The sequence below is a fragment of the Pelobates fuscus genome, chromosome 2 (assembly GCF_036172605.1).
Source record: "Pelobates fuscus isolate aPelFus1 chromosome 2, aPelFus1.pri, whole genome shotgun sequence".
NCBI classification, from domain to species: domain Eukaryota; kingdom Metazoa; phylum Chordata; class Amphibia; order Anura; family Pelobatidae; genus Pelobates; species Pelobates fuscus.
The window spans coordinates 370,061,732-370,179,730 of NC_086318.1; the positions used below are offsets into that span (position 1 = coordinate 370,061,732).

Genomic DNA, 117,999 nt, shown 5'->3' on the forward strand with positions numbered 1-117,999 from the left:
AGAATAAACCAAAACAAAGTAATATCACTTCATTATAGCAAACAGCAGTTATTATTCTCTATGTAAGGCAACTTGCCCTATTAGCCTTATGTGTAAGGTACATGGATGCATACAGGAGTTTTCAATATCGTTACTCCCTTAAAGAGACACACATCTAGTTAATGATTTTACAAAATCTAGAGATAAACTCAAGTTCATGTGGTCTATATGTAGCAACTTGCCCCATCAGCCCTATGCATGGGGTACATGAGTATACAAATTGATCTTTAATATAGTTATTGCTTTAAAGGGGTACCTGACCAATTATTCATTGGAAAAATGCGTAGATAAATTAAATTACAAGCATCTTGTTTAATCACAGTGGAAGACGTGTGCAAAGGCTGAGAGGAAAGGAGAAAAAAAAAAAAAAGGGGGGAAATTTAAATTATAAAAAGGAGGGAGGGTCTGCTGCTGATTGGCTGGAATGTGTCTGCTGACTGTGAGGTACAGGGTCAAAGTTTACTCAATGATGACGAATAGGGGGTGGACCGAACATCGCATATGTTCGGCTGCCGCGGCGACCGCGAACAAGCTATGTTTGCCGTCGAATAGTTCCCGGCGAACTGTTCGGGACATCTCTAATCATTATCTATATGACCCATTACCTTATCACAAATCTACTTTTTTTTCCAACTTCTTTTTTTTTAATTTTAGCTATAACTTTAAAGGAGAGGAAGAGAGGAATTGGCGTCAAGTTTTAGGATGTACCTCATGTAATACATGCTTTAGCTAATTTCAGTAAATGCGCAGGGTCTGAACTCAATGCAAAAAAAATCACAGGTTTATAATTTTCTAGCAAAAGAACATGTAGATGTTGGATTAATCTAAGAGACTCATTGTCTCAGAAACGCTAGAACAGATTGGGGTGGAGGAAGGGGGAGGGGGGGGAGGGGTCACAAATTTCCAATAATAATAATCCATGCTTCTGATACAAATAGAAAACAGAGAGGTGTCGCAATGATAGTTCAAGAAATATACATTTTACATTCCTACACCAAAACTAGACCCAAAGGGAAGATTTCTACTTGCGAAATAGAAAACAAGCCATATACCATTATCAACATATATCTCACTAAAATATCTCCAGTCTGTTATCTAAACAGGGACATACTAAACAAAATATTGGGATGATGGGGTGATTGGCTGCAATGCTCAGTACTTTCATTAGGTGTCACTATACTTTTCACAGAAATACCTTTTAATGATTCTGATGTAACTCAAATAATGTTGGTAATTGCTGCTGCTGTGCTTGATACAAAGTTACAAAACCTAGTTGCAAATGTTTAATTATTCACTTGCTCAACTGCGTATATGAAACTAGTCACTTGCTGATTTAAAAACAGTTGCATAATGCAAATCATAGTAAATGACATAAAAATACTTATTTCTATTTCCTCAAATTTCCTTTTTTTTTTTTTATTACCTGTGTTTCTACATCCTTAGCATTAGACACTGACTTCAAGGGTAAAAAGTTGATTTCTCTTTTAATGATGCATGTTTAAATCTTTGGGTATTCTCACCAAGAGACTACTTTCTACTAGACATGTGCAATTCGTTTCAGTCTGAATATGAATTCGGACGAATTTCAGGCAATTCGGACATTCGGGTACTTTCGAATGTCCGAAGTGCCGAATTGCCAAGGTCCCGAAGTTATGAAATTACCGAATTTCCGAAGTGCCGAAGTTCCGAAGCACAGTATTGCCTAAGGACTAATATACTTACCCAATGAAAGAAGAAGAATGTTACATTGTATAAAATTTTAAATAAAAATAATACAAACATAGCCAGGATTCAGCTGTAAGCATTTGCAACACTTACAACAATCAAGTAACATACATTCATATAAAATGTAAGTTACTTAGCCAGTCAGTGTAATGACATGAATGAATAAGTAGATAACTCCCTAATTCACACGGTATTAGGGAGCTATCTACTAAAAGGCTGAAAGACCTAAATTGGTCTTTCAGTCAAATGTACTAATACTAAGTAAAGATTACTTAGTATTAGTAAATTATGCCCCTACTCGCTATACCGCGAGTAGGGGCATGTCTATTAAACAGTGAGCAGCCTGTGGCTGCTCACTGTTAAAAAAAAAAAAGGTCCCACTTCCCGAGCCCCCACCCGCCCCCACCCCTGAGCGGCGGGTGGGGGCCCTAATATCAAATAATGGGGGGGGGGAACCTATTGTCCTCCCCCCGGGCCCCCACCCCTGAGCGGCGGGTGGGGGCCCTAAATCAGAATAGGGGGGACATAATGTCCTCCCCCCTGGCCTCCACCACTGAGCGGTGGGTGGGGGCCCTACAGTAAAATAAGGGGGGGCACCTAATGTCCTCCCTCCTGTCCCCCACCCCTGAGCGGTTTGTGGGGGCCCTACAGTAAAATAAGGGGGGAGGACCTAATGTCCTCCCCCCTGGCGGCGGGTGGGGGCCCTAAAATAATGTTAACCCCCCTCCCAGGGGTGGGGGCAGAGTGGATGACATTAGGTCCCCCCCTTATTAGTATTTAGGGCCCCCACCCACTGCTCAGGGGTGGGGGCCAGGGGGGGAGGACTGGAATTTACGCTATATGTCTGTTCAACCGTAATTCACCGCTGTCACATTAAGTGCACCCACACTTATTGTATATAATTTTGTTCAGGAGAAACAGTGCTTTAATTTATCATCAACTATTCATATATGGAACATAATTTATTATGAATAAAATGTAAATAAATGTGAGAAAATAAGATTTTTTTTTAATTTGTATTTCCGTCTGACATTTTAGCTGTTACTGTCATAATACTGTTAGGTTTTACTGCAAAACAAAAAATGCACATATTTGTAATCAGCGATGTCTCACGAGTACAACAGTACCCCCATTAACAGGTTTTATGGTGTTTTGGAAAGTTACAGGGTCAAATATAGAACGTTCCATTTTCAAATTGAAATTTGCCAGATTAGTAATTTGAGACGGTGTGGTAGCCCAGAAATGAGAATTTCCCCCATAATGGCATATCATTTGAAAAAGTAGACATCCCAAGGTATTGAAAGTGGGGTATGTTTAGTCTTTTTTCGTAGTCACTTAGTCACAAACACTGACCAAAGTTAGCATTCATATTTGTTTTTGTGTGAAAAAAGCAAAAAACTAATATTTGGCCAGTGTTTGTGACTAAGTGGCTACTAAGAAAGACTGGACATACCCCACTTGCAATACCTTGGGTTGTCTACTTTTGCAAATGGTATGCCATCATGGGGGTAATTCTCATTCCTGGGCTACCATATGCTCTCAAAGGCAACATAACCAATCTGGCAAATTTCAATGTATAAAAAATTAAATGCAAGCCTTATAAGTGACTCTCTAACGTTCCAAAATACCATAAAACCTGTACATGGGGGGTACTGTTATTCTCGGGAGACTTCACTAAACACAAATATTAGTGTTTTAAAACAGTAAAACATATTACAACAATAATATAGTCCATGAAAGTGCCGTTCATTTGTAAAAAATGCGAAAAATCATCATTATAATACAATTTATCATTTGGAAACACTAATATTTGAGTTCAGCGAAGTCTCCCGAGTAAAACAGTAACCCCTATGTACAGGTTTTATGGTGTTTTGGAGAGTTACAGGGTCAAATATAGTGCTTGCGAATTACATTCTCTGCCCTTTCTCCCTGTGTTGTCAGGCATGTCAATCAAATTCTAATTAATCAGATCACATAATTACGTTAAAAGATTATTTAAATATACACGTAGAATTTTAATATATATGCAATTATAGGTATTTAAATTCTACGTGTATACTAATGTAATCTTTTATGTAATTATATGTATTTATATATATATGTATATTTGCGGTTATTTGTATTTTATATATAGATCGATATATATAGAATGTCATTCTAAGTGTATTTTGTTACCAATATATATATATATATATATATTAATAACAAAATACAGTTAGAATGGAATTACATATGAATATATAATTTATTTTAAATTTTGTTTCAATATTTTTTTTTTATTATTTTTTTTTTTTATTATTGTAATTATATGTATATATATATATATACCGTATTTTTCGCTCCATAAGACGCACCTCACCATAGTTTTTAGAGGAAGAAACCCAGAAAAAAATATTCTGAACAAACTGTCCCATAGTGTTTCTTACTATGGGACAGTTTGTACAGAATATTTTTTTTCTCCCCTGTCCCATAGTGTCCCCCCCCTCCCATAGTCTTCTACTCTCTCCCATAGTCTTCACTAACCCCCTCCCCATAGTCTTCACCCACCCCCTCCCCATAGACTTCATCCACCCCCTCCCCATAGACTTCATCCACCCCCTCCCCATAGACTTCATCCCCCCCTCCCCATAGACTTCATCCCCCCCCTCCCCATAGACTTCATCCCCCCCCTCCCCATAGACTTCATCCCCCCCTCCCCATAGACTTCATCCCCCCCTCCCCATAGACTTCATCCCCCCCCTCCCCATAGACTTCATCCCCCCCTCCCCATAGACTTCATCCCCCCCTCCCCATAGACTTCATCCCCCCCATAGACTTCATCCCCCCCTCCCCATAGACTTCATCCCCCCCCTCCCCATAGACTTCATCCCCCCCCTCCCCATAGACTTCATCCCCCCTCCCCATAGACTTCATCCCCCCCTCCCCATAGACTTCATCCCCCCCCTCCCCATAGACTTCATCCCCTCCCCATAGACTTCATCCCCCTCCCCATATTCTTCTCTCCCATACTGTCCCCCTCCCCTTGTCCCATAATTACTTAGCTGTCTTGTAGCGTTGGCCGGCAGCACAGGGCGCACCGCGGTAGTGGAACTTGAATTTCATGTTCCGGTTTCCGGCGGGACTGAAAGGAAGTGCGCACTCAGCTTGTGCACACTTCCTTTCAGTCCCGCCGGAAACCGGAACATGAAATTCAAGTTCCACTACCGCGGTGCGCCCTGTGCTGCCGGCCAACGCTGCAAGACAGGTAAGTAAAGCTTCATATTCGCTCCATAAGACGCACAGACATTTCCCCTCACTTTTGAGGGGAAAAAAAGTGCGTCTTATGGAGCAAAAAATACGGTATATATAATATATCTGTATATATCTATTATATATATATATATATAATATATATACATATTATATATATGTAACGGCATTCTAAGTGTATTTTAATACTAATATTTGCACTTATATTAATATTAGTACAAAAAACAAGTAATAGTCTCAGTGCATACAAAGCCCTGAGATCAGCTGCATCTCCTGGAAATATGTATAGCTGTGTAGTTGTTACTATATACTGGCTAAAAAATTTTTAATATTGTATTATAGAGACCAAAACATAATAAATAAACAAAAGTATATATTTTTATTATTTAATATGTTTTGGTCTCTATAATACAATATTACACATTTTTTAGCCAGTATATAGTAACAACTACACAGCTATACATATTTCCAGGAGATGCAGCTGATCTCAGGGCTTTGTATGCACTGAGACTAGCGGCATCTATTCCTTGTTTTTTGTACTTTGTCTACTTTGGGGTTGCGCCCCTTGAGACCCCTGGAGTCTCTTCGCGGTACATAAGACTTTGGGCTAGACCCGACACTGTCCCTTGTTTTGGGGGTAGAGTGTACGGGGATATACCCATGGTCTTATATTTTTTCTGTTCTCTGTTTATATTAATATTAAAATACACTTTGTATGACGTTACATATATATATATATAATATGTATATCTATTATATATATATATAATAGATATACATATATTATATATATATATATAAATACTTTTAGTTAATTTTAAACATGTCTAATAATATTTTTTTTACACCTCCTACTAGCAGGGGGACTGTCTGACAGCTCAGACAGTCCCCCTGCTGGCAGATCCACAGCCAGCTATGGGAGCGATCACATGGCCCCCGGGGGCCTCATTTGCTGGGGGGAGGGCTACCTGGGCTGTCAGGCAGCCCTCCAGAAGAGGATCACGGCAGAGGTAAGTCCACCGGACCTCCAGGGGCTCAAAGCCGTTACAGCCTTCTATGCCGCCGCAACGGCTTTAAAGCCCTTTTAATGCGGGACGGCATAGAACGCCGTAACAGCGTTAAGGGGTTAAACATTCATTTAAATCTATGTACATATCGAAAATTTGGAGCAAATTTCGACCCCTTCCGTAAAACTTCAATGTGGTCGTTATTCAATATTTACACAAAAATAAGTCCTGCGCTCAGACTACCAATACTCATGGGATAGCAGCCAGTGGTGTATTTTAATTTTGTGTGGCCATAGGCACGATTAAACCCGGGCACCCCCTAATCTAAATTTACCATCCCTTCCTGTCAAGGGTTCACCTCTTTCTGATTAAGAACCCACCCCTTCCTCTTAAGACTCCATCTTTTCCTGCTCCTTTTAAAGGAATGCTACAGTGCCAGGAAAACAAAACTGTTTTCCTGGCACTATAATTTCCTATAGAGCCCCCCTCCCTCATGTCCTCCCATGCCCCACTCGACACTGAAGGGGTTAAAATGCTATGGGTATTTAGCAGATGCTGGATGTCCTCATGCACAGCGTGAGGACGTCCAGCATCAGCTAGGCGACTTTTGGTCACCTAACCACCTGAAAGTCCCCCTAGTGGCTGTCTGGTAGACAGCCACTAGAGGTGGAGTTACCCCTCAAGGTAAATATTGCAGTTTCTGAGACACTGAAGGGGTTAAAATGCTATAGGTATTTAGCAGATGCTGGATGTCCTCATGCACAGCGTGAGGACGTCCAGCATCAGCTAGGCGACTTTTGGTCACCTAACCACCTGAAAGTCCCCCTAGTGGCTGTCTGGTAGACAGCCACTAGAGGCGGAGTTACCCCTCAAGGTAAATATTGCAGTTTCTGAGAAACTGCAATAATTACACTTGCAGGTTCAAGGGGACTGGGACACTGCACCCAGACCACTTCAATGAGCTTAAGTTGTCTGGGTGCCTATAGTGTCCCTTTAGGCACACACTCTGACAGACACACACACATTCACTGACACACACTGGCAGATACACACTGACAGTAACACACACTCAATGACAAACACACAGACGTCACTGATTTAACACACACACATTCACTGACACACACTCATTCACACACACAATAAATGACAAACAGACTCTCACTGATTTGACAGACACTCACAAACATACACATGCATACACTAACAGACACACATACACTCATACACAGACACGTACATGCGATAACAGACGTAAAACACTCACACACACACACAAATACACATTGACATACACTAATACACACACATACACTAACAGACATACACACACACATACACTGACACAAACACACACATACACTAACAGACATACATACACACATACACTAACAGACATACATACACACACTAACAGACACACATACACTAACATACACACATACACACATATACACTAACAGACATACACACACATACACTAACAGACATACATACACTAACATAAATACATACAAATTATTAATATTATTACCGTAAGTGTTCTTGCATAGCAAGACCACTTAATGTTATCTCACATAAATATAATTCTTATTCTTATTATAGCCAAATTTACCACACTAACTCCTCCCACTGTTTTATACACAGAATAAATAGGCATTTTATCCATAACAAGACAGAAATATAACGTGCGGATTGTTCCCCATTGGATTGCTATTACTTTGTGGAACGTTTCGCCGAATGGTTCACGGAATATCGTCGCTCTTGTGGCAAAATTGGTCCCATAGGAATGAATGGCAAAATGTTCAAAACTAGAGTGGGAGCTGGCAAAAGCTGAAAAATCAGGACATGATTTCTAAACTGCCACCACTCCCTCATTTTCAAGCCCACCTACACAAATCTTATATCAAAACGTTCAGCTATCCCTGCTGCCACTAGAAATGTCCACGGCTAAGCCATAGTCCATATAGTTTCCACAATATGACCATTTGTTTGCAACTCACGCCGTCCATTGACATTCATTGAAACTTCACTCTAGCCAGCTCAAACTTGAAGGGCAATTTCTAAACTGCGACTGTGCCTTACTTTTTAATACTTCAGAGACTATTCATCAAATTGTAGGTCTGGGTCTTGTGATTCTCACAATATAAAGCTCTTTGCTGTAGGATGTATAGTTTTTAAAATACGACCGTTTGAAGATGGCAACCACCAAAATACTCTGACCTGTGCCAGGCTGGAGCAGCAAGTGATGTCATAGACATGGCCTTTTGTACACCTGCTAATGTTTTTTATAAATGTATGTTTTAATGTAACTGTGAAGCACTTTGGGCAACAACGTTGCAATTAAATGTGCTATATAAATAAATAAAAGTTGAAATGCATTTCTCACTCTTTAAAGCTTGCCATGTGCACTTTTTCAAATTTGATCAATCAATTGGTTAGTGTAATGTTTACTATCTTTACTCACTCCAAACACTCCACACAGTTACACTGCCCACTCCATAAAGTTACTCTGCCCAGTCCAACCTTTCCACAGTTACTCAAGCCACTTCACCCAGTTACTCCGTCCACTCCAGTTGTAGACTAATGGTGGAGGCAAGAACACTTCACACAATTTCCCCAGAAATTGTAGCTTTTCTAGTTATAATTAATGCTTCCCACCCACCCAGCCTCCCTACCTTTTGGGAAAGCTGGCATGGATGGGTTCCTGGGGTCCAGTAGGGCTGCAGTGAGGAGCTACGTTCTCCCAGCATAGCTCCCTCACGGGCTGTCTACTGACGCCGGGAGCCGGAATATGGCGTCATATAGGCGCCCGCCATGACAGGGGGAAACGGGGGCATTTGGGGGCAACATTTTCTGCAGCCCCCTGGTTAGTGCCTGCAGGAGCAATGGGAACTGCATTCCTGCTGTGAAGAAAGTGCAGGAACGCCGTTCCTACGCGTTCCTACGCGTTCCTACGCGTTCCTGCAGGACTTGAGCCCTGGGTACAGGCAGTCAGAGGAACACAGTTGTACACACAGGCAGACAGTCACACAGACAAATTTACAGGCAGACAGATGCACATTTACAGGCAGACAGTTACACACACACACACACACACACACACACACACACACACGCAAGTACAGACAGACCCACACACAGAGGTCCAGACAAGAACACCCAGTTACAGACAGACACACACACACACAGTTACAGAAAGTCACACACACAGTTACAGACAGTTTTTTTCTCTCACACACACAGAGTTACAGACAGTCAGACAAATGCACAGTAACAGACAGTTTCACACACAGAAACACCTGCTGCGATGGCGCCCTGTGCAACCGCACAGCTTGCACACCCCTAAGGCCCGCCCCTGTGGGAACACATGGGATGGATGGCAGCATTGTAACATGGGTGTGTGATAAAAAAAAAAAAGCAAATACAAATACACAAAATAAGTCCTGTGCTCTCAGCGGAAAGAAGCAGAGTCTTCGTCCAGAAACCATTGGTCCAGAGCAGTAATTCCAAACCTTTGTTCTGTTGAGTACCTCTTTGCAGCTCGTTTTCATAAATTGTACCCATCATATTAGCAAGATGTTTGTAATTAAAATAATTGCTGTTATTTCAAGTTTATGAATTTTTCTCTGCCACTTCTCCCATATTTTCTCTGCACCAGACTTTACCTGCTGTTTCTATGCCACAGGCTTCCCCTGCTTCTCCAGGCACTCCCTGCTCCTCCTCAGCCCCAGTGTTTGATTGCAAGGGTTTGTTTGCCTGTAGTGTTGGCGATTACATGCAGGGAAGTATGCACATATACACTTACACAGCCACACAGATTTACATACACATTGAGACACACAAACGGATACTTTGGCACACACACACAAATGCACACACATATACATACACTGAATTACACACATACTAATAAACACATACAAACACACTGACACACATAGATACACACTTACATACACACACACACACACACACACACACACACACACACACACACACACACGTGATAGATTTTATATTTTAGCCACCCTCCTTTTATGTGCAGGATGGCTTCCTTGGGGTCCTGGTGCTGGCTTAGTCTGATAGGAGTGTGGGCCTGGGGCTGGCACTGCGCCCCACTCCTTTGCCTGCTTCCCTTCTCCCTGAATCGGACTCACTTCCTCCCAGAATCAGCAATATTACAGGGACTCTGCCGCGCTTTTAAAGACCACTGCGTCTGACCAGGCCCCATTCAGAAATGCCAAAGGCTGCACCGGCGGAAGTTCTGCCACTGTTCCGCCATTATGGCATTTTTTTGAGTGTACCCATGGAGGAACTTGTTCATGCCCCTGGAGGTTGCACATGGCATTTATGTATCTGCTTATTTTCATGGAACAGTCTATTTTCTGGTTTTATGTATGCAATAACCATTTGAATGAAGAAATGAAGGCAAGCAATAGATTTCTCAAATGTATTTTCTTGTGATGGGTATTAGACAAGCCTTTTCACTTGTCTACAAAGATCATGCAAAACACAAGGTAGCAAGTTGGAAATGCTACAACAAATGTTACAGAATCCAGCATGACTGCTACATTCTGTTCTTCCATTGTTAGGTCAGGGTTTTCCTCAACGGTAACTGTTTGATTGGTTACCTCATCACTAGCCACGGTTCCTTGGCTGTCACCCGAATCAATTGCTGGAATAACTGGCTTTCCCGCCGCAGCTGTGTATTGTTTAACCCAAGTGATATAGTATGCTGTTATTACAAATTTAATGGTTGAATCTCTTTTATAAACTGGTTTGCTCACTAATCCAATTAAAGTCCAGATCTTCTTCAAACCAAATTGACACACGAGAGAGTCTCCCGAATCTACCTAAAAGAATAAGATAAAATACCGATAAAATACTATCAATCCCACTAAAAGGCTGTAAAGCTTTAACATGAATAAGACACACACACACACATATATATTTATATATATATATATATATATATATATATGTGTGTGTGAGTGTATATGAATATATATATATATATATATATACAGAAGAAAAGATGAAAAGAGCACTCCAGAGGACTTAATAATTGGATTTTATAGGTATATAAACAGGATCAACGTTTCGACCCAAAGGTCTTTAAGATCTTGATAAAGACCTTTGGGTCGAAACATTGATCCTGTTTATACACCTATAAAATCCAATTATTAAGTCCTCTGGAGTGCTCTTTTCATATTTTCTTCTGTGTATCCACGCTCTGCAGCACCGAGGCTATTTCTTTGGACATTGATTTAAAGGTAGAGTGCCAGATTCTGCATATATATATATATATATATATATATATATATATATATATATATATACACAAAGATTGGGTATTCTAGCACTCCAACTATAGGTACAGATATTGCCTGGTGCTCAGTCTAAATACAATATACAGAAATAGAAAAATGATACCGGCACTCTAGGTCTTCCAAAAAATCCGTTGGTTTATTATAAGTCAATCCAGAGGGTCAACGTTTCAGCTCCCTGTGATGAAACCAACCTCGCCACTGGGCCCTGGAGAAGCTTGTTTGCCCGCCTCCTACCTGCTGACTATGGCCCCTGGATTATTTGGGGCATATTGTATTTTATTGTGCGACTGCTGGCCCTTTAAGTACAGTGAATGGTATTTTATTGTACTGCTGCTGGCCCTTTAAGAACTGTCTGGGGACATATTGAGACTTTGGGTAACAATACCCTTTAAGACTATGGCCCCTGAAAACGTATGGACTTTTATTGGTGTGTATGGCCCTTTAAGAACCGTCTGGGGACATATTGTGACTTTGCTGAACAATGCCCCTTTAAGACTATGTCCCCAGACCTGTAAAATAACTTGCCCCTGGCTCTCTCCCACTTGGTTCAGTAAATAGGGCTTACTGAACCAAGTACCACACAGGCGGACCACCCAGAAGCTAAAGTGTGCAGGCAATTTACCTCCCAGGCTGTGAGGTTACTGCCGGTTAATTGCACGTGGCGGCGGCCATCTTTGTTCAGTCGAACGCGGTCAGCGGTGTATGCTAAAGATTCTGTGGAACTGAAATCGGCTACACATTTTGCCGAACACCGCTGACCCTTACCTTCTCCCATACGGAACTTGCAGCTCCGTTCGAAATGGGACTTAGTCGTTTTTTCGGCATGAAATTGACTGACCGCACAGCCCAAATCTATGGAACTGTTTTGGGCAGGAAATTGTGCTTGCGGTCGGTCATAAAGGGACCTCCAGCTAACTTTTGATCCACTGGGGGGATTTGGCTGATTTTTGGAAGGGTGTATGTTTAAAGTGGGCTGATTCCAAATATGTGGTTTTTGGGAAGATTTGATGTACGGTTTTAAAGTTATAGCGCATGTATAAAAACGGTATTTTCCCTGGCTGTAATAATTATGTTAACTGGTTATCTGAGGGGAGGGAACTTGTGGGTTGTAACCGTTATGCTATTGGCTGTTTTACCCCGCCCCTGTGGGCGGGCTTTTATGTGTAAGATGGAAATAAAAGCAGACTGGGTGTGCTAGCACCTCAGATCATCTTGTACCTTCATGAAGTCTCGACTCATGTTTGGGGGATTGGAGAACTACACTTTGGGGATTGCTATAATCACAATACTCCCCAGGGTTTTATTGCTGAGCTCTGCTAAGAGCTGTTCCTGTGCCTGCTCTTTGGAATTCTGAGAGGTCCATCTACTGGAAGCTAGACCCTGGTCTTGGGTCCAGAGTGGGTAGCGTGGCGAGACCCCAACCCAGCTGCGGCGGTTCGTGGGAGTCTACAGTGGTTATGGTGTCTGGTGGAGTGCTGGGAGTCCTCAGGAGCGCTAGGAGCATCCTTTAACGGAAGTACCCAGTCGGGGTGCCAGGCAATCCGTTACACTCTCGTTTGGAGCTTTCATCAGGACACATCATCAGAACACATATGTATATATATACACTGCTCAAAAAAAATTAAGGGAACACAAAAATAACACATCCTAGATCTGAATGAATTAAATATTCTTCTGAAATACTTTGTTCTTTACATAGTTGAATGTGTTGACAACAAAATCACCCGAAAATAAAAAAATGGAAATCAAATTTTTGAGTCACACTAAAAATTAAAGTGGAAAAACACACTACAGGCTGATCCAACTTTGATGTAATGTCCTTAAAACAAGTAAAAATGAGGCTCAGTAGTGTGTGTGGCCTCCATGTGCCTGTATGATCTCCCTACAATGCCTGTGCATGCTCCTGATGAGGTGGCGAAGGGTATCCTGAGGGATCTCCTCCCAGACCTGGACTAAAGCATCTGCCAACTCCTGGACAGTCTGTGGTGCAACGTGGATGGAGCGAGACATGATGTTCCAGATGTTCTCAATTGGATTCAGGTCTGGGGAACGGGTGGGTCAGTCCATAGCATCAATGCCTTTATCTTGCAGGAACTGCACTCCAGCCACATGAGGTCTAGCATTTTCTTGCATTAGGAGGAACCCAGGGCAAACCGCACCAGCATATGGTCTCACAAGGTGTCTGAGGATCTCATTTCGGTACCTAATGGCAGTCAGGCTACCTCTGGGGAGTACATGGAGGGCTGTGCGGCCCTCCAAAGAAATGCCACCCCACACCATTACTGACCCAGTGCCAAACCGGTCATGCTGGAGGATGTTGCAGGCAGCAGAACGTTCTCCACGGCATCTACAGACTCTGTCACATGTGCTCAGTGTGAACCTGCTTGCTTTCATCTGTGAAGAGCACAGGGCGCCAGTGGCGAATTTGCCAATCTTGGTGTTCTCTGGCAAATGCCAAACGTCCTGCACGGTGTTGGGCTGTAAGCACAACCCCACCAGTGGATGTCGGGCCCTCATACCACCCTCATGGAGTCTGTTTCTGACCGTTTGAGCAAGCACATGCACATTTGTGGCCTGCTGGAGGTCATTTTGCAGGGCTCTGGCAGTGCTCCTCCTGTTCCTCCATGCACAAAGGCGGAGGTAGCAGTCCTGTTGCTGGGTTGTTGCCCTCCTCCAGCCTCCTCCACGTCTCCTGATGTACTGGCCTGTCTCCTGGTAGCGCCTCCATGCTCTGGACACTATGCTGACAGACACAGCAAACCTTCTTGCCACAGCTCCCATTGATGTGCCATCCTGGATGAGCTGCACTACCTGAGCCACTTGTGTGGGTTGTAGACTCCGTCTCATGCTACCACTAGAGTGAAAGCACTGCCAGCAATCAAAAATGACCAAAACATCAGCCAGGAAGCATAGGAACTGAGAAGTGGTCTGTGGTCACCACTTTATTGGGGGTGTCTTGCTAATTGCCTATAATTTCCACCTGTTGTCTATCCCATTTGCACAACAGCATGTGAAATTGATTGTCACTCAGTGTTGCTTCCTAAGTGGACAGTTGGATTTCACAGAAGTGTGGTTGACTTGGAGTTACATTGTGTTGTTTAAGTGTTATATATATATATGTGTGTGTGTGTGTGTGTGTGTGTATATACACACACTTTGAGGGTATTGTTTTTTTATGTAAGTTGACAATGAGCAAATTTAGTGTGTGGGAATAAACATGTGTGTGTGGCATGGGACATATCAGAAAACATTGCATTTCAAATATATTAATTTGGGTCACTTATATTTAAGTAATCCTTTAGGGGTTAACGCACTAAAGATGTACTGAGGTTCTTTCATCAACCAACAAGTTGTTTCATGATTTTCTCTGTGCAATGTCTGTGTGTGTGTATATATATATATATATATATATATAGTGTTCAGTTAAAGATTGTAGCCGTATTAGTCCAGTAATGTAGATGTGAAAAACAGATAAAAATTGTATCTTGTAATACCTTTTTTATTGAAATAACAGAATTTTTTAATGACATGCTTTCAGGAGAACCTCCCTTTCTCAAGTCTAAAAGCATCTAAATGCTTTAGACTTGAGAAAGGGAGGTTCTCCCGAAAGCATGTCATTAAAAAATTCCGTTAGTCCAATAAAAAAAAGGTATTACAAGATACAAATGTTTTCTGTTTTTTACACACACACACATATATATAATGGGAACATTCTAAACCTATAATGCAAATTGATAGACTGAATGTTGAATCTGATCTGGTTAAACTGAGAATGTTAAGCAGCTTACTGTAATACGTTGTCCTGCAGGTAAATCGCCAAAATTCCCGCACAGTAGTTCTGTGTTCTGGTGATCAGTACAGACGTCTTTAGGGATCACTGGCAACTTCTCCAGAACTTCTGCAGGCAAAGGTATTGCTGGAGAAAAATAAATTATGACTTTTATCTATGTGAATTAATTTAATTCCTACATTCCTAAATTCCTAACTCATACAAAAGCCACAATTAGGCAATAATGAAGACATATATATTTCTCTTTTTTATGTTTTTATTTTAGCCTTATGATTTAATTTCCTAGGTCCCACAATTCAAATAGCATGTTTTGTGGGAAAACCAGCTAAATAACAGTAACATCATAATTTTATTTTTTAGTGTATACATATTTATTGAGTTTTAACGTGCAAGAAAAGACAGCAACACATGCCACATGGTACAAGGTTAATGTGCCAACAGTTGACAAAGTAATTATCTATCCAGTAATATTAACAATGAGGAGACATAAATTATATGATCAGCAAACAAAAATTAATGTGCAAGTTAATCTGGAATCTGACAATGTATGCTTATAAACATTATAGGTAATTGTTTACATATAACCAGGTTTGTCCTGTACTATAGCTAAAGTATATGGAACATTTCAACATCATTGTGGCACTTGGATGCAGTAACATTAAGTAAAATGAGAGAGAAAGGCGGTAAGGGGAAACACAGAAAAACAGTTAGAATGAGATATAAGAATTAAGGAATGAACATCCCGGGACCCTTATTTATGGCTTTTGTGTATGTTAGAGGAGAAGGGAGAAAGGAGAAGACCTGGTGGGATATGATTCTTGACAACCTATACTAAACTGGCAGGGGAATCTTTGACATTTTGTTCACGGATCACCCTGAAGATATAGGTACATAGTGGAGCATTCTGTCGATACTATCAGATTCAGCAGGTTGCTTCTCAGGTGTCTATTCTGGTTCCTTTTCCCAGTAGGACATATAAGGTAATTTTAATAATGAGGGAGGCTTCATATTTTGCATAACTTTCTTTACTTATGCCTCCAGCAGCACAAGTCAATCATAAAACTTAAACCAATCAAAACAAGTGACACATTTCATATAAAGCCCTGACAGGCATAGCTCCTCCTCTTTCTTTGGTGTGAATTAAAAGTCTAATACAAATTCAGGAACCATAACGAGAACTTTGCAAACACTTGACAATAGTAGATATAGTCGAAATCCTGTCCAATCCTGAAACCATAGAAGAGGATCACACTGAATAGAACAGAAACAAATGAAATGCAATGGTAATAAGCGGATGTCCACATAACATCGATAATCAATAAGAAATGATATATTAGTATATATAATTATACGTATCAATTTAGGATATTGCATATGAGATGTACTATACAGTATATCCACATTCTGCAGCAGACAACAACACTCGTGCACTACCACAAGACAGATCAGCCTATCTAGACTTATACAATCAGTATGAAATCCGTAACTGGAGAAACCAAAAAGAAAAAGTAAACAGACTAAAATACAATAGCTGTTAAAGGGAGGGAAGCCAAGGGATGGGAAAATACTCGTCTCCTGTTATAATTAAAATTAAGATTATAGGTACACTACGTTAGCATAATCTACAATTTTACAACATGACAGGAGGCTTCGTATTTTGCATTTTTAACGCTGTGCCCGAAAAGCAAAGGATGCATGCATGTCGGAGGAAAAAAAATGAATAAGAACTTGGCCTGACTGTGACGATGCAGTAACCTCCACATAACATAGTAAAGTGAGAAATGGAGAAACCATTCACGTAAATAACACTAGAATGTCTGTAACCCGATGGAATGAAACGAGACAAAAGTAGTGTGATCTTCGCCAACAATTGTCAAAGCAAAAGATCCAAATCATCTGGCCAATCCTGTAGGAAGCGGAGAACTACATCTACATCCCATACCGAGTGTATTTCGGGACTAGGGGCAGGGCTAACCGATAGGCTAACTAGGCTTCAGCCTAGGACCTCAAGATCAAGAGGAGCCTACATTCAAATTGTTAGCAAAATAAAAACGACACTATTCTAAAAACAGTGAACACTAAAACACTGAACCGAAAATAAGGAGAAATTCTACGCATATGATATGACCAGTGGCGTACTAAGTGGGGAACGGTCCGCCCCGGGTGCCACTTACTAGGGGGGTGCCCGGGGCAGACTGCAATGCCCCTCCTGCCGCGATCGCCGAGACCGGATGTCTGCAGCTCCGCAATGTGCAGAGCTGCAGACCATGGAACTCGCGTGCACTGCCCAATCAGAGCGTTGACGCTGGTTACCACGGCAATGCTCTGATTGGGTCTTGCGAGATCCATGGTCTGCAGCTCTGGCCAGAAATGAGGGCCACCGGACCACCAGGGACCCCACCGGACCACCAGGCAGCCCCCACTGGACCACCAGGGATTTAAGGTAATTTTTTTAGTCACCCCCCTCCTCATCACCCCCTCCCTCTCACAATAACCCCCCCTCTCCTCATCACCCCCTCCCTCTCACAATTACCCCCCTCTCCTCATCACCCCCTCCCTCTTACAATCACCCCCTCTCACAATCACCCCCTCTCACAATCACCCCCCTCTCCTCATCACCCCCTCCCTCTCACAATCACCCCCCTCTCCTGATCACCCCCTCTCCTCATCACCCCCTCCCTCTCACAATCACCCCCCCTCTCACAATCATCCCTCCTCACAATCACCCCCTCTCCTCATCACCCCCCTCCCTCTCGCAATCACCCCCCTCTCCTGATCACCCCCCTCTCCTCATCACCCCCTCCCTCTCACAATAACCCCCCTCACAATCATCCCCCCTCACAATCATCCTCCTCTCCTCATCACCCCCCTCTCCTCATCACCTCCCTCTCACAATCACCCCTCCCTCTCACAATCACCCCTCATCATCTCCTCATCACCCCCTCCCTCTTACAATCACCCCCTCTCACAATCACCCCCTCTCACAATCACCCCCCTCTCCTCATCACTCCCTCCCTCTCACAATCACCCCCCTCTCCTGATCACCCCCTCTCCTCATCAACCCCTCCCTCTCACAATCACCCCCCTCTCACAATCATCCCTCCTCATCTCCTCATCACCCCCTCCCTCTTACAATCACCCCCTCTCACAATCACCCCCTCTCACAATCACCCCCTCTCACAATCACCCCCCTCTCCTCATCACCCCTCCCTCTCACAATCACCCCCTCTCCTGATCACCCCCCTCTCCTCATCACCCCCTCCCTCTCCCAATCACCCCCCTCTCACAATCATCCCCCCTCACCATCACCCCCCTCTCCTCATCACCCCCTCCCTCTCATAATCACCCCCCCTCTCCTCATCACCCCCTCCCTCTCACAATCACCCCCCCTCACAATCATCCCCCCTCACAATCACCCCCCTCTCCTCATCACCCCCTCTCACAATCACCCCCCCACTCACAATCATCCCCCTCACAATCACCCCCCTCTCCTCATCACCCCCTCCCTCTCACAATCACCCCCCTCCTCATCACCCCCTCCCTCTCACAATCACCCCCTCTCCTCATCACCCCCTCCCTCTCACAGTCACCCCCTCACAATCATCCCTCTCACAATCACCCCACCTCTCCTCATCACCCCTCCCTCTCACAATCACCCCCTTTTACAATCACCCCCCTCTCCTCATCACCCCCCCTCTCCTCATCACCCCCTCCCTCTCCCAATCACCCCCCCCCTCTCCTCATCACCCCCCTCCCTCTCACAGTCACCCCCCCTCACAATCATCCCTCTCACAATCACCCCCCCTCTCCTCATCACCCACTCCCTCTCACAATCACCCCCCTTCTCACAATCAGTCCCCTCTCCTCATCAACCCCCTCCCTCTTACAATCACCCCCCCTCTCCTCATCTCGACTTTTTATTTATTTATTATCCGTGCCACATTTTTTATAAAGGTTAGTACCAATCACAACATGTTTCATTTAACATATTGATATATATCACAGTAATGATGTATTTTCTCTCATGTAATTTACAAACTTAAAAATGGGAGGTGAAAGGGCCTCATAAGTGAAATAGCCTAGGGCCTCTTTTCATCTAAATCCGGCCCTGACTAGGGGTCTGAATAGTTTAGCAATATATAATATATAATAAGCAATATACCAAAGGGTCCTGACTAACCAGTATGCCCTGAAGTGAAGAGTGAGCTGCCGAGATAGCTGATTATCACGTTGATGGAACGGTATGAATCACCCGAAAAAAAGGTGTGCTGAAAATTTTTAAACTATAGTGATAGGTGCCGTAACGAGATCATAGTTATTCTGCAAACACCCGCAACTCCAAATGTTACATACAGAGATGTAGCTATGTCTAAATCCTTGAGCCCATGAGTCCCATTAGAGGTCTCTAGTCTATTGAGATAGGTCCTCGACTGACCAAGATCCCTTGAAAGACCCCAGGTCACCAGCTCTACGCTGTCCTGTAGGATCAGTGGATGAGGTTCTCCTTGTGAGTTCATTAGGAGAAGGGGAGACTATGAAAGGAGCAGCGGATGGTCTTGAGAGAGAGCCAGTGAGTCCGAAAACCACGCTGACTCTGCCAAGTGGTGTGATGAGTATCATGGAGATCCCTGTGATGAAGACGATAAAGGATTCTAGCCAATCTCTAGAAAGTGGGAACGCAAGGTTGGAGAAATGTATCCACTGCTTTGCATTGTGGGTCCGGAAGCCAGCTGTAGTACCTCGTAGTTTGTGTGTTCGTTTGTGAGGCGAAGATATCTACATGGAACAGTTCTCTGACCATTCTCAGCATGGCAAATACCAAGGTATCCAGTCGCCAATTTCTACTGTCCTGTCAGTGGTGAGAAAAACAGGAGAGGAAAGGAGTTCCACTACTCGGGCGAGGAGCCAAAGGGGAATCAAGTCTTGTAGAGTATACGATAGCTCTCCTTGCGGGTGTTGAGAAATGTACCATCCTGCTCCTGGACTGAGGATTTGCGGGAGTCTCCCTTGTGAAAGGGGTCATCTCGAATAATTTCTGAGACATACAGGGGGACCGCAAGTGGTATATCCTGCCACTCTTCCTCCTCTGAGAGTGAATCCTCTGCTTTCCATTCATCAACTATCGCTAGGGAGGGAGGAGGGAGAGAGTCATCCTCATCTGAAGATGGTAGTGGAGGGGGAACTAGTTCCCGAGGTTCCACTTGTTGGATCCATTCTAAAGTGGCCTTGCCTTAGTTTTCCTGAGGGTCCATGCTGATGCCCTATTAGTGTCATTTGGACATGGTTGTTTGGTCTTTAGAGGTCTCAGAATTCATAACTTCAGTGGCAAGTGGAAGTCAAGGCCCGTCATCTCTGGTGGGCCCTGTACTAGCATCTTTGGGATGGCTTTTACTACTGAGGCTGCAACTGGCAGCATTTATCTGAAATTTATCTGAAATTTTTGAGTGGGAGACTGAGGCGAGACACTCATGATGTGTGTTACTTGAACCTTCCAGTCTGCGGAAGATAGACTTGGTTGAGGTACAGAAGTGCACGTTAACACACAGCAAGCCTCCGTGCACAACTGGGATCCACCCTGGGTATCAGGCACTCAAAGCCCACTGTTTAGTGAGGCAGTATTGGCAGGACGCCAGAAGAGGGGATCACCCTCTGTGCGACCGGGATTAGCGGTCTACATATAAATGGGGTTGTAGTCCTGTGAAATTGGGAGACGTGAGCAGTCTCAATACCGTGTTAGTGATTTACCCTTGTTAAGCCCCAATAATGTGGGGACGGTACCATTGAGGGGTCACCTTCTAGAGTATGTGTTGCATCATGGAGATGCTGTCAGCACCGTATTGTTTTCCGACATGTAGTCTATATATAGTACCAATAAGGGGGGTCACCTCTATTACAGTGCCTCTGTGGGTTCAGAATGCGTTGGTGGTCACCCCAGCTTAAAGGGAGGTCACCCCTAGAGATCCATTCACCACTACCTGGCAGAAAAAATTATCGCTTGGGGTTCATCTCAGCGGTAGAAGGGTCACCCCCTATAACGAAGTGTGTAGCAATTAGTTGTTAAATGCACATATGTTAGTGGGGGCTCACCCTAGAAGTAAGGGGGGGTCACCCCTATTGGTAATGCCTCAGTTGATGTACAGTCCATTTAGGTGCTTACCCCAGGCAACATACCATATTGATACCGGAGAAACTGACGGAAGCGAAGCACAGAGAGATGGACACAGGTTTCTTCAGGAAGGAAGAGATTCTTTATTGGATCACCGATCGGGACTCAGAGGGACTAACGTCACCAAAATACAACAAGTTCTGAGCCCCGGACAATAGTGCAGGCTCCTTATATAGGCACATAACTCCTCCCATATTAAGCTCCACCCGCACATTCTCTTGACCAATCAATACAAATAAGAATTAACTTCCTGCTTGACCGCATGGCTTGTCCAGCACAATGGAGGAGGGGAATACTACATCCTGTATTCTTGCACATGCTCCGTACACTACTGATCGTATCTTGCCTCGTGCAACCAACTGATCGATACGTCAGCATATGCACGTACACATGCCACGTGGTAATCTCGGCCTACTAAATTTATTTTTACCGAGATTCCACCACATTCCCCCCTTTGATGCCTCTTGATATTTCACAATTACTTGAGGCATCACTTAACCTTAGTTTGCCTACACCGCAAGTTACCCTGAACCAGACCAGACTTATCTTATGATGTGAATCTTCAACACTCATCTTCCTGCATTGGTTCTCCCTGATCTAGAGCCTCATATTTATAAATTGCCATTATCTGTGCAGCAGCCTTCCTCTCTGCTATATTTTCTATCAGGCTTTGCACAGACCTAACTACTAAGGGTATAAGACACGGCAGGAGTAGACACAACATTAAAATCAGTAGGACTCCACCTACCACTGCCTTAAGCCCTCCAAACCACTCATACCAGCTACCAAACCAACTACTCGGATTGTACCCTTTCCATACCTGAGTAGGCACATGAGCTAGTTTAACCATATGGCTAGTAAGCTCAGCTATTGCTTGCCCTTCGTCATCTATTTGAAGACAGCAATTGCTCAGGTAAAACTTCCCACATACACCTCCCTCTACTGCCAAAAGGTAATCCAAGGCTAATCTATTTTGGTATACTGCTGTCCTCATCCTGGTATTATGCTTCGCTAGAAGATTGAGCGCTTGTGATGTCTCGTTAGTAATAATCTCAACCACCGCCTGTAATCTTATAATGCGGTTGAGCATATAAATAGGGGTTCTATAACCAAAGGTACCATCTTCTGCCCACGTGGCTGGCCCATAATAATCTATAATACGCTGGGGAGGCCATTCATTATCTTCCCAGGCGCCTATCTCTATGGGTCCCCTTTTCTTCCTATGATTCACATCATACACTTTAACACCTAAAGTCTCACCTGTTTCAATCGGTAACAAGAAGAAGGATGGTTTGAGCATACCCAACACACATGCCCCTTCCCAGTCCTGTGGCAACTCCGAATAGGCTTTCTTACCACAGATCCAGTACAAATTTGCTGGGGCTCTCCAGGTAGATGTGATGGATAAATCAAACCACACATCCTTTAAATTGGCGTATCTAGCAAACGGGTTAGATGGTTCTGAGACATTTGAAGCCGACCACCAAGTTGTATTCTTTGTATCATCATCATAAGCTTTTTGCCCTAGACAAGTTAATTCTCCCACAGAAGTATTGTACATTATTCCTTTCCTTGCTATGCAAACATAACCTATGATGGAGGTCTTTAATCTCCACTCAGATTTACCTCTAACACTCATATGATAATCGGCTTGTGTAGATATTAATTGGTCAACTGCCTCAGAACCGGACATTACCTCCTTTGCTTCCCAAGGCCATTGGTCTCCCATGTTAGTACCTCCACACACATAGCAGTTGGTAACATTAAGACTACCGGCAATACTTTCGGCTAAATCAATGAACAGGTTTTTAGCATTATGGGGGATCTTATTATCTATGCTCATCTCTTCATAAAAGGAATGGTATACTTGATGAGTTTGGGAGGATACCGTATCAGTCTCTATCCCTATAAACAATATTGTCCCAGGATCTAAACCCGTCCCATATATTTGAAACCCAAATAAATTACCATACTTGTCTAAGAACTTGTCGGGGTTATTTATAAGTATATGGACTGGATTGCATTCCATAGACTTACAATATGGGCTGGTAGGCAACTTAGTCACTATCATGTCTTTGTCTACTGTCTGTCCCCAAGTTGCCCACCCCACACAAGACCAATATGGGCAAAAGTTATAATCTCTATTTGGGCATCTAGGACTCACATATTTATTTTTACTACTGGGACAAATATATTTATCATTAGACCCATACGTCCTCTCCCATCTAAGATCCCCACATACATTCCACGGCTTTCTACCACTTGATATCGCCTTACACGCATCAAATAGCAGAACACCCGAAGAATATACGGATTCTAATACTGTCTTGTTAATTAGGGTCCCCTGAGGATCTCCATTCCTGAGGGTCAACCAAATTGTACGAGGTTGATACTCCGGACTGAAGCACTTAGGTTCTCCTACTCCTAGATGGCACACACTATATTCTATATTTAGGTATCTACATCTCGATACATCTCCTTTACACTCGTATTGTGAATGCCAAATTAGGGTTTGGGAAATATGGTTACCTGTTCTTGTAGTCTTAATGCATACCTCACAGCTAGGAGTGTCGGTACCTCTACCTTCCTGAATATAAAAATACACATAAATAAACATTATCAAGAACACATCTTTCGTCGTCATCCTCAGTCTTCGTCCGTGCGAAGGCACCTCAGCTTCCAGGATGTAAGGGCTGCAGGGAATGGAGTTCTGCTCGTCTTCACAGGAGTCCCTTCGAGACTTTCCCTGGCTTATATACTATACGTCGGTGGGCGGACAGGCTTTATTATGGCCCTCTCACTCACGCACCAAATCCCTGAACAATAAAATTTTGTAATCCACACAAGTTCCTCGTTACTCCGACTGAGTCGTGCGTTTTAACCGGATCTTGCAGGGATTCTCTGGATCTGCTGTAACTTGCCAAGAATCGACTGCTGCTGGTTTAACCCTGGAGTGATGTATCCACGGAGTCACTTCGGCTACTTTTATCGCTGTAGGGGTAGACAAAAGAACAACATAAGGACCTCTCCACTTGGGCCCTAACGGTACATTATTCCACTCTTTAATCCACACTTGGTCTCCTGGATGGTAACTATGAACTGGGGGATAAATATTCACAGGTAATCTATCTTGTACCCATTTCTGTACCTCCTCCATAGTCTTACCCAACTCTACAACCTGCTGCCGGGTAATTCCTTCTCCCAACTGACTCAAATCCCCCCTTAAGTTACCAAGTATGGGAGGTGGTCGCCCATACATGATTTCAAAAGGAGAGAGGCCCATCCTTCTGGTAGGGGTACTGCGGATTCGCAATAAAGCTATGGGTAAGAGAACGTTCCACTTAAGTTGGGTTTCCTGACACATTTTAGCCAACTGATTCTTAATAGTTCTATTCATTCTCTCTACCTTACCAGAACTCTGGGGTCTATATGCTGTATGAAGCCTCCACTTTATACCAAGCATATGAGTCAGTTGTTGTAGGCACTGATGAACAAAAGCTGGACCATTGTCCGATCCTATAGAGCAGGGTAGTCCATATCGGGGTATTATTTCTCGTAGCAAGAATCTCACAACTTCTCCTGCTTTCTCTGTACGAGTAGGACATGCTTCCACCCAGCCTGAATAGGTGCACACAATTACCAACAGGTAACGATGTCCACCCGATTTAGGCATCACTGTATAGTCAATTTGTAAATCGGACATGGGGAGTCCCCCCATAAACTGGACTCCTGGTGGCTTTACTGGTCCTTGTCTTGCATTATTTTTAGCACACGTTACACATCTTCGTACAATGGCCTGAGTCAAGTTGGACAATCTTGGTATGTAGAAATGTTTTCTGAGAGATTCTTCTGTGCTGTCTCTCCCAGAATGTGTCCCATTGTGATAATTTTGGACAATTTCTACCGCTAGTGATGCTGGAATGACTATTCTTCCATCTTCTAACTAATACCATTTGTTCTCCAAATACTTTCCAGGTTCAGTCTTTAACCACTCCTCTTCTTGAGCTGTATAAACTGGAGTCCATTGAGACAGTGGAGTTGGTATAAGAGCAGCTATATGCCCCACATATTCCTGTCTTCCCGATTCAGCGGCACGCTTAGCTGCACTATCTGCCATCCGATTTCCCTTGGTTACATCACCATCTCCTCTCAGATGCGCTCGACAATGTATGATACCGACTTCTTTCGGCTCCCACACTGCTTCCAATAGTTGTAGGATTTCAGCTGCGTACTTGATTTCTTTGCCTTCTGAATTCAATAGTCCTCTTTCTTTATACAAAGCTCCGTGGGCATGAGTGGTTAAAAACGCATACTTGGAGTCCGTGTAGATGTTCACTCTTAAACCTTCAGCCAATTGTAACGCTCGTGTCAGTGCTATCAATTCTGCCTTTTGTGCTGATGTTCCTTTCGCCAGTGGCCGAGCTTCTATCACCTTGTCTATTGTTGTTACTGCATATCCTGCATAGCGGATCCCTTCTTTCACATAACTACTGCCGTCGGTATAATATTGAACATCGGGGTTCTGGATGGGAAAATCACGAAGATCTGGTCTACTTGAGAATACTTCATCCATTACTTCCAAACAATCATGTTGACTTTCAGTAGGTTGTGGCAAAAGGGTAGCTGGATTTAAGGTGTTTACAGTCTCTAAATGCACTCTTGGGTTTTCACACAACATTGCTTGATACTTGGTCATACGGCTGTTACTAAACCAATGATTTCCTTTGTAATCCAACAACGTCTGTACTGCATGTGGGACCCGTACATAAAGTTCTTGACCCAGAGTGAGTTTATCGGCTTCAGCTACTAGCAGGGCGGCTGCAGCTACGGCTCTTAGACAAGGTGGAAGTCCGCTGGCCACTGCATCCAATTGCTTAGACATGTAGGCAACAGGTCTTTGCCATGATCCCAAGTACTGTGTCAATACTCCCACAGCCATTCTTCTTTGCTCATGTACATACAGGTAGAATGGTCGTGTGTGATCAGGTAGACCTAATGCTGGGGCACTCATCAAAGCCTTCTTCACATCTTCAAATGCCGTTTGCTGTTCTTGAGTCCATAAGAAGGGGTCGTGCTCTGTACCTTTTATAGCTGCATACAGAGGTTTTGCCAGTATCGCGTAGCTGGGAATCCATATCCTACAGAAGCCTGCTGCCCCCAAGAATTCTCGCACTTGTCTTCTATTCTTGGGTATCGGTATTTGGCACACAGCTTCTTTTCTCTCTGGCCCCATAATTCTTTGACCTTCAGAGATATGGAATCCCAGATATTTGACAGTTGGCAAACACAACTGAGCCTTCTTTCTAGACACCTTGTATCCTGCCTTCCAGAGAATGTGTAGTAGATCGTGCGTTGCTTGCTGACATATTTCTTTTGTAACTGCTGCTATCAACAAGTCATCTACATATTGTAACAATACACACTCTCCTGGGATGGACTCGAAATCCAGTAGATCTTGACTTAGAGCTGAACCAAATAGGGTAGGTGAATTTTTAAACCCTTGGGGCAGTCTTGTCCAAGTCATTTGGCGTTTTGAGCCCGTTACAGCATTTTCCCATTGGAAAGCGAAAATACATTGACTTTCTGCGGCAATTCGGAGGCAAAAGAAGGCATCTTTGAGGTCTAAGACTGTAAAGTAAGTAGCCCCACCCGGAATTAAAGCAAGCAGGTTATATGGATTGGGTACAACTGGATGTATACTAACAACCGCATCATTGACTGCTCTCAAGTCCTGCACAGGTCGATACTCATCTGTACCGGGCTTTTGAACAGGCAGCAATGGGGTGTTCCAGGGGGAAGTACAGAATTTTAGGATACCATACCGTATGAACTTATCCAGATAAGATTGGATGTTCTTCTTAGCCTTCTGCGGGATGTGATATTGTCTTAGGCTTACTGGATAAACCCCAAGTTTTAGTTCAATTTTAATAGGTGGAATATTGCGGGCCAGTCCTGGTGGGTTGTTCTCTGCCCAAACTCCTGGTATGTTGAATAAGGACTCATCACTCCTAGGGTTTTGGCTAGTCAACGCTGTATAAAGTCGCCACTCTTCTTCCTTTGGTACGGATAATGTCATAATACCTGAAGGTCCATTAAACTTTAAGGATGTTGTTCCATTTGGTAGGAACGTAATCTGCGCTTGTAATTTGGATAGCATATCACGTCCCAGCAATTGGACTGGACATTCAGGCATATAAAGGAATTGATGTTTTACTACGTGGCCTCCCAATGTACAGAGTCGACTTTTAAGAACCGGTTTTCAGCACTTCTTCCAGTTGCTCCTATTACAGTAATAGTCCTTCCAGATGGAGGAGCAACTAGATTAGTCACCACTGAATGTTCAGCACCAGTGTCGATCATGAACGCACTCGTTTTTCCCCCTATTGATACATCGACCATAGGCTCCGCTCGACCACGGGGGATGGAGCCCGGTCGGTATCAATAGTCCTCCATGACCGTGTCAGCCAATCCTACAAAGTCCCTGCCTTCTCTATCGCGGGACCTTTGCGCTGCTGGGAAATACCTATCTTCCCTAACACTTCCTCTGTTCCCATTGCTCCCTCTATTACCATTACTCCCTCCGGGGCCTCCTCTACCTCTCGCTCTGCCTCTAAAGTTTCCATAACCTGTCCTAGGTCTGTCTCTCTCACACTGTTCTCTTCGAGGACACTCATTTCTCCAATGCCCTTCTTCCCTACAGTATGCGCACTGATTTCTACTTAGAGGTTCCTCATTCCACTTACTATCGCCTCTATCTGGGCCCCGTCTATCTACGCCTGCGATCGCTACCGCTAGCATATCTGCCTTTCTACGCATCTTGCGCTCTTCCTCTTTCTTACTTTCTGTTTCCCTGTTCATATACACCTTATTCGCTACCTCCATTAGTTGGGTGATAGACATACCTGCAAACCCTTCTAACTTCTGTAGCTTGCGCTTAATATCTCCGTAAGCTTGGCTGACAAAGGCGGAGTTCACCATTCGGGAATTATCTGCGTCTTCCGGATTAAAGGGGGTATACAAGCGGTATGCCTCCAATAATCGGTCATAAAAGACACTGGGCGCTTCATCACTTTTCTGAATCACCTCAACTGTCTTCGACATATTAATGGCTTTCTTTCCTCCGGCTTTCATGCCAGCAATTACAGCGTCTCTATAGGCTCTGAGTTGAACCATATCAGCACCATTTACATTCCAATCGGGATCGGTGTTAGGATAATGTGTTGCGGCCCATGCTGATGGATTGGCTTGATTCAAAGTACGGGCTTTATCCTCTAGCGCTTTAATGGCCGCTTGATTAATTCTTGTCCTTTCCTCATTGTTAAACAAAGTCATTAATAACTGCTGGCAATCAGCCCATGTCGGGTTATGTGTCTGTACTATTGAGGTGAACAGATCAGTCATAGCTTGTGGTTTCTCAGTATACGAGGAATTGTGGGTCTTCCAATTCAAGAGATCGGTTGTCGTGAACGGGACATATACGAAGACTGGGTCAGCATGTGCCATTTGACCTGCGGCATCGATGTAGGCTGACCCGGGATTCAGACGAAGAGGCATCTGATAATGTTTTAATTGTTGGGTACCAGTCAGTTGTCGGGTTAGTATGGGGCTACGTAGAGGGGCGTCAGTTAGAGGTTCCGGTCGGGGGGTATTAGAACATGAAGATGTGGGAGCTTGGTTTTGGGAAAAGGTAGTAAATAAAACACTTCGAGCCGAGCTAGAAGAAGCTTGACCGGAAGTCTGAAGTGGCGCCAAATCAGGATATTCGGATCTAATGGTTCCTTCTGGTTCCGGAAGGGGAGATTTAGTACGAGAGGGGGTGGATTCTGTACTGGAGGAGGAAGCGGAAGTGGATGAGGGCAATGAGGGAGGGGGTGCAGGACTTCCTGCATTTGCGTCACTTCCTCTTAACGGAAAGTAAGGGGGCGGCAAAGGGATCTCGGACTCAGGGGGCGTGTCCAAAATGGGCCTAACACCAGTCCTAGTGGACAAACAAGTCCTAGCCACCATGAGGCGACATTGCTCCTCGTGGCATGTCTGAATCCATTTTGGCGAGTCATTTACGGCCTGTCTCCAACAATCAATATAAGGAAACTGCCCGTAAAGTTCAGGCCTACCCGATACAGCCACGTGTAAGCGCTGTACCAGAGTTGGATCCAAACTGCCACGTGGCGGCCATGCCGCAACCAAAGTAGGCCACTCCCTAGTGCACAAAGTGACCAAACGTACAGGAGACATTTTAACCCCAAAATCACAAGTTTTGAATCCCTTTTTAAAATTCTTCACCATACAACCTAAGGGATCCGAAATCGTTGACTGCGACGCGCCCATACTTATCAATGGAACGTCGTTGACAACGAATACTATGCACGCGTACTATTCAACAATCACACCCGTTTCCTCTGGCAACAGCACCACGTGGTACAGTTACCAAGTGAAACGTATACAATAACACAATAAACACTCAGGGAATTCCCGTACACACACAGCTGTTACACCAGTCACTAGATAATCAATATTATGCCCTTTGGCGAAACTATACCGTCACCCACGCTATAATTCTCTATATACGAATTACCCGTCTATAACACACCCCAGTAACATCGTCTTTTACAAATAGCGGTTACAGTACGGTTAGCATAGGTCAAAGCACAATTTAAGGTCACAATACAATTATTAGTGGTTATGGTGTTAAACATGCAATAGACGACAATGATTAGTACTTATATACAGTGTCAGTAAATATACAGGGTTATGGTACCGTGCACTATAATACAGCAACACACTATTAACACTCTCGCTAGACGGCTGAGCTCGCGCTATCTAACAAGATATACACTTTACTAAACAATCTTTATCACATTTACAATTCCCAACTAAACTTTTGGCCAGTACCTTGAATGGACTACCAAAAATGATCTACATACGTTTTGGTTAGCCACACTGCCCAAGCACCACATATAGCGAGCTAGAGGACCGAATTTACACAGACGCCTCTTAGTCGATTACTATCAAAAATCTAGTGGGTTCCAAATTTACACGCCTTCCCACTTAGCCAAGATAGGTTGAGAGCTAGCGAACCGAATTTACACAGACGCCGCTTAGTCTCCCGGTCTCTCCGACCTAGCGAACAAAATATACACCCTAGAACGCTAGTCTAGACAAGACACCGGTGTCCGGCTAGGGCTATTTACACCAGAGCCCCGCCTGACTAACAAAATCAAACGGTCTGACTAAAGAGCGTTCGATCGAGCGGTGCGCCTTCGCTCCTTCCCTCCGACAGAGGGGGCAGATTCCATACACAATTCAAACCCCTGATGGGCCTACCGCACAATCGGTATACCCCTAGTGGGTCTGCCGTCTAAAACAGCAGTTGTCTTACCTCCTCGTTCCTGAACTCATCGACGGGGACACCCCAGCACTTCTCACGTAGAGGCCGATGATCTCCTGGACAACAGACCAGTGGCGCCGAGACGAAGGGAGGTCCACGCAGAAGTTCAGGGGTGCAGCCGTAGAGAACGTGGGCAAAGATAGACCGTATCACGCCTCTGCCTCTCAGCTACCGTTGAACGATGAGCTTCCCGGCCAATGCACCAAATGATACCGGAGAAACTGACGGAAGCGAAGCACAGAGAGATGGACACAGGTTTCTTCAGGAAGGAAGAGATTCTTTATTGGATCACCGATCGGGACTCAGAGGGACTAACGTCACCAAAATACAACAAGTTCTGAGCCCCGGACAATAGTGCAGGCTCCTTATATAGGCACATAACTCCTCCCATATTAAGCTCCACCCGCACATTTTCTTGACCAATCAATACAAATAAGAATTAACTTCCTGCTTGACCGCATGGCTTGTCCAGCACAATGGAGGAGGGGAATACTACATCCTGTATTCTTGCACATGCTCCGTACACTACTGATCGTATCTTGCATCGTGCAACCAACTGATCGATACGTCAGCATATGCACGTACACATGCCACGTGGTAATCTCGGCCTACTAAATTTATTTTTACCGAGATTCCACCACAATATGCCCTGTTATTTGGGACAGGAGAGAGTATATATATATATATATATATATATATATACATACACACACATTTTGATCCTGAGAAAGGTCCCTGTGGGGACCGAAACGTCGATTTTTCTACAATTTATGGAATAAATTTATACTTTTTCTACACAAGACCGTGAGTGCAGCCCATTTACTGCTGTTGTTGTTCCATACACACACACACATATATATATATATATATATATATATATATATATATATACAATAAGTTGGGGTTCCACAACCTGAGAACACTGCTATAATGTAGGTAAAGCAAAACTTGCTGATTAGATGTATGACACTATTTCTACAGTACAATTATCAGATTAACAGGATAATAAAAGGCATGAATTTAAACATAACTAAAACCAATAATAAATTTGTCTAAATACTCAGTCCTGTAACAGTCCAGATCATGTGAATCACGATCTTGGTAAGGTAAGATGGCCGACGTGAATCTCGCGGTCTCGATGGACGACCTTTCGCGTGCAAATTCAACGCTGTGGCTGGATTTTGCAGCCTGCTGGTGAGTGAAAAGTACGCCCCACAATCCCCCTGCCCACAGTTACTCCTCAGGCTAGCCCCAGAACCAGTAGAGAAAAGTAAAAAAGTGGCGCGATCGCAGCGAAAAAAGTTGCAATCGCTGCAAAACAGCACGATCTCTGCAAAAATCTGCGACGCGTGAGTGAGTGGGTTGGGAAGTGAAAGGGCAGAAGATCCAGGGCCCAGGCCCCCAGTAAGGAGTGTAGGCACTCGGCAGACAGGAAAGTGAAGAAAAGATTATTTCAACGTAGTCAAAGGGGGAGTAAGGCAGGGGAGGGAGCAGGAGGGAAAAAATAGGATACACAGTTAGTTCGGTAAATTAAATCATTAGTGTAAAACAATAAAGTGAAGTAGAATATCCTCAGAACAAAGTACTCTGACCTGTGCCTTGGCTGGAGCAGCAAAGAAAGAGGAGGAGCTATGCCTGTCAGGGCTTTATATGAAATGTGTCACTTGTTTTGATTGGTTTAAGTTGTATGATTGACTCATGCTGCTGGAGGCATAAATAAAGAAATTTATGCAAAATATGAAGCCTCCTGTCATGATGTAAAATTTGTTATCCTGTCTCTCGTTTATAAATGCTGTATAGCAGAAATATAGTGATGTCAGTTTGGTATTAAAGGGACACTATAGTCCCCAGAACAACTACAGCTTATTGAATTTGTTCTGATAAGTAGAATCATTACCTTTAGGCTTTTTGCTGTAAACACTGTATTTTCAGAGAAAATGCAGTGTTTACATTACAGCCTACGGATAACTTCACTGGCCACTCCTTAGATGGCTGTTCCTTTCTGGGTCATGGCTGCGTAAAATGCATCCAAACATTCAGTATCTCCTCCCTCTGCATGCATACACTAAACTTTCCTCCTAGAGATTCATTGATTCAATTAATCTCTATGAGGAGATGCTGATTGGCCAGGGCTGTGTTTGAATTGTGCTGGCTCTGCCCCTGATCTGCCTCTTTGTCAGTCTCAGCCAAACCTATGGAGAAGCATTGTGATTGGCTCAGGCACACTACTTCTGATTATGTCAGCAGGCAGTGGACAGGTCTAAAGGAACCAGGGACAAAATATGCAGCTGCAGGCTTGAATTTAAGTAAGATTTTACTTTATTTTTAGAGGCATGAGTGGACCAGGGTGGCTTGATGGTGGTTTTAACCCTATAGGGTCAGGAATTCTTTAAATAGAGCCCTTTTTCTATTTAAGGCTGTGAGGTTATTAGCAGCTTCTACCCTAAGCTGATGTGAGTGCAGATCACTTTTGATTCTTAGTAAGGTAAATATTTCCCTCGGAGGGAGGGCGAATTCTCCTTGCAATATTGGGAATTGTTTGAATCCATGGTCATTGTATAGAAGAAATATGTTGGCAATTCCTGATTGTAACCAGGGTTCCAGTATCAGATCTTGGGATAATGCTTTCAGTGATTGGATTGGGGTGGATAACAATAGGGATTTGGGATCTATGAGGATATTGCTCCACAATTTCCAGGCTTTCGTTTGGGAAGTTGGTACATGGTAAAGTGTTCTGAGATTTGGGGTGGGTGTTCATCAATAATATCTTGGGTGAAAGCATATTCTAGAGAAAGCCAGATGGGTTTTGCATGTCTTAGTAAAGCATCTCTATCCTGTGACAGGATAGATGCTCTGTAGTAGGTGCAAACACTTGTGGTGCCTAGCCCCACTTTTGTTTTAGGTAGCAAGTAGCAACATCAGACGTTGTGCAACTCTGGGTGGATTATTTTTCCAGAAATGGTTATTTATAATCATTTGGAAACATTTAAGTATAGCATCTAGTACTGCTATTGGGACTGTTCTGAATAGGTAAGTAATAAGCGAGGGAATCATCATCGTAATGGAATTAATTTGTCAAAGCCACAACACCCCCAGGTTTTTCCACTGAGCCTGTTGCGAGTCTAACTTATGTGTGAGATCTGTATAGTTGTCTTTAATAAAATGGTCTGTGTTTTTGCTGAATTTTATCCCCTGGTAGGTCAAAGATTGAAAAGTTGCCAGACGAATTTGTAGGTTGTTTTCAGCACTTTTTTAGTTGTGTGAAGAATATTTAACTTAAATGCCTGGGTTTTACAAGTATTGTTCCTATAAAAGGAAATTTTACTATATTCATTGAGAGAGTTTGATAAGTGAGGTATGGAAGTTTCAGTCTTCATTAAAAAAAGAAGTACGTTGTCCGCAAACAATGCTAGTTTGTGTTCCCCTTTGGGTGTGGATAGACCTTTAATTTGTGAGTCTTGTTTAATGTGATGGATTAAGGGTTCCAAGCATAAAATTAAGATTAACGGGTAAAGTGGGCAGCCATGGCGGGTGCTGTTAGATAATGGAAAGGCTGAGGAGAGGAATCCTGTATGAAATACTCTGGCTACTGGAGAAGGTCTGTGAAAATCCCAATTTGAATAAGGTGATTTCCATGTACAGCAAATTTAGGCGATCAAACGCCTCTTCCATGTCAAGAGCCATGATTACCCCCCCATGTTATAAGATTTTATTTGCCCAGTCTATTAGATCAGTAAAGTATCTAGTGTTGTCACCTACTTGCCTGCTAGGCACAAGACTGGCTTGTTCTACTGAGATGATATCTAATAGAAGTTGCTTGATTTTTAACATATAATTTGATGTCTGCATTAAGCAGATGGATAGGTCTATTTGCTGAGGTAGTGTGACAACATGTGCCTCAAGCATTTCCTGGGGTACTTGGCCTGATCGTTTGATGTGGTTGAAAAGAGTCGTGAGGTATGGGACTAGATGTGATGCAAATTGGTGTTTTGAAAGGGAGAGGATTGTTTTGTGCACATCTTCTTCCGTGAACAGGGCTTCCAATTTAATGATTTGTTGTGCTGTAAGTTTTGGCAGTGTGAGTTTTTTTTAAGAACGTTTCAATGGCCTCTTTTTGAGGGATGTAAGTTGTGGGGTCCTTGCCTAAGTTTTGATAGTATGATGCTAATTCTTCTACTACGCCCATGAAATTGTATAATTGATCACCTTTGGTGATATAGGGGAGGTATTTTAGTTTGGAGGTTTGGAGGTATTTTGACTTTAGTTTGTTGGCTAATAGTTTGCCGGCTTTGTTCACAGACGTATAGTAGAGTTGCTTTAAGGAACTCATTTGCCGTGTAATGTAGTGGTAAAGAGTTTAATTTTCATTTAATGGAGCAACTACCGTGTGTGGACTTCAATGGAAATAATGGTGTACTACATATCTCATTTAATGGAGTCTAGTTTTTAAGAGATGGATCTGGATGGGTTAAGTTTGTTGTGAGTGTCTTGTAAGAGTTTTGAACGCATATTAATGGCTTTTCGTTTAGTGGCTGATCTTAGTTGGATCAATTATCCGCTTATTACGGCCTTAAGGGCCAGCCATTGGGTGGCTACTGCTGTGTCAGTTGTTAGGTTAGAGTAAAAGTAGTGTTTAATGTCAGAGCTTAGTTTGATGAGATTGGTTGGGTCTTCTAAAAGGGACTTGAGTCTCCATTTACCTGTGCCACGTGCAGGTTATTGGGAACAAAGAGTAAACAGAATCGGGGCATGGTCGGAACATATCCTTGGTCTCATGGTTACATCAGGCAAGGTTGTTTTGTCCAGTAAACAAGGGTCTATGTGAGAGTATGTCATGTGTACTGAGGAGTAGTAGAAGTAGTCTTTAGCTGATGGGTACAAGCTACACCAAGAGTCATGTAAGTCATGTCAGTAATAGATTGGACAAGCACTGGCCCAGTCAGAAGGACACTGGCAGTGGTCTTTTCTTCTGTTCTCTTTTTATATCAAGCATTGGGTCGAAAGTACAGTTAAAATCTCTACATATGATTATGCGGCCTTAGAGGCATAATTTTCTTGATAGGTTTGTGTAGGTATGTGTGCTGGGATTCATTAGGTGCATAGAGGGAGGAAATAGTAATTGGTATCCCATTGAATGCGGCAGTTAATATCAGTAGCCTTCCTTCTTGGTCATCATATTGTTTTTCAATGGTGAATTCCCAATCAGCATGAAGGAGTTTATATGGGAGGGGTATGCAGGGTAAGCCACTAGATACTTGCGATATCGTAACTGGGGGGGACCTCATTTGCAGAAGTGTTTTTCCAGTAAGCACACAACACCAGCACCAGATTTGTTCATGTCTCTGAGAATCAGTCTCCTTTTGTGAGTGCTAGCATTAAGGGAGTATAATTTCAAGAGGTCTGACATAATTTAATTTAGGGAATGCTATAGAGTATAAGTCGCATGAGTGGGACATCACCAAGACAGGTATTTGCGTCTGAATTGTGGATAAGCCACTCAATCTGCCAACGTGTCTAGTATGGTGAATGATGGGTGGGAAATCTCCTCTGGGTATAGTAAGATGGGAAAGGGTTAAAGAAGATGGAAAATTAAAGGAACAAGAATAACAGCAAACAAAGTAATACACAATACTCTAAAATTTGAGAGCAAACATTTTGGTCGAATCAAGAGTCGATGTGGCCAGTACCAGCTTCCACACATGCAGCCTTGGTGGTACACTTAACAAACCCCAAAAATGCCAAATATAAGTGTTAACATGTTATCACAATACCAATCCTTAGCTATGTGCGTGTATGTGTGTGTTAGTTCTCTATATTGCGTTCAAAGAGGGGAGTTTTAGTTTTTTTGCTTAATTGTAAACCAATGTCAGTATCTGACTTTACTCAGGTAAAGGTAGAGTGATGGACCATTAGCTGCAGGGCCATCTTAAATCTACTTATCTAAATTGATATATTTTAGGACTCAGTGGGTATCCTGTGATGAGAGAATGTGAGTCATGCTATAACATAGGGTACATATAAACGACAGAAAAAAGTGGAAAGTGCTATGTGACACCCAAACACACTGTGGAATACTTTCCTCTGTTTTAAGGGTGGAATAGGAGATTACTTGATCTTATCTGCAAATAGATAAATACAGGAATCTCATAGTGTAGCTGTATAATATAGAATATATATATATATATACAGGGCCGGTGCAAGAATTTTTGCCGCCCTAGGCAAAAGTAAAGTTTGCCGCCCCCCCCATATGACATCACAATGCCCCACCCATATGATCTGCCATGTTAACTAACGCAAGTGCTGCAGTGCCGCCGTGCTTACAGTAAAAGGCCTGCATGGACAGGCTATAGACACCAGAACCACTACATTAAGCATAAGTGGTTCAGGGGACTATAGTGTTTCTTTAATGTGAAGTAAATTAGAGATTAGTGCCATGAATAATATACTAGATTGCCTACTTACAACCAGATGAGGATGATGATGGGCTCTAGCTGCAGTCTGGCTCCACTGGTCTGGTGTAGAACAGGCTCTCTGGTTGCTGTTTGTAACTGTGGTCACAAAAATCAATGTTCTGGGAGAACGGGAAGCAGCTCCATTTTTTTAACGCCCTTTACACAGCTCAAGGTCTGGGTCCCAGGGTCCACCTTCATGTTCCACCAATGAGTTTGTTCACAGGAGGTGGAGTAGGGGATGTCCTGATATGTGTGTAAGGAATGCATTGTGTGAATCTGTGTTTGTATGTGTAAGGGCTGCAAGGTGTGTTTCTGTGTATGTACGGGATGCAGTGTGTGCGTCTGTAAGGGGTGCATTGAGTGTGTGTAAGGAATGCATTGTGTGTAAGGGTTGCATTGCTTGTGTGTGTGTGTCTGTGTGTGTAATGCATTGTGTGTTTTTCTGTGTGCAAGGGGTGCATTGTCTTTGTGTGTAAGGGGTGCATTGTGTGTGTGTGATGGATGTCAATCTCTCCCCCCTCCCTTGTCACTCTCTTCTCCCCCTCTCCCTCCCTTGTCACTCTCTTCTCCCCCTCTCCCCTCCCTTGTCACTCTCTTCTCCCCCCTTGTCACTCTCTTCTCCCCTGCTTGTCCCTCTCTTCTCCCCCCTCCCTTGTCACTCTCGTCTCCCCCGTTGTCACTCTTCTCCCCTCCCCACTCTCATTCCCCCTCCCAACCCTGTCAATTCTCCTCCCTGTCAATTTCTTCCCCCCCACCCTGTCAATTTCTTTCCCCTCCCTTTCAATTTATTCCCCCCCCCCCACTCAGTTCCTGTTAGTCAGGCCGGCTTCCCTCCTGTCAGCCCCTCTCCTCATGCTGCGCCCGGGCGGTGCACCCTCATGGACGCACCAGCCCGGGCAAAGTTGCAGCCGTCTGAGGCTCTCTGCAGAGCGCTCAGGCTGCTGCAGCATTAGGGGGGCCGCCGCTCCTGGGGCCGCCCCTTCCCAGGGGGCGCCCTAGGCGGCTGCCTAGTCCGCCTAACAGGTAGTGCCGGCCCTGTATATATATATAAATACAAGTGTAAACTCACACATTACAAAGCTCCACAAAGCTGGTTCTTGCTGTAAAATCTTAGATGAGAAGAATGCTGTCCCACACTGTTTGTTGTCCTTCACTTTTATCAATCATAGACATATGGAAATGATCCAAGTGGGATATGTAAAGAAACTTTAATGGGAACTATAAAATACAAAAATTGTTATAGGTGTTAGGTACAAAAACACAACCCTATTCAAGAAAAGGGGACTGTATGGCCAGTGACTGCTCGCTGTCATTTAAAACTACCATTGATAGCTGCCCAGTCACTAGTGCATTAAGGGGGAAACTGGCACAGGTCCCCCCATTCCCCCATTGTGGGATAAACAAAAATGGGGGGACATAGTGCCCCCATCCATGACCCGCTGGTGGGGGCTATTAATATAAATGGGGGGACCTAGTGTCCCCCCAAGACCCTCACCCTTAACTGTTGGATTGGGACCTTAATTAAATAAATAATAGGGGGACCTTAAATAAATAAATAATGCTTTCCCAATGCTTGGATTGGCTTAAATTGGCAATTCTGATGATGTCACCCGCCGCTCATAGGTGGGGATCTGAGGGGGACATTAGGTCCCGCCCATTATTTATTTAATTAAGGTCCCCACCCAACGGTCATGGGTGGGGCCTGGGGGAGACACTATGTTCCCCCATTTGTATTAATAGCCTCAACCCGGATTATGGATTTTTTACGATAGTGCATATGTAGAAGTGTCCCGTTATTACTAATAAAGACTATTATCAAATTATCTCTAATTGTATCACTATTGTATTGTCAATATAAGGGTTTTTATACTAGTGGTAATCTCTGCAGATTTGACTCAATCTCTTTGGCAGTTGGATCTCTATTTGGTTTGTTTGTTGAACTATAAAAGACATTGAATAAAATAAAACAAAGAAAATGATCCAGATGCAAATCTAATCTGGGTTTCACATCGCACAACGCGGCATTTCGGCACATTAGGCCTTCCTTCTGGTGCATATACTCCTTTGTTTGCCGCCCTCCTTTTAAACCTTCAATCCGAAAAACATTGAAGGATTCTCTCCTCCCAGTTCACTTCATCCGCATAGCGAACAGACGTATTTGCATCATCGCGCTTGGACGTCCTGACGTCATTTTCATTTTCCGGGGCATTGCACCACCCACTGTAATGCGGAAATTAGTCCGAGCTTGATGATGCTTGTGTGCCATCAGCGTCCCGGTTCAACATTTGAGGTATTGGGCGCCATATGTGATCATCCTATAGATACTTGAAAACATAAACACCTATTGCTCTAACTCATAATTGGGCTAATAATATTCAAATTAATGACATTGTGTAATTAAAACCCAGCATAAGTAACGCAATTATAAGATACAGATAAGGAAAGGAAAAAGGAAGACAACCTTCTCAGATTATAAAAAAGGAAAAATGTGAAAGAAGTGAACAGAGAGGAGAGACGCCATCAATGCTTTCCGGATTCAAGGTTTAAAAGGAGTTTATACCCCAGTGGGAAGGCTTATTGAGCCGAAACGCATTGTGCGATTTTGAAAACCTGATTTAACTTGCATACCTTTTGGTATTATTGTCATTTTTTGGGTTTTATTTTATTGAATGTCTTTAATAGTTTCCATTAAAGTTTTTTTACATATCCCACTTGCACCATTTACTTACGCATATGAGAAAGGCAAAGAACAACAGACAGCATTCTTCTGATCTAAGCTTTTACAGCCAGAGCCAGCTTTGCGGGGCTTTGTAAAGTGTGAGTTTATACTTGTATTCAGAGATATATATTCTATATTATACAGCTCCACTATGAGATTCCTGTATTTATCTATTTTCTGATAAGACTAAGTGTTCTCCTATTGCACCTTTAAAACACAGAAACTTTTTTTATCATTTATATGTATTGTTTATTGTAGTGTCAATTTAAAGTGATTTGTAGCACTGGGTTAAGCTCCATGTAAACTAGTGCCAGATCACACTGTATATTCACCATTGGTGGTTAATTCTTGTTACTATAACATAGGGTATTTGGTGTGTACTGCTTGTGCCATCATCTGTATGATTTTTTTCTTTTCTATTTGTTAAAACCAACGATGAAGGCATCACAATGGTTAATGTTCTAGAGTCTAGACCAAGCATGTCAAACCTGCGGCCCACAATAAAATACATTTGCGGCCCGCCTGCCCTAGGGCCGCGAACAGCCACAATACAGGAAAGATATATCCTGTCTGATCCTTGCCTTCCCTCCCATGGCCCCAAGAGTGCAGGTCAGCCACTCCCCCTTCCCTCCTGCAAGTGGTGCGTCTGGCCTGCTTGCAGAGAAGAGCTGGAATTGGAGGATGGGTGGCCCATCTCAAGGTAGGAGAAGAGGGGCTTGGGGGACCTTCCTGTGTGGTGTGTTAAATTGGGGAGGGGGCTGTGTATTATTTTGAGGGAGGGAGGGGCAGTATATTAATTTGGGAAGGATGGGGGCCAGTGTAATAAATTGGGGGAGGGAGTGGGCATAGTATTCATTTGGGAATGGAGGGGGCAGTGTATTAAACTGGGGAAGGGAGTGGGCACTGCATTATTTTGAAGGAGGAGTGGGGGGGCACTGTATTCATTTGGGGGAGAGAGTGGACAGTGTATTAATTTGGGTAATCAGGAGGGCAGTGTATTAAATTGGGGAGGGGAAGCAGTGTATTAATTTGATGGAGGGATGGGGCCAGTGTATTAAATTGGGCAGGGCAGTGTATTATTTGGTGAGGGAGGGGGGGCACTGTATCAAATTGGGGGAGGGATGGGGCAGTGTATTAGAGTGGTGATGGGGGTGCAGTGTATTAGAGTGGTGGGAGGGGGGCAGTGTTTTAAATTTGGGGGAGGGCAGTGTATTCAATTAAGGGAGGGAGGGCAGTGTATTCAATTGGTGGGGAGTTTTTTAGAGATGGATCTGGATTGGGTTGTTTGTTGTGAGAATCTAATGTGGCCATGTCTTGTAAGAGTTTTGTATAGACAAAAAACCGAGAGGAATACTGCACACTTATTACAATCCTGGTGCAACCAGACCTGAGGTTAGCTACCCCTCCTGTTATAGTTGAACAAAAAATTCCTATTGGAAAGCATTGGCTGAGATAATCAAGTTTGATGATCTCAGCCAAAGGGAAGAACACACTTATAAGACTTCAAAATCAACAAATATAATTTGTTTTTGTTTTTTTGTAATTATTTATTTTTTGCAGTGCATAAAGAGAGACTTACAAACCTGCAATGCTCCAACAGCCATAGCAAGCACAACAACAGTAATAGTAGAACAGACATGTGGCTTTGCGAAATAACAGCACTAATTTTATATTTTAGTAGTAGATTCAGGCTAGGCCAATATGTCTAAAGTGATTAGGTTACACTAGATTAGTAAATGAGCATGACAGTCTAAACATGAGAGTAATTTAAAAAAAACAGTAGTTAGCATAACAAGCTAGAACTAAGCCTTCTACCCCTGCATGGGATATTGTCAGTATGTATGTGAGTTGCTTAGGGGTAGGAAAGGCAATGTGCCTCCTAATATCAAATATGAGTATGTGGTGCGTGCAAAGCTGTATCTAGTCGGAGGCTAAGGCATTTGCCTTGGGCGACACTTTCAGGGGGGTGGTAAAAAAAGCCAAACGCCCAACCCCCAATGGCCCTGGTCAGCTGGCCACCTTAGGGCCCGCACGAGGCTGCCATCTACTGACGTAGGAGGCGGACGGCGAGGGAGCACTCTCCCCTGGACTCTCCCTGCTCAGTGATACCAGAGCCTGAATATGATGTCACTGTGGCCCCAGCATCACTGAAAGGCATGTGAGGGAGCTGAGCAGGAGGATCAGAGCTCCCTTGCCACCTCCTATATGAGCCTGCTTTCCGAACCACCTGCCCGCGCCCGTGCCTGCCAGCCCAACCAACAGCAGTCTCACTGGACCCCACTAGGTGGATTGAACTTTTAAAAACATTTTTAAAAATTGTGTGTGTTAATGAGTCTTTTAATGTGTATCTGTTAGTGAGCGTTAGTGTGTGTCTGTTAATGAGTGTCAGTGTGTGTGTGTGTCTGTTAGTAGGTCTGTTGTCGAGTGTTAGCGTGTCTGTTAGTGAGTGTTAGTGTGTGTGTGTCTGTTAGTGAGAGTTAGTGCGTGTCTGTTAGAGTGTGTGTGTGTGTTAGTGAGAGTGTGTGTGTGTTAGTGAGTGTGTGTCACTGAGAGTGTACAGGTGTTTGTCAGTGAGTGTGTATGTGTATTTGTCAGTTAGAGTGTATACGTGTTTGTCAGTGTGTGTTTCTGTCACTGAGAGTGTGTGTCTGTCAGTGTGTGTATGCGTGTCTGTCAGTGTATGTATGCATGTGTCAGTGTATGTATGCGTGTTTAAGCATGTGTCTGTGTGTATGCAAGTCTGTCACTGAGAGTGTGTGTCTGTCAGTGAATGTGTGTGTCTGTCAGCTAGTGTATGTGTGTCTGTCAATCAATGTGTGTGTCTGACACTGAGTGTTTATATGTCTGTCAGTGAGTGTTGTATGTGTGTTTGTCAGTGTGTATCTGTCAGTGAGTATATGTGTGTCCCAGTGTGTGTGTGTCTGACACTGAGTGAGTGTGTGTCTGACACTGAGTGAATGAGTGTGCATGTGTGTCTTGTCAGTTAGTGTGTGTGTAACTGTGAGTGAGTGTAACTGTGAACGAGTGAGTGTGTATGTCTGTAAATGTATATATTTTGATGAAAATTGTGTGTTGGTTAAACAGTGTGTGTGACAATGACTATATCTGTAAGTGAGTGTATGTCAGTGCATGCATCAGTAAGGGCATGTGTCTGTCAGGAAGAGAAATTTGGAAAAGGGGGAGAGGGTGCCCCCTAGGGCAGCACAAAACCAGGATACACCACTGGGTGTGTGCACCAAAATCTAACGTGAAAGAGGCTATTACCCACTATGCTGGTTGCAATGAGACTAGGTGTTAAGTCGGTAGGTACGAGGGGGGGAGAAGTAAGACACCTAAAATCCCCTATGCCAACAGAAGGGTGTGAGACGGGATGCATCTCTATGGGCCCATAACATGGTTTACATAGAAACATAGGCAGATAAGAACCATTCGGCCCATCTAGTCTGCCCAATATTTCTAAATACTTTTAATTAGTCCCTGGCCTTATCTTAAGTCTAGGATAGCCTTATGGCTATCCCAGGCATGCTTAAACTCCCTCACTGTGTTAACATCTACCACTTCGGCTGGAAGGCTATTCCATGCATCCACTACCCTCTCAGTAAAGTAATATTTCATGATATTATTTTAAAACCTTTGCCCCTCTAATTTAAGACTGTCTTCTTGTTGTGGTAGTTTTTCTTCTTTTAAATATAGTCTCCTCCTTTACTGTGTTGATTCCCTTTATGTATTTAAATGTTTCTATCATATCCCCCCTGTCTCGTCTTTCCTCCAGGCTATACATGTTAAGATCCTTTAACCTTTCCTGGTAAGTTTTATCCTGCAATCCATGAACCAGTTTAGTAGCCCTTCTCTGAACTCTTTCTAGAGTATCAATATCCTTCTGAAGATACGGTCTCCAGTATTGCATACACTACTCCAAGTGAGGGGTCACCAGTGTTCTGTACAATGGCATGAACACTTCCCTCTTTCTACTGATAATACCTCTCCTTATACAACCAAGCATTCTGCTAGCCTTTCCAGCTGCTCTATTACATTGTCTTCCTACCTTTAAGTCATCTGAAATAATTACTCCTAAATCCCTTTCCTCAGATGTTGAGGATAGTAGGGTATCAAATATTCTGTACTCTGCCCTTGGGTTTTTACATCCAAGGTGCATTATCTTGAACTTATCCACAATAAATGTCAGTTGCCAAAGCTCTGGCCATTTTTCTAGTTTACCTAAATCATTTGCCATTTGGCTTATGGCAAATAATTTAGGTAAACTAGAAAAACGGTCAGAGCTTTACGGTATACAATGGATGTAATACGTAAGAACTAAATTTCTGATCGCTATAAAGGTTAAACGAAAAATAAACAGTGATGGTGCATATGTGAAAAGAACAATAAAGCGATCTCTGTGGATCCAGAATTTCTCCGCTGGGTAGCCGGAACAAATGGGCAAACTGCGGTCATGTCCCAGGTAGCCGGTTGCTTAGGGTGTGCTGCAGGTTGCGACCCTGTATCAGTGGGTTAGAGCCCAAGTTGTTGAAGGACAACGGCAATTTCAAAGGTTTCTGTAACTATCAGAGTCCTGGAATTGTGCGGTATGATATGGCATTTCAGCATTCCCCACTTACAGGGCAGCTTTTGTTTGGCGAGCTGGTAGTCAAGGGTCGCAAGGACCACATTACACGGGGTATGGCGTTACCTTCTTCAATTATCTGCTTCCTTAGCTCTGGCAGGGTGTGAGGGTGATGTTTGAAAACTTTTTCATTCAGATATCCCTAAACAAAAAAATTGCCTATTACTGGTAGTATGAGGATAGGTATGTGAATATCAATTTGCTAATATCCCGTACTGGTTGATGTAAATTTGCTAGGTAACAAAACAACCTGTTAAGGGATCATAATATGTAATTAAACAGAAACTGATATTGATATTACCTTGCACACGTCTATGCCAGGTTATATCTCAGTAAAATATAGCAAGAGGGGAAAATAACATAGCAATAGGAATATACGTGGGGGGAGAATTGGGGAGGAGTAAACTAAATGGTTAGTCAGAGTAGATGCTGAATCTATAAATCAGCGGAGTGGCTATATGACTATGTGAGAGGAAGATAACCAGTGTAAGGTCATATACACAAATTTTTTGACTGATAGCTTTCATTGGCATTGCCTATTTTAATAGATATTCCAGTAGTGCTATCGGAACGGAACAATAAGTACTAAGATCTTTGCTGCTTTAGTATTCTCTATAAATTGCCTTCCATGCCTAAACCAGCACCTCTCTCTATTCCCACACTCAATGTCAGGTTTGTCAAAGTAATTCTCCCATGCTTACAAGCGTGGTCCCATGCTTAGTGGCTATCTGACTGTATGAGAGGAAGGTAACCAAAATATGAAGTACTGTGGTGAGTTCTATGAGATCTTTGCTGCTAGAGTGATCTATATAAATTCCCTTTCGTGCCTAAACCAGCATCTCTTTCTATTTCCACACTCGATGTCAGGTTAGTCAGGATAATTCTGTCATGCCTTCAAGGGCCCCTAAAAGAAGTCCCACATGTAATGACAGTGAAAAGGAATAGATAGCTACTAGAAAACTCAACAACTTTCCTCCCGTGCCTTCAAGGGCACCTATTGCTAGTCCCACTGGATACGAATATTGCATGATCCCTTGAGAACTAAGCATGATCACTTCATGAATGAATGAATAGATTTAAACATCAGTGCGGTGGCAAGTCTGTGTGCTATCATTAGATCATCAGTATAGCACTAACAGGACCCCTGAAGCGCGCTTTCGCCTGACCTGGCTCGTCAGAAGGGAACCGGCCGGTACAGAGCACTAAGTTTAAATAGGAGGAGATTCCGTCTCATTGGCTCTGGGTGAGAGTATCTAATTGGTTAGTTTGAAATACGTATTCAATGACGTAATGGAGCTCCTATTATTGGGAGGGGAATCACTGTGTGACAAATGAACCCCTTCTAGACAATTTCAAACATGTTTTGTAATTTTAATAAAGCTAATTTCTTAAAATCAGCTTGAGTCATAGTTGAGACTAATATGAATAAACTCATTCAGTGCTTATGGAGCTGTTGGTTATAATTACTCCATTTATAAGGATATTTCTGGAATTAGTTGAGACTGAGATGTATAAATCATTAAGAGCTATTAGAGCTGATGTGAAATAAGCATTTTACGTTATAGTTACTCCATTCATAAGGATATTTTTGGTAGATTCTAAGATAAAGTAAAAGCTCTTAGAAATGGATTTAAAATAATATATATACAACTCGTTGTCATTCTGTGTATAGATTCATGGTCAGAAGAGTCCAAATTATTCTCTTTCTTCATTTTTAGCAGAGTGTAACCCCTTCACTAGTTCTTCAAACATTCCAACCGACCCCAACCAGAAAATCAGTATATCGTCGATATATCTATACCAACTATATATAATAATGATCTTTAATAATTTCTTCCAATAAGGTCTCCTCCCAACAGCCCAAATAGAGATTGGCATAGCTAGGGGCACAGGCCGTCCCCATAGCTGTGCCCCTAAGCTGGAGATAGTGTTGCCCATTGAACCCAAATAAATTGTGTGTTAGGATGTACTCTAATAGTTGGATAATTAACTTTCTTTGAGCTGGTGTGAACTTTGATGATTTATTTAGAAAATAAGAAGTTGCTATTAATCCCATATCATAGGTGATATTTTTGTATAGTGCAACTACATTAAGGCTACCCAATAAGCAGTAAGGTGGTAATTCCAGATTTTCTAACAGAATTAGTGTCTGTTTCGTGTCTTGTAGGTGGGATTTCAGTTTGATGACAAAAGGGTGGAGTAACTTTTCTAGAAATTGGATACTTCTCTCTGTGATTGATCCATTCCCAGAGACAATAGGTCTTCCTGGGGGTTTTCCAGATTTGTATGGATCTTAGGAAGGCAGTAGAAGGTGGCAATAGTTGGGGTCAAGTGAGGTAATATAAATGTATATTCTTCCCTGGTAATGATGCCATATTCTACTGCTGGTTCTAAGATTGACTTCAGTTCAGTGAGGTATTCTGTAGCTGGGTCCTTGGGTAGGGGGCTGTACGATTCTGGATCTTTAAGATGTTCCATGCATATCTCGATGTATTTTTCTTTGTCTAGAAGGACAATGTTTCCCCCTTTATCAGATGGTTTAATTCACGACTGAGTTCCATTAGAGCTCTCCGTTCTGATGGGGTTAAATTGTCTTGATTCATGAGGGGGATTTCTAAGGATTCAATCTCGTCTGTGGTCATTTTAATAAAAAGGTCCACACTTGAAACTTCTTTGAGGTTTGGTGTGAACCAGCTCTCTGGTTTTAAGTTGGTAAGAGGTTGTTCTGAGTCCTGTTCCTCCAGTAAGGACAGTAGTGTTTGGTAGTGTTCGTAGTCATCATAGGAGAAACCCGCCTCCTTAGCTAATTTTTGGTTTCTCCTTTTATGTACCACATTGAGAGCTAATTTGCAACCAAAGAGGTTGGTGTCCTATTTTATTAATTTATTAAGACGTGAGATGTGGTGTAGTTGAAGAGGAAAACTTGACATGTTTACTATCTGGTTTTGGTTATTAGTCATTGGGTCTGGCTCATTCTTCTGTTCGGTTTGTAACCCCATTTTCTTCTGTTCCTTAATCTGCCCCTTTGTGGAAGTAAGCACAAAAACAACTTTAGTTTAATTAATTGGATTTGGTGTATAGATTATGTCCCTGCTGTTTCACCGCTGTATTCTCTGCCATTTAGGAGTTAAACCTGTTTGCTTATGCAGCCCTAGCCACACACCCCAGGCTGAGCTATACAAAGCCTCCCTACACACTTCATGAAAAATAGCTTCAATTTTTAACCTTCCCCTGATGCACAGTGTCTTTAATTTAGAATGTCGTATCTCCTCTTATGTCAATTAACTGCTAGAACCTAAAGTGTCTCTTTGTGTGCGATAAAAGTTAAATTGACAGTACAGGAGGTATCTTCTGAAGTAAACACACTGTACTGCAAGATAATATCAGAATGAAACCAGAAAGACTGCATGATCAAAGTGATTTAACACCCAAAATGGCAAAGCAGTGAACAGTGAGAATGCAGTGGCTTGATCTATACACCAAAACCACTTAATTAAAGTAAAGTTGTTTTGGTGCTTAGAGTACCCATCGGTAGGGAATATAGGAAGAACAAGTTTGCATATGGCAGGTATCAAACAAGTCTTGTTATACAGTAAGAAGAATATAAATGGTAAGGGTCATTTATAACCTGCCAAGGAAGAAAACTCGAGAATTAAAAAAAAAGCACTGGTAGAGAAGACAAACTGTAGTGGACAATTATTAGGGTCTCTCCTTATCCTGCTAACTGTTGTTTCCTAGCTCCTAGTGTCTCTTTCTGCATCCCTCATATATTTGTCCCTGTCCCCCTCGGTTGTCACTCCATGATCCCCCTCAAGTATCAGTCCGCAGCCTCACTTTGCTGTATCTCCCTCCTCACACCTAATGATTTTTCTTTTTTTTATGACTGTCAACAAGTAGTGCAGGAAGGAGCTAATTGGCAGAGAGTGCACAGCTGACACTATTAACCAATGCGCGGGCACTGGCTCCAGAAGAGGCAGCAGTGAGCACGTGGTGGACATCATTTTTTATCCCATTGTCAATAATGCCCTGAAACCCTTTAAACTCTTTCAGCATATACTCATTATTCTAATAAGAAACCTTAATATTACCTAAAAATTTCATATTCCAGGTAGCAATCCAGCAATTACTTAATTGATCAAGTTGTAGCACATGGTCCTCAGGGAAACAGACTGGTTGGACCAAGTCATTAAACTCGATCTCATTGGAGCTCTCCAATAGAGCAATGTTATGTGCGTTTTCATCTGGAACATATTCATTGTGTAGCACTAAACTCTTCACTGGGTAACTTTTTCCTTTCACATTAAGGTTAATTACTCCAACTATGATCTTCAATTTATTGCCTCTAAAAACAGAATTTATATATATTAAAAAAGGAAAATAAAAACAGTGCTACCTACTTTTGAAGGATCATTATTACTTAAAAAACAACAGAGCTAAACAATAAATAATTAACACATACAATCAACTGACAAAACAAGTTCCAACTGATTACAGCTGACAGTCTACAAATTATTCACTATAAATTGTCAGGCAGGGATGGACCATGGATTGACAGGCCAAAGCTTGCTTCGAGATTACAATTCCCAAAATGCAGCTTTTGAGCTTTTGTTCTAGAACATATGGGATGGTTTTGCCAATTTTGAAGTAAAAGGAATAATAGAACATATTGACAGACCATAACATCCTGTTATGGTCCTGCTCAAAGTTTTCTGAATCTTTTCTTTTATATATCTATTAGTATTATTGGCTTTTATATAGCAGCATATTCCTCAGCACTTTACAATATTTATATGTTGTATACAAACTAGAAAATGTGATTTTGTAAAAAGATGGGTTATATTCTAATCTGGGGATTTCATTTTTATTTATTGCCAATTTGTAGTCTAGCAATAACCCTGTTTGTGTACTTCACCTGCAAACCAGATCTTTAAAGTGGCAGTTGCGCATTACTTACATATGTGCAAAGCACTTAGCTGAACTCACAATCCAGAATTCACTTATAATGGTTCCTGAGCAGTAAGGATTGTTGTTATATTCCACCGACACCTGCCAAGGGAACTCCCCCGGTGATGCTTCAATCTGACTGGAGAAGGTCATATCCATTCGGTTTCCACAACCTACAGAGATAGCATTCCCATTTAATTATTTATTTTACCAAAATTAATTTTAACAATCTTGCTAATAATGTTTTTCTTTTATTCTTTTTTTTGTTGTTTCCATCTGAAGTCACATCTGGTTTAAGATAAAGATGAATATTGGCTATAGGACTGCTCGTAATTACAGTGAATATGTGGTAATTTGTGCCTTTGTGCAGTTTTCATTAGAAATATTTGCATAGTTGCTAAAGGGAGTGGGTACGGAGAGTCTGATATCACCCACCGGACCATCAGGAAATAATTTTTATTGAATATATTGCATATCCAGCAATATATTAAATAAAAATAAATCACACTTTTCCTTGGGGGCGGCAGTATTCTTGGATACTTTGCCCCCCTGCCAAGGAGCCTTAGGTGGCCACTGTGTTGCAAGCTGTGTCGGCCACCAGGCGCCCCTGTTGCCATGGCGCTCTGTGCAGCCACACAGCTTGCACATCCCTAAGACTGGCCCTGGGTGCAGGTAAGCCAGATAGGGGTGAAAAGGACATAAATTTGTGTCTCACCCATTCATTCCACATAAGTGTTTTGTAGAGACATGTGAGGTAGACAGCGTGAGACACAAATGAATGGGGTGGGTTAAACAATTGTGTGAGATGGAAGACAGCATGGAAATGTGGGTGACAGCAAAGACACCAGTGTGTTATTTGGGAAGGAGATGTGTGAGGTGAAGTAGAGGCCAGCTGAGGTGAAGAATGAGAGAGACAGAGAGTCAGTAGGAGGTTGGAGAGTAAAAATAAAACACTGGCAGCATACAAATACACACATGCTGACACAGAATTCACATACACACTGACACAAGTTTTAAATACAACTCTCATTCACACACTCTGACACAGATTTTATTGTCTTTATTTATTTTATACTCTGACCCCTCATTCGCACACACACACACACACACACACTGACAGGTATCTGATACTTCCCCTCATTCACATACGCTTACATTCTGCACACATACAAATGTACTCCTGCAGTTTTATGCACTGCTCAAACATACTGCATTTACACACTGACAATCCATATAAATCTATCCCGGCATTCATACACTAATACACACTGGCATTCATATATCAACACTACCCTGTGTTCACACACAAATCCTCCACAACAATAAACCCCTGCATTCATATTCAACATAACAACAAAGTTAGATTCATCAACATCAACATTTACAAATACACTTCTGCTTTTACAAACATCTGCTCTACTCACTCGTAGAACAATGCATTTACACATTTACACTACATGAACGTATGCATTTTATACTCTCTGGAATTACACAAGCTATACTGTAGGAGATACACACATCAACATTGCACACACACACACACACACACATTTATACTTTGACACAGAATGATAATATAAAATTATTAAAGGAATACACACAGGGTTATTCATTAAAGTTAGAATTGCCAGAAATTCTAAGTAATTAATTAATGAAATGCCTAAATAATCAAAATGAACAAAATTGACTTGGAGAATTTTTCTAATACAACTATTTGGGCCTATAATTAAAATTCATTTTTCCAAGTAATTCCCACTTAAGGGAATAACCTGACTGTTTAATTAAAGTTATATTTAACATTTACTTAAATGAACACTATTGTGTCAGGAATACAAACATCTATTCCTGACACTATAGTTTTGCAAGCATAGTTTAGGTGGCTGGCACCTTGTCAGAGGAGTAAAAGGAGTTTTCACTTACCTTTAGTGATGTCGCAAACATAAAATTTTCGGGTTCGCGAACGGCGAACGCGAACTTCCTCAAACGTTCGCGAACGGGCGAACCGCCATAGACTTCAATGGGCAGCCGAATTTTAAAACTCACAGGGACTCTTTCTGGCCACAATAGTGATTGAAAAGTTGTTTCAAGGGGACTAACACCTGGACTGTGGCATGCCGGAGGGGGATCCATGGCAAAACTCCCATGGAAAATTACACAGTTGATGCAGAGTCTTGTTTTAATCCATAAAGGGCATAAATCACCTAACATTCCTAAATCACAATGGATATGGATTGACACCTATCCTAAGGATCCCTGATACACACTGACACAGAGCAGAATAGGGTATGTTCCCCCTACATAGGGTCATTTGGCAGATATGGATTGACACCTATCCTAAGGATCCCTGATACACACTGACACAGAGCAGAATAGGGACTGTTCCCCCTACATAGGGTCACTTGGCAGATGTGGATTGACACCTATCCTAAGGATCCCTGATACACACTGACACAGAGCAGAATAGGGACTGTTCCCCCTACATAGGGCCACTTGGCAGATATGGATTGACACCTATCCTAAGGATCCCTGAAACACACTGACACAGAGCAGAATAGGGACTGTTCCCCCTACAGAGGGTCACTTGGCAGATATGGATTGACACCTGTCCTCAGTGACCCTGATACACACTGGGGGGGAGGAGACCTACTGTCCTCCCCCCCGCCCCCACCCCTGCGCGGTGGGTGGGGTCGATAAAAATAATGAGGGGGGGAACTACTCTCCTCCCCCCCAGCCCCCACCCCTGCACGGTGGGTGGGGGCCATAAGTCACAATGGGGGGGACCTACTGTCCTCCCCCCGCCCCCACCCCTGCGCGGTGGGTGGGGGCCATAAAAATAATGAGGGGGGACCTACAGTCCTCCCCCCTGGCCTCCACCCCTGCCCGGTGGGTGGGGGCCATAAAAATAATGAGGGGGGGGCCTACTGTCCTCCCCCCCGGCCCCCACCCCTACGCGGTGGATGGGGGCCATAAAAAAAAAAAACAATAAGGGGGGGACCTACTGTCCCCCCCCCCAGCCCTGAGTGGTGGGTGGGGGCCCTAAATAAAAATCCCCCCCCAGTCAAAGGTAACTAGGGGTCCCAAAGCCCCTAGTCACCCACCCCCCCACCCCAAAAGAAGTTACCCCCTACCTACCCCCCTCACCGTAAAAAAATAGTGAGGGGGGAATAAAATAACTAACCTGTAACGAAAAATTCAACTTACCATTTGACGTCTTCTTTTTTCTAAAATCTTCTTTTTTCAGCCCCCAAAAAGGCCAAATAAAAAGCCATAAGAACCGACGCAATTTAAAAAAAATAATAATAATAATAATAATAATCCATTTTCACCCATGGAGGGCTCCGCGCAGACTGAGCTCTGCAGGGCGGGGGAAGGCTTATAAAGCCCTGCAATTAGGCTAAGAACACTCTGATTGGCTGGTTTAAGCCAATCAGAGTGCTCTTTGTCATTTTACACAGCGTGGGAAAATTCTAAAGAACTTTCCCACGCTGTGTAAAATGACACAGAGCACTCTGATTGGTTAGATTCCAAGCCCACCAATCAGAGTGCTCTTTGTCATTTTACACAGCGTGGAAAAATTCCAAAGAACTTTCCCACGCTGTGTAAAATCACACAGAGCACTGTGATTGGTGGGCTTGGAATCTAACCAATCAGAGTGCTCTGTGTCATTTTACACAGCGTGGAAAAGTTCTTTGTCATTTTACACAGCGTGGGAAAATTCTAAAGAGTGTTCTTAGCCTAATTGCAGGGCGTGGCAAGGCTTTATAAGCTTTCCCCCGCCCTGCAGAGCTCAGTCTGCGCGGAGCCCTCCATGGGTGAAGATGGATTATTTTTTTTTTGGTCCCCCCCTCATTATTTTTATGGCCCCCACTCACCGCGCAGGGGTGGGTGCTGGGGGGAGGACAGTAGGTCCCCTCCTTTGTGATTTATGCCCCCCCCCCCACCGAGCAAGGGTGGGGACCGGGGGGGGGGGAGGACAGTAGGTCCCCCCCTCATTATTTTTATGGCCCCCACCCACCGCCCATAGGATGCAAAACACCAAGTTGCGCCAATCAGCACCTCCGCAATTCGATGCATCTCTTCGGGGAGCGCAGAGCATGGAGAGCATGGAGATGCTGAACATCAGTGCTGCAAACTGTGTAGCACTGACCTAGGAAGCACTTGTAGTAGCTGTCTGAGTGACTGCCACTAGAAGTGCTCCTAGGCTGTAATGTAAACTCTGCCTTTTCTCTGAACAGGCAGGGTTTACATTAAAAAGCCTGCAGGGACTGGCTGTGGACACCAGAATAAGTACATTAAGCTGTAGTTATTAGTGTCCCTTTAATACTGAATATTTGGTTTTGGAAGGGCCCAAAATCAAATTTTGCATGGGGGCCCAGAAGGCTATCAGTCAATCCACGGATCAGACTCTCAATACTTAGATGACATGACTTCTAGGTTCCTTAACACAAAATATTCAAATGAACCACTGCAAATAGTGTACAAACAACAAAGAAATGGTGATTTGGCGCTTAACCAAGACTAAGCAACTACCCCCAGTGCCTAAAATCACTAAACGGCACTCAAAACACAGTGAAAGAGAACAGTATAAGGGGGGTGCAGAGAAAATATACACAAATATGGTATACTTAGTTTGATGAATGAAAACACCTCCTGAATGTCTTAGTTTGATGAATGAAAATACCTCCTGAATGTCCTATGGTCTACCATGCACTGCTTCCTTTCCTTGTACAAAGGAAGCAGTGCATGGTAGACCATAGGACATTCAGGAGGTGTTTTCATTCATCAAACTAAGACATTCAGGAGGTTTTTTCATTCATCAAACTAAGTATACCATATCTGTGTATATTTTCTCTGCACCCCCCTTATACTGTTCTGAACCACTGCAAATAACTAAGCTGGAATATTTGAGAACATAGAGCAGAGATCCAAGACTTGTACGGAAAGAATGCTACCCCCAATTCATCATGTTGCAGCCTTGGCCATGACTAAACCTATTAGACTTGTGCAGGGTAAAAAATTGTAGTTCATCCTAAACACTTAAAAAAAAAAGTTAGGTTGCCAGAATTTATTTCATGCCACTGTTAAAGTGACACTATAGTCACCAAAACAACTTTATCTTAATGAAGCAGTTTCAATGTACAGATCATCCCCCTGCAGTCTCACTGTTTAATTCTCTACCATTTAGGAGTTAGATTACGTTGTTTATGCAGCCCTAGTCACACCTCCCTGCATGTGACTTACACAGCCTTTGTAAACACTTCCTGTAAAGAGTCATCTAATGTTTACACTTCCTTTATTGAAAATTCTGATTGAAAATAAAACCATTTTCTTTTCATGCAGGCTGTGTCAGTCACAGCCAGGGGAGTTGTGGCTAGGTCTGCATAAACAGAAACAAACGTGAATTAACTCCTAAATAGCAGAGAACTGAGCAGTGAAACTTCAGAGTCATGACCTATACACAAAAACTGTTTTATTGAGCTAAAGTTGTTTTGGTGACTATAGTGACCCTTTAAGCGTGGCTTTAAAATTATTTGGGAAAGACATTCAGCCTGCCAGAACAGCAAGACATATGCTGCATATGACTCTGCTGACATGCAAATACGGCTACAATATTGCCTGGCCTAATGGCTACGCAATATCAGCTATTTTTGCAATGACAACTCTGAGGTAGCAAAAACAAGGAAGTCAGAGAACCTGATTTTAGAATGATTGGTTGTAATCTTTTGCCTTTTGTTACATTGGGGAGTAGGAATCGTTTCAAGTTGAAATATTGGATTTGGATTTATCCATTAATCAAAGGATCATCCACTCACCCCTTCTACCCTGACAACAACAAAGCTTTCTTACACATCTAGACTGTAGAGTCAGTGACCGACTTTCAGTTTAAAAGAAAAAAAGTGTCTTAGTGGCAGCAGGAGTCGTTTAAATGAAAAGGGGACGTTTTTCTACCTCTGCAAACACTTTTGGTAGAAGCTGACGGTGGGCACTGTTTTAAAGTAGATGAACAAGTGGATAACCACCAGTACCACCACCACATTTCTAAATCAGTGACTCAAAGATGGTGTACGTGGCACTGGCAATAGCAGCTAGGCAAGAGGAATGTTTTTATTTATTTTCAGGTTTTTTTTCTCTTTTATTTCACCAGAGATGAGAGTTTTTACACTGTTCCTGTGTAACCTGACTCTGTCAACTACTGGAACTAACCTCACCACCTTGCTCTGCCTCAGGGTGATGGTAGTAGCAGAGGAGACAATGCTGGTAGAATGTTGTAACAACTGCGCACCAGTGGACCTGCTGCCTGCCTGGTACTTTCTTGTTATGCATCTTTCCTCACTAAATACAGACTTGTGGTACCTTTGCAGATGTTGCTTCATACTGGCACTCGCTCTCTACTCACTTCCTTGTGGCACAATTTGCACTTAGTTTTTTCTTGTCATTCTGTCGTTCTAGTTCTACATTTTAATTATTTATCAGTTTTCAAATCTGTTGAAATCCACATACTCATATACTCTTTTTTGGATTGTGATTTTTCTTGTGATTATTGTGTAATGTGTTTGTTATTTCCTGTACTTAAAGGGACACTATAGTCACCTAAACAACTTTAGCTTAATGAAGCAGTTTTGGTGTATAGAACATGCCCCTGCAGCCTCACTGCTCAATCCTCTGCCATTTAGGAGTTAAATCCCTTTGTTTATGAACCCTAGTTACACCTCCCTGCATGTGACTTGCACAGCCTTCCATAAACACTTCCTGTAAAAGAGAGCCCTATTTAGGCTTTATTTATTGCAAGTTCTGTTTAATTGAGTAGCGTTATTCCGAGCAAACTCAGCCCAAGGAAGAAGGTCAGCCCAATTGTTCTGATGGTGGGATACGAAATAACGAAGGTATTGCTCCAGAGATTGATTGGCATGTTCAGCAGCTCCATTAGACTGGGGGTGGTAAGCGGAAGAAAATGAGAGAGTAATACCCATTTCCGAACAAAAGGCTTTCCAGAACCTGGAAATAAATTGGCTACCCCTATCGGACACAATAGATACGGGAATGCCATGCAACCGAAACACTTCTCTAGCGAAGATAAGTGCCAGTTCCTTAGACGTGGGCAGCTTGCGAAGAGACACAAAGTGAGCCATCTTGGAAAACTGATCTACTATCATTAGGATAACTGTGTTACCATTCGAAGGGGGTAATTCAACAATAAAATCCATGGACAGGTTAGACCAAGGTCTCTCGGGAACGGATAACGGATGCAACAGCCCACAAGGAACTCTACGAGAAGATTTCATACAGGCACAAGTAGTACAAGCACCTATATAGTCGGTGACATCCTTGCGCAAGGAATCCCACCAAAAATACCGAGAAACAGCTGACACCGTTTTGGAAATACCAGGATGTCCAGCAGTCTTAGTGTATTGATACAACGACAGAATATCCCGTCTCTCGGGAACATCAATGAATAGTTTATCAGTAGGCCTCTCGCTAGGTGCCATGCTTTGTTTCGCTTGTATGGTCTGCAAGAGGGACGAGGAAATAGACAAAATAGTAGCAGCTATTATCCTGTCTGGGGGAATGACAGGAGTAACATCAATCTCCTGTCTGTCAGCAGTTTCGAACTGTCTGGACAGAGTGTCTGCTTTAGTGTTGCGATCACCTGGCCTATAGGTGATAATATAATTGAAACGGGACAAAAACAGTGACCACCTAGCCTGCCTAGAAGACAATCTTTTAGCCTCACTAAGGTAGGATAGGTTCTTGTGATCTGTAAATATGAGGATGGAATCCTTAGTTCCTTCTAACAAATGTCTCCATTCTTTAAGTGCTAAAATAATAGCAAGGAGTTCGCGATTACCCACATCATAATTATTTTCTGCCTTGGACATTTGTTTGTAAAAGAAGCCACAAGGATGCAATGGCTTTTCACGCGACTCTCTTTGGGATAAGACAGCACCTACCCCGAAATCGGAAGCATCAACTTCAAGAATATAGGGCAGTGAGGGGACAGGATGCTGTAAAATAGGTGCAGATGCGAACGTAGTTTTAAGAAATTCAAAAGCCTGAAGTGCCTCGGGAGACCAGACATGAGTATTGCCATCCTTTTTTGTCATACGGGTGATAGGCGCTACAATAGAGGAAAAACCTTTAATAAAGCATCTATAATAGTTTGAGAACCCAAGAAAACACTGAATGGCTTTCAAACCTTGTGGTAGAGGCCATTCTATGACAGCAGAAAGCTTCTGGGGATCCATACCAAAACCTTTAGCGGAATTCAAATATCCCAAAAACTGGATTCAAATTGAATTCAAATATCCCAAAAATGCCCCCAAAAGGTAAGTGTATGGGGAGTGTGGCATGACAGGGACCAGTGGGAGGCCTTTGCCAATTTAGGCTTCCACTGTCCCTTTAAGAGCACGCCCGAGACCCGCGACGCGCTCTTAGAGTCAGGCAGGACACGTGACCGCTTCTCACGGTCATTGCCCGCCTTCCTGTTGCAGCCGCCTGATGAGCCGCGCGCGGCTCGTGCAGCAGCAGGGCCGTGCGCGGCTTGAACATAGGACCCCGGCCGGCCCCTGGACAGGGTAAGTACCGCTACAACTCTGGGGAGTAAGTGATTATAGCAATCCCCAGAGTGTGGGTATCCCTTCCCCCAAGCATGAGCCAAGGCTTCAAGAAAGGTGCAAGTAGGTCTGTTTTATTGAGGGCTACCTGCCCAGTATTTATGCAAGTGTCCACCAGGTGGACACTCCCCTAGGGGACCTGATGGAACAATGGGACACATATTGGATATTAGCCAATCACAGACAATACAAACAAAACACTCCCACAGTGACATCCCTCCTCTCTATCCTCGAGATAATTGGGAAGTAATCAAATTATCTCCCAGGACAGAGGCAAGACTCCATTAACCACATGGTTACAAAAAGACATAAAATTACACAATGTTACAATTACTACATAAAACATATACATGCAACATATTCCCAGATAGCTTAGATCTGAGCGTCCATTATTACAGAATGGCGCTCAGATCACATACATACAGTTTAATCGCCATGGAGCCAAAGTCTTTTCCATAGCCTTTTGTTACACGAATAGGCTCCATGGCATAGCTATCTGGGGTAGCACTACTCACATACTGAAAGCCCCGGCAGAAATACACAAATAAACCTTTCTGCAGGGTAAAATACAGCTATCAGCACAGGGGCCATAGTCGGAAGGCAGGAGGCTAGCCAGTAGTCCTCTCCAGGCACAAGTGGTGAAGGGCACTTCGTCACAAAGGCTATCTCCCACCCCAACACAGGCACAGCAGAGTAAAACACACAGGATCATTATAAGTCCATCTCCCGCACTAGATGAAGCCACGTGTCTGGAAGAATGTTTCTTAGAAATATAAGTACTATATTTATATTGGTCTGCTGTGAGTAAAATCAACATTTTAATTGCTACTAATGATTGCACAAGAGATCCTGCCAACATGATCTGGCACACCTCTTGTCCATCATGGCAAATTAAGCTGCTTATATAACCCCATCCAAAAGCAAACAAACAACCTCTTCTCCTTTACATCACCGTTTTTTCTGATGCTAGGAATGGTACTCACAATCAAGAAATTAACATGTTCAGGATCATGAATGTCAGTTCTCCAGAGATTGGAATTGGAATTTCAGCCAATCACCTGATCTGCCCAATTTCTGCCAAATTGCAGTTCGGTCCAAAACGAATCTCTAAAAGCTATACGCAGATATTGGATTGTGTTAGCAGCTGATCTGTGTCTTCCTTCAATATATAAAAATCCACCATTGATTAGCTACAATAGTGAGGCATATCAAAGACATTTTGACAAAAATCTAACCCCTGATTATGTTATTAATGGGACAGTCCACTGCCAAAAGTAAAGTTCTATTGAATATTGAAATCTGAACAAGGAATAGAGCAGTGCTAAACAAACTAAGAACACTAGGATGGGAGGCAGCACACCTGATAATAGGGGAATCCCTCCAACCTCAAAGAAAACTAGAACAAGTCAAACAACAATATACAGGTAGCACCAAGAAAAATACTCCAAACACAATAGTATATAATAAGAGCAATAAAAGCAATGAGAGCAATACAAAACCCCACAGGATATAAAAAGAGTCCACAATAAAACTTAAAAGAATAAAAAAAAAAAAAAAAAATGGTACGGCACAGTCTCAAAAGTAGCAATAGATCTTCTAGTCCTGTTATGGGACTTTCTTGGTAGCTTCGCTTAATAGCAGAATATGAAAAAGAAGCAGAAACAGAGGCAAACCAATAGTGCAATATGGTAGTACGGAGTAGGACAAACGACACCTATATAAGATGTCAACTCACATATGGTAGAGCTATAATCAGCTCTAGGTAAAACAGCATGCAGTGGTATACAATCCCCACTTGCAGGAAATACCTCTGGTTTTGGTACACAGTAGAATGATGGTAAATCACAACTGGATAACGATGAGGTAGATCATATGGAATGACAAAAAAAGCAGCCAATAGTGCTCTCTGTATAGATAGGTAAGTATCAACAAGGTAAATAAAAATATACTTACAATAGAATGAGCAGACTAACCGCTCTATGTATCAGACCTGGGTGGTATAATTCCCACCAATGATTTCTTTGGTTGGTTGTCCACAGTAGCTGATGGGTCCAGATGTCAGGTAAAATTATAAAGATAAATAATAACAAGTTCTAAAAATATATGGCTAAAAGGCAGGTAGTGAGGTAGCCAAAATACTTTATTTTAACAACAGCATAAAAACCACAACGCCTTTCTCCCGTTAGGGCTTTCTCAAGTGGTAAAAGTGTTTTTGATATACTATTGTTTTGGAGTATTTTTCTTGGCGCTACCTGTATATTGTTGTTTGACTTGTCCTATTGAAATCTGCACTATTTCCAAAATGAAAAAAGGACACACTACTCAAATAAAGCTTTTCGCCAAGCTATAGTGCTTTAGGGGTCTTAAGTGCCCTCTTTAATATCAGCCTGAATATCAGCTGGAAAATCATGATACTTCTAATGTTTAGTTGTGTAACACGCAGTCATATTTATTTTTCTTTGAGTAATATTTCTCCTATATTTATCTGTTTCCTTTTGTGTTAAATCCATTTTTATCGAGATCAATATATGTAACAGTTTTCCCACACAGGGGAAGAGGTGCATGAATAGTGAACAGGATGGTAAACAGTACCCATTTCACTTTTCATCTTACTTTTGTTGGGTTTCTTTCCTATTTCCCCCTCTTTTTTCTCTCTTTTATTTGATGAAATATATAAATACAGAGGATACAGTGAAATATATTCAATATATAGTAGTAATGAAATCATGGAAACAGTGTGTAAAATCTGGAAAATACAAAATCTTATGAGGCATGTATGTCCCTGAAATCACTATAAATCCAGAACAGTGGTGGTTATCATCCCACCCCCGTTGCATTTAGGGATAAGGTAGCAGGGATTATATATCTGCAGTTCAGAAAAGTTTGCCTCCACTGGGGGTTAACAAGTGTTGAGAATGTGCCAGTGATTTGGGGATGTGGAGATACAGGGTTTTGAGTCTGATTGTGTCCTGCATAGTGTGCGAATAAACAAAAATGGGATACAGCTGAATGACTAAAAAACAAAAGAATACATTGCACATAGTGAAGTACAATAACAGCAATTGGATTTAGCCCACAATGATTGCACTCACAAAATATTGTAGAATAATGCGCCTTTAATCCCACATGGGGCTGAAGTAGCGTTCACCTTCCACGGATAGGTAACTCTGTCTTCCAAGAAATGGGAGTATGCCAGTTGAAGTATAAAAAGTTTTATTATAAGGCAATGACAAGCCTTAATCAAAAATAAATAAATTAAAATTAAAATAAACTGCAATCTAACGCGTTTCGTCCATACAGATTGGACTTCCTCAGAGATAATTGTGCAGTATAAACAGTGATATAAAACAAAGCATGCATAATCCCCACCCCCAACAGAGTTCCTTTAAATACAACCAGTCCGTGTGTTGATTGGAGAACTTTCTCATAGAAACACCTCTCCAATAAGGGAATATTACCTCCAGATGATCTTCACATGAAAAATTTGCGGCAAAGTTCAGCTGTTATCTGTCCGTGTGCATATGATTGCTTTGCGTTCCAAATGTCCATTTCCGGTTGCGTTCCAAATGCGTATTTCCGGTTATAGATGTCAACAAACGTCATGGACGCTAACGTTGCGTTCCAAGACTTCGATATATGCGTTCCAAGCAACAAACCACTCTAATAGCTTGATAAACTAGAAAAAATCTTGGAATAATAACAGCAATCAGCAAACAAACTCTCATGTTTCAAATTGAGACACATATATAACAATATGTATATATATTGTTATATATGTGTCTCAATTTGAAACTTGAGAGTTTGTTTGCTGATTGCTGTTATTATTCCAAGATTTTTTCTAGTTTATCAAGCTATTAGATATATGCGTTCCAAGCAAACCACTCTAAGTCTTGGAACGCAACGTTAGCGTCCATGACGTTTGTTGACATCTATAACCGGAAATACGCATGTGGAACGCAACCGGAAATGGACATTTGGAACGCAAAGCAATCATATGCACACGGACAGATAACAGCTGAACTTTGCCGCAAATTTTTCATGTGAAGATCATCTGGAGGTAATATTTCCTTATTGGAGAGGTGTTTCTATGAGAAAGTTCTCCAATCAACACACGGACTGGTTGTATTTAAAGGAACTCTGTTGGGGGTGGGGATTATGCTGGCTTTGTTTTATATCACTGTTTATACTGCACAATTATCTCTGAGGAAGTCCAATCTGTATGGACGAAACGCGTTAGATTGCAGTTTATTTAAATTTAAATTGATTTATTTTTGATTAAGGCTTGTCATTGCCTTATAATAAAACTTTTTATACTTCAACTGGCATACTCCCATTTCTTGGAAGACAGAGTTACCTATCCGTGGAAGGTGAACGCTACTTCAGCCCCATGTGGGCTTAAAGGCACATTATTCTACAATATTTTGTGAGTGCAATCATTGTGGGCTAAATCCAATTGCTGTTATTGTACTTCACTATGTGCAATGTATTCTTTTGTTTTTTAGTCATTCAGCTGTATCCCATTTTTGTTTATTCGCATATCTGTATTTGAGGTTCGTTTGGGGGAAACCTCTTGGGAAGCTGTATCCATCTCACACTCAGTTAAGTACTTTTGCATATTTTTTTACCATTGAGTTGGTTAGGTGCATTTGTATTTCTTGTGTGTTTTGTTTCCTTTTTTTTCTTTTTTATTTATGAGTCCTGCATAGAATGGTCTGGGTGTGAGGGTAAGAGAATAAAGGGAAAATTAGAAAAAAAAAAAAGGGGGGCGGACAACAGGGGTGTCAGGAGGAAAGTGTGGAGAACCGCCCCCGGTCACTGCCCCAGCCCACCACGCTCCATGGGCCCCCCGTATGACCACCCTGTCTGGGCGCTCGTTTTATTTCTCCAGTGACTCAGGTATTAGCCAGGAGGTGTACGAAATCGTTAGATGAAACATGGCACAGCCAGTAAAACCATCGTTGTGTGTATCTTTCCCTGTCTTTTGCCAAAATTGCTTTCATGTCTTTGAATTTCCTTGTGTCTTGGGGTTCGCGGTTGTCTCCCAAAGATGGGGATGATCACGGCGTTAAGGAGTCGTGGGATCACCAATCTTTTATAGGTAGGTGTCGACATGGTAGTGTGGTGAAGGAGAAACGGGGCTGGCGACACCTGCAAGCATTGGCTTGTCCCCTCCAATATCACCAGTCCGATTGTCTCCCAGAATGGTTTGATAAGGTGACAGTCCCACTAGATATGGGAGAAAGTTCTAACTGCCTCTCTACAGTGCCAGTAGGTATCTGGTATTGCGTGGTCTCGGATGTGAAGAACAGCAGGAGTAACATGCCAACCACGGAGTCTATTGTATATGGGTTTATGATCTTATCCCATTCTGCCTCTGTAAGTGTCATGTCAAGATCCTCTTCCCATTGTCTGAGATAGGGTGCCATTAGGAGGTACATGCCCGTTAACAGTGAGGAGTAAATACGCTAGATGGCTTTCAGCGGTACCTTGTCTTGTATGCAGAGGGATTCAAAGTGAATTCTGTCTCAGAGTAGGCAAGGTTTCTGTGGGATTGACCAAGCGTATCGTATTATCTGTTCTCTTGCCAGTACGTGAAGGAACGTATGCCGAGGTTCTGGGAAATGCAGAGTATGGATATATGTCTCATTTAGTGCGAGAGAGGTCCTTGATTCCCTGCTGAGAAATCTGGGTTACCATCACTGTCTGCACAGCAGCTAAGTAGTAGCCCTGAATGAACAGGCACCGTGTGATGGATCACTTGCTATGCGAATTTCACCTATTCATTTGGGCTATCGGTGGATTAGGCACAGCAAGGGAGCATTTGGCGTACTGATTCGGCGTGGTGAGGAAACACTAATTTCTCACTGCATCATACACCAATAGCCCATATGAATGAGTGCCCCCCACAGGACCAGCATGCTAAAACCTTTTTTGGTACAGTGTTGCTAAAAGGTTGCCTACCCCGTCATATACCACATCAATAAAGACTAATCTCATGCACTTCCCTATGCAATTTCACATCAATTTCTTGCTCATGATTAAATATCCAGTAATAAAAAAAAATCTCATTTCCTTTTTTATTCTTAGTTTTGCCTCATGTTTATCTTAAATTACAAGTCAATTTGTCCTCCTTCCTCAGTATAACTCATAGTTCATCTAATTTTGCAATTAACCCCACTTTATATATTTCTTTATCATATTTCATCAAATAATCCAAAAGTTAAATGGACACTCTAAACCCCCTAACAACTGGTTATTGCTGTAGTATTATTGTGTCTATAGGCCTGGAAGATATAGCAAGCTGCACTTGGCTAAAGGTAAGGAGACGAGAGGGCAGGGAACAGGGGGATATGGCTTGAAAGGTGCAGTGTTGGGAGAGTATTACCCAGCCCACCTGCTTCATGGTCTATGAGATGGTGGATGTGGGACAAGTGAAACCCTTCATGAGGCAGAGGTAGCAGGGCCCGGTTTGGAGAGCCATAGTTCTGTGAGTGCTTGGAAGGTGAGAGAAAGTGATATGAACAGCTCATGAACAAATGTGAATGACTTACCACTAAATGTTCTTTCAGCATGTGTCCATAGAAGAATTATGGTATAATAAAATTCCATCCATCTCATATTCTCAAAATAAAAATAAATTTTGTTAGCGAATAATAAGCACTACGTGGAGATGAAGACAAAAGCCTGTAGCCTCTGTAGTAAAGGGAAATAATATAGATGTTTTCTTTTGAACTGACTAGAATTAACTGGTACACATGCAGTGACTGTTATATGATAGGATAGAATGTTCATTATGACATCATCGCAGCCCTATAAATAGTCTGCTTCCATACTGTGACATCAGCAACTAATAGGCAGAAAAACAATTCTTGGAAACGTGAAGAGTTTCAACTGAAAAGGTCATGTACTAACAGCTGCAATAAAAAAAGTGTAAAAATTAACAATCTGGGAGAAAGCAAAATGCAATAATAAACAATACATCTAATTTTCTTATATTGAGATATATAGGCTGTTTATTACAGCCTTTTATTTATTCTACGGTATCCTTTGTGAGAATATATCAGGGGGTGTAGCTGATTAGTATTATATTAACCTTGGTAGCTGAGGTAGACTAGTACGATCTTCTCTTTTCTTTGGCTTTACATTAGATTCTGATTAGTGCAAATACTCTTGAAAAAAGTAAAAATGTAAAAAGTAACCGGCTACTATTTGCAACACTTTAGCATAGTGTTTGTTATTCTTTCACCTTTGCCATAATGTCTTCTACAGGTGATACTCGAAAAATTAGAATATCGTGCAAAAAGCATTTATTTCAGTTATGTAACGTAAAAGGGGAAACTAATATATGAGATAGACGCATTACATGCAAAGCAAGATAGTTTAAGCAGTGATTTGTCATAAATGCGATGATTATGGCTTACAGCTCATGAAAACCCCAAATCCACAATCTCAGTAAATTAGAATATTGTGTAAATGTGCAATATTCTAGGCTCACAGTGTCCCACTCTAATCAGCTAAGTAAGCCATAACACCTGCAAAGGGTTTCTGAGCCTAAATGGTCTCTCAGTCTGGTTCAGTGGGAATCACAATCATGGGGAAGACTGCTGACCTGACAGTTGTGCAGAAAACCATCATTGACACCCTCCATAAGGAGGGAAAGCCTCAAAAGGTAATTGTGAAGGAAGTTGGATGTTCCCAAAGTGCTGTATCAAAGCACATTAATAGAAAGTTATGTGGAAGGGAAAAGTGTGGAAGAAAAAGGTGCACAAGCAGCAGGGATGACTGCAGCCTGGATAGGATTGTCAGGAAAAGGCCATTCAAATGTGTTGGGGACTTTCACAAGGAGTGGACTGAGGTTGGAGTCAGTGCATCAAGAGTCACCACACACAGACGGACCCTGGACATGGGCTTCAAATGTCATATTCCTCTTGTCAAGCCGCTCCTGAACAACAAACAATGTCAGAAGCGTCTTACCTGGGCTAAAGAAAAACAGACCTGGTCTGTTGCTTAGTGGTCCAAAGTCCTCTTTTCTGATGAGAGCAACTTTTGCATCTCATTTGGAAACCAAGGACCCAGAGTCTGGTGGAAGAATGGAGAGGCACACACTGCAAGATGTGTCTAAAATATATGTGTCTATAACATTTTATAGATGTGTCTATAAAATATCTAAAAGTAAAAACTCTCTCTAATTTTTTTAGGTTATAATTTATTTTTCCTTCTTTTTAATATATGATGCTCTGATATTTTGAATCATTATATGCTACTATTTTAGTATCCTGAATCATACAGGCAGTTTTTGGGTCCTTCTCTTAGCCCTATGGTGTTTACACACTGGCAAGACTATTTTATCTACATACATATGTTTCTCTTTTAACACTAGCAGATTTTTTCTGCATTTAGTAGTAGTGACTATATACTGGAGATTCCACTACAGTTATACATTCAAGTCTCTCAGAATAATACCATAAGACTCTATTTTAATATTTTAATATGTTATACTCTTAACGTTCTGCTCCTTCTCTCCTACTAACTATGCTCATATTATGGTGTTCTATATGCTTTTGGGAACTAATTATATCTAGTGTTTGCTGTTTTTGAGTCACTTCTATTTTTTAATAAGCACTTATTCTATTACACCTTTTTATTACATATTTTTAAATGGAACACTTTGATGCTATCATATTCTGCTATAATGATCACCTGTTTCTATTTATTTATTCTGTATGTCCTCTGGTATACAAATGAGGACTTGCATGTAACTCATACACAACATATGGACAATGAAGTGTATACAGCATATGGACAATAAAGTTTTTTCTACAACGATCGAAATAGGAAATGTGAAGCCACGAACCGGAAGTACGTCATCAACATGAAGCCGCGAATGAGGGCGTCAAACAAGAGAGACGGATATCGAACAGGTGAATGAAGTGAAGCAACTACAGGGGGATATAAAAGACTATCAATGGACAGGTAATGACATTAGCAACTGGGGAAGCCTATAACACAGGCGAAACGCGTCTTGCTACGCCAAAGTGGACTTTTTTACTTAGCCACCTCGAGTGGTTTGATACAAGAAGCAGCTAGTTTTTTACTTTGAAGTTTTATTTGTATTTTATCTGCTAATTCCTTTTATTAAAGGAAGTATTGTCTTCCCACATTTTTTGGTGTGGACACTTTTCCTTTTTGGGACCACCAAAGGACGCAGAATCAGCCGTTACATCTAAAGGGAGTGGGATCCCTTCAAACTATCCCACAGGCGTTTAAACGGAGCCATAAACCTTTGGCTCCTTCTTTGAGAGTACCGAATCATACAATTAATACTGAGTTACTTATGTACTGTTGCACTAGGTGCTTGTCAATATTTTTGTCATGATTCGGGAACCTAACACGCTAACAGGTCACAGATAGTAAAGAGTGCAGTACCGGTCCTTAGAATAGCCGGGTTAAGCACACTAATAATAGTCAGGAGACAAGCCAAGTAAAGGGAGCCAGAAAACAGGAGAACGTGAAACAAGCCGCGGTCAAAGGAATGGAGAAAGCAGGAGAACCGGAATAACAAGCCAAATATACGGTAACCAGAGAGACACACGAGCAAAAACCAATACAGGTATCAAAGACCACAACAGGGCACTGAGAGACAGGAAAGGTAAGTATTTAAATCATGTGCTTAATTCTGATTGGATAACTTCCAATCAGAATTAACAATCACACGTGGGGGATATCTATACCTCCCACTATGATTATTGTGCTGTAGCTTTAACGCCAGGTCATGTGAGTAACCCCGGTGTTCAGATATTTGTGCCGGCTCCCAGCGTGCAGCGTTATACATGCTGCCACTGGGAGGAGGACGCGAGCGGCGTGTCAAGAAGAGAGGACGCCGCTCACTGACAGGTAAGGGGAGAGGGGAGCCCTGACAATTTTGTGTCTATACAGCTATTCCATTGTATTTTTGCCAATTATCACATATCTTGTACCCAGGAACCAAAATACTCCACCTACTGTGTATGTATATGTCTGTTTTAGATTTGTGTGGATAGAAAGGTTACCACACAGGTGTTTTGAGTTACTTGGTCAGTGTTTGGGTCACACACTTAGATTCTGTATTTGTATTTTATTAGAAAAACACCATAGCCTTGGGAATACTTGTTTGTACTTCTAAGATTATAGTGTTTGTTTAATGCATTATAAATAAATAATAATAATAATAATAATAATAAAAAAATAAAAAAATAACATGTCTATTCAAAGTCTTGGTGCCGGGCTTACCCCAAGATATACTCCTCTTGGACCATATCCACAGGACTGCAAAACCTAAGTTCCTGCCACCAGACACCCCCAGGGATGTCCTTCTCTGCAAGCACTACTACCAGGCTAAGGAAAGTGTGCTGCGGGCCTGCAGGACCCAGAACGCCCTGCCGGAACAATATAAAGGAATAGCTGTGCTCGCAGACATCTCGGCCTCCATGCTGAAACGGAAAAGATCCTTCAAAGGCCTATTGGAACAACTGCAAGCCCACCATGTCAGCTACAAGTGGGCATACCCCGTCAAACTGCTAATCAACAGAGGAAGCAAAGTCACGGTCATACAGTATCCTGAAGAAGGTGCCCTCATATTACAGACTTGGGGCATAGAAATCCATGGGCTCACCGAACAGCCACACTGACCCAAGAAAATCCACCTGGAATGGAGGAAGGCTCAGCGACCTCAGTGATGGATACCAATGAACTTTACGGCACATATTATGCTTGTTCACAGCAAAAATAATGCCTCACACATCATCTGAACAATATTGTTCAGAGCTCTCTGCTCTGCCTCTGCTAAAGCACACTGAACATCTACTTATTAGCTAACCTACTTGTAGCACTAATATTCATATAATAATGCACGCCAATATGTCACATTCTGACAGATGTCAAGCTGGTCACTCTTATCTCCAAACTAGGCACACACTATATCAGTGCTATTCAAGATGGCCTCTTGACACAGTTAGCTGAGGGGCACCTTTGGTGTCACTAAACCCCTTTACCTGGTAAGAAATGTTGTCATGGTTATCTGTAAAACTATAAATAAAACAAAAAACTTTACATATTGTTAATAATAACAGAAAAGGAGCACACCAGGGATATCCCATTTGGTACGAAATTGTTCACAGAGTGCTAGCTCTGGTGTATGTTGGCTCCTGTTTACACTTGTTTCAGGGGCCAACCCAACACATGACTGAAGACGGGTTCAAAAACTCCTCCCTGTGTGTTGGGGACCCTCTACAAGCAGCTTGTGTTAACAACACTGCTTTCTAACACATGATTTGGGTTACCAGGAGACACACAGTATGGGTAAAGAGAGAAGAACAGCACTGTGTTTGTGTAATTGATGCTAGCTGTACGATGTGCCATCCAAGAGACTCGGATAATCCAGGGTCTCACCACCGATGCCTAGCCCCCAAGATGGCTACTGCAATGAGGCCTACGGGTATGCATGCACCTGCAAGCCAGACATTCCATGTGGAGAGAAATAAGCAGGGCCAGACTAGCCCACCGGGATACCAGGAAATTTCCCGGTGGGCTGTCGGCACCTGAGGCCAGTGGCAGACAGCTGGGTGTGCCGGGGGAGCTGTGATGGTCGGTCACAGGGGGAGCTTTGATGGCGGCCGCAGGGGGAGCTGTGCTGTCACTGCTCCCCTGCCCTCGCACGCTACTTAATGAGACCGGAGCTGGAATATGACGTCATATTCTGGCCCCGGTCTCATTAAGCTGTGCGCTGGGGAGCTGAGAAGTGACAGCACAGGTCCCCCAGGGGCCGCCATCACACCTCCCCCTTAGGCCGCCATCACACCCAGTTGTCTGCCCTGCACAACAGGTAAAAAATAATGTGTGTCATTCTGTCAGTGTGAGTGTATGTGTGTGTGTCTGTCTGTGTCATGGTGTGTGTGTCTGTAATGGTGTGTGTCTGTCTGTGTAATGGTGTGTGTGTCTGTCATGGTGTGTGTTTCTGTCTGTGTCATGGTATGTGTGTCTGTGTCAGAGTCTGTCTGTGTCATGGTGTGTATGTCTGTCAAGGTGTGTGTGTCTGTCATGGTGTGTGTGTGTGTGTGTGTTTGTCAAGGTATGTATGTGTCTGTCATGGTATGTGTGTGTCTGTCATGGTGTGTGTTTCTGTATGTGTCATGGTATGTGTGTCTGTGTCATGGTCTGTCTGTGTCATGGTGTGTGTGTCTGTCATGGTGTGTGTGTCTGTCTGTGTCATGGTGTGTGTGTGTGTGTGTGTCATGGTGTGTGTATCTGTCTGTGTCATGGTGTGTGTGTCTGTGTCATGGTCTGTCTGTGTCATGGTGTGTGTGTGTGTCATGGTGTGTGTGTGTGTGTTTGTCAAGGTATGTATGTGTCTGTCATGGTATGTGTGTGTCTCTCATGGTGTGTGTCTGTCTGTGTCATGGTGTGTCTGTCTGTCATGGTGTGTGTGTGTTTCTGTCTCTTTCATGGTGTGTGTCTGTCTGTGTCATGATGTGTGTGTGTCTGTCAAGGTGTGCGAGTCTGTCATGGTGTGTGTCTTTCTGTGTCATGTGTGTGTATCTGTCTGTCATGGTGTGTGTGTGTGTTTCTGTCCGTGTCATGGTGTGTGTGTATGTCTGTGTCATGGTGTGTGTGTCTGTCAAGGTGTGTGTGTCTGTCATGGTATGTGTGTGTCTGTCAAGGTGTGTGTGTCTGTCAAGGTATGTGTGTGTGTGTGTCTGTCATGGTATGTGTGCGTGTCATGGTGTGTGTCTGTCATGGTATATGTGTGTGTCATGGTGTGTGTGTGTCTGTCATGGTATATGTGTGTTTCTGTGTCTGTCATGGTGTGTCTGTGTGTGTTTAAAAATAGTGTTTTTACTCACCTTTTTTCCCCATGACATGCTGGTATCCTCTTGACTCGCCCTGCCTCTATGGCTGAGCTCATCAAGCTTGATGATTTTAGCCAATCCAATGCTTTGCCATAGGATTGGCTGCAAAACACTACACCAATCAGCATCTCCTCATGGAGATGCATTGAATCAATGTATCTCTATGGGGAACGTTCTGCGCCTCCAGAGTGTGGAGGCTCGGAATGTAGGTGCTGCACACTGTGCAGCACTGACACAGGAAGCACCTCTAGTGACTGTCTGAGTGACTGTCACTAGAGGTGTCACTAGGAAGCAATGTGAACACTGCTTTTTCTCTGAAAAGTCAGTGTTTACATTGAAATGCCTGCAGGGACAGGTTATATACACCAGAACCACTACATTAAGCTGTGTGTGTGTGTGCCTGCTAGTGAGTGAGCTTGCATGCATGTGTGTGTATTTGTGTGTGTCTGCTAGTGAGTGAGCTTGTGTTTTTATGTCAATGAGCTTATGTATATCAGTGAGACTGTTTGCCTATGAGGCTGTGTATCAATGAGCTTGTGTGTGTCAGTGAGATTGTCTGTGTCTGCATGTGAGTATGCTTACTGTATAATTAAATGTTTTATTCTGGAAGGACCAATATTTTATATTAGAAAAAGCAATATATATATATATATATATATATATATATATATATATATCATCAATCATAACTTTTGGGGCTGGCATAGATTTTTTTTCCACCTACCTCTAGCCAGCCTGTTAAATTAAGATCTTGAATAAAAAAACAAAAAACATTATTAATTACTAAATTATCTATGTTAAGGTTTCTGAAAATATTTTTGTCTATCCCAAAAAAATTAAAAGGGTCAAATTTACCACATACATTTATTTCGTATATATACCAAGGTGTTGTGCTAGAGTTTCTGTTTCCCCATTCTAAAAAGTGGGAGAACATAACCGAATCATGTATAAGGAAGATATTGGGAAAAGATAATTGTAACGGCTACCCAGGTAGAGAGAGGGTATCTGCCGTTGGAGACGTCCTTTTTCCTGCAAGCTGCTGTGGAGAAGTAAAGCTGGTATAATCCCATCCACGATATCCAGAGAGAGAGTCAGGTTCAGCTGAAAAAGAGCAGAGTAATATTCCCAAATAATCCCCTTCCAAGAACGAGACGAGGCTACGTTTTGAAGGGTCAAGAAGAACTGAGGACTGGAACACCCAGCCTGCTTTTTATTACAAAGAGGTACACACAGGACACACCCAGGGGGAGGTTGAAAATAACCAATCATATGCATGGTAACACCCCCACGTCTCCTCCCCTCAGATAAACATATAACATATAACATAATTATAACATACAGTATTTGCCCAAGTTCTGGATGTACCCCAAAAACAGGGGATACACCTTTAAGTCTTGGTTAGGGTCTTGGTTAGGGGAACAACATGTCCAAATTTCAGCTCATTCGGTTGAGGGGTTCGGGAGTTATGGGTCTTTGAAGTTTTGACCGACCGCACGGATTTTCTAGCCGAAAAGAGTTCCACAAGTTTTGGCCCTGCGGTCGGTCTCCGTTCGCTTCTTAAAACTCCACGAAATCCTTGTCATCTACAACTATCTCGGTGTTCGCTGAACTCCCCATAGAAGATTAAGTGTAACTACCGAACGGCCAGTTGTTCGGTAGTTCCAGCACGAAGTTCTGGGCGCATGGAGGTCTCAGCGGTGTTCGCCTGTTTGCGTATCCGTTTTTAGTTCCATGCGTTCACAGGCAAACACCGCTGTTCGTGCACAAGATGGCCGCCAACACGTGTAAGTCCCGAAATAGCGGACACCTATATTTTACACACAAAGTTCGTGCTGAATGATACGAACGGCTGGGAACAAGCTGGGAGGTAAAATAGGCTTTTATTACACATCAAGGCAGTCCGGTGTTCGGTAGAAATATACTGATAAAGAAACGAATCAAACTAACGAATAGATGATTTATAATGCAATTCACTGTCTTATTCCACAGGGCTTAGGGGATGATGAAGTTCTGTTACAATAATCCTCCCTCTGAATTCCTCTCCCTGGTAACTCTGAGAGGAATTGTTCGAAAAAGGTACTCCAGTTTAGGAAGCAAATAAGATCTTTAAGTATTTATTCTCCCAAGCAAAGAGAGTTGGACTTTACTCCATTTATCTGTCAGGCTTTTAAGCTCTAAGAGGAGTGCATTATATTTTTCCTGAATCTGGTATTAAAATTAATCTTTATGCCAAGATAGGATATTGATTTATTAGCCCAGTTGAATCTAAAGCCTTCCGAAAGGGATGCCTTCTGTAGATGAGAAAGATTGTTATGAATTACTTGAGTCTTATGAATGTTTATAATTAGAAATAATACTGAATTCCTCTATACAACCCATCACAGCTGGATTAGAGACTTCTGTATTTGTCAAAGTCAAGATGATTTCATCCACAAACAGCGTTAATTTCTGTTCTTGATTGGCTAAATAGACACCTGAAATGTTTCTAGTGAGTCTAATATATGCTGCCAGTGATTCTATAGATAGAATATAAAGTAAAGGCGCTAATGGACAGCCTTGTCGAGTTCCGTTTCTAATAGGAAACCAGGTAGAATCTAAGCTATTGCTGTAGACTTTTGCTATAGGACTAAAATAAAGTGACAGTGCAAGATCTTTAAATATTTAGTTAAATTCCAAAAGCGGAAAGGGTAGATGACAAAAAATTCAAATTTACTCTGTCGAACGCCATTTCAGCGTCGGCCGCGATAAAAACAGACAGAAGAATGTCTCTATTAACCCCTGTTTTTACGTTTAAAATCTTACGGATGTTATCGCATGTCAATCTCGATTTGATAAATCCTGATTAATCTATATGAGTTAGGTCAGAAATAAATAAACTTAGTCTATCAGCTAAGATCTTAGAGAAGATTTTTATATCTTGATTTATAAGAGGGATTGTGCAATAATTACTTAAATAACAAGGATCATTTGCTGGTTTTGGGATTGGTGAAATTGTAGCACTCAACATATCAGCTGAAAAGCTCCTGTAATTCTCTTTTTCTGCAAATAAATTGCATAAAAGGGGAGTAATCATTAATTTGTACGTTTTATAAAAATGTGCTGTAAAGCCGTCTGTCCCTGGGGCCTCGTTGTTTTTAATATTCATAATAATTTTAATTTCTTTAACCGTGATGGGTTTGTTCAGAGTATTCAGATTTTCCAAATCAATTTTAGGGAGAGACAGTTTAGCAAAAAAAGAACCTAAATCAGTAGGAGTAATTTTTTTTTTAAGTTGTACAAATTTTGCAAGTTGTGAAGGTCTGCTAAATTAGCTCCTCTTGCTTTCCTAGCTTTAGCATACAATTGGATGAGTTACCCCCTCATGACACATATGAATGATGCCCAAAGAATCTCATTAGAAACCTGAACATTATCGTTTGTCTTAAGAAAATCTTTAACCAGATGTTCTAAGTGGGCTCTATTTATTTCTATCAAAAGGATAGTCGTCTAGTTTCCATTGCGGTCTAAACTTAATTTGAGAATTATTATCTATAATTAGTATAGTTATAAATAGATCAATACTTAAATAACTTAAATGTACTTAAAAAAAAAAAGTGAAATCCCTGTCTTTTGGATGTTGAGTTCTCCATATATCATATAAATCATAATTAGAAAAGATCTCTTGTAATCATTTGGAGCGAGATTTATATAAATTTGACATACGCCTAGAAATTTTTCTCCAACTTAATATTCTAAACTGTATTCCAGTCACCACCAATGAGAAAAAAAAACACTTTTTTTTATTTTCTCCACTTTGGCAAAAAGTTACTTTAAAAATATATGGGAGAAATAATTTGGGGCATATAAATTAACAAATGTATATGTAATGTGTAACGGACCGTTTCAGCATAAAAGGGGAAAAATCAGTTTAGGCGATAATCCCCTTTAGATGGACCAGCAGCTACCATAAGCACCAACTTCCCGAACTCCCAAACTGCACGAATTCACCAACTCTCGAACAGCAGACACACTAACCCTGGAAGCAGCCGAACAGGAAAAGCAATATGGACAGCTTACACTCCTGGCAGTCGGCATACAGTCCCCTTTCCCCCCAAGAAAGAGACACACTCCAGCTTCAGGGTTAAACAGCAACAACACTGATTTATTCACACACAGGCTTATATGAGATTCTCCCATGCAAGGGAGGGGTTTACAGTACACCAATCCAGTTTAAGGTACAACCCACACATCTCCTCCCTCCAACATATCTGTTAACACAATTAACAGGGACATAGTTTTACCCAAGTTTTGGATGTACCCTAAATACTTGGGGTACATCCACAAATCCAATATCTCCAGATAGCCCTAGCCTGGAGGAACAACATATGTTAAAATCAGCCCATTCGGATAAACGGTTCGGGAGTTATGGGACTTTAAAGTATTGACCGACCGCATGGGCAAAGTATCCGAAAACAGTTCCATGCGTTTTGGCCCTGCGGTCGGTCCCAAACAGGTGAATGAAACATACGAATTACTGGTGTTATAGAGACTAAGGGGAATTCGTATGAATCCCCTAGTTCGTACGTTTCTTTCTACCGAACGGCGGGTCATTCGGTAGTTTCCCCACGAAATCCTGGAAGTCTGGAGGTCTCAGCGGTGTTTGCCTAGTTGAGTGTCCGATTTCAGTTCCAGACACTCGACGGCAAAACACCGCTGTTCGGTAGTTAAAGATGGCCGCCGCCACGTGTTTGTTTCCCGAATGGCGGCCACCCAGAGGACAAAGACCACACTGCACTGATTGCCAATTACCCGTTTGCAACATTGTTGCATTGCCTGTGTACTTATGCACAAAGCGTTGTACGATCAGATTACACACATGTGCCATGCACGGCACATGTGTCAACTTGCCCAACTTCAATGCCGCTATCAAATTTTTTCCGTTGTCACACACCACTTTGCCGATATCCAGTTGCTGCGGAGTCAGCCACTTTTCCACCTGTGCGTTCAGGGCGGACAGGAGTGCTTGTCCGGTGTGACTCTCTGCTTTCAAGCAAGTCAAACCCAAGACGGCGTGACACTGCCGTATCCGGGATGTGGAATAGTACCTGGGGAGCTGGGGGGGTGCCGTTGATGTGGAGCAAGAAGCAGCGGCACAAGAGGACTCAGCCGAGGAGGTTATGGAAGAGGATGGAGTAGGAGGAGTAGAGGAGGTGGCAGCAGGACTGCCTGCAAGTCGTGGCGGTGTCACCAACTCCTCTGCAATGCCACACATTCCTTGCTTGTCAGCCGTCAGCAGGTTTACCCAATGCGCAGTGTAGGTGATATACCTGCCCTGACCATGCTTTGCAGACCAGGTATCAGTGGTCAGATGGACCCTTGCCCCAACACTGTGTGCCAGACATGCCATGACTTCCTTTTGCACAATCGAGTACAGGTTGGGGATTGCCTTTTGTGAAAAGAAATTCCGGCCGGGTACCTTCCACTGCGGTGTCCCAATAGCTACAAATTTTTTGAACGCCTCAGACTCAACCAGATTGTATGGTAAAAGCTGGCGGGCTAATAGTTCGGACAAGCCAGCTGTCAGACGCTGGGCAAGGGGGTGACTTGGTGACATTGGCTTCTTACGCTCAAACATGTCCTTGACAGACACATGACTGTGGGCAGATGAGCGGGAACTGCTCAAGGCGGGAGACGGAGTGGCGGATGGATGAGAGGGGGCAAGGAGGACAGCAGTGGTTGACGTGGCTGAAGATGCTGGACCAGGAGGAGGATGGCGGCTTAGAGTAGGCATGCTGCTTGTACTCATGTGTTGATCCCATAGGCGTTTGTTATGTGAGATCATGTGCCTACGCAAAGCAGTTGTACCTAGGTGGGTGTTGGACCTCCCACGACTCCGTTTCCTTTGGCACAGGTTGCAAATGGCATCGCTGTTGTCAGAGGCAGACACACAAAAAAAATGCCACACTGCTGAGCTCTGCAATGACGACATTCTGGTGGTGGACACAGCATGCGTTGATTGGCGTGCTGTCGGGCTGACCCCAGGTGCCGATGCATGCTGTCTGACTGTGCCACTAGCTCCTTGCGACGACCCCCCCCTGCTTCCAACTCGTCTCCTCCTCCTCCTCTCTGTCTCCCCATCTGAACTTTCGCCCTGTTCTTCTTCTTGCCGAGCGGGCACCCACGTGACATCCATGGACGCATCGTCATCATCAACCGCTTCGCTTGTATCTGACAACTCAGAAAAGGAAGCAGCAGCGGGTACAACATCATCATCATCACACCGTACCTCCATGTGTTTAATGCTGCCTGCCTGATACATATCCCTGTTATCTACATCCTCTAGCAATAATGGTTGTGCATCACTCATTTCTTCAAACGGGTGTGTGAATAACTCCTCTGACATACCAAGTAAAGCGGCTGTGGTGCTAGTTTTGGTGGTGGCGGCAGGCGGGTGAGTGCTATCTTGAGAGGTGCCTGAAGCTAAGCTGGAGGAGGATGGTGCGTCAAGGTTCCGAGCGGAGGCTGTACAAGATTGGGTGTCCTGTGTTAGCCAGTCAACTATGTCCTCAGAACTTTTCAAGTTCAGGGTACGTGGCTTCTGAAAACTGGGCATTATTCTAGGGCAAAAGGGAATCACAGCACCACGACCACGACGGCCCCTGCGGGGTGGCCTGCCTCTGCCTGTCATTTTTTTGGGAATTAGTGGTACTATGCGTGCAAGCTACTGTGAGACCAGATATGATTGGCAATGTGAACTGTAACAGTTCTGCAAAGCACACACTGTAGGCCTGACACAACCGCTTGAAGACAAGTAACTGCTATTCAATCTATAACAGTGAAAAACGAATTTTGGTTTTAAAAGCACGCAATAGAGACACCAGATATGATTGGCAATGTGCACTGGAACAGTTCTGGAGAGCACACGATGAAGGAAGGACTGACAGAGCCGCTTGAAGGACACTGACTGGCTGCTATTAGCTTACACTTGAAACCTTTTTTCTTTGTAAAAGCACGCTATAGAGACACCAGATATGAGTGGCAACTGTCAAAGTACGCTGGCACAGGTCTACAGAGCACACGCTGAAGGAGGCCTGACACCAAGACGCTTGCAGACAACTAACTCCTCTTCTATTACAGTGAAAAAAAAATATTTTTTTTTAATCTAAAGCTTAAGCTATTGTAAAAACAGATATGAGTGGTGGCACTGGGCAAGAGGGCACAGTATCCACTGTGAACCTCAACAGAAGCTGGCAGGCAGGCAACTGCTCTTCTATTATAGTGGAAAAAAAAATTTGGTTTTAAAAGCACGCTATAGAGACACCAGATATGATTGGCAATCTGCACTGTAACAGTTCTGCAGAGCACACACTGTAGGCCTGACAGAGCTGCTTGAAGGACACTGACTGGCTGCTATTAGCTTACACTGGAAACCTTTTTTCTTTGTAAAAGCACGCTATAGAGACACCAGATATGAGTGGCAACTGTCAAAGTACGCTGGCACAGGTCTACAGAGCACACGCTGAAGGAGGCCTGACACCAAGACGCTTGCAGACAACTAACTGCTCTTCTATTACAGTGAAAAAAAATTATTTTTTTTTAATCTAAAGCTTAAGCTATTGTAAAAACAGATATGAGTGGTGGCACTGGGCAAGAGGGCACAGTATCCACTGTGAACCTCAACAGAAGCTGGCAGGCAGGCAACTGCTCTTCTATTATAGTGGAAAAAAAAATTTGGTTTTAAAAGCACGCTATAGAGACACCAGATATGATTGGCAATCTGCACTGTAACAGTTCTGCAGAGCACACACTGTAGGCCTGACAGAGCTGCTTGAAGGACACTGACTGGCTGCTATTAGCTTACACTTGAAACCTTTTTTCTTTGTAAAAGCACGCTATAGAGACACCAGATATGAGTGGCAACTGTCAAAGTACGCTGGCACAGGTCTACAGAGCACACGCTGAAGGAGGCCTGACACCAAGACGCTTGCAGACAACTAACTGCTCTTCTATTACAGTGAAAAAAAAATATTTTTTTTTAATCTAAAGCTTAAGCTATTGTAAAAACAGATATGAGTGGTGGCACTGGGCAAGAGGGCACAGTATCCACTGTGAACCTCAACAGAAGCTGGCAGGCAGGCAACTGCTCTTCTATTATAGTGGAAAAAAAAATTTGGTTTTAAAAGCACGCTATAGAGACACCAGATATGATTGGCAATCTGCACTGTAACAGTTCTGCAGAGCACACACTGTAGGCCTGACAGAGCTGCTTGATGGACACTGACTGGCTGCTATTAGCTTACACTGGAAACCTTTTTTCTTTGTAAAAGCACGCTATAGAGACACCAGATATGAGTGGCAACTGTCAAAGTATGCTGGCACAGGTCTACAGAGCACACGCTGAAGGAGGCCTGACACCAAGACGCTTGCAGACAACTAACTGCTCTTCTATTACAGTGAAAAAAAATTATTTTTTTTTAATCTAAAGCTTAAGCTATTGTAAAAACAAATATGAGTGGTGGCACTGGGCAAGAGGGCACAGTATCCACTGTGAACCTCACACAGAAGCTGGCAGGCAGGCAGGCAGGCAACTGCTCTTCTATTACAGTGGGAAATTTTTTTTTATTTTAAAAGCACGCTATAGAGACACCAGATATGAGTGGCAACTGTCAAAGTACGCTGGCACAGGTCTGCAGAGCACACGCTGAAGGAGGCCTGACACCCAGACGCTTGCAGACAACTAACTGCTCTTCTATTACAGTGAAAATTTTTATTTTTTTTATCTAAAGCTTAAGCTATTGTAAAAACAGATATGAGTGGTGGCACTGACTGTACAAATGGGCAAGACATCCAGCCTGACACAGAAGCTGGCAGGCAGGCAACTGCTCTTCTATTACAGTGAAAAAATATATATTTTTTTTAATCTAAAGCTTAAGCTATTGTAAAAACAGATATGAGTGGTGGCACTGGGCAAGTGGGCACAGTATCCAATGTGAACCTCACACAGAAGCTGGCAGGCAGGCACCTGCAATTACATTACACAAAAAAAAAAAAAAAAAGCAGCCTGATGTTCTAGCCCTAAAAAGGGCTTTTTGGGGTGCTGTCCTTACAGCAGAGATCAAATGAGTCCTTCAGGATTGTAGTGGACACTGAATACCCTAGCCTAGCTATCAATTTCCCTATCTAATCAGCAGCAGCTAAACTTTCCCTCCTCTCACTAAGCATGCAGCTTCAGAATGAATCGAAAATGGATGCTGGGAGGGAGGTTGGAGGGTGTGGAAGGGAGGGAGTGCTGCTGATTGGCTGGAATATGTCTGCTGACTGAGAGGCACAGGGTCAAAGTTTGCCCAATGATGACGAATAGGGGGCGGATCGAACTGCGCATGTGTCCGCCCGCCGCGGCGAACGCGAACACGCTAAGTTCGCCGGGAACTGTTCGCCGGCGGACAGTTCGGTACATCACTAACTCTAATGTTCTCCATTAAAGACATTCTAAAACAGAGGTTTTTTTTTTTTTAAAAGGGGGGGGGGGGCGGGGTATTAAAGTGTTTCTTAAATTCGTAAATGAATAATGAAGGCTGACAAAATATCACAAATTGTTTAAGATTTGGAGATTGCATTATCAGTACAATCAATATACTGTCCTAAGTAACTATATGTCCATAACACGGTGTAAAACACTCTTAAAATAAGTGAGAAATGCTAAGTGTTAATCTATCAAAAGGAGTCCTAAGAACTCATCCATATAATCTAAATAGTGAATTGTCTTCATAACAATCTGTCATAATCTATTAAGTGATGATCCTATCAGTGAGTAATACATAAAATATCTTTTTGGGGGTGGGGGTAAGAGAGGGGGTAAAGATGGACTATGATTACCTAGTCCAGCATCCCTATACTTTTCAATCTAGGTATATCTTCCAAAGGATCGTTGACAATTGCATTTTTCCATTGTGCCAAATTATCAATTTAGTGGGAAATCCCCATCTGTAATTTATATTCTTTGATCTGAGCTGTGATGTTAAATCTTTAAAACATCTTCTTTCTGTTCTAGAAGCTAGTGAGAGGTCTGGAAATACCAATATCCATTCATATTTTTTGTCTCTTAAATGTGGATTAAGTCTCAATTGTTTCAGAAATAAGTCTTTTACAGAAGAGTTTAAAAACCTAATTATTAGGCGTGGTCTGGCGCAGGACGGTGATGGCTGCCTAAATCGAAGGCTCCGTCCCCAGATGCCCTAAAATAGCAAAATACAGCTACTGATGCCATCCATGGGGCGCACTAAACGCACCCAAATGACCCCATCTACTCCCCGGACACAAGGGGGTGTCCCCTCGGCCTCAATCAGGGGATACCTCCAAACGCCAGCGATCTTGGCGGCGAGCATCGAGGCCTCCAATATGGCGCCGGCTTTTCCCAGCTCCTCTGCATCGGAAGTAGAATCGCTGGCGGCAAATGACACCCTTACACCGACGACGCCTGACTGGTACGCATTATTCGCTTCCTTACCGAAAAAAGAAGATTTTCAACACATGGTAGAAGAGGTGAAGGGTACGCTTCATGCAGAGGTCTCCTCGATCCGCACGTCGCTAGCAACACTGGAAACCCGCGTCAGCGCGCTGGAAGAACAGAGAACCCAGGAGACAGGACTGGGCCTGGACCCAGCAACCGCCCGTCAACAAGCGGTGCAAATTACAGACATGAGGATGCATATAGAGGACCTCGATAATCGAAGTAGAAGAAATAACATACGGGTGAGAGGCCTCAGAGAAACCTCGGAGCAGGAAGACTTGAGAGGGCTACTTACTCGCCTATTTAATAGAATTCTGGGAAGGCCGCAAGAGGCAAGGATAGTGATGGACAGGGCGCATAGGGCTCTGCGGCCGCGACCGCCGCCGGATGCACCGCCACGAGACGTAGTATGCAGACTCCAAGACTACCAGCTGAAGACGGACATTATGCTGAGGGCACGAGCGGAGAGGTCTTGGAGGTTTGAGGGCCACCTGATAGAGCTATTCAACGACCTGTCTCATCTCACCCTACAGACCCGAAGAGCATTACGCCCTGTGACAGCGTTGCTGCAACAAGAATGCATCCGTTACCGGTGGATGTTCCCGTTCGCCCTCTCAGCAAAAAGGGGCAATACAGAGGCCTTCATCCGCACACCAGAAGACGTCAGACCCTTTTTGGAGGCCCTGGGGCTCCCGGACATACAGGTACAGAACTGGCTTAAATGCCCCCTGAATGAACGGAACACGGGGCTGCCGGTAAGCCGAAGACAGCACACAGATGGGGTGAGTGGAGTGGAATTATCCTTGCTCCCCCATGCCAACCCAGAGGAATAAGCATCGAGGAGCAGGCGGCGGACTGGTAAAAGGACTGCGGCTACCTGGAAAAGGGACATGGACACTGGGACTTTGCCATAGACTGTACCACAAGCCACACCACACACCCTCACATAAATACACACCGACATACGCATAAGCAAATCATACACACATCTCCACACCTTCACGTCCATACACCCTGTCATAAGCCTAAACACAGAAGATACACATCAGCACACATTCTACACTCCCGATGGACACTTCATCACCAACAGCTGGCGGAAATTGTTAGTTGGATCCTGGGAGCAGTTGGGGACTCTGTCGGGAGGGGGGGGGATTTACACGGGGGGAGAGGGGGGATTTCAAGGGGGGGGACGGGTATTGGAGGGGCCACCATGAACAGGGTCAGAGGAGGGAGTGGGGGGGGGAATGGAGGAGAAGGGGCAAAGCAGGCTTGGGGTCAGCACCGAGAGGGGGCTGGGAGCTAGGCAGTAACAAAGAAAGGTCGCACGCAGGAGGGGTGAGGCAGCGACACTTGGCCTCAGTGGTACAGATCGGGGGGGCGGAGGAGGGGGGTGGGAAGGGGAGGAGGGAGGGGGGGAGGAGGGAGAGAGGGGGGTGGGAGCGGGGTGAGTCTCCCAGGGTGATGGCGGGTTGACAGCTGCTCTAATTGAGGAGGGAGCGCCCACCGGCGAAAGGGGTTCCCCTCACCGGGACCGGTGCTGGGTACCTCAAACGGGGGCCGGCTACACGGACACGGGGGGGCGGGGGAGCGGAGAGGGAGGGGGAGTGGAACACTACGCTGCATGATGGGCAGCCATGGGGGGGAGAGAGGTGAACTTCCCATGACTTGCCACATAAGGGGGGGGACTGAGGGTAGAGGGAAGAGCTGACAGAACCTGCTCTCATGGAAAGGGGGGAGGACGGGGACAGGGGGCGTCAGTGGCAGCGACTCCTCGGAGAGGGATACGCTGCCTGAATCCACCAGTGACACATAGGAGAAGGCACGTACACAATAGACATTACCCAAAGGGGCCACCAGGGGGCCGCAGACACTTAACCAGGCACTACCGGGTACAGCTAGATATCTCAGTATACACACATAGAGGACACCACACCCAGACACTCTTAGACCATAAACCAGAACTAGACTAGGGAGGAATAGGAAGGGGTCGCAGACCTAGGATGCAGAGCAATAGGAAAGGCCGCATGGAGGGGGAGGGGGAGACAAAAGGGAGAGAAGGGGAAAGAAGGGATAAGGACGTTCCCACAGGACAGGAGGGACGGATACCAGCCTGTTTCGGACGAACTGACCCGGGACGACATAATCAAGTTTCCATAACCATGGATGGCACACTTAGCCAGGGATACGCCAAAGGGGAAATGTTTTCCCATACTACCACAACTGAGACGCTAATCACTCTGACCTACTAGGACCGAACGCTAGGGCACGGGGACGGATAACCATTGTAGACAAACCGGACACTTCCCCACGGGCGTACTGCCGTATACCTGAGGACAGGTGTAGAGGAGGGACACCCCCCAGACACCTAAGGACTCAGTGGCACATAGCCCCTGTTAGGGTCGTCAAGAGACGACGCAACACTTAGCTGCGGATCAACAGAGGGACCGGGAGGGGGGAGGAGAAGAAGTAGAGCAAACTCAGTCCGAGGGGCTCCCACCTGCCCCACTACTATACTTGGCATCCCCCCATTTATTTATTTTTATTTTTTTCCCCCGCCCCTTGCCGTTCCCCCCCCCCCCACCTGCTGCCACCAAGGAACGCGATCGGAGCAAAGTCCGCTGGCGGGAAGATGCCGCACGGCACACCGCGCACCGGGGGGGGGGGATCCCATAGAGGGGATGGTGATATACACAATGAATGCACGGGGACTTAACTCCCCCCAAAAGAGAGCAAGGGCCCTTAGGGAACTGAGGGCACTGAAAGTGTCAGTAGCTTTCTTTCAGGAGACTCACTTTGTGGAAAGCCAGGCACCCAGATTTTCTAACAGATATTACCAACAGGGATTCTTTGCCAATAACCCATCATCCAAGACCAAGGGAGTGGCGATCCTCTTCTCCACAGAGGCACCCTTCCAGATGGAGGCAGAACAGAAGGAGGGACAGGGAAGATATCTCTTTCTTAAAGGAATAATTCACCAGACGAAATTCACGTTTGCAAACATATACTTACCGAACAAAGGGCAGAAGATCTTCCTGAAGAAGACACTGGAATCCTTAGAACAATTTGGAGAGGGCATAATAGTGATGGGGGGGACCTAAATGTTCCTCTGGTACCACAACTGGACACATCATCCGGAAAGACGACACTCCCAGACCACATCATACGAGGCGTTAAAACCCTTCTCCATGAACACCAGCTCATGGACTGCTGGCGCACTTTAAACCACAATTCTAGGGATTACACCTACTATTCGACGGCTCACAGCTCCTACTCGCGGCTGGACTACCTCTTCCTGCAACATCGGACACTAGACAGCCTAGTCTCAGCCAGAATAACGCCCATGACGTGGTCGGACCACGCACCGGTGCTCATAACCATTACGCACCCAAGACCCACCCAAAAACAATGGATTTGGAGACTGAACGAAAAGCTCCTTGAGCACCCAACAATACATGCAGACATCCTTGAGAACCTGACGCAGTTCTTTCAGACAAACACCACACAGGGATCCAACCCAGCCACGATATGGGAATCTCATAAATGCCTGATCCGGGGACTACTGATTCAACATGGAGCACGTCAAAAACGGCTCCGGGCGCAAAAGATATTGGATCTTATTGCACACATAGCGGAATTGGAGGACGAACACAAAAGCAAGATGGGTGACGAAGTATACAAACGACTGATGGCGACCAGAGCGGAACTACAATCAAAACTACTGGCGAGGATCCAATTTCTATTCAAGCTAGCCAGGAAATCGTTCTACGAATACGGTAACAAGTGCAGCAGAATGCTTGCCAGAGCCCTGCGAGCCAAACGACAAAAAAGCTTGGTACAAACCATTAGTTACGAAAATGAGACTCACAAGACCCCCAAGACGATAGCAGAAGCCTTCCGGAAATACTATGCTGCGCTCTACCAACTACCATCACGGGGGGGACGGACGGAGGAGGAACTACAGAACGAGCGGAGGAGATGTAGGGAATATGTGTCGCGCCACATTGCCTCCGAACTGCCCACGGAGGTGACGGAGGCACTGGAGGAACACATCACAGTGGAGGAGGTGCTTAGGGCAGTAAAACTAGCCAAAGCGGGAAAGAGCCCAGGGCCGGATGGGTACACAGCAAAATACTACCGGACATATGCGCAAGTCCTGGCTCCACATCTTCCGGAGATGTTCAACTCGATCAGGACAGGGGGGAATTTGGATCCAAACACGCTTATGGCACATGTGGTCGTACTGCCAAAGGAGGGGAAGGACGGGACGGACTGCGCCAGCTACAGGCCGATCTCCCTGTTGAACGCCGACCTGAAACTTTTCACAAAGATTCTGGCGCTCCGCATTCAGCCATATCTGCCGGACCTGATACATCCGGACCAGGTGGGATTTGTGAGAAACCGCGAGGCCGGTGACAACACGGTGAAAGTGATCAACCTGGTGCACGCGGCACAACAGCGAACCACCCCGGCGCTGCTGATATCGACGGATGCGGAAAAGGCGTTCGACAGGGTAGATTGGAACTTCCTGATGGCAACGCTGACGCAAGTGGGCTTCGGACCCCACATGATGTCCTGGATTGGGGCTCTATACAGATGTCCTGCGGCTAAAGTCCTGGTAAATGGCGTATTGTCGCAACCATTTGATATCCGGAATGGGACGCGACAGGGATGCCCCCTGTCGCCCCTGTTATTCATCCTCAGTTTGGAACCGTTCCTGAACGCAATACGAGCCAACACCAGTATAAAGGGCATAGGAGGGACGTGGGGAGAGAGTAAGATCTCGGCGTATGCCGATGATCTCCTCTTCACGATTACGAACCCGCAGCCATCACTCCGGGAGATTATGAAAGAGTTTGAGGAATACCACCTCCTCTCAAATCTAAAAATAAATTACAAAAAATCAGAAATCCTAAATGTAGGTTGCGACCGAAGTACGGTACGGAAAATTCCCCTTTCAATGGTGCGCAGAAGCCCTCGGATACTTGGGGGTACGGATTCCGGAAAAACTATCTGAGATATACAGGCTCAACTTCCTACCGCTCATGGGAAGAATCCAAAGGGACCTTCAACAATGGACGCTACCACATATCACGTGGCTGGGGAGGATAAGTGTTCTGAAAATGAACGCCCTCCCAAGACTCTTATACATCCTACAGACGCTGCCGGTGGACATACCAAGGGAGTTTCTGGTCAAGATACGTCGAACATTCGTCCAATACGTGTGGAACAGGAGGCAAGCACGCCTGAACCACGGGATCCTGACTCGGGACTGCCGGACCTCACTAAATACAGATGGGCGGTGCACCTACAGAGGATAGTGGAGTGGATACAGGCCCCATCGGGGAAGCTCTGGATAGCCATAGAGGGAAGCTTCTCGGACACCCCACTGACGGTGTTTCCATGGATACCAACAGGGGCGAAAGGGACGATACCACGAGATCACCCGACTATCAAGGCCACGATGGCCGTGTGGAAGACACTGGCCCAAAGAGTAACTCTATTGCCGGAGGTGTCCCCACTACACCCTATAGCGGAGAACCCACTATTCCCACCAGCAGCATCGCCGCAGTACTTGACAACGCTGGGACTACCAACGAAGTGTAGACTCCAACATATACTTACAGATAGGGGACTGAAACCCCTAGCGGAACTACCAGCCCCGGAACAACAAAGATTTCTGACCCAGTACCGATACCATCAACTGACAAGCTATGTTAAATCCATTCCGAACCTGAGCTCGGCAAACAGAACATTGACGACATACGAAACATAAGACCAAAAGCCCACACTGGAGAAGGAACCAGACCCAGCTCAGAGTCTGGACTTAACTGACAGATACTAGAAGGGGTAGAGAACAAGGGGCGAGGATTACCCCCTGCAATCCACAGCTATGAATGCAAATAGGTTCCGAAAGGAACAACACACACAGGGAATTGAAACACACCACCAAAGGTGGGCACTCCTGGCCCATCTTACCGAACTGTACACACATGCTGTATAAGCAAGAGAAATAAGCTGTTGGAAGCAAGAAATATTGTGTGAATACTTGTAAAACTCTGTACGTTGGTTACAATAAAACGCTTTAATAACTAAAAACCTGATTATTACATCTCTAGGTGAGGAGGAGGAATGCCTATTTCTAATATAAATTATATGGCATCTCTCTAAAGGGAATAAGGTCAACTGGTGTGCATCAACATATTGGGCAATAAATTCAGTCACATAACCAGATACATCTTCATTTTTTATATCCTCCGATATACCTTTAAGTCTTACAATATTTTGATGAGACCTATCTTCTAGCTGTGTTAATTTGGAATCCATCTCTTTTAAATGATTTCTTAAAACTATATTCTGAGTCTGAAGGTGAGTAACCTCTGAGCTTGTTTTTCAAGTTCACTATTTTGCTCTACTAGTTTAGAATTAAGAATGGATATCTGTTCAATTACTTCCGCTAGATTTTGTTTTAAATCTTTTTTAAGCTTTTTTTGTAAATTCGTTATTGGCTCTGGGGAAGATTCTGGGGGTGATTTCTTTGCTTGAACTTCCTCTGAAGGTCTTCTAAAGAAATTGGGATTTGCTACATTCTGAATTAGGGGAATAGTACACATTAATATGTTTATTTTTTTCAATGTTTCCTGCTGATGGACGTTTTTCTGGATGCACGTTTTGAAGATCAAAGGAGAAAAGAAAAAAATAGAGAAAAAATAAATAAATTAAAAAAAATAAAGAAAAATAATCAATTAATGATATATGAAGTGGGTATCAAATATTTTAACGAGTGTTATAGAACTAGATGGAAAGAGATTAAAAAAAATGTCCAGCAAACGTGGCTTCCTGGCTTCTTTCTTCTCTTAATTCTTCTGCTCTTTATATATATTACTCTGAACCAACCAGCCTGGCAACCAGGAATAGCCTGAGAAATCCAAACATATGAACCAAAACTTGCTTGATCAGGGAGTAAGAGTAAGTTCTTAACAAGCAGTTTGTTCCTCGGGTAGATAACTGCTTACTTTATTCAGGATATTAGCGCTGTGTGTTTCTGCACTTCACGGTCTTGTAAAATATCACTGTCCCATTATAAAGCTTTATCTTGCTCTTTAAATCTTCCTCTAATCTGGTCCCGCAGTCTCACTACTAGACTTTACTCCACTTGGTTTCCCTCTTATTTTCTTTCACTGACGAGTCCTTCCTTTTCCTTCAATTTAATTGGAAGCAATTTTAAAAAGTAGGAGGTTACTGGGAAGACGCTTTAAGAGGTCGCCTCTCCTTGTAGCTTAACTTGTATCAAATATTAGTTCACAAGTATATTTGTTTATTCCTTTTTTTTCTTTTTTTTTTTAAGCGAGGAGGCTAGAGATAATATTCATTTGCTTCTGCCGTTACTAAGGAGCTGTAACTCACTCGCAGACCCTGCAATATATAGCTTTGATGCAAACCGCAATATTATTCCAGCTAGACACATCAAAAGTCAGCTCAGTAGCAAAAACTCACTCGCTCCGGTCAGTTCACCTCTGCCGGCAACCCTCAGGTCCCAGGGCTCAAGACTCCCAGTTGACCCGCCGCCACCTCCGGACCGATCAGGAGTTCGTCCACCACCATCTCCAAACAGTTGCAATATTACAATGGAGGGACAGTATATTTATGCCAGAGTATATAAAAAAACCCTAGCATTCCTTGCGGCTCTCTTACCTCACACCCTCGCTTCTCCCTTCACCACACAGCCACGTCTACGACGGCACATTCCTACGTCATCACCTCTGCTGCTTGAAAAGCAGGGGGATGTGTCTCGGATCTTCATAAGGTACATTGCATTTTTTGTATTGAACAAAATAAAATCCCTTATTTTTACCTTTTCTCCTCTATTGTGTTACAACTTCATAAGCATTGTCCACAACCGAACAAGCCTTTGTTGTGATTTTAAAAATATATACTTTTTTTAAATCTTCTTTTATACAGCTTCTTTCCAGTTTATATTTTATGTTACTAGCACCCCCTTTCCTTGGGTGGATGATAAACGTTTTTAGGGTAAAACATTTATAAGTAAAAGATCCTGAAGCAAAATGGGCCAATATTTAGAATTAATATTGTATTGCCTTATTTTCACTACTTTAACTGTATATTAACGGGATCTACTTTATGTTCTTTCAGATTTTTCATTACCAGTAATTCCTTCATATCTTTCCTCTCTACTTCATGATTGCTGTTATAATTGATTAGCTTCATTTCCCTTCTCTAAAAAGTATTTTTTGTTTATTTTTTCTGCTTGAAATTTAAAAATGTATCTTAAATTTAAAAACAAATTAGCACAACTGGGAGCAAACCTGGTCTCTATAGCCATTCCTTGAATTTGTTAAAAATAATTATCATACCAAATGAAGTTATTTTCTAAAATGAGTTTAATCTTTTTCAGTATTAAATCTATCTATGTTTTTACATATTCCCCAGACTCATTTAAAAAAATATTCCACCACTTCACGTGTTGTATTATGAGGGATGTTACTATAAAAACCACTTACATTGCGCATTACTAGAGTCCAATTATTTTTCCACTCTATATTACTAATTGCGTTCCTCAGTTGTTTGTTTTTTCTTATTAATGGTTGGAGATACAGATCCATGTACTCTGAAAACATGAATGAGCAGTAGACATGTGCAATTCGTTTCGGTCCGAATATGAATTCGGACCAATTTCGGGCATTTCGGACATTCGGGTACTTCCGAATGTCCGAATTGCCGAAGTGCCGAGGTCCCGAAGTTCCGAAATTACAGAATTTCCGAAGTGTCGAAGTGACGAAGTGCCGAAGTTCAGAAGTGCTGAAGTGCCGAAGTTCCGAAGTTGCCGAAGTTCCGAAGTGTCAAAGTTCCGAAGCACAGTATTGCCTAAGTACTAATATACTTACCGAGTGAAAGAAGAAGAATGTTACATTGTATACCATTTTAAATAAAAAGTATACAAACATAGCCAGGATTCACCTGTAAGCATTTGCAACACTTACAACAATCAAATAACATACATTCATATAAAATGTAAGTTACTTGGCCAGTCAATGTAATGACAGGAATGAATAAGTAGATAACTCCCTAATTCCCACGGCATTAGGGAGCTATCTACTAAAAGGCTGAAAGACCTAAATTGGTATTTCAGCCAAATTTACTAATACTAAGTAAAGATTACTTAGTATTAGTAAATTATGCCCCTACTCGCTATACCGTGAGTACGGGCATGTCTATTAAACAGTGAGCAGCCTGTGGCTGCTCACTGTTAAAAAAAAAAAAAAGGTCCCCCTTCCCGAGCCCCCACCCGCGCTTTTAAACTAAAGGGGGGAACAAATGCCCACCCCCGCCCCCACCCCTGAGCGGCGGGTGGGGGCCCTAAATTATAATAAGGGTGGGGACCTAATGTCCTCCCCCCTGGCCCCAACCCCTGAGCGGTGGGTGGGGGCCCTAAATTATAATAAGGGGGGACTTAATGTCCTCCCCCCTGGCCCCTACCCCTTACCTGTCAGTCTCTTCATTTACCTGTCGGAGCACTCTGATTGGATGGCTTAAACCCACCAATCAGAGTGCTCTGAGCCTAATTGCAGGGCGGGGCAAGGTTTTATAAGCCTTCCCCCACCCTGCAGAGCTCAGTCTGTGCGGAGCCCTCCATGGGTGAAGAAGGATTATTATTTTTTGCGCTCGTTTTTTTTCTTTTTTTTTTTAATTGCGTCGGTTATTATGGTTTTTTATTTGGCCTTTTTTGGGGCTGAAAAAAGAAGATTTTAGAAGAAAGAAAACATTGAATGTTAAGGGGGGTAGGTAGGGGTTTGGGGACCCCTAGTCACCTGAGGGGGAGGAAATTTTTTTTAGGGCCCCCACCCGCTCAGGGGTTTGGGGCTGGGGGGGAGGACATTAGGTCCCCCCTTTATTAGTATTTAGGGCCCCCACCCACTGCTCAGGGGTGGGGGCCAGGGGGGAGGACATAAGGCCCCCCGTATTAGTATTTATGGGCCCCCACCCGCCGCTTAGGGGTGGGGGCCAGGGGGGAGGACTTTAGGTCCCCCCCTTTTTAGTATTTAGGGCCGCCACCCGCCGCTCAGGGGTGGGGGCCAGGGGGAGGACATTAGGTCCCCCCTTATTAGTATTTAGGGCCCCCACCCACCGCTCAGGGGTGGGGGCCAGGGGGAGGACATTAGGTCCCCCCCTTATTCCAATTTAGGGCCCCAACCCGCCGCTCAGAGGTGGGGGCCAGGGGGAGGACATTAGATGCCCATCCTTATTAGTATTTAGGGCCCCCACCCACCACTCAGGGGTGGGGGCCAGGGGGGAGGACAATAGGTCCCCCCCATCATTTTACTTAAGGGCCCCCACCATCCAGGGGGCCTATTTTTTTAAACAGTGAGCAGCCACAGGCTGCTCACTGTTTACTAGACATGCGAGTAGGGGCAAAATTTACTAATACTAAGTCATTTTTACTTAGTATTAGTAAATTTGTCTGAAAGACCAATTTAGGTCTTTCAGCCTTTTGGTAGATAACTCCCTAATACCGTGGGAATTAGGGAGTTATCTACTAAGCGGCTGCAATAGAAGTCCTGAAGTGCCGTAGTCCAGAAATTCCGAAGTGTTGAAGTGCCGAAGTTCTGAAGTTCCGATGTGCTGAAGTTCCGAAGTGCCGAAGTTCCGAAGTGCTGAAGAGCCGAAGTTCCGAAGGTGCCGAATTTCCGAAGTGTCGAACTGCCCAAGTGCCGAAGTTCCGAAGTGCTGAAGTGCTGAAGTTCCAAAGTGTTGAAGTGCCGAATTGTCGAAGTCCCGAATTGCAAAAATTCCGAATTTCGGAATGCCGAACCGAACCGAAAATTTTACCCATGCACATGCCTAATGAGCAGCATCAATTCGAAATTTTATAGGTTTCCCTGATGGGTTACATATATCCTTGTGCACTTTAGGTAGGGAATAAAACACTAGGATTTTTGGATCCTTAATATATATCTAAGCATATTTGTTTATTCAAAATTGCTTGTAAAATAACTGTGTTTAAAAAAAAAAGTAAAAATATTTTTTACTCCACCTGTGGGGTTGTAGTGTAATTTCTTATAGGTACGGTCATCATTTAAAATTCTTCACGTTTCTATAGCATATTTATCTTTGGCAATTGAAACAATTCTCCTTCGCTTATCTGCTGGTTTTATAATTTCTTTTGGAAGTTCTTGTTACTCTTGCAAAACCTTTTTATTACTTTGTTTTGCTAAAAATTTTCATCTCCCCATTACCATGGTCTCAAAAGTAATGATCTCGTCTGAGATGATATTTCAAGGGTAAAAAGTAGATTTTTCTGTAAATTATGTATGTTTAAATCTTTGAGTATTCTCCCGAAGAAACTACTTTCTACCGCAGAGTTTTTCATGAAATATTTATTTAAACATAGTTTCCTCTTGAAAATTAGAAGCAAATTTTAACCCCTTCTGTAAAACTTTAATGCGGTCATTATTCAAAATTTTGCCAATGAAATTATAAATCCCTTCTAAACTTATAGTCTCTCTTATTTCCCCAATAAAGATTTCAGATTTAATGATATATGTTTAGAATGTGAAAATTATAATGAAAAGTGTCTTTAAACCATTAAAACGAAGCATATACCTTTATTGGGAGAACCAACTGCCACTATTCTCCATGTTTGGAGAATGCACCGAAAGGGTAACTACTGAGGATGAGAAGATATTGTACAGAAAGAGAAGTTTTTAAAATGTAAGCAGAACAAAATAGAACATTTTACAGAAAGAATATGAAGTTGATCATTTAGAAGAAGCAATCAATTCAATGTCTTCTTTCTTCTTTTCTTTTTTTTCTTCAGCCCCCAAAAAGGGCAAATAAAAATCCATAATACCTGCCGCAACTGTTCTTTGGCTTATAACACTCTGATTGGTACTTTTTTGAAAGCAACCAATCAGAGTGTTATAAGTCAAATTACACAGCATGGGAAAATTCCAAGCCAACCAATCAGAGTGCTGTGACATGTAAATGTAGAGACTTACCTGTCAGTCTCTTCATTTACCTGTCAAAGCACTCTGATTGGTTGGCTGGAATCAGAGAGCTCTAAATCAAATTGCTGGGCGTGGGTAGCATAGGGGGGCATGGTTTTTATTACAAGGAGGTTGCTGGTAGCGCTGCCGGCTCCTTCCTTGCTTTTATTTTTTTGTGCATGCGCAGTGCTATTTTCATCCTAAAGAACAAAAACTAATTTTTTAATTTTAAAATTTTTTTTTTAATGAATTTTGTTCGAAAACGAATGGTTTACGGACGAAATTCGGGATTGACGAATTACATTTCTATTTAGTACGAAATCATTCATACAAAACGAAAATTTCACTGGTGCACATGTCTATCATTTGTTGCTACACAGTCTCCACTTTTATTACCAAGGATATTGCTGCATTATTATGGTTGGAGTACACTGAAGATGCTTATGTGCAAGTTTTAGAGCCACATATAAAGGCTCCATCTCATGTGAGTGTATTGGCTTTAATATTGGACATAGTATAACTCTACGCTGGTCTTTTATTACTTTGTTGCAAGTACATAAAATAAATAGAAAAGAAGGAGTAGTCTATTGAAACCATTGAGGGGCGTCGCCACTTTATCATGTCCCACAGCACATATAAGGAGGGCTAATTTTTATTTTTTTAACATATGTTCATGTAAATGGTCATTTTGAACTATATGATTTAGCACTGACATACTTTTTTTTTTTTATTATTTTTTTTTTTTTCAGGGTTTGGAAGACACTTACATTTTTGTGTAAAATGTCACCATTTAATTTATTAAAGCTAACAGAAAACAAATTTAAAAAAACAACACCTTTTTATATGGGTTATCTAGTGAGACGTATACATACATTACACAAGCAGCCCATTATTTCACACTCCATACACAACACGCCATGCATATTTAAGGGTTAATACGTTAAATGAGAGTGTGACTCCAGGCATGACATCCATGGCAGTATACCATGATACAGATAACGACCATGTGTCAGAAGGGTTAACTTAGCCTCATATTCCTTGTTCAATTATGTAGTGCTTAGTTATCTGAAGTTGTTGTAGTAGAGAATCCACAGGTTCAATAGGGTAGTCACATAAGGGTAGGTTAATTGGAGCAGGAACAAAATATATAAAAATACGTTTTGGGTTTGCATGGGTTTGAGGTGCATTGGCTATAGATCACTAACAAACATTAATGTTAAACCTAGGAAGTATTATTAATTAAAAAGTGTTAAGTGTGTGTGTGTTTAATAAAATATAGAATCATAGAAACATAGAATGTGACGGCAGATAAGAACCATTCGGCCCATCTAGTCTGCCCAATTTTCTAAATACTTTCTTTTTTTTTTTTTTTTAATTCTTTATTTTTGGTATGCAGGGATGTACAACAGTGCCTGTGTAGCCACAACAGCTTTGTCAGGCTCAAGTTACATAAACATATGGTAGTAGTATTGTGGCACGATAAGTATGCATACATTTTTTAGTAAAACAGGTTAAACAATAATGATATACTAAGTCGTGGTAAAGTAAACAGCACGTTTGAGTTTTTAGGTATATCAAGTTAAGTACATGTTAATAAACGTTATAACTGAGCTATACATGCTATTTGAATAAGTATGATACAGTTTTTAAGTTTCAGGCTTATTTGACAGTGTCAGGTGCAGATTTCTCCACACTGCTTAATAGTGACCACCAGGGGGCAGCAAGTCACCGAGCTGGCCAGTTTAAGCTTTCATATAGGCTTAGGCAACTTTTACTGCTATCTATACATGTTCTTAGATAGTAGAACAAAATGGCACGCAATTAAACAGCACATTTTGATTATTATATCATGCTTCATTATCATGCTATACATGAAAAGTGTATTAATGCAAGAACTACGCTGCTAGACAGTAGATTTCAGACTGATCCATTATAAGTTTTGCTTATGAACTTTGAGCTGAAACAAAATGGTTCACATCTGACTGTGGTTTTTCAAAAAATAAATCATAAAGCAACTATCACCATTGTGAGGTAGTGTAAGCATGTGGGTGAAATATGCAAACTATAGCATTAAACTGCTTTGTCCTTTAAATGAAATTATAGCAATAGTAACACAAAAGAAAAAGACATTTATGTGAGAAACATTAAGGGTGGTCGACAGATATACTTGTGCTGGTGTCCGTTTGGGGTCGGCAGTTAGGCAGGGTCTGGGTCTCAACCAATGCCTCTGGTAGGCCACCCCGAGCAGTCCTTTTCTAGTCCAGCTGTAAGGCTTACTTGATGGGGGGGATCTCCGTGAGCTCCATATTCCTCCATCGCTCTCCCTCTCCAACCCAGGTCGGCGTTTCGTGCAGCATGAAGGCTGGTACCTGGTGGTGTCAGGGAGCTCTGTTTGGTGTTGTAGCCTGGGCTATACGTCTCCCTGTGGGGCTGTTGGATTCCTCTTTTGAAAGAGGGTCTCTGCGGGGGAGCTCTGCGAACCGATTTACCCCCTGGAGTCGACCTGTGTTGCAGCCTCTGTATTGGGCGTTTATGGAGTGAAGTCTTGCCTGCTCTCTGCCTGTGTGGGCTAGGTACCTGCGGCTGGGGTGTTTGGCGGTTGCTAATGCTGGATGGAGCCCTGCGCACCTCCTGTCAGGGTACCTGTGGTCTCTACCTCCAAAAGAGGTAGAGACTTAGCTGTTCCACCATCCAGACGGTCTGATGACTCCCTTCCCCGCGGTCTATCCGGTCATGCAAGGCCGGCCGCGAGGGAGTGACTGCCTTTTACACCATCTAGGCAGGAAGTCATCATCAGGACACTCCCCCGGATCGACCTGTCAGTCAATTGCTGCAGGACCAATCAGGACGTCTCGGAGGTGTGGTTACTGCTCTGAACAGGGTATTTAACAGAGCTTCCTTCATTAGCTCATTGCCCTGTCGTGGTTCTAGCTTGTTCTAGTCACTCAGTGCTTGTGTATTCTATTATCCCTTTTGGTTTTGACCCGGCTTGTTTACCTTACTCTGCTTATCTCTGTTACCCTTGATTCGGCTTGTCTCTCGCTTACCTGTCTTCTGTTACCCTCGACCTCGGCTTGTCTTTGACCATTCTATACGGTACTACTTACGTTAGTCCGGCCATTCTAAGGTCCGGTATACGTATCTGGCTACTGTTTGTACTCTGCGTGTTGGATCCCTGTCCCGATCCTGACATTACGACAGGGCCAATGGATCCTGCAAGTACAAACAGTCAGCTGGCTTCTCCTGATCCTAGGTTTGAAGCCATGGATCACAGAATGGATCAGATGGCGCTTGCGCTACAGGCTCTATTATCTCATGCCAATAACCCACCAGAGGAGATACGTAATACCCCTGTTTCTCCTGTCAGTTTAGGTCTAGAGGTAGCCACAGTGGGTGCTTCTTCTCGCATTACCCCCCCAGTACGCTATGGTGGGGCTCCTGAGAAGTGTTGTGGTTTTTTAAACCAAATTAGTATCCACTTTGAATTGCAACCCCGCTCTTATCCTACAGATAGGGCAAAGGTAGGATTTATTATCACCCTACTTATTGAGAAAGCTCTGAGATGGGCCAACCCACTATGGGAGAACGATAACCCATTAGTGTATAACTATAACGCATTTGTAGCTGCTTTTAGAAGAACATTTGATCCTCCAGGTAGAAAGGTTAATGCAGCCAGATTACTGTTGCGCCTGAGACAGGAGAACCGAACACTGGTGGATTATGCACTAGAGTTCAGGTCTCTGGCGTCAGAAGTCAAGTGGAATGAGCAGGCGTATATGGATGTATTTTTGAATGGCCTATCTGAAGTAATCCTTGATGAGGTTGCTACCAGAGAACTCCCTGAGAATTTAGAAGATTTAATTTCGTTCATCTCTCGTATAGATGAACATTTAAGAGAGAGACAGAACACTCGAGAGAGGAACCGGAGACCTTCTTTTAGGTTAGCCCCCGCTTTTCCAAGTCCTGACTCCACGGTATCTTTGCTTCCTGAACCTATGCAGATAGGTTATACCCGCCTCTCTGAGGAGGAAAGACAGTACAGGAGAAGAGAGGGTTTGTGTATGTATTGTGGAGCCAAGGGTCATTTACTCTCGAACTGTCCTAACCGTCCGGGAAACGCTCGCACCTAAGTCTCTCTAGAGGACAAGCCTTGGGTGTTTCTATTTTGTCCTCTACTCCTAATTATAAAGATCACAGGCTTCTGCTACCAGTTTCCTTAACTTGGGAGAAGGAAGTAGTAAGGGCTATGGCATTGATAGATTCCGGTGCTGCTGAGAATTTTATCGACCAAGCCTTTGCTATTAAGAACAATTTCCCATCCCAGCTAAGGGAGACACCCTTGGCCGTTGAGGCCATAGATGGTAGACCACTACTAGACCCTGTTATCTTTCGTGAAACCATACCCATTAGTTTAAATGTTGGTATCCTACACGTGGAGAATTTATCTCTTTTGCTCATTTCATCCCCTTCTGTTCCCATAGTTCTGGGGTACCCATGGTTGAAGAAACATAACCCTATTATCGATTGGGAGTTAGGGGAGATACTCTCGTGGGGCCAGGGTTGCCAGGATAGGTGTTTATGCAAGGTTTCTCCATTAGCTAATGTTAACATACCTGAGACTCCTATTCAGTCCACAGAAAGACAGATACCAGACCTTTACCTAGACTTAAAGGCAGTATTTGACAAGAAGAATGCCGATTCTTTGCCGCCACACAGGCCATTTGATTGTAAAATTAAGCTTCTACCTGGGACTATGCCTCCGAGGGGCCATGTATATCCTTTGTCTGTTCAGGAAAACTTGGTTCTAGAGGAGTATATTCGGGAGAATTTAGAAAAGGGATTCATTAGGAGGTCTTCTTCCCCGGCCGGGGCTGGGTTCTTTTTCGTTAAGAAAAAGGATGGCATGCTGAGACCTTGTATCGATTACCGAGGCTTGAATAAAATAACTGTCAGAAATGCCTATCCTATTCCACTTATTACCGAGTTATTTGATCGTCTTAAGGGCTCCAAAATCTTCACCAAGTTAGATCTCAGAGGGGCATATAATTTGGTGAGAGTCCAGCAGGGACACGAGTGGATGACGGCGTTCAATACTCGGTACGGTCACTATGAATACACAGTTATGCCGTTTGGACTTTGCAATGCTCCTGCAGTATTTCAGGATCTGATTAATGAGGTACTTAGGGAGTTTCAACATGATTGTGTCATTGTCTACCTAGACGACATACTGATACACTCTAGGGAGATTGAGACTCACCATAGACAGGTCAGAGCGGTATTACAGAAACTTCTGCAACATGGTCTATACTGTAAATTGGAAAAATGCAGCTTTGATCAGTCTCAGATAGATTTTCTTGGTTACGTGATTTCTGGGGAAGGTTTTAAGATGGACCCTGACAAACTCCAGTCTATTTTAGATTGGCCATTACCTAAGGGACTCAAGGCTATTCAGAGGTTTATTGGTTTCTCCAATTATTATAGGCGCTTCATTAAGGGTTACTCGTCTATTATTGCGCCCATTACCAATATGACCAAACAGGGGGCAGAAACTAAGACGTGGTCTCCTGAAGCTCTCGCTGCTTTCAAGAGGCTCAAAGAACTTTTTGCTTCTGCTCCAATATTAGTCCATCCTGATACGACTTTGCCGTTTCTACTCGAGGTCGATGCCTCTGAGACAGGAGTAGGTGCGGTTCTGTCACAAAGATTAGCGGTAGATAAACCATTACACCCGTGTGGTTTTTTTTCCAGGAAACTTTCTGGGGCTGAGAGCAGATATGACATCGGAGACAGGGAACTGTTAGCGGTCATTAAAGCCTTAAAGGAGTGGAGACATTTGTTGGAGGGGACCCTACACCCTATTACGATTTTGACAGACCACAAAAACTTGTCATATATTGGGGAGGCTAAGCGCTTATCCTCTAGACAAGCTCTTTGGTCCTTATTCCTGACTCACTTCAATTATGTACTGACTTACAGACCTGGTTCTAAAAACTCTAAAGCCGATGCATTATCTCGCCAATATGAACCTTCTACTGTACCTGAACCAGTTCTTTCTTCTATAGTTCCGAAGTGCAATATCATTGCTAATACGAATCTCAGGATTCATTCTCCATTACTGGCCGAGATCATTAAGTTGCAACATCTCGCACCTAAACAGACCCCTGCGGGTCGTCATTTCGTTCCTCCTGCTTTTCAACTGGAACTTTTACAGTGTTTACATAATAGCAAGATGGCGGGACATCCTGGTATTCGCAAAACTTACGCCTTGATCTCTAAGGACTTCTGGTGGTCTACTTTACGGAGGGATGTTGAGGAGTTCATCGCTGCATGTGAAGTTTGTACTAAAACCAAACAACCCCATACGCTTCCATGTGGACTCCTGCAACCCTTGGAGGTTCCAGAGAAACCATGGTCCTGTTTGGCCATGGACTTTATTGTTGATCTACCTATCTCTAAAAGACAGACTGTTATCCTCACCGTGGTTGACAGGTTTACTAGGATGGCACACTTCATTCCCCTGCCTAAACTTCCGTCTTCTCCCGAATTGGCAGAGATATTCGCCAAGGAGATTTTTCGCCTACATGGGATACCCTCTCAAATTGTATCGGACAGAGGCTCCCAATTTGTTTCCCGCTTTTGGAGGTCCTTCTGCTCTCAACTTGGTATTAAATTAAACTTTTCTTCTGCCTATCATCCTCAGTCTAACGGAGCTGCTGAACGTACCAACCAGAAAATTGAACAATATTTACGATGCTTTGTTTCTGAACACCAGGATGATTGGGTCGGTTTGATTCCTTGGGCGGAGTTTGCACACAACAATCTCATTTGCGATTCTACTCATTCAAGCCCCTTCTTCATGAATTATGGTTTTCATCCGTCTATTCTTCCTTCGGATTCTCCTTCCCAGGGGGTGCCGTCGGTTGATGATCATGTTGCCAATTTGAGGAAGTTGTGGGATCAAACTCGACAAATCCTTGTGCACAACTCTATGTTGGTCAAGAAACACGCTGATAAACGTAGAAGGGCGGCTCCGGTCTTTGTTCCAGGTGATAGGGTATGGCTGAGCACGAGGAACATCCGTTTAAAAGTGCCCTCCATGAAGTTCGCTCCTCGTTATATTGGACCCTACAGGGTGCTGACCCGTATCAATCCGGTTGCGTATCGTTTAGCTCTTCCTAATACCTTACGCATTCCGAACTCGTTTCACGTTTCATTGCTGAAACCACTCATATGTAACAGATTTTCCTCCACAATAGCCCCTCCTCGCTCCGTTCAGGTGGAGGGTCAGGAGGAGTATGAGGTCATCTCTATTATTGATTCTCGAATCTCCCGGGGGAGAGTACAATATCTGGTTGATTGGAAGGGATATGGTCCTGAGGAGAGGAGTTGGGTACCTCAGGAGGATGTTCATGCTCCCCGTCTCCGCAGGGCGTATCACTCTCGCTTCCCATCTCGTCCCGGTTCATTCCGCCCGGTGGGCGTATCTGAGAGGGGGGGTACTGTCAGGGTACCTGTGGTCTCTACCTCCAAAAGAGGTAGAGACTTAGCTGTTCCACCATCCAGACGGTCTGATGACTCCCTTCCCCGCGGTCTATCCGGTCATGCAAGGCCGGCCGCGAGGGAGTGACTGCCTTTTACACCATCTAGGCAGGAAGTCATCATCAGGACACTCCCCCGGATCGACCTGTCAGTCAATTGCTGCAGGACCAATCAGGACGTCTCGGAGGTGTGGTTACTGCTCTGAACAGGATATTTAACAGAGCTTCCTTCATTAGCTCATTGCCCTGTCGTGGTTCTAGCTTGTTCTAGTCACTCAGTGCTTGTGTATTCTATTATCCCTTTTGGTTTTGACCCGGCTTGTTTACCTTACTCTGCTTATCTCTGTTACCCTTGATTCGGCTTGTCTCTCGCTTACCTGTCTTCTGTTACCCTCGACCTCGGCTTGTCTTTGACCATTCTATACGGTACTACTTACGTTAGTCCGGCCATTCTAAGGTCCGGTATATGTATCTGGCTACTGTTTGTAGCCTCCACATTGTTACGCTTCTGTTTCCCAGAGTGTGGGCTGTGGGTTTGTGCTTGAATCTTTGCATGAGGGGGGCCTCGATGTAGTGGAGCTCTGTCTAGGGGTAGCTCCATAGGTGCGGGCGTCTCATGTGGCTTTCGCCGATCCTCCCAGCCTCTCCAATACCGCTGGCACATTTTGTCGAAGTTTAGCTTGAAGCTTGCCGCCCAGTTGCTGTGGTGCAGGTTAGATTGTGCAGGTTTGTCGGCGGCCATTTTAGGGAAGGCCACATGTGTGGCTTTTTCCCTGCTGTTGTCTGATTGCTTTGCCGAGGTGATTAGTCGTCTGGTGGAGGCCGGGATAACCCCCACCGGCCCAGAGGGGGGGAGTACGGGGCGAGGACTGCCCGCTGGGCTGAGTGTCCAGGTCGCCCCCGACGTAGAGACCGGCCGCATCTCCCGCCGGGTCGGCACCAGACCGCAAAAAGGTGGATGTCGCAGCTGTTCTCTTGCACGGGTGGAGGGGATGTAACCCTCCCCGAGGTTGTTCCCGCAGTGCAGGTTGAGGTTATTCATGTTTGTTTAGCGAGGTTTTGGGGTGTTTTACCCCCTTTGGAAGTCTTTTTTCATAGATTTAGGCAGGAGCCCACTCTGCCTGCGACCGTCCAGGATGGCGTCCAAGCCCCGCCCCCCAGCACTGACATACTAAACTATCATTTTGTTCTTGCTGTTGTTTTTCTTATACTCAGCTGAACCTTCTTTATTTTGTGAAAGATTCCTGTCCTAAAGATAAGTATCTGATATTGTGTGAGTCACAATATTACTGGTTGTAATAGCTCTCCACTTTTTTCTAACACACACTTATTAGTAGACCTAGTTTTTGCAATAAAAAAGGAGGAAGTGGTGGTGCTGTCCCCCCTGCCCCTATGAACAAGCCTCCCAGGTCCCCAGGATTAAGATGGTAGCGGTCACGAGGGCATTTTCAGTTAAGTAAAACTACTTACAATATACCCAGCAGCCACGTTATGCTAAGCAGTGATGTTACATCTTTGCAAAATATTCTTAAAATATACCTGGTATCATTGGAGACAACAGAGTAAGTAAGAAAAAAGTGTCTGCATCTCTTAGGTATGCACAGATCTCTGTAAATGTTCCGTTATACTGTGAAGGTCATACTGATGGAGGGTGCAGGGATACATAATGACACACCTTGAAACTCCAGCAGCCTCTGTCTTGTCAAATCTATATATACTTCATGTTCCACATTAGTAAGACCATCCACAAAGAGATCTGTAAATACAAAGCCTTTCATATTTACTTGGCCCCATGCCAAAAGTTGCCAACTCCCCTGAATGTGCAAATATGTTGATATCCGATATAATTATATTTAGGAACGATTAAGTAAATGTACATGTCTTGATTTTTACATCATTCCTATGTATAATGTTGCATTATTTCTTAACCAATTCATGGTAGGAACACAGTTATAATACAGTTAGTGACAACTTACAGGATATAGTGTCATTTATATTTCCCTCTATTGCTAGGTTGCTTACTAGTGAGACAGCCCAATAATAGACCCACCTCTACCTAAGCCATTGGTATACAGTGTTAGTCCTGGTAAATACTGGTCACGATACTTTTATGTTATAGTTATAGGCTCTGTAAGTAGGCTAAAGGTTCAGCTTTAAAACCATAATTCATTCCTTGCAACATTTGTCCTACAACCAGAGCCAGCTAGCATAACGCAGCACAAGTAGCTGCCTTAGGGCACAATGTAAAGATGGCAGACAGGCAAGGATGCACAGAGCTTCCCCTTCTTGCCAGTCTATGCAGTGTGGCCTTGTGGCTCATGGTAGATGATCTTTATTATCCTTGTCCTTGTCTGACAGGCAGTTGCTCATAGCAACTGGAAGGTAATGGGGAACGAGCAGTGGGCATCTTTCCATTAGATCTTCTACTGTGGCCCTCGAAGCTATTCTACAGAGATGTATAAGAAACACTAGGGGTGGAGAGAAATAGTCATAATAAAAGCCACAATGGATAAGAGCCACAAGGGAAATGAGACAAAGGGGGGAGTAAGGAACACAAGAGAGGGCAAAGGGAGCTATAAAATACACTGGTGAATAAAAGAGGATAACAAAATGCACCATCGATTGTGTAATCAAAATTCCTTGCAATGCGTGCCTATGTTGTACAAACATTATTTGTACTACTAGACACATTTTTAGAGAACTAAAAAATAAATCTCTTTTGCATTATTTTTCTTTAGTTCCACTAATTGGGCACTGATTTTATAAGCAAAATTGTGAAAACAAAATGTTTCCCATTGGTCACACAGGGTTTAAATTAGTTTTCCCATCTAAGTTATTGTAAAATCACCTAAAATCTATTTACAGCATTCTTTCCTTCAAAATCACCTCAAGGTGTGTCACAAACACATTGACTTCAGGGCTCATTAAAATAGGTTTTCCCATCTGGCAACTAATTAAAACAAATACAAATGTGACTAAAAAGGGATATGCTTACATACTCCAGGTTTTATTACCGTAGGTAATAATTGATAGGTTCTAGTTGTCTCCCTAGGTGGCTACATTATCGGCATAGGGAACATATCAACAGGACTAGGAAACCCATGTGGATTTGAACCCTACTTCTGTGAGAGACTGATATAGTTCCTTAATTCGCTACATAACTTATAAGCATATATGTGTGTGTAACTATGATGGATTTAATAGGGATCAGTGGCTTGGTATCTCATGTTAATTCTTACGGGTGCTCGATAATCTCCTTGCCGAGTCTGACAAGAGTGATACACTGTGCGTTAGCATTACGATAATAATTCATTCATTCACTAATATGCCCCACACATCATGAGCCTTGCTCAGTATATATGTCTTCATCGGTTCACAATAGTGCTTTAATTTATAGGACAGTTACCCAGGTGGGCTACATCACCGGAACACAGGACACAATGCGGGATCAGCATAACCCCTTGATCACCTATACTACCCATGAGTTTGGATATGTGCATAATGATGACAGGTGCAAGAGTGATCAAGGGCTCTACACCATGTATCGATTCTGTGCTGCTGTTTGACAATTTCTACTCTTGTCAAGTCGAGCATTGAAGGAGACCAGTTCTACGCAATGTGGGATACACTGAATCGCGGTGTTATGATAAGATTCATTCACCCGTCAATATGCCTCACTCATTATGAGTCTCTTTTTAAATATAGACTAACATTGGATTAACATAGCGTTATAGTTTCTTGGATACCTTTTTTTTTTTCCTTGAACCACTGCAAGCACTAGAGACCCCTCCCACACATGTACATCATTGGTAAAATACAGTGTGGTGGTCGGTAATTGAGCTAGCTGGGAACTCACCCATATACACATGCCCCCTATACGATGTTGAGCAAGCAAATTTTGGGATTCGACTGATTGGCTGACACCCGCCACAGGGTGGCCCTGTTCTATCACTCCCCCCCAATTAATTTACAGACCTACTATTGGCTGATATTCATTTCCCCAACATGGATATTTGGATATAAAAAGATATCACTATCATTACAATGTTTTCCCCTGACGCAGGTGCATCTAGTACTGCACCGAAACGCGTGTTGGATGTTTTAGCTTTGGGTGTTTCTCATTGGACACCTCACTTTGCATCACTAATGGTTAGCATGTTGCTCTAATAACTTATTTATTTTTACTTTATTTCTATCCTCCTATGTCTATCTAGTAAGTTTAACAGGGAGAGAGGCTTTGAATAGTTCAATCATTTTTTGCCAGTCTTTTACTGGCATCAGTATTACTAAGTTCCTCTCTTCCTCTATACCATCTATATTTAAGTGGAGATTTGGCAAGTCCTTTCCAATTTATTTGGATTTTTTCATTAAAGGCATTCTCTTACCTGATTTTTAAGTATTGCCTAGCTCCTTCTCCCTTCATTAATATTACCACCATTTGCATTTTCTGGTTTGAATTTCTATATAGAGCCATATCGAATAAAGCTTGTTTTACCATACTTTTACCAGTGATGTGATGGAGGTTCTATCTAGAGTTTTTTCTAGACATAGGAGTTAACCTTATAAGGTTGTTATTCTATTTATTTGATAGCACATTTATACAATCAGTATTTCTTAGCATACTTACTCTACTGAATGCTTTTTATGTCTAGTTAAATTATAAACTACTATTCATATTTCCAGGGAGTGTTGTACATTCACTTTAGGTGCACCTATATACCTGTTTTTGTTTGTTCTCTAAACTAGCTAGGGTTATGCCCTGAGTGACCCCTGGAGTCTCTCACGGATGTCTGGATAATTGTGATAATTTGGACACAGTCACTTTGTATTGTGTCATAAGTGGTTTCCACCTAGTATCCTGTGTTTATATACTTATGAATGTGTACACATAATCGTTTAACCCATTCAGGACCGGACTGTTTTTGCGATGTTTGTACGTTAAGGACCAGAGCTATTTTAACACTTTTGTGGTGTTTGTGTTTAGCTGTAATTTTCCGCTCTCTCATTTACTGTTACGATACAAATTATATATTGTTTTTTTCAGGACAAAAAGGGCTTTCTTTACATACTATTATTTTTATCATGTCATATAATTTAATTTTAAAAAATAGTAAAATATGGTGAAAAAAAACCAAAAACGTGTTTTTTGACTTCTACTTAAAAAATATTTTACTGATCTACAAAATCGAATGAAACAAACTGCTAAATAGATTAAACATTTTGTCCTTAGTTTAAAAACACCCAATGTTTACGTGTTTTTTTGCTTTTATTTGCAAGTTATAGGGCTATAAGTACAAGTAGGAAATTGCGGTTTCAAAATTTACATTTTTCAAATGTATCAATAGTGACATTGTAACACTGTTATGTCATAAATCTCCAAAAAACACCCCACATGTATATATTTTTCTTAAACTAGATAACCCAGGGTATTCATCTAAGAATATTTTGATACTTTCTATGCAGCCATTTTACCACAAACCTTTGTCAAACTTTGCATAGGTAGTTTATTACCCCCCATGTATAGGTGTATTGGGTTGCTTGGGGGCTAAAAGGCCACATTTTGCAGGTGCGCTTATCAGTTTCCCAGCTTGGAATTTTGACATGTAGTCAACCTGCATGCATGTCCTATTTGGGACATTTTTCAAGCCGGCCAATGTATTTTACCCCCATCAAACCATATATTTTTGAAAAGTAGACACCTTAGGGTATTTCACATGGTGGAATTTTTACACTTTCCATGCACTAATTCTACCACCAGGCTTTGTCAAACATTGAGTTAGTAATTTTTTTTCTGTTTTTTTCACACACATTGTACTTTAGGCATGAATTAACAGATCCTGTTATGTGTCACTGCCAAACAACACCCCAATATGTGTTCAGTAACATCTCCCGAGTACAGGGATACCCCCCATGTATAGGTGTTTTGGGTTGTTTGGGGGCTAAAAGGCCACATTTTGCAGGTGCGCATATCAGTTTCCCAGCTCGGAATTTTGACATGTAGTCAACCTGCATGCATGTCCTATTTGGGACATTTTTGAAGCCGGCCAATGTATTTTACCCCCATCAAACCATATATTTTTGAAAAGTAGACACCCTAGAGTATTTCACATGGTGGAATTTTTACACTTTCCATGCACTAATTCTACCACCAGGCTTTGTCAAACATTGAGTTAGTAATTTTATTTCTGTTTTTTTCACACACATTGTACTTTAGGCATGAATTAACAGATCCTGTTATGTGTCACTGCCAAACAACACCCCAATATGTGTTCAGTAACATCTCCCGAGTACAGGGATACCCCCCATGTATATGTGTTTTTGGTTGTTTGGGGGCTAAAAGGCCACATTTTGCAGGTGCGCATATCAGTTTCCCAGCTCGGAATTTTGACATGTAGTCAACCTGCATGCATGTCCTATTTGGGAAATTTTTGAAGCCGGCCAATGTATTTTACCCCCATCAAACCATATATTTTTTGAAAAGTAGACACCCTAGGGTATTTCACATGGTGGAATTTTTACACTTTCCATGCACTAATTCTACCACCAGGCTTTGTCAAACATTGAGTTAGTAAACTTTTTTCAGTTTTTTTCACACACCTTGTACTTTAGGCATGAATTATCAGATCCTGTTATGTGTCACTGCCAAACAACACCCCAATATGTGTTCAGCAAGATCTCCTGAATACAGTGATACCACCCATGCATAGGCTTGTCGGGTTCTTTGGGGGCTAAAAGGCCACGTTTGGCAGGTGCGCTTATCAGTTTCCCAACTTGGAATTTTGACATGTAATCAACCTGCGCCCATGTCCCATTTGAGCCAATGTATTTTACCCCCATCAAACCATATATTTTTGAAAAGTAGACAACCCAGGGCATTTTAAATGGTGGTATTTTAACACTTTTCATGCACTGAATTCTACCACCAGCCTTTGTCAAACTTTTGGATAGTAATCTTTTTTTGTTTCTTTGTCACACACATTGTACTTTAGGCATGAATTAACAGATCCTGTTATGTGTCACTGCCAAACACTGCCCAATATGTTCAGCAACATCTCTTGAGTACAGTGATGCCCCCCATGTATATGGTTGTCGGGTTGTTTGGGGGCCAAAAGGCAACAATCAGAACTTGTACATGTCAGTTTTTCAACTTGATATATAGGTATGCTTGGTCTATCTTCAGTTTGACATATTTTTGTACCCCCCAGTTAATGTTACCATCATGCCAATATGTATAGTATATATTTTTATAAAGTAGACATCAAATGTTATAGAGGATGGGGTGTTTTGACTTCTTTCCCCCAACCATTTTGCCCCCCAAAGAAAGTGTAGTGGTATTTTCTTTATTCTGGTTTTTATGCACACGTCATCTGGTTTTGGACAGCTGGTTATGTGTTACTGCCAGAAAACTTGTTAGGCCAAATGTGCAGGTAGCAAATGTACATTTAGCAGCAATCTTTAAACTGACTCCTGCAAATAGAATCTAAATGGAGATTTGGGGGAAGGAAACTGACTAACAAAAAAATGGCTGCTTTCCAAAGAAACAGAAAATAAAATAAAAATTCAGGAACACTTCTTACAACTGTTCTGTGTGGTACAGCTTGAAACATGTTCCTACACAGAGTCCTGGTTTCGAAGGACAATCAGGACAGTGAAAAGGGGTGTCTGTCCTTTTCCCGTTTTTAAAACAGACCCGGCAACGTTTCTGGGTTTTTTTTTTTCTAGCAGTTGGCGGTAACTTAAAAATAAAATGTCTGGACTCAGCTTGCACCGTTGTTGGAACTTGTCCATCTCCATAAATTGTTAAAGAAATTATTTTCAATTGAAATTGGAGAAAGGTGATTTTCCCTGGATTATTTTTTTTAAAAAGTAAAAATGAGTTGTGGGTTGCTATTTGCATCAGATATATAGCCACCTTTTTATACCATGCTTTGGTTTTTCGTAAAATAAGATACGGCTGCATCAGCTGATCAGCCAAATCAACACCACCCATGTACTTATTATACGCCCTGATGCAAACCGGTTTGGACTCTACTCTGCCCCGGACAGAGACGTCGGACATGCGTTCGTCATGGATGGTGGTGAGCATGTGGACATCCTTCCTGTCCCTAAATTTTAGTGCAAGCACCTCAGCTTTCCGAAGTGCTTTACATTTGCCTTTTTTAATTTTGCATCTATGAGAGATCGTGGAAAGTCTTTGGAATTTTTTCTGGCAGTGCCGCAGGCCAGTGTCTGTAAAGCATAAAGTGTTTTAAATAGACGGACACTACTATAAAAATTATCCACATAAAGGTGGTAACCTTTATTAAACAAGGGGTTTAGTAGGTCCCATACAAGTTTCCCACTTGTCCCCAGGGAGTCAGGACAGTCAGGAGGGTCCAGTTGACCATCTTTCCCCTCATATACACGAAAGGCAAATGTGTATCCGCTTTCGCTCTCACACAGTTTGTACAGTTTAATGCCATACCTAGAGCGCTTTGAGGGGATGTATTGTCTGAACCCTAATCTCCCTTTGTATTTCATTAGAGATTCATCTATGGATAAATTTTGTTGGGGGGTATAAACATCCGAAAATTTGTCCTGAAAATGGTCTAGCAGTGGGCGTATTTTATAAAGCCTATCGTATTGGGGGTGATCTCTAGGGTGACAGAGGGTATTGTCACTGAAATGTAAAAATCTCAGCAGTAACTCGTATCTGGCTCTAGGCATGGTTTGGGAGAATACTGGACTCGGCATTATTGGGTTGGTGCTCCAATATGAGCGAATCGATGGCTTTTTTATAATCCCCATGAGCATTGTAAGAGCCCAGAATTTCTTAAGCTCTGGGACATCTGTGGGATGCCAGTCATGCTCCCTGGCTGTATAGCTACCTGGATTGTTGTCAATAAATTGGGTAGCATACAAGTTAGTATGGGAAGCAATCTCCTCCCAGATGGTATACCCTAAAAATAGTTCTACATACTGCATTGGGGAGAAGCCATCCACATTAACATTAATGCCTGCGTTGGCACTAAAAGGGGGGACGTTGGGCTCGGCTAACTGTGGAGGTACCCAGTCCTCCTCCACATTTGGCATAGCAGAGGAAGCACAGCTTCTTTCTTCAGCCGGCTCACACACAGATGACATGTCGTCTTGACTAGACATGTCAGAAAACTGACCTGGGTCAAAATCTGACGCAGTGTCAGTGGCGTCAGAGTCTGACGCCAAGAAGTCATATGCCTCCTGCAAGTTATACATCCGCTGCATGTTTTACACACGACTAAAACAAATTACAAACACACAAATTTTTTTTTTATACTTTTTTTTTTTTTTTTACTAAAACAGACTAAACAGCAATCCCTAAACTAACTCCTGTCACAAAAATCTAATGGAGATTTGGGGGAAGGAAACTGACTGACTACGACAGACTAAGACAGACTACGACAGACTACGACAGACTACGACAGACTAAGACAGACTAAGACAGACTAAGACAGACTAAGACAGACTAAGACAGACTAAGACAGACTAAGACAGACTAAGACAAATATTTTTAAAACAAATTTAAAGCGGCACTGTCATGCCGAACTTACCTTTCCTCAATCTCTTCCTCTTCTACCCCTCTCTCAGGATCTGTTCTTCTTTTCTTCCTGTCTTCTTTAGTTTTCTTTAAAACCATAAGACAAAGTAGGGACTCTTTGTCTTATGGGATTCCTCCGCTTGACCAGCTCTGACCAGCGGAGGAGCAAAGTGTGCTTCATTTCCGCTGGTCAGAGCAATTTTCCCATGATCCCTAGCTTTCCTCCCTGTTCCCACAATGCTTCCTGTCAGTATTGCCGAACGTCCTGTCACTTAGACAGAATGCCGGCAAAACTGCCGAATTGCATCCTAACAGAATTCTCCATTGGTGTTAGGATGCAATTCGGTACTTTGTTTGTATCGGAATTTCATTCTAATGAATGAAACTCCGATCCTATTCATTGCCGCGGCTGCAACTTGCAGCCGCTTAGTAGATAACTCCCTAATTCCCACGGTATCAGGGAGCTATCTACTAAAAGGCTGAAAGACCTAAATTGGTCTTTCAGCCAAATTTACTAATACTAAGTAAAGATTACTTAGTATTAGTAAATAATATGCCCCTACTCGCTATACCGCGAGTAGGGGCATGTCTAGTAAGCAGTGAGCAGCCTGTGGCTGCTCACTGTAAAAAACAAAAAAAAAAAAAAAAAAACTAATAAACACCCCCCCTCCCCTGCGCGGGGGTTAAAGATTGGGGGGGGGGACCTACTGTCCCCTGTCCCCCCCCGGCCCCCACCCCTGCGCGGTGGGTGGGGGCCCTAATAAAACAATAAGGGGGGGGGACCTACTGTCCTCCCCCCCGGCCCCCACCCCTGCGCGGTGGGTGGGGGCCATAATAAAACAATAAGGGGGGGGACCTACTGTCCTCCCCCCCTGGCCCCCACCCCTGCGCGGTGGGTGGGGGCCCTAATAAAACAATAAAGGGGGGGGACCTATTGTCCTCCCCCCCTGGCCCCCACCCCTGCGCGGTGGGTGGGGGCCCTAATAAAACAATAAGGGGGGGGGGACCTATTGTCCTCCCCCCCTGGCCCCCACCCCTGCGCGGTGGGTGGGGGCCCTAATAAAACAATAAGGGGGGGGGACCTATTGTCCTCCCCCTGGCCCCCACCCCTGAGCGGTGGGTGGGGGCCCTAATAAAACAATAAGGGGGGGGACCTACTGTCCTCCCCCCCGGCCCCCACCCCTGAGCGGTGGGTGGGGGCCCTAATAAAACAATAAGGGGGGGGACCTACTGTCCTCCCCCCCGGCCCCCACCCCTGCGCGGTGGGTGGGGGCCCTAATCAAACAATAAGGGGGGGGGACCTACTGTCCTCCCCCCCTGGCCCCCACCCTTGCGCGGTGGGTGGGGGCCCTAAATGACCCCCCCCCCATCAAGGTGACTAGGGGTCCCAAGCCCCTAGTCACCCCCCACCCAAAACATTCTATCCCCTACCTACCCCCCTCACCCTAAAAATAGTGAGGGGGGAATAAAATAACTAACCTGTAAAAAAAAAAAATTAAACTTACCATTTGACGTCTTCTTTTTTCTAAATTCTTCTTACTTCAGCCCCCCAAAAGGCCAAATAAAAATCCATAAACGCGTCGCACTTTAAAAAAAAAAAAAAAAAAAAAACCGAGCGCAAACAAAAATTAATCCATCTTCACCCATGGAGGGCACGCCGCGTACTGAGCTCCGCAGGGCGGGTCAAGGCTTATAAAGCCTTGCCCCGCCCTGCAATTAGGCTTAGAACACAATGATTGGTTGGTTTAAGCCAATCAGAGTGCTCTGTGTCATTTTACACAGCGTGGGAAAATTCAAAAGAACTTTCCCACGCTGTGTAAAATGACAGATCACTGTGATTGGATGGTTTTCAAGCCATCCAATCACAGTGCTCTGTGTCATTTTACAAGCGTGGGAAAATTCCAAAGAACTTTCCCACGCTTGTAAAATGACACAGAGCAGTGTGATTGGATGGATTTCAAGCCATCCAATCACAGTGCTCTGTGTCATTTTACACAGCGTGGGAAAATTGAACTTTCCCACGCTGTGTAAAATGACACAGAGCACTGTGATTGGATGGTTTGAAATCCATCCAATCACAGTGCTCTGTGTCATTTTACAAGCGTGGGAAAGTTCTTTTGAATTTTCCCACGCTGTGTAAAATGACACAGAGCACTCTGATTGGCTTAAACCAACCAATCATTGTGTTCTAAGCCTAATTGCAGGGCGGGGCAAGGCTTTATAAGCCTTGACCCGCCCTGCGGAGCTCAGTACGCGGCGTGCCCTCCATGGGTGAAGATGGATTAATTTTTGTTTGCGCTCGGTTTTTTTTTTTTTTTTTTTTAAAGTGCGACGGGTTTATGGATTTTTATTTGGCCTTTTGGGGGGCTGAAGTAAGAAGAATTTAGAAAAAAGAAGACGTCAAATGGTAAGTTTAATTTTTTTTTTTTTTACAGGTTAGTTATTTTATTCCCCCCTCACTATTTTTAGGGTGAGGGGGGTAGGTAGGGGATAGAATGTTTTGGGTGGGGGGTGACTAGGGGCTTGGGACCCCTAGTCACCTTGATGGGGGGGGTCATTTAGGGCCCCCACCCACCGCGCAAGGGTGGGGGCCAGGGGGGGAGGACAGTAGGTCCCCCCCCCTTATTGTTTTATTAGGGCCCCCACCCACCGCGCAGGGGTGGGGGCCAGGGGGGGGGACAGTAGGTCCCCCCCCTTATTGTTTTATTAGGGCCCCCACCCACCGCTCAGGGGTGGGGGCCGGGGGGAGGACAGTAGGTCCCCCCCCTTATTGTTTTATTTTGGCCCCCACCCACCGCGCAGGGGTGGGGGCCAGGGGGGGGACAATAGGTCCCCCCCCTTATTGTTTTATTAGGGCCCCCACCCACCGCGCAGGGGTGGGGGCCAGGGCGGGAGGACAATAGGTCCCCCCCCCCTTATTGTTTTATTAGGGCCCCCACCCACCGCGCAGGGGTGGGGGCCGGGGGGACAGTAGGTCCCCCCCTTATTACCATTTTTTTTTTTTTTACAGTGAGCAGCCACAGGCTGCTCACTGTTTAGTGGAGTAGGGGTATTGGGGAGATTTTAATCTCCCTTGTCCTATTATGGGGGTCATATTGACCCCCATAGAGTGAGGGGGGACATGGGGGGCTTAGGAAGTGGCGAGGAGCACTGCTCCCTGCCGCTTCTATAGTTACATATTACAAGGAGGGAGCTGCACGCCGGATACTCAGTGTTAGTTTGTTCATCTGATTTTTTCTATTCATTCATTCGTCTGTCTGATGAATGAATGAATAGATGAAATTCCCGTTCGCATGTCCAGGTGTTTCACTGGGCATGTGCGGGAATCTCACAGTCTGTCTAGTGTGGGTAGATGACGTGTCCCACAGGGACTTCACCTACCCACACAAAGATGGCGGCGCCCTGAATAAAGATCGGGGCAGAAGATAAAGAATTAAAAAGAGGTAATGTGGGGGGCTTAGGGGCATTTGGGGGTGACTAGGGGGTCGATTGGATGTAGTGGAGGCGGGAGGGGGGTTAAAAAAAAAACGGGATTCGGCATGACAGTGCCGCTTTAACCCTTTAAGGGCAAAAAAAAGACAGACAGTACAAATGCACTGCTGAAACAGATCTGGCAGGGAAGGGGTTAAAATGGATTTTTAATTCACTTTAGATACTCTGGAACACTCTGCTGCAACAAACTATCACGATCTCTGTCTCTCTCGCCTCACAAAACGCTACAGAGGAGAGAGGGGCAGAGATCACTGTCAAAGTGAGTGTTTGTAACACCCACTTTGACAGCAGCCAATTGTGAGCGATCGCGGATCGCTCACACACCGTAATTGGCTGTTACTATCTGCCTGGGATGTCTGGCAGATAGTTACAGCATTGTACTGGCAAGAGCGATCTTTGATCGCTTCCTGCAGCCCATTTTCCGCTATGACGGTTCAGGACCGTCAGCGGTCCAAACGCACGTTTTACCGCTGACGGTCCTGAACCGTCATAGCGGTCCTGAAAGGGTTAAAAGGACACTTTTTATTCTTCTATTCTTTGTACTTGTACCCTTTCTGTGCTTTGAAAACAAAAACAAAATAAAGACTGTCAAAAAAAAAATTCTTTAGTAATGCTTAAAGGACCACTCTAGGCACCCAGACCACTTCAGCTTAATGAAGTGGTATGGGTGCCAGGTCCAGCTAGGGTTAACTAATTTTTTTATAAACATAGCAGTTTCAGAGAAACTGCTATGTTTATCAATTAGTTAAGCCTTCCCCTTTTTCCTCTAGTGGCTGTCTCACTGACAGCCGCTAGAGGCGCTTGCGTGATTCTCACTGTGAAAATCACAGTGAGAGCACGCAAGCGTCCATAGGAAAGCATTATGAATGCATTCCTATGTGACCGGCTGAATGCGCGCGCAGCTCTTGCCGCGCGTGCGCATTCAGCCGACGGGGAGGAACGGAAGCGGAGAGGTGGAGGAGAGCTCCCCGCCCAGCGCTGGAAAAAGGTCAGTTTTAACCCTTTTCCCCTTTCCAGAGCCGGGCGGGAGGGGGTCCCTGAGGGTGGGGGCACCCTCAGGGCACTCTAGTGCCAGGAAAACGAGTATGCTTTCCTGGCACTAGAGTGGTCCTTTAACCCCTTAAGGACCAAACTTCTGGAATAAAAGGGAATCATGACGTGTCACACATGTCATGTGTCCTTAAGGGGTTAAAGTAACTAGGCCTCACTAAAAGCTGCAAATGAATATTAAAATAAAATGAGTCTGCATTGAAATATTGTTCCTTTCAGTGCATTGTGCCTTCATCCAGAAACCATTGGTCCAGAGCAGTAATTCCCAACCTTTGTTCAGTTGTGTATCTCTTGGCAGCTTTTTTCATAAATTGTACCCTTCATATTAGCAAAATGGTTTTAATTAAAATAGTTGCTGTTATTTCAGGTTTATACACTTTTCTCTGCCCTATCTCACATATTTTCTCTGCACCAGGCTCCCCTGCTCTTCCTCTGCCCAAGGCTCCACTGCTTCTCCTCTGCGCCAGGCTTTCCTGATTCTCCTTTGCCCCAGGCTTCAATTCTTCTTATCTGGCTTCACTTGCTGTTCCTACATCCCAGGCTTCCCTGCTCCTGCTTTTCCCTAGGCTTCTCCTGCTTCTCCAGGCTCCACCTGCTCCTCCTTAACCCCAGTGTTTGATTGCAAGGGCTTGTTTGCCTTGTTTGCTGGGATGCATGCACATATACACTTACACAGCCACATATATACATACTTACACTGATATACATACACGTTGTGACACACACACTGACACTTTGGCACACACTCACAAATGCACACACATATACATGCACTGCCATACATACTCATAAACACATATAAACACACTGATACAAATAGATACACACACTGGCATGTACACACTCACATATACACACTCACACAGACATATGCACACACTGACACATAGACACATGTGCACACAGATGCACAAACCAAAACATACATCCTCACACACTGACACATACACACACAGACAGACACATACCCACACAGATGCACACACTGACAGATACACACACAGACACACACACATACACATAAAGACACACACGCACACACAGACACACACACAAACGATAGATTTTATATTTTTAGCAACTTTCCTGTTTACATATCTTTTATGTGCATAGGGATGGCTTCCTTGTAGTCCTCGGGCTGGCTTAGTCCGATAGGAATGTGGGTCTGGGGCTGGCACTGTCCCCCACTCCTTTGCATCTTGCTCTTTTCCTCCAAAAATCACACTCAATTCCTCATAGAATCAGCGATATTACAGGGACTCTGGCGGGCTTTTAATGGCCACTGTGCCTGATCAGGCCCCTGTTCAGAAATACCAAAGTCTGTGCCCGTGGTAGTTCTGCTGCTGTTCTTCCAGTATGGTAATTTTTTTTTTGTGTACCCCTGGATGAACTTGTTCATATCCCTGAAGGTATGCATACCTCAGGTTGGGAACCTCTGGTCTAGAGTATGAATTGCACATGGGATTTATGTATCTGCTTTTTTTCCTATTATGTCCTAATATATGTATTTTCTGGTTTTATGTTTACAATAACCATTTAAATGAAGAAATTAAGGCAAGCAATAGATTTCTCAAATTTATTTTCTTGTGATGGGCATTAGTCAAGTCATTTTACTTGTCTACAGAGATGATACAAAACACAAAGTAGCAAGTTGGAAATACTACAACAAATGTTACAGAATCCAACATGGCTGCTACATTAGCATGCCTCATAACATTATGTGCTTCTATTGTTAGATCAGGGATTTCCTCAACAACGGTAAATGTGTAATTGGTTACCTCATCATCAGCCAAGGCTCCTTGGCTGTTACCCAAATCAATTGCTGGGACGACTGGCTTTCCCTCCATAGCTGTGTTTTGTTTAACCCAAGTGATATGGTTTGTGGTCAGTACAAATTTAATGGTCGAATCGCAGCTTGAAGAAGATGTGCTCACAATTCCAATTAAAGTCCAGATCTTCTTCCAACCAAATTGACACACGAGAGAGTCTCCAGAATATACCTAAAACAACAAGATAAAATCAATCCCACTAAAATACTTTATAGGGACACTATAGGCACCCAGACCACTTCAGCTCAATGACGGGGTCTAGGTGCAATTTCCCAGGTCCCTTAACCCTGCAATTTTATCTATTGTAGTTTTTGAAAACTGCAATAACTACATAGCGGGGTTAACCCCACCTCTAGTGGCCGTCTACCAGACAGCCACTAGAGGGACGTCCGGCTGGTTAGGCGACTTTTGGTGCAATGCATAAAGGACATGCAGAGTCAGCCAAGGGGAAGTCCTAATGCGAGCACGGCAAGCACTGCGCATGACCCCCCTGACGGCTAATAGTGGTGGAGAAATGCCTGAACCAGCATTGAGGGACACCTGGAATCAGGTAAGTGACAGAAGGTTTTTTTTAAACCCTTCTGCACCACTGAATGAGGGAAGAGGGGAGGGGGGCACGATAGAGGGAGACACGAGAAGGAGGCACTATAGTGCCAGGAAACCAACTTGTGTTTTTCTAGCACTGTAGTTTCCCCTAAAGGCTTTAACATGAATAATTTGCTTAAATTTAATGTAAATTAACATATATATATATATATATATATATATATATATACACACTTTGTTTTTTTTGTTTTGTTTTTTTTTGTGCTGTGAGTATATGTAAGTTGGCAATGAGCACTTTTTTTCCATAGATTTGGATTTGCAAAAACCATGAGGAAGGTTTGGGTATAGATCGTTAATGTGTAGGAAGGACCATGAAAGTGGGTGGTGTGGGACAGAGAGAAGGGGCTGTAGATCATATCAGAAAACATTGCATATTGAATATATTCATTTGGGTCACTTATATTTAAGTGGTCTTTTAGGGGTTAACTAAGATAATACACAAGTGATGAACTGAGGTTCTTTCATCAACTAACAAGTTGTTTCAACATTTTCTCAATATGAAGCGTTG

At 43.3% G+C, this 117,999-nt stretch overlaps 1 protein-coding gene across 1 annotated transcript; it reads right to left on the reverse strand.

The window, feature by feature from the left end:
* Positions 1-10,498: 10,498 nt before the first annotated feature.
* On the reverse strand, positions 10,499-64,734 carry LOC134585913 (inactive serine protease 54-like). The gene is made up of 5 exons (XM_063441395.1): positions 64,597-64,734; positions 49,444-49,606; positions 48,578-48,831; positions 15,142-15,269; positions 10,499-10,876 (listed from the first exon to the last, which is right to left on the reverse strand). Exons 1-5 carry the CDS (start codon positions 64,661-64,663, stop codon positions 10,508-10,510), a joined length of 981 nt encoding a protein of 326 aa, XP_063297465.1. The 5' UTR covers positions 64,664-64,734; the 3' UTR covers positions 10,499-10,507.
* Positions 64,735-117,999: the final 53,265 nt, after the last annotated feature.

What these genes read in the sequence shown, in the direction of transcription:
- LOC134585913 (XM_063441395.1), bottom strand. Translation starts at nt 64,663, where the DNA reads ATGAGATGGATGGAATTTTATTATACCATAATTCTTCTATGGACACAT. An exon ending in TGCTGAAAGAACATTTAGTG is followed by an intron (nt 49,607 to 64,596) that starts GTAAGTCATTCA and finishes CTATCTCTGTAG; the next exon opens with GTTGTGGAAACCGAATGGAT. An exon ending in GCTAAGTGCTTTGCACATAT is followed by an intron (nt 48,832 to 49,443) that starts GTAAGTAATGCG and finishes TTCTGTTTTTAG; the next exon opens with AGGCAATAAATTGAAGATCA.